This window comes from Osmia lignaria, unplaced genomic scaffold, assembly GCF_051020975.1.
Source record: "Osmia lignaria lignaria isolate PbOS001 unplaced genomic scaffold, iyOsmLign1 scaffold0002, whole genome shotgun sequence".
Classification (NCBI taxonomy): Eukaryota; Metazoa; Arthropoda; class Insecta; order Hymenoptera; family Megachilidae; genus Osmia; species Osmia lignaria.
Genome location: NW_027478159.1, coordinates 16884163 through 17028341, shown reverse-complemented (window position 1 = coordinate 17028341; position 144179 = coordinate 16884163).

Below are 144179 nucleotides of genomic sequence, written 5' to 3'. Positions count from 1 at the left end.
TTAAAAGTTCCGAAGCCGCACCATCATAATAGAGATTCAGAAACACCGTGGCCCCTTTCTTTGAGATAACTCTGCGCTAGTGCGAGCCGCAAATGCCACTTCCAGCTTAGCTGTGCAGAAGAAGAACAACAAGAAGAAGAAATATCTCGAAATATGTCCGTCAGGCCCCTTCCCTTGAGATAAATCTGCAAATATCTCGGAAACGAAGCGAGCTATGGCAAAATGTTAAGAGACCTTTCTTGTAGAGAATTAAGTTTGCTACTTTTTATGTTGTATGATATTTTTTGATCAGATGCGTAGTTCTCGAGATATATCAAGATATTTGAAAGTTCCGAAGCCGCACCAACATAGTAGAGATACAGAAACACCGTGGCCCCATTCTTTGAGATAACTCTGCACTATTGCGAGCTGCAAATGCCACTTCCAGCTTAGCTGTGCAGAAGAAGAACAACAAGAAGAAGAAATATCTCGAAATATGTCCGTCAGGCCCCTTCCCTTGAGATAAATCTGCAAATATCTCGGAAACGAAGGGAGCTATGGCAAAATGTTAAGAGACCTTTTTTGTAGAGAATTAAGCTTCCTACTTTTTATCTTCTATGATATTTTTTGATCAGATGCGTAGTTCTCGAGATATATCAAGATATTTAAAAGTTCCGAAGCCGCACCATCATAATAGAGATTCAGAAACACCGTGGCCCCTTTCTTTGAGATAACTCTGCGCTAGTGCGAGCTGCAAATGCCACTTCCAGCTTAGCTGTGCAGAGGAAGAACAACAAGAAGAAGAAATATCTCGAAATATGTCCGTCAGGCCCGTTCCGTTGAGCTGAATCTGCAAATATCTCGGAAACGAAGCGAGCTATGGCAAAATGTTAAGAGACGTTTTTTGTAGAGAATTATGTTTCCTACAATTTATGTTCTATGATATTTTTTGATCAGAAGCGTAGTTTTCGAGATATATCGAGATATTTAAAAGTTCCGAAGCCGCACCATCATAATAGAGATTCAGAAACACCGTGGCCCCTTTCTTTGAGATAACTCTGCGCTAGTGCGAGCCGCAAATGCCACTTCCAGCTTAGCTGTGCAGAAGAAGAACAACAAGAAGAAGAAATATCTCGAAATATGTCCGTCAGGCCCCTTCCCTTGAGATAAATCTGCAAATATCTCGGAAACGAAGCGAGCTATGGCAAAATGTTAAGAGACCTTTCTTGTAGAGAATTAAGTTTGCTACTTTTTATGTTCTATCATATTTTTTGATCAGAAGCGTAGTTTTCGAGATATATCGAGATATTTAAAAGTTCCGAAGCCGCACCAACATCATAGAGATACAGAAACACCGTGACCCCTTTCTTTGAGATAACTCTGCACTATTGCGAGCTGTAAATGCCACTTCCAGCTTAGCTGTGCAGGAGAAGAACAACAAGAAGAAGAAATATCTCGAAATATGTCCGTCAGGCCCCGTCCCTTGAGATGTATCCGCAAATATCTCGGAACCGAAGCGAGCTATGGCAAAATGTAAAGAGACCTTTTTTGTAGAGAATTATGTTTCCTACAATTTATGTTCTATGATATTTTTTGATCAGAAGCGTAGTTTTCGAGATATATCGAGATATTTAAAAGTTCCGAAGCCGCACCAACATAATAGAGATACAGAAACACCGTGGCCCCTTTCTTTGAGATAACTCTGCACTAGTGCGAGCCGCAAATGCCACTTCCAGCTTAGCTGTGCACAAGAAGAACAACAAGAAGAAGAAATATCTCGAAATATGTCCGTCAGGCCCCTTCCCTTGAGATAAATCTGCAAAAAATCTCGGAAACGAAGCGAGCTATGGCAAAATGTTGAGAGACCTTTTTTGTAGAGAATTAAGTTTCCTACTATTTATGTTCTATGATATTTTTTGATCAGATGCGTAGTTCTCGAGATATATCAAGATATTTAAAAGTTCCGAAGCCGCACCAACATAAGAGAGATACAGAAACACCGTGGCCCCTTTCTTTGAGATAACTATGCACTATTGCGAGCTGCAAATGCCACTTCCAGCTTAGCTGTGCAGAAGAAGAACAACAAGAAGAAGAAATATCTCGAAATATGTCCGTCAAGCCCCTTCCCTTGAGATAAATCTGCAAATATCTCGGAAACGAAGCGAGCTATGGCAAAATGTTAAGATACCTTTTTTGTAGAGAATTAAGGTTCCTACTTTCTATGTTCTATGATATTTTTTGATCAGATGCGTAGTTCTCGAGATATATCAAGATATTTAAAAGTTCCGAAGCTGCACCAACATAATAGAGGTACAGAAACACCGTGGCCCCTTTCTTTGAGATAACTCTGCACTATTGCGAGCTGCAAATGCCACTTCCAGCTTAGCTGTGCAGAAGAAGAAGAACAAGAAGAAGAAATATTTCGAAATATGTCCGTCAGGCCCCTTCCCTTGAGATAAATCTGCAAATATCTCAGAAACGAAGCGAGCTACGGCAAAATGTTAAGAGACCTTTTTTGCAGAAAATTAGGTTTCCTACTTTTTATGTTCTATGATATTTTTTGATCAGATGCGTAGTTCTCGAGATATATCAAGATATTTAAAAGTTCCGAAGCCGCACCAACATAATAGAGATACAGAAACACCGTGGCCCCTCTCTTTGAGATAACTCTGCACTATTGCGAGCTGCAAATGCCACTTCCAGCTTAGCTGTGCAGAAGAAGAACAACAAGAAGAAGAAATATCTCGAAATATGTCCGTCAGGCCCCTTCCCTTGAGATAAATCTGCAAATATCTCGGAAACGAAGCGAGCTATGGCATAATGTTAAGAGACCTTTCTTGTAGAGAATTAAGTTTGCTACTTTTTATGTTCTATGATATTTTTTGATCAGATGCGTAGTTCTCGAGATATATCAAGATATTTGAAAGTTCCGAAGCCGCACCAACATAGTAGAGATACAGAAACACCGTGGCCCCTTTCTTTGAGATAACTCTGCACTATTGCGAGCTGCAAATGCCACTTCCAGCTTAGCTGTGCAGAAGAAGGCCAACAAGAAGAAGAAATATCTCGAAATATGTCCGTCAGGCCCCTTCCCTTGAGATAAATCTGCAAATATCTCGGAAACGAAGCGAGCTATGGCAAAATGTTAAGAGACCTTTTTTGTAGAGAATTATGTTTCCTACAATTTATGTTCTATCATATTTTTTGATCAGAAGCGTAGTTTTCGAGATATATCGAGATATTTAAAAGTTCCGAAGCCGCACCAACATCATAGAGATACAGAAACACCGTGGCCCCTTTCTTTGAGATAACTCTGCACTATTGCGAGCTGTAAATGCCACTTCCAGCTTAGCTGTGCAGAAGAAGAACAACAAGAAGAAGAAATATCTCGAAATATGTCCGTCAGGCCCCTTCCCTTGAGATGTATCCGCAAATATCTCGGAAACGAAGCGAGCTATGGCAAAATGTAAAGAGACCTTTTTTGTAGAGAATTATGTTTCCTACAATTTATGTTCTATGATATTTTTTGATCAGAAGCGTACTTTTCGAGATATATCGAGATATTTAAAAGTTCCGAAGCCGCACCAACATAATAGAGATACAGAAACACCGTGGCCCCTTTCTTTGAGATAACTCTGCGCTAGTGCGAGCCGCAAATGCCACTTCCAGCTTAGCTGTGCAGAAGAAGAACAACAAGAAGAAGAAATATCTCGAAATATGTCCGTCAGGCCCCTTCCCTTGAGATAAATCTGCAAATATCTCGTAAACGAAGCGAGCTATGGCAAAATGTTAAGAGACCTTTCTTGTAGAGAATTAAGTTTGCTACTTTTTATGTTCTATGATATTTTTTGATCAGATGCGTAGTTCTCGAGATATATCAAGATATTTGAAAGTTCCGAAGCCGCACCAACATAGTAGAGATACAGAAACACCGTGGCCCCTTTCTTTGAGATAACTCTGCACTATTGCGAGCTGCAAATGCCACTTCCAGCTTAGCTGTGCAGAAGAAGGCCAACAAGAAGAAGAAATATCTCGAAATATGTCCGTCAGGCACCTTCCCTTGAGATAAATCTGCAAATATCTCGGAAACGAAGCGAGCTATGGCAAAATGTTAAGAGACCTTTTTTGTAGAGAATTATGTTTCCTACAATTTATGTTCTATCATATTTTTTGATCAGAAGCGTAGTTTTCGAGATATATCGAGATATTTAAAAGTTCCGAAGCCGCACCAACATCATAGAGATACAGAAACACCGTGACCCCTTTCTTTGAGATAACTCTGCACTATTGCGAGCTGTAAATGCCACTTCCAGCTTAGCTGTGCAGGAGAAGAACAACAAGAAGAAGAAATATCTCGAAATATGTCCGTCAGGCCCCGTCCCTTGAGATGTATCCGCAAATATCTCGGAAACGAAGCGAGCTATGGCAAAATGTAAAGAGACCTTTTTTGTAGAGAATTATGTTTCCTACAATTTATGTTCTATGATATTTTTTGATCAGAAGCGTAGTTTTCGAGATATATCGAGATATTTAAAAGTTCCGAAGCCGCACCAACATAATAGAGATACAGAAACACCGTGGCCCCTTTCTTTGAGATAACTCTGCACTAGTGCGAGCCGCAAATGCCACTTCCAGCTTAGCTGTGCACAAGAAGAACAACAAGAAGAAGAAATATCTCGAAATATGTCCGTCAGGCCCCTTCCCTTGAGATAAATCTGCAAAAAATCTCGGAAACGAAGCGAGCTATGGCAAAATGTTGAGAGACCTTTTTTGTAGAGAATTAAGTTTCCTACTATTTATGTTCTATGATATTTTTTGATCAGATGCGTAGTTCTCGAGATATATCAAGATATTTAAAAGTTCCGAAGCCGCACCAACATAAGAGAGATACAGAAACACCGTGGCCCCTTTCTTTGAGATAACTATGCACTATTGCGAGCTGCAAATGCCACTTCCAGCTTAGCTGTGCAGAAGAAGAACAACAAGAAGAAGAAATATCTCGAAATATGTCCGTCAAGCCCCTTCCCTTGAGATAAATCTGCAAATATCTCGGAAACGAAGCGAGCTATGGCAAAATGTTAAGATACCTTTTTTGTAGAGAATTAAGGTTCCTACTTTCTATGTTCTATGATATTTTTTGATCAGATGCGTAGTTCTCGAGATATATCAAGATATTTAAAAGTTCCGAAGCTGCACCAACATAATAGAGGTACAGAAACACCGTGGCCCCTTTCTTTGAGATAACTCTGCACTATTGCGAGCTGCAAATGCCACTTCCAGCTTAGCTGTGCAGAAGAAGAAGAACAAGAAGAAGAAATATTTCGAAATATGTCCGTCAGGCCCCTTCCCTTGAGATAAATCTGCAAATATCTCGGAAACGAAGCGAGCTATGGCATAATGTTAAGAGACCTTTCTTGTAGAGAATTAAGTTTGCTACTTTTTATGTTCTATGATATTTTTTGATCAGATGCGTAGTTCTCGAGATATATCAAGATATTTGAAAGTTCCGAAGCCGCACCAACATAGTAGAGATACAGAAACACCGTGGCCCCTTTCTTTGAGATAACTCTGCACTATTGCGAGCTGCAAATGCCACTTCCAGCTTAGCTGTGCAGAAGAAGGCCAACAAGAAGAAGAAATATCTCGAAATATGTCCGTCAGGCCCCTTCCCTTGAGATAAATCTGCAAATATCTCGGAAACGAAGCGAGCTATGGCAAAATGTTAAGAGACCTTTTTTGTAGAGAATTATGTTTCCTACAATTTATGTTCTATCATATTTTTTGATCAGAAGCGTAGTTTTCGAGATATATCGAGATATTTAAAAGTTCCGAAGCCGCACCAACATCATAGAGATACAGAAACACCGTGGCCCCTTTCTTTGAGATAACTCTGCACTATTGCGAGCTGTAAATGCCACTTCCAGCTTAGCTGTGCAGAAGAAGAACAACAAGAAGAAGAAATATCTCGAAATATGTCCGTCAGGCCCCTTCCCTTGAGATGTATCCGCAAATATCTCGGAAACGAAGCGAGCTATGGCAAAATGTAAAGAGACCTTTTTTGTAGAGAATTATGTTTCCTACAATTTATGTTCTATGATATTTTTTGATCAGAAGCGTACTTTTCGAGATATATCGAGATATTTAAAAGTTCCGAAGCCGCACCAACATAATAGAGATACAGAAACACCGTGGCCCCTTTCTTTGAGATAACTCTGCACTAGTGCGAGCCGCAAATGCCACTTCCAGCTTAGCTGTGCACACGAAGAACAACAAGAAGAAGAAATATCTCGGAATATGTCCGTCAGGCCCCTTCCCTTGAGATAAATCTGCTAATATCTCGGAAACGAAGCGAGCTATGGCAAAATCTTAAGAGACCTTTTTTGTAGAGAATTAAGTTTCCTACTTTTTATGCTCTATGATATTTTTTGATCAGATGCGTAGTTCTCGAGATATATCAAGATATTTAAAAGTTCCGAAGCCGCACCAACATAATAGAGATACAGAAACACCGTGGCCCCTTTCTTTGAGATAACTCTGCACTATTGCGAGCTGCAAATGCCACTTCCAGCTTAGCTGTGCAGAGGAAGAACAACAAGAAGAAGAAATATCTCGAAATATGTCCGTCAGGCCAGTTCCTTTGAGCTGAATCTGCAAATATCTCGGAAACGAAGCGAGCTATGGCAAAATGTTAAGAGACGTTTTTTGTAGAGAATTATGTTTCCTACAATTTACGTTCTATGATATTTTTTGATCAGAAGCGTAGTTTTCGAGATATATCGAGATATTTAAAAGTTCCGAAGCCGCACCAACATAATAGAGATTCAGAAACACCGTGGCCCCTTTCTTTGAGATAACTCTGCACTAGTGCGAGCCGCAAATGCCACTTCCAGCTTAGCTGTGCAGAAGAAGAACAACAAGAAGAAGAAATATCTCGAAATATGTCCGTCAGGCCCCTTCCCTTGAGATAAATCTGCAAATATCTCGGAAACGAAGCGAGCTATGGCAAAATGTTTAGAGACCTTTCTTGTAGAGAATTAAGTTTCCTACTTTTTATGTAGTATGATATTTTTTGATCAGATGCGTAGTTCTCGAGATATATCAAGATATTTAAAAGTTCCGAAGCCGCACCAACATAATAGAGATACAGAAACACCGTGGCCCCTCTCTTTGAGATAACTCTGCACTATTGCGAGCTGCAAATGCCACTTCCAGCTTAGCTGTGCAGAAGAAGAACAACAAGAAGAAGAAATATCTCGAAATATGTCCGTCAGGCCCCTTCCCTGGAGATAAATCTGCAAATATCGCGGAAACGAAGCGAGCTATGGCAATATGTTTAGAGACCTTTCTTGTAGAGAATTAAGTTTCCTACTTTTTATGTAGTATGATATTTTTGGATCAGAAGCGAAGTTTTCGAGATATATCGAGATATTTAAAAGTTCCGAAGCCGCACCAACATCATAGAGATACAGAAACACCGTGGCCCCTTTCTTTGAGATAACTCTGCACTATTGCGAGCTGTAAATGCCACTTCCAGCTTAGCTGTGCAGGAGAAGAACAACAAGAAGAAGAAATATCTCGAAATATGTCCGTCAGGCCCCGTCCCTTGAGATATATCTGCAAATATCTCGGAAACGAAGCGAGCTATGGCAAAATGTAAACAGACCTTTTTTGTAGACAATTATGTTTCCTACAATTTATGTTCTATGATATTTTTTGATCAGAAGCGTAGTTTTCGAGATATATCGAGATACTTAAAAGTTCCGAAGCCGCACCAACATAATAGAGATACAGAAACACCGTGGCCCCTTTCTTTGAGATAACTCTGCACTAGTGCGAGCCGCAAATGCCACTTCCAGCTTAGCTGTGCACAAGAAGAACAACAAGAAGAAGAAATATCTCGAAATATGTCCGTCAGGCCCCTTCCCTTGAGATAAATCTGCAAATATCTCGGAAACGAAGGGAGCTATGGCAAAATGTTAAGAGACCTTTTTTGTAGAGAATTAAGTTTCCTACTTTTTATCTTCTATGATATTTTTTGATCAGATGCGTAGTTCTCGAGATATATCAAGATATTTAAAAGTTCCGAAGCCGCACCATCATAATAGAGATTCAGAAACACCGTGGCCCCTTTCTTTGAGATAACTCTGCGCTAGTGCGAGCTGCAAATGCCACTTCCAGCTTAGCTGTGCAGAGGAAGAACAACAAGAAGAAGAAATATCTCGAAATATGTCCGTCAGGCCCGTTCCTTTGAGCTGAATCTGCAAATATCTCGGAAACGAAGCGAGCTATGGCAAAATGTTAAGAGACGTTTTTTGTAGAGAATTATGTTTCCTACAATTTATGTTCTATCATATTTTTTGATCAGAAGCGTAGTTTTCGAGATATATCGAGATATTTAAAAGTTCCGAAGCCGCACCAACGTAATAGAGATTCAGAAACACCGTGGCCCCTTTCTTTGAGATAACTCTGCACTAGTGCGAGCCGCAAATGCCACTTCCAGCTTAGCTGTGCACAAGAAGAACAACAAGAAGAAGAAATATCTCGAAATATGTCCGTCAGGCCCCTTCCCTTGAGATAAATCTGCAAATATCTCGGAAACGAAGCGAGCTATGGCATAATGTTAAGAGACCTTTCTTGTAGAGAATTAAGTTTGCTACTTTTTATGTTCTATGCTATTTTTTGATCAGATGCGTAGTTCTCGAGATATATCAAGATATTTGAAAGTTCCGAAGCCGCACCAACATAGTAGAGATACAGAAACACCGTGGCCCCTTTCCTTGAGATAACTCTGCACTATTGCGAGCTGCAAATGCCACTTCCAGCTTAGCTGCGCAGAAGAAGGCCAACAAGAAGAAGAAATATCTCGAAATATGTCCGTCAGGCCCCTTCCCTTGAGATAAATCTGCAAATATCTCGGAAACGAAGCGAGCTATGGCAAAATCTTAAGAGACCTTTTTTGTAGAGAATTAAGTTTCCTACTTTTTATGCTCTATGATATTTTTTGATCAGATGCGTAGTTCTCGAGATATATCAAGATATTTAAAAGTTCCGAAGCCGCACCAACATAATAGAGATACACAAACACCGTGGCCCCTTTCTTTGAGATAACTCTGCACTATTGCGAGCTGCAAATGCCACTTCCAGCTTAGCTGTGCAGAGGAAGAACAACAAGAAGAAGAAATATCTCGAAATATGTCCGTCAGGCCAGTTCCTTTGAGCTGAATCTGCAAATATCTCGGAAACGAAGCGAGCTATGGCAAAATGTTAAGAGACGTTTTTTGTAGAGAATTATGTTTCCTACAATTTACGTTCTATGATATTTTTTGATCAGAAGCGTAGTTTTCGAGATATATCGAGATATTTAAAAGTTCCGAAGCCGCACCAACATAATAGAGATTCAGAAACACCGTGGCCCCTTTCTTTGAGATAACTCTGCACTAGTGCGAGCCGCAAATGCCACTTCCAGCTTAGCTGTGCAGAAGAAGAACAACAAGAAGAAGAAATATCTCGAAATATGTCCGTCAGGCCCCTTCCCTTGAGATAAATCTGCATATATCTCGGAAACGAAGCGAGCTATGGCAAGATGTTGGGAGACCTTTTTTGTAGAGAATTAAGCTTCCTACTTTTTATGTTCTATGATATTTTTTGATCAGAAGCGTAGTTTTCGAGATATATCGAGATATTTAAAAGTTCCGAAGCCGCACCATCATAATAGAGATTCAGAAACACCGTGGCCCCTTTCTTTGAGATAACTCTGCGCTAGTGCGAGCCGCAAATGCCACTTCCAGCTTAGCTGTGCAGAAGAAGAACAACAAGAAGAAGAAATATCTCGAAATATGTCCGTCAGGCCCCTTCCCTTGAGATAAATCTGCAAATATCTCGGAAACGAAGCGAGCTATGGCAAAATGTTAAGAGACCTTTCTTGTAGAGAATTAAGTTTGCTACTTTTTATGTTGTATGATATTTTTTGATCAGATGCGTAGTTCTCGAGATATATCAAGATATTTGAAAGTTCCGAAGCCGCACCAACATAGTAGAGATACAGAAACACCGTGGCCCCATTCTTTGAGATAACTCTGCACTATTGCGAGCTGCAAATGCCACTTCCAGCTTAGCTGTGCAGAAGAAGAACAACAAGAAGAAGAAATATCTCGAAATATGTCCGTCAGGCCCCTTCCCTTGAGATAAATCTGCAAATATCTCGGAAACCAAGCGAGCTATGGCAAAATGTAAACAGACCTTTTTTGTAGAGAATTATGTTTCCTACAATTTATGTTCTATGATATTTTTTGATCAGAAGCGTAGTTTTCGAGATATATCGAGATATTTAAAAGTTCCGAAGCCGCACCAACATAATAGAGATACAGAAACACCGTGGCCCCTTTCTTTGAGATAACTCTGCACTAGTGCGAGCCGCAAATGCCACTTCCAGCTTAGCTGTGCACAAGAAGAACAACAAGAAGAAGAAATATCTCGAAACATGTCCGTCAGGCCCCTTCCCTTGAGATAAATCTGTAAATATCTCGGAAACGAAGCGAGCTATGGCAAAATCTTAACAGACCTTTTTTGTAGAGAATTAAGTTTCCTACTTTTTATGTTCTATGATATTTTTTGATCAGATGCGTAGTTCTCGAGATATATCAAGATATTTAAAAGTTCCGAAGCCGCACCAACATAATAGAGATACAGAAACACCGTGGCCCCTTTCTTTGAGATAACTCTGCACTATTGCGAGCTGCAAATGCCACTTCCAGCTTAGCTGTGCAGAGGAAGAACAACAAGAAGAAGAAATATCTCGAAATATGTCCGTCAGGCCAGTTCCTTTGAGCTGAATCTGCAAATATCTCGGAAACGAAGCGAGCTATGGCAAAATGTTAAGAGACGTTTTTTGTAGAGAATTATGTTTCCTACAATTTATGTTCTATGATATTTTTTGATCAGAAGCGTAGTTTTCGAGATACATCGAGATATTTAAAAGTTCCGAAGCCGCACCAACATAATAGAGATTCAGAAACACCGTGGCCCCTTTCTTTGAGATAACTCTGCACTAGTGCGAGCCGCAAATGCCACTTCCAGCTTAGCTGTGCAGAAGAAGAACAACAAGAAGAAGAAATATCTCGAAATATGTCCGTCAGGCCCCTTCCCTTGAGATAAATCTGCAAATATCTCGGAAACCAAGCGAGCTATGGCAAAATGTTAAGAGACCTTTTTTGTAGAGAATTATGTTTCCTACAATTTATGTTCTATCATATTTTTTGATCAGAAGCGTAGTTTTCGAGATATATCGAGATATTTAAAAGTTCCGAAGCCGCACCAACATCATAGAGATACAGAAACACCGTGGCCCCTTTCTTTGAGATAACTCTGCACTATTGCGAGCTGTAAATGCCACTTCCAGCTTAGCTGTGCAGGAGAAGAACAACAAGAAGACGAAATATCTCGAAATATGTCCGTCAGGCCCCGTCCCTTGAGATGTATCCGCAAATATCTCGGAAACGAAGCGAGCTATGGCAAAATGTAAAGAGACCTTTTTTGTAGAGAATTATGTTTCCTACAATTTATGTTCTATGATATTTTTTGATCAGAAGCGTACTTTTCGAGATATATCGAGATATTTAAAAGTTCCGAAACCGCACCAACATAATAGAGATACAGAAACACCGTGGCCCCTTTCTTTGAGATAACTCTGCACTAGTGCGAGCCGCAAATGCCACTTCCAGCTTAGCTGTGCACAAGAAGAACAACAAGAAGAAGAAATATCTCGGAATATGTCCGTCAGGCCCCTTCCCTTGAGATAAATCTGCTAATATCTCGGAAACGAAGCGAGCTATGGCAAAATCTTAAGAGACCTTTTTTGTAGAGAATTAAGTTTCCTACTTTTTATGCTCTATGATATTTTTTGATCAGATGCGTAGTTCTCGAGATATATCAAGATATTTAAAAGTTCCGAAGCCGCACCAACATAATAGAGATACAGAAACACCGTGGCCCCTTTCTTTGAGATAACTCTGCACTATTGCGAGCTGCAAATGCCACTTCCAGCTTAGCTGTGCAGAGGAAGAACAACAAGAAGAAGAAATATCTCGAAATATGTCCGTCAGGCCAGTTCCTTTGAGCTGAATCTGCAAATATCTCGGAAACGAAACGAGCTATGGCAAAATGTTAAGAGACGTTTTTTGTAGAGAATTATGTTTCCTACAATTTATGTTCTATTATATTTTTTGATCAGAAGCGTAGTTTTCGAGATATATCGAGATATTTAAAAGTTCCGAAGCCGCACCAACATAATAGAGATTCAGAAACACCGTGGCCCCTTTCTTTGAGATAACTCTGCACTAGTGCGAGCCGCAAATGCCACTTCCAGCTTAGCTGTGCAGAAGAAGAACAACAAGAAGAAGAAATATCTCGAAATATGTCCGTCAGGCCCCTTCCCTTGAGATAAATCTGCAAATATCTCGGAAACGAAGCGAGCTATGGCAAAATGTTGAGAGACTTTATTTGTAGAGAATTAAGTTTCCTACTTTTTATGTTCTATGATATTTTTTGATCAGATGCGTAGTTCTCGAGATATATCAAGATATTTAAAAGTTCCGAAGCCGCACCAAGATAATAGAGATACAGAAACACCGTGGCCCCTTTCTTTGAGATAACTCTGCACTATTGCGAGCTGGAAATGCCACTTCCAGGTTAGCTGTGCAGAAGAAGAACAACAAGAAGAAGAAATATCTCGAAATATGTCCGTCAGGCCCCTTCCCTTGAGATAAATCTGCATATATCTCGGAAACGAAGCGAGCTATGGCAAGATGTTGAGAGACCTTTTTTGTAGAGAGTTAAGTTTCCTACGTTTTATGTTCTATGATATTTTTTGATCAGATGCGTAGTTTTCGAGATATATCGAGATATTTAAAAGTTCCGAAGCCGCACCAACATAATAGAGATACAGAAACACCGTGGCCCCTTTCTTTGAGATAACTCTGCACTAGTGCGAGCCGCAAATGCCACTTCCAGCTTAGCTGTGCACAAGAAGAACAACAAGAAGAAGAAATATCTCGAAACATGTCCGTCAGGCCCCTTCCCTTGAGATAAATCTGTAAATATCTCGGAAACGAAGCGAGCTATGGCAAAATCTTAACAGACCTTTTTTGTAGAGAATTAAGTTTCCTACTTTTTATGTTCTATGATATTTTTTGATCAGATGCGTAGTTCTCGAGATATATCAAGATATTTAAAAGTTCCGAAGCCGCACCAACATAATAGAGATACAGAAACACCGTGGCCCCTTTCTTTGAGATAACTCTGCACTATTGCGAGCTGCAAATGCCACTTCCAGCTTAGCTGTGCAGAGGAAGAACAACAAGAAGAAGAAATATCTCGAAATATGTCCGTCAGGCCAGTTCCTTTGAGCTGAATCTGCAAATATCTCGGAAACGAAGCGAGCTATGGCAAAATGTTAAGAGACGTTTTTTGTAGAGAATTATGTTTCCTACAATTTATGTTCTATGATATTTTTTGATCAGAAGCGTAGTTTTCGAGATATATCGAGATATTTAAAAGTTCCGAAGCCGCACCAACATAATAGAGATTCAGAAACACCGTGGCCCCTTTCTTTGAGATAACTCTGCACTATTGCGAGCTGTAAATGCCACTTCCAGCTTAGCTGTGCAGAGGAAGAACAACAAGAGGAAGAAATATCTCGAAATATGTCCGTCAGGCCCGTTCCTTTGAGCTGAATCTGCAAATATCTCGGAAACGAAGCGAGCTATGGCAAAATGTTAAGAGACGTTTTTTGTAGAGAATTATGTTTCCTACAATTTATGTTCTATGATATTTTTTGATCAGAAGCGTAGTTTTCGAGATATGTCGAGATATTTAAAAGTTCCGAAGCCGCACCATCATAATAGAGATTCAGAAACACCGTGGCCCCTTTCTTTGAGATAACTCTGCACTATTGCGAGCTGCAAATGCCACTTCCAGCTTAGCTGTGCAGAGGAAGAACAACAAGAAGAAGAAATATCTCGAAATATGTCCGTCAGGCCAGTTCCTTTGAGCTGAATCTGCAAATATCTCGGAAACGAAACGAGCTATGGCAAAATGTTAAGAGACGTTTTTTGTAGAGAATTATGTTTCCTACGTTTTATGTTCTATGATATTTTTTGATCAGATGCGTAGTTTTCGAGATATATCGAGATATTTAAAAGTTCCGAAGCCGCACCAACATAATAGAGATACAGAAACACCGTGGCCCCTTTCTTTGAGATAACTCTGCACTAGTGCGAGCCGCAAATGCCACTTCCAGCTTAGCTGTGCACAAGAAGAACAACAAGAAGAAGAAATATCTCGAAATATGTCCGTCAGGCCCCTTCCCTTGAGATAAATCTGCAAATATCTCGGAAACGAAGCGAGCTATGGCAAAATCTTAACAGACCTTTTTTGTAGAGAATTAAGTTTCCTACTTTTTATGTTCTATGATATTTTTTGATCAGATGCGTAGTTCTCGAGATATATCAAGATATTTAAAAGTTCCGAAGCCGCACCAACATAATAGAGATACAGAAACACCGTGGCCCCTTTCTTTGAGATAACTCTGCACTATTGCGAGCTGCAAATGCCACTTCCAGCTTAGCTGTGCAGAGGAAGAACAACAAGAAGAAGAAATATCTCGAAATATGTCCGTCAGGCCAGTTCCTTTGAGCTGAATCTGCAAATATCTCGGAAACGAAGCGAGCTATGGCAAAATGTTAAGAGACGTTTTTTGTAGAGAATTATGTTTCCTACAATTTATGTTCTATGATATTTTTTGATCAGAAGCGTAGTTTTCGAGATATATCGAGATATTTAAAAGTTCCGAAGCCGCACCAACATAATAGAGATTCAGAAACATCGTGGCCCCTTTCTTTGAGATAACTCTGCACTAGTGCGAGCCGCAAATGCCACTTCCAGCTTAGCTGTGCAGAAGAAGAACAACAAGAAGAAGAAATATCTCGAAATATGTCCGTCAGGCCCGTTCCTTTGAGCTGAATCTGCAAATATCTCGGAAACGAAGCGAGCTATGGCAAAATGTTAAGAGACGTTTTTTGTAGAGAATTATGTTTCCTACAATTTATGTTCTATGATATTTTTTGATCAGAAGCGTAGTTTTCGAGATATGTCGAGATATTTAAAAGTTCCGAAGCCGCACCATCATAATAGAGATTCAGAAACACCGTGGCCCCTTTCTTTGAGATAACTCTGCACTATTGCGAGCTGCAAATGCCACTTCCAGCTTAGCTGTGCAGAGGAAGAACAACAAGAAGAAGAAATATCTCGAAATATGTCCGTCAGGCCAGTTCCTTTGAGCTGAATCTGCAAATATCTCGGAAACGAAACGAGCTATGGCAAAATGTTAAGAGACGTTTTTTGTAGAGAATTATGTTTCCTACGTTTTATGTTCTATGATATTTTTTGATCAGATGCGTAGTTTTCGAGATATATCGAGATATTTAAAAGTTCCGAAGCCGCACCAACATAATAGAGATACAGAAACACCGTGGCCCCTTTCTTTGAGATAACTCTGCACTAGTGCGAGCCGCAAATGCCACTTCCAGCTTAGCTGTGCACAAGAAGAACAACAAGAAGAAGAAATATCTCGAAATATGTCCGTCAGGCCCCTTCCCTTGAGATAAATCTGCAAATATCTCGGAAACGAAGCGAGCTATGGCAAAATCTTAACAGACCTTTTTTGTCGAGAATTAAGTTTCCTACTTTTTATGTTCTATGATATTTTTTGATCAGATGCGTACTTCTCGAGATATATCAAGATATTTAAAAGTTCCGAAGCCGCACCAAGATAATATAGATACAGAAACACCGTGGCCCCTTTCTTTGAGATAACTCTGCACTATTGCGAGCTGGAAATGCCACTTCCAGCTTAGCTGTGCAGAAGAAGAACAACAAGAAGAAGAAATATCTCGAAATATGTCCGTGAGGCCCCTTCCCTTGAGATAAATCTGCAAATATCTCGGAAACGAAGCGAGCTATGGCAAAATCTTAACAGACCTTTTTTGTAGAGAATTAAGTTTCCTACTTTTTATGTTCTATGATATTTTTTGATCAGATGCGTAGTTCTCGAGATATATCAAGATATTTAAAAGTTCCGAAGCCGCACCAAGATAATAGAGATACAGAAACACCGTGGCCACTTTCTTTGAGATAACTCTGCACTATTGCGAGCTGGAAATGCCACTTCCAGGTTAGCTGTGCAGAAGAAGAACAACAAGAAGAAGAAATATCTCGAAATATGTCCGTCAGGCCCCTTCCCTTGAGATAAATCTGCAAATATCTCGGAAACCAAGCGAGCTATGGCAAAATCCTGAGAGACCTTTTTTGTAGAGAATTAAGTTTGCTACTTTTTATGTTCTATGATATTTTTTGATCAGATGCGTAGTTCTCGAGATATATCAAGATATTTAAAAGTTCCGAAGCCGCACAACATAAGAGAGATACAGAAACACCGTGGCCCCTTTCTTTGAGATAACTCTGCACTATTGCGAGCTGGTAATGCCACTTCCAGCTTAGCTGTGCAGAAGAACAACAAGAAGAAGAAATATCTCGAAATATGTCCGTCAGGCCCCTTCCCTTGAGATGTATCTGCAAATATCTCGGAAACGAAGCGAGCTATGGCAAAATGTTAAGAGACCTTTTTTGTAGAGAATTATGTTTCCTACAATTTATGTTCTATGATATTTTTTGATCAGAAGCGTAGTTTTCGAGATATATCGAGATATTTAAAAGTTCCGAAGCCGCACCAACATAATAGAGATACAGAAACACCGTGGCCCCTTTCTTTGAAATAACTCTGCACTAGTGCGAGCCGCAAATGCCACTTCCAGCTTAGCTGTGCAGAAGAAGAACAACAAGAAGAAGAAATATCTCGAAATATGTCCGTCAGGCCCCTTCCCTTGAGATAAATCTGCAAATATCTCGGAAACGAAGCGAGCTATGGCAAAATTTTGAGAGACTTTATTTGTAGAGAATTAAGTTTCCTACTTTTTATGTTCTATGATATTTTTTGATCAGATGCGTAGTTCTCGAGATATATCAAGATATTTAAAAGTTCCGAAGCCGCACCAAGATAATAGAGATACAGAAACAGCGTGGCCCCTTTCTTTGAGATAACTCTGCACTATTGCGAGCTGCAAATGCCACTTCCAGCTTAGCTGTGCAGAAGAAGAACAACAAGAAGAAGAAATATCTCGAAATGTGTCCGTCAGGCCCCTTCCCTTGAGATAAATCTGCAAATATTTCGGAAACGAAGCGAGCTATGGCAAAATGTTAAGAGACCTTTTTTGTAGAGAATTAAGTTTCCTACTTTTTATATTCTATGATATTTTTTGATCAGATGCGTAGTTCTCGAGATATATCAAGATATTTAAAAGTTCCGAAGCCGCACCAACATAATAGAGATACAGAAACACCGTGGCCCCTTTCTTTGAGATAACTCTGCACTATTGCGAGCTGTAAATGCCACTTCCAGCTTAGCTGTGCAGAGGAAGAACAACAAGAAGAAGAAATATCTCGAAATGTGTCCGTCAGGCCCCTTCCCTTGAGATAAATCTGCAAATATCTCGGAAACGAAGCGAGCTATGGCAAAATCTTAACAGACCTTTTTTGTAGAGAATTAAGTTTCCTACTTTTTATGTTCTATGATATTTTTTGATCAGATGCGTAGTTCTCGAGATATATCAAGATATTTAAAAGTTCCGAAGCCGCACCAAGATAATAGAGATACAGAAACACCGTGGCCACTTTCTTTGAGATAACTCTGCACTATTGCGAGCTGCAAATGCCACTTCCAGCTTAGCTGTGCAGAGGAAGAACAACAAGAAGAAGAAATATCTCGAAATATGTCCGTCAGGCCAGTTCCTTTGAGCTGAATCTGCAAATATCTCGGAAACGAAGCGAGCTATGGCAAAATGTTAAGAGACGTTTTTTGTAGAGAATTATGTTTCCTACAATTTATGTTCTATGATATTTTTTGATCAGAAGCGTAGTTTTCGAGATACATCGAGATATTTAAAAGTTCCGAAGCCGCACCAACATAATAGAGATTCAGAAACACCGTGGCCCCTTTCTTTGAGATAACTCTGCACTAGTGCGAGCCGCAAATGCCACTTCCAGCTTAGCTGTGCAGAAGAAGAACAACAAGAAGAAGAAATATCTCGAAATATGTCCGTCAGGCCCCTTCCCTTGAGATAAATCTGCAAATATCTCGGAAACGAAGCGAGCTATGGCAAAATGTTAAGAGACCTTTTTTGTAGAGAATTATGTTTCCTACAATTTATGTTCTATCATATTTTTTGATCAGAAGCGTAGTTTTCGAGATATATCGAGATATTTAAAAGTTCCGAAGCCGCACCAACATCATAGAGATACAGAAACACCGTGGCCCCTTTCTTTGAGATAACTCTGCACTATTGCGAGCTGTAAATGCCACTTCCAGCTTAGCTGTGCAGGAGAAGAACAACAAGAAGACGAAATATCTCGAAATATGTCCGTCAGGCCCCGTCCCTTGAGATGTATCCGCAAATATCTCGGAAACGAAGCGAGCTATGGCAAAATGTAAAGAGACCTTTTTTGTAGAGAATTATGTTTCCTACAATTTATGTTCTATGATATTTTTTGATCAGAAGCGTACTTTTCGAGATATATCGAGATATTTAAAAGTTCCGAAACCGCACCAACATAATAGAGATACAGAAACACCGTGGCCCCTTTCTTTGAGATAACTCTGCACTAGTGCGAGCCGCAAATGCCACTTCCAGCTTAGCTGTGCACAAGAAGAACAACAAGAAGAAGAAATATCTCGGAATATGTCCGTCAGGCCCCTTCCCTTGAGATAAATCTGCTAATATCTCGGAAACGAAGCGAGCTATGGCAAAATCTTAAGAGACCTTTTTTGTAGAGAATTAAGTTTCCTACTTTTTATGCTCTATGATATTTTTTGATCAGATGCGTAGTTCTCGAGATATATCAAGATATTTAAAAGTTCCGAAGCCGCACCAACATAATAGAGATACAGAAACACCGTGGCCCCTTTCTTTGAGATAACTCTGCACTATTGCGAGCTGCAAATGCCACTTCCAGCTTAGCTGTGCAGAGGAAGAACAACAAGAAGAAGAAATATCTCGAAATATGTCCGTCAGGCCAGTTCCTTTGAGCTGAATCTGCAAATATCTCGGAAACGAAACGAGCTATGGCAAAATGTTAAGAGACGTTTTTTGTAGAGAATTATGTTTCCTACAATTTATGTTCTATTATATTTTTTGATCAGAAGCGTAGTTTTCGAGATATATCGAGATATTTAAAAGTTCCGAAGCCGCACCAACATAATAGAGATTCAGAAACACCGTGGCCCCTTTCTTTGAGATAACTCTGCACTAGTGCGAGCCGCAAATGCCACTTCCAGCTTAGCTGTGCAGAAGAAGAACAACAAGAAGAAGAAATATCTCGAAATATGTCCGTCAGGCCCCTTCCCTTGAGATAAATCTGCATATATCTCGGAAACGAAGCGAGCTATGGCAAGATGTTGAGAGACCTTTTTTGTAGAGAGTTAAGTTTCCTACGTTTTATGTTCTATGATATTTTTTGATCAGATGCGTAGTTTTCGAGATATATCGAGATATTTAAAAGTTCCGAAGCCGCACCAACATAATAGAGATACAGAAACACCGTGGCCCCTTTCTTTGAGATAACTCTGCACTAGTGCGAGCCGCAAATGCCACTTCCAGCTTAGCTGTGCACAAGAAGAACAACAAGAAGAAGAAATATCTCGAAACATGTCCGTCAGGCCTCTTCCCTTGAGATAAATCTGTAAATATCTCGGAAACGAAGCGAGCTATGGCAAAATCTTAACAGACCTTTTTTGTAGAGAATTAAGTTTCCTACTTTTTATGTTCTATGATATTTTTTGATCAGATGCGTAGTTCTCGAGATATATCAAGATATTTAAAAGTTCCGAAGCCGCACCAACATAATAGAGATACAGAAACACCGTGGCCCCTTTCTTTGAGATAACTCTGCACTATTGCGAGCTGCAAATGCCACTTCCAGCTTAGCTGTGCAGAGGAAGAACAACAAGAAGAAGAAATATCTCGAAATATGTCCGTCAGGCCAGTTCCTTTGAGCTGAATCTGCAAATATCTCGGAAACGAAGCGAGCTATGGCAAAATGTTAAGAGACGTTTTTTGTAGAGAATTATGTTTCCTACAATTTATGTTCTATGATATTTTTTGATCAGAAGCGTAGTTTTCGAGATATATCGAGATATTTAAAAGTTCCGAAGCCGCACCAACATAATAGAGATTCAGAAACACCGTGGCCCCTTTCTTTGAGATAACTCTGCACTATTGCGAGCTGTAAATGCCACTTCCAGCTTAGCTGTGCAGAGGAAGAACAACAAGAAGAAGAAATATCTCGAAATATGTCCGTCAGGCCCGTTCCTTTGAGCTGAATCTGCAAATATCTCGGAAACGAAGCGAGCTATGGCAAAATGTTAAGAGACGTTTTTTGTAGAGAATTATGTTTCCTACAATTTATGTTCTATGATATTTTTTGATCAGAAGCGTAGTTTTCGAGATATGTCGAGATATTTAAAAGTTCCGAAGCCGCACCATCATAATAGAGATTCAGAAACACCGTGGCCCCTTTCTTTGAGATAACTCTGCACTATTGCGAGCTGCAAATGCCACTTCCAGCTTAGCTGTGCAGAGGAAGAACAACAAGAAGAAGAAATATCTCGAAATATGTCCGTCAGGCCAGTTCCTTTGAGCTGAATCTGCAAATATCTCGGAAACGAAACGAGCTATGGCAAAATGTTAAGAGACGTTTTTTGTAGAGAATTATGTTTCCTACGTTTTATGTTCTATGATATTTTTTGATCAGATGCGTAGTTTTCGAGATATATCGAGATATTTAAAAGTTCCGAAGCCGCACCAACATAATAGAGATACAGAAACACCGTGGCCCCTTTCTTTGAGATAACTCTGCACTAGTGCGAGCCGCAAATGCCACTTCCAGCTTAGCTGTGCACAAGAAGAACAACAAGAAGAAGAAATATCTCGAAATATGTCCGTCAGGCCCCTTCCCTTGAGATAAATCTGCAAATATCTCGGAAACGAAGCGAGCTATGGCAAAATCTTAACAGACCTTTTTTGTCGAGAATTAAGTTTCCTACTTTTTATGTTCTATGATATTTTTTGATCAGATGCGTACTTCTCGAGATATATCAAGATATTTAAAAGTTCCGAAGCCGCACCAAGATAATATAGATACAGAAACACCGTGGCCCCTTTCTTTGAGATAACTCTGCACTATTGCGAGCTGGAAATGCCACTTCCAGGTTAGCTGTGCACAAGAAGAACAACAAGAAGAAGAAATATCTCGAAATATGTCCGTCAGGCCCCTTCCCTTGAGATAAATCTGCAAATATCTCGGAAACGAAGCGAGCTATGGCAAAATCTTAACAGACCTTTTTTGTAGAGAATTAAGTTTCCTACTTTTTATGTTCTATGATATTTTTTGATCAGATGCGTAGTTCTCGAGATATATCAAGATATTTAAAAGTTCCGAAGCCGCACCAAGATAATAGAGATACAGAAACACCGTGGCCACTTTCTTTGAGATAACTCTGCACTCTTGCGAGCTGGAAATGCCACTTCCAGGTTAGCTGTGCAGAAGAAGAACAACAAGAAGAAGAAATATCTCGAAATATGTCCGTCAGGCCCCTTCCCTTGAGATAAATCTGCAAATATCTCGGAAACCAAGCGAGCTATGGCAAAATCTTGAGAGACCTTTTTTGTAGAGAATTAAGTTTCCTACTTTTTATGTTCTATGATATTTTTTGATCAGATGCGTAGTTCTCGAGATATATCAAGATATTTAAAAGTTCCGAAGCCGCACCAACATAAGAGAGATACAGAAACACCGTGGCCCCTTTCTTTGAGATAACTCTGCACTATTGCGAGCTGGTAATGCCACTTCCAGCTTAGCTGTGCAGAAGAACAACAAGAAGAAGAAATATCTCGAAATATGTCCGTCAGGCCCCTTCCCTTGAGATGTATCTGCAAATATCTCGGAAACGAAGCGAGCTATGGCAAAATGTTAAGAGACCTTTTTTGTAGAGAATTATGTTTCCTACAATTTATGTTCTATGATATTTTTTGATCAGAAGCGTAGTTTTCGAGATATATCGAGATATTTAAAAGTTCCGAAGCCGCACCAACATAATAGAGATACAGAAACACCGTGGCCCCTTTCTTTGAAATAACTCTGCACTAGTGCGAGCCGCAAATGCCACTTCCAGCTTAGCTGTGCAGAAGAAGAACAACAAGAAGAAGAAATATCTCGAAATATGTCCGTCAGGCCCCTTCCCTTGAGATAAATCTGCAAATATCTCGGAAACGAAGCGAGCTATGGCAAAATGTTGAGAGACTTTATTAGTAGAGAATTAAGTTTCCTACTTTTTATGTTCTATGATATTTTTTGATCAGATGCGTAGTTCTCGAGATATATCAAGATATTTAAAAGTTCCGAAGCCGCACCAAGATAATAGAGATACAGAAACAGCGTGGCCCCTTTCTTTGAGATAACTCTGCACTATTGCGAGCTGCAAATGCCACTTCCAGCTTAGCTGTGCAGAAGAAGAACAACAAGAAGAAGAAATATCTCGAAATGTGTCCGTCAGGCCCCTTCCCTTGAGATAAATCTGCAAATATCTCGGAAACGAAGCGAGCTATGGCAAAATGTTAAGAGACCTTTTTTGTAGAGAATTAAGTTTCCTACTTTTTATATTCTATGATATTTTTTGATCAGATGCGTAGTTCTCGAGATATATCAAGATATTTAAAAGTTCCGAAGCCGCACCAACATAATAGAGATACAGAAACACCGTGGCCCCTTTCTTTGAGATAACTCTGCACTATTGCGAGCTGTAAATGCCACTTCCAGCTTAGCTGTGCAGAAGAAGAACAGCAAGAAGGAGAAATATCTCGAAATATGTCCGTCAGGCCCCTTCCCTTGTGATAAATCTGCAAATATCTCGGAAACGAAGCGAGCTATGGCAAAATCTTGAGAGACCTTTTTTGTAGAGAATTAAGTTTCCTACTTTTTATGTTCTATGATATTTTTTGATCAGATGCGTAGTTCTCGAGATATATCAAGATATTTGAAAGTTCCGAAGCCGCACCAAGATAATAGAGATACAGAAACACCGTGGCCCCTTTCTTTGAGATAACTCTGCACTATTGCGAGCTGGAAATGCCACTTCCAGATTAGCTGTGCAGAAGAAGAACAACAAGAAGAAGAAATATCTCGAACTATGTCCGTCAGGCCCCTTCCCTTGAGATGTATCTGCAAATATCTCGGAAACGAAGCGAGCTATGGCAAAATGTTAAGACACCTTTTTTGTAGAGAATTATGTTTCCTACAATTTATGTTCTATGATATTTTTTGATCAGAAGCGTAGTTTTCGAGATATATCGAGATATTTAAAAGTTCCGAAGCCGCACCAACATAATAGAGATACAGAAACACCGTGGCCCCTTTCTTTGAGATAACTCTGCACTAGTGCGAGCCGCAAATGCCACTTCCAGCTTAGCTGTGCAGAAGAAGAACAACAAGAAGAAGAAATATCTCGAAATATGTCCGTCAGGCCCCTTCCCTTGAGATAAATCTGCAAATATCTCGGAAACGAAGCGAGCTATGGCAAAATGTTGAGAGACTTTATTTGTAGAGAATTAAGTTTCCTACTTTTTATGTTCTATGATATTTTTTGATCAGATGCGTAGTTCTCGAGATATATCAAGATATTTGAAAGTTCCGAAGCCGCACCAACATAGTAGAGATACAGAAACACCGTGGCCCCTTTATTTGAGATAACTCTGCACTAGTGCGAGCCGCAAATGCCACTTCCAGCTTAGCTGTGCAGAAGAAGAACAACAAGAAGAAGAAATATCTCGAAATATGTCCGTCAGGCCCCTTCCCTTGAGATAAATCTGCAAATATCTCGGAAACGAAGCGAGCTATGGCAAAATGTTGAGAGACTTTATTTGTAGAGAATTAAGTTTCCTACTTTTTATGTTCTATGATATTTTTTGATCAGATGCGTAGTTCTCGAGATATATCAAGATATTTAAAAGTTCCGAAGCCGCACCAAGATAATAGAGATACAGAAACACCGTGGCCCCTTTCTTTGAGATAACTCTGCACTATTGCGAGCTGGAAATGCCACTTCCAGGTTAGCTGTGCAGAAGAAGAACAACAAGAAGAAGAAATATCTCGAAATATGTCCGTCAGGCCCCTTCCCTTGAGATAAATCTGCAAATATCTCGGAAACCAAGCGAGCTATGGCAAAATCTTGAGAGACCTTTTTTGTAGAGAATTAAGTTTCCTACTTTTTATGTTCTATGAAATTTTTTGATCAGATGCGTAGTTCTCGAGATATATCAAGATACTTAAAAGTTCCGAAGCCGCACCAACATAAGAGAGATACAGAAACACCGTGGCCCCTTTCTTTGAGATAACTCTGCACTATTGCGAGCTGGTAATGCCACTTCCAGCTTAGCTGTGCAGAAGAACAACAAGAAGAAGAAATATCTCGAAATATGTCCGTCAGGCCCCTTCCCTTGAGATGTATCTGCAAATATCTCGGAAACGAAGCGAGCTATGGCAAAATGTTAACACACCTTTTTTGTAGAGAATTATGTTTCCTACAATTTATGTTCTATGATATTTTTTGATCAGAAGCGTAGTTTTCGAGATATATCGAGATATTTAAAAGTTCCGAAGCCGCACCAACATAATAGAGATTCAGAAACACCGTGGCCCCTTTCTTTGAGATAACTCTGCACTAGTGCGAGCCGCAAATGCCACTTCCAGCTTAGCTGTGCAGAAGAAGAACAACAAGAAGAAGAAATATCTCGAAATATGTCCGTCAGGCCCCTTCCCTTGAGATAAATCTGCAAATATCTCGGAAACGAAGCGAGCTATGGCAAAATGTTGAGAGACTTTATTTGTAGAGAATTAAGTTTCCTACTTTTTATGTTCTATGATATTTTTTGATCAGATGCGTAGTTCTCGAGATATATCAAGATATTTAAAAGTTCCGAAGCCGCACCAAGATAATAGAGATACAGAAACACCGTGGCCCCTTTCTTTGAGATAACTCTGCACTATTGCGAGCTGGAAATGCCACTTCCAGGTTAGCTGTGCAGAAGAAGAACAACAAGAAGAAGAAATATCTCGAAATATGTCCGTCAGGCCCCTTCCCTTGAGATAAATCTGCAAATATCTCGGAAACCAAGCGAGCTATGGCAAAATCTTGAGAGACCTTTTTTGTAGAGAATTAAGTTTCCTACTTTTTATGTTCTATGATATTTTTTGATCAGATGCGTAGTTCTCGAGATATATCAAGATATTTAAAAGTTCCGAAGCCGCACCAACATAAGAGAGATACAGAAACACCGTGGCCCCTTTCTTTGAGATAACTCTGCACTAGTGCGAGCCGCAAATGCCACTTCCAGCTTAGCTGTGCAGAAGAAGAACAACAAGAAGAAGAAATATCTCGGAATATGTCCGTCAGGCCCCTTCCCTTGAGATAAATCTGCAAATATCTCGGAAACGAAGCGAGCTATGGCAAAATGTTGAGAGACTTTATTTGTAGAGAATTAAGTTTCCTACTTTTTATGTTCTATGATATTTTTTGATCAGATGCGTAGTTCTCGAGATATATCAAGATATTTAAAAGTTCCGAAGCCGCACCAAGATAATAGAGATACAGAAACAGCGTGGCCCCTTTCTTTGAGATAACTCTGCACTATTGCGAGCTGGAAATGCCACTTCCAGATTAGCTATGCAGAAGAAGAACAACAAGAAGAAGAAATATCTCGAAATATGTCCGTCAGGCCCCTTCCCTTGAGATGTATCTGCAAATATCTCGGAAACGAAGCGAGCTATGGCAAAATGTTAAGAGACCTTTTTTGTAGAGAATTATGTTTCCTACAATTTATGTTGTATGATATTTTTTGATCAGAAGCGTAGTTTTCGAGATATATCGAGATATTTAAAAGTTCCGAAGCCGCACCAACATAATAGAGATACAGAAACACCGTGGCCCCTTTCTTTGAGATAACTCTGCACTATTGCGAGCTGCAAATGCCACTTCCAGCTTAGCTGTGCAGAGGAAGAACAACAAGAAGAAGAAATATCTCGAAATATGTAGGTCAGGCCCCTTCCCTTGAGATAAATCTGCAAATATCTCGGAAACGAAGCGAGCTATGGCAAAATGTTAAGAGACCTTTTTTGTAGAGAATTACGTTTCCTACTTTTTATGTTCTATGATATTTCTTGATCAGATGCGTAGTTCTCGAGATATATCTCGATATTTAAAAGTTCCGAAGCCGCACCAACATAATAGAGATACAGAAACACCGTGGCCCCTTTCTTTGAGATAACTCTGCACTATTGCGAGCTGCAAATGCCACTTCCAGCTTAGCTGTGCAGAAGGAGAACAACAAGAAGAAGAAATATCTCGAAATATGTCCGTCAGGCCCCTTCCCTTGAGATAAATCTGCAAATATCTCGGAAACGAAGCGAGCTATGGCAAAATGTTGAGAGACCTTTTTTATAGAGAATTATGTTTCCTACTTTTTATGTTCTATGATATTTTTTGATGAGATGCGTAGTTCTCGAGATATATCAAGATATTTAAAAGCTCCGAAGCTGCACCAACATAATAGAGGTACAGAAACACCGTGGCCCCTTTCTTTGAGATAACTCTGCACTACTGCGAGCTGCAAATGCCACTTCCAGCTTAGCTGTGCAGAAGAAGAACAACAAGAAGAAGAAATATCTCGAAATATGTCCGTCAGGCCCCTTCCCTTGAGATAAATCTGCAAATATCTCGGAAACGAAGCGAGCTATGGCAAAATGTTAAGAGACATTATTTGTAGAGAATTAAGTTTCCTACTTTTTATGATCTATGATATTTTTTGATCAGAGGCGTAGTTCTCGAGATATATCAAGATATTTAAAAGTTCCGAAACCGCACCAACATAATAGAGATACAGAAATACCGTGGCCTCTTTCTTTGAGATAACTCTGCACTAGTGCGAGCCGCAAATGCCACTTCCAGCTTAGCTGTGCAGAAGAAGAACAACAAGAAGAAGAAATATCTCGAAATATGTCCGTTAGGCCCCTTCCCTTGAGATAAATCTGCAAATATCTCGGAAACGAAGCGAGCTATGGCAAAATGTTAAAAGACAATTTTTGTAGAGAATTAAGTTTCCTACTTTTTGTGTTCTATGATATTTTTTGATCAGATGCGTACTTCTCGAGATATATCAAGATATTTAAAAGTTCCGAAGCCGCACCAACATAATAGAGATACAGAAACACCGTGGCCCCTTTCTTTGAGATAACTCTGCACTATTGCGACCTGCAAATGCCACTTCCAGCTTAGCTGTGCAGAAGAAGAACAACAAGAAGAAGAAATATCTCGAAATATGTCCGTCAGGCCCCTTCCCTTGAGATAAATCTGCAAATATCTCGGAAACGAAGCGAGCTATGGCAAAATGTTAAGATACCTTTTTTGTAGAGAATTAAGTTTCCTACTTTTTATGTTCTATGATATTTTTTGATCAGATGCGTAGTTCTCGAGATATATCAAGATATTTAAAAGCTCCGAAGCTGCACCAACATAATAGAGGTACAGAAACACCGCGGCCCCTTTCTTTGAGATAACTCTGCACTATTGCGAGCTGCAAATGCCACTTCCAGCTTAGCTGTGCAGAAGAAGAACAACAAGAATAAGAAATATTTCGAAATATGTCCGTCAGGCCCCTTCCCTTGAGATAAATCTGCAAATATCTCGCAAACGAAGAGAGCTATGGCAAAATGTTAAGAGACCTTTTTTGTAGAGAATTAAGTTTCCTACTGTTTATGTTCTATGATATTTTTTGATCAGATGCGTAGTTCTCGAGATATATCAAGATATTTAAAAGTTCCGAAACCGCACCAACATAATAGAGATACAGAAACACCGTGGCCTCTTTCTTTGAGATAACTCTGCACTAGTGCGAGCCGCAAATGCCACTTCCAGCTTAGCTGTGCAGAAGAAGAACAACAAGAAGAAGAAATATCTCGAAATATGTCCGTTAGTCCCCTTCCCTTGAGATAAATCTGCAAATATCTCGGAAACGAAGCGAGCTATGGCAAAATGTTAAAAGACAATTTTTGTAGAGAATTAAGTTTCCTACTTTTTGTGTTCTATGATATTTTTTGATCAGATGCGTACTTCTCGAGATATATCAAGATATTTAAAAGTTCCGAAGCCGCACCAACATAATAGAGATACAGAAACACCGTGGCCCCTTTCTTTGAGATAACTCTGCACTATTGCGACCTGCAAATGCCACTTCCAGCTTAGCTGTGCAGAAGAAGAACAACAAGAAGAAGAAATATCTCGAAATATGTCCGTCAGGCCCCTTCCCTTGAGATAAATCTGCAAATATCTCGGAAACGAAGCGAGCTATGGCAAAATGTTAAGATACCTTTTTTGTAGAGAATTAAGTTTCCTACTTTTTATGTTCTATGATATTTTTTGATCAGATGCGTAGTTCTCGAGATATATCAAGATATTTAAAAGCTCCGAAGCTGCACCAACATAATAGAGGTACAGAAACACCGCGGCCCCTTTCTTTGAGATAACTCTGCACTATTGCGAGCTGCAAATGCCACTTCCAGCTTAGCTGTGCAGAAGAAGAACAACAAGAATAAGAAATATTTCGAAATATGTCCGTCAGGCCCCTTCCCTTGAGATAAATCTGCAAATATCTCGCAAACGAAGAGAGCTATGGCAAAATGTTAAGAGACCTTTTTTGTAGAGAATTAAGTTTCCTACTGTTTATGTTCTATGATATTTTTTGATCAGATGCGTAGTTCTCGAGATATATCAAGATATTTAAAAGTTCCGAATCCGCACCAACATAATAGAGATACAGAAACACCGTGGCCCCTTTCTTTGAGATAACTCTGCACTAGTGCGAGCCGCAAATGCCACTTCCAGCTTAGCTGTGCAGAAGAAGAACAGCAAGAAGAAGAAATATCTCGAAATATGTCCGTCAGGCCCCTTCCCTTGAGATAAATCTGCAAATATCTCGGAAACGAAGCGAGCTATGGCAAAATGTTAAAAGACAATTTTTGTAGAGAATTAAGTTTCCTACTTTTTGTGTTCTATGATATTTTTTGATCAGATGCGTACTTCTCGAGATATATCAAGATATTTAAAAGTTCCGAAGCCGCACCAACATAATAGAGATACAGAAACACCGTGGCCCCTTTCTTTGAGATAACTCTGCACTATTGCGACCTGCAAATGCCACTTCCAGCTTAGCTGTGCAGAAGAAGAACAACAAGAAGAAGAAATATCTCGAAATATGTCCGTCAGGCCCCTTCCCTTGAGATAAATCTGCAAATATCTCGGAAACGAAGCGAGCTATGGCAAAATGTTAAGAGACCTTTTTTGTAGAGAATTACGTTTCCTACTTTTTATGTTCTATGATATTTCTTGATCAGATGCGTAGTTCTCGAGATATATCCAGATATTTAAAAGTTCCGAAGCCGCACCAACATAATAGAGATACAAAAACACCGTGGCCCCTTTGTTTGAGATAACTCTGCACTACTGCGAGCTGCAAATGCCACTTAGAGCTTAGCTGTGCAGAAGAAGAACAACAAGAAGAAGAAATATCTCGAAATATGTCCGTCAGTCCCCTTCCCTTGAGATAAATCTGCAAATATCTCGGAAACGAAGCGAGCTATGGCAAAATGTTAAGAGACCTTTTTTGTAGAGAATTAAGTTTCCTACTTTTTATGTTGTATGATATTTTTTGATCAGATGCGTAGTTCTCGAGATATATCAAGATATTTAAAAGTTCCGAAGCCGCACCAACATAATAGAGATACAGAAACACCGTGGCCCCTTTCTTTGAGATAACTCTGCACTATTGCGAGCTGGAAATGCCACTTCCAGTTTAGCTGTGCAGAAGAAGAACAACAAGAAGAAGAAATATCTCGAAATATGTCCGTCAGGCCCCTTCCCTTGAGATAAATCTGCAAATATCTCGGAAACGAAGCGAGCTATGGCAAAATGTTAAGAGACCTTTTTTGTAGAGAATTAAGTTTCCTACTGTTTATGTTCTATGATATTTTTTGATCAGATGCGTAGTTCTCGAGATATATCTCGATATTTAAAAGTTCCGAAGCCGCACCAACATAATAGAGATACAGAAACACCGTGGCCCCTTTCTTTGAGATAACTCTGCACTATTGCGAGCTGCAAATGCCACTTCCAGCTTAGCTGTGCAGAAGGAGAACAACAAGAAGAAGAAATATCTCGAAATATATCCGTCAGGCCCCTTCCCTTGAGATAAATCTGCAAATATCTCGGAAACGAAGCGAGCTATGGCAAAATGTTGAGAGACCGTTTTTATAGAGAATTATGTTTCCTACTTTTTATGTTCTATGATATTTTTTGATGAGATGCGTAGTTCTCGAGATATATCAAGATATTTAAAAGCTCCGAAGCTGCACCAACATAATAGAGGTACAGAAACACCGTGGCCCCTTTCTTTGAGATAACTCTGCACTACTGCGAGCTGCAAATGCCACTTCCAGCTTAGCTGTGCAGAAGAAGAACAACAAGAATAAGAAATATTTCGAAATATGTCCGTCAGGCCCCTTCCCTTGAGATAAATCTGCAAATATCTCGCAAACGAAGAGAGCTATGGCAAAATGTTAAGAGACATTATTTGTAGAGAATTAAGTTTCCTACTTTTTATGATCTATGATATTTTTTGATCAGAGGCGTAGTTCTCGAGATATATCAAGATATTTAAAAGTTCCGAAACCGCACCAACATAATAGAGATACAGAAACACCGTGGCCTCTTTCTTTGAGATAACTCTGCACTAGTGCGAGCCGCAAATGCCACTTCCAGCTTAGCTGTGCAGAAGAAGAACAACAAGAAGAAGAAATATCTCGAAATATGTCCGTTAGGCCCCTTCCCTTGAGATAAATCTGCAAATATCTCGGAAACGAAGCGAGCTATGGCAAAATGTTAAAAGACAATTTTTGTAGAGAATTAAGTTTCCTACTTTTTGTGTTCTATGATATTTTTTGATCAGATGCGTACTTCTCGAGATATATCAAGATATTTAAAAGTTCCGAAGCCGCACCAACATAATAGAGATACAGAAACACCGTGGCCCCTTTCTTTGAGATAACTCTGCACTATTGCGACCTGCAAATGCCACTTCCAGCTTAGCTGTGCAGAAGAAGAACAACAAGAAGAAGAAATATCTCGAAATATGTCCGTCAGGCCCCTTCCCTTGAGATAAATCTGCAAATATCTCGGAAACGAAGCGAGCTATGGCAAAATGTTAAGATACCTTTTTTGTAGAGAATTAAGTTTCCTACTTTTTATGTTCTATGATATTTTTTGATCAGATGCGTAGTTCTCGAGATATATCAAGATATTTAAAAGCTCCGAAGCTGCACCAACATAATAGAGGTACAGAAACACCGCGGCCCCTTTCTTTGAGATAACTCTGCACTATTGCGAGCTGCAAATGCCACTTCCAGCTTAGCTGTGCAGAAGAAGAACAACAAGAATAAGAAATATTTCGAAATATGTCCGTCAGGCCCCTTCCCTTGAGATAAATCTGCAAATATCTCGCAAACGAAGAGAGCTATGGCAAAATGTTAAGAGACCTTTTTTGTAGAGAATTAAGTTTCCTACTGTTTATGTTCTATGATATTTTTTGATCAGATGCGTAGTTCTCGAGATATATCAAGATATTTAAAAGTTCCGAAACCGCACCAACATAATAGAGATACAGAAACACCGTGGCCTCTTTCTTTGAGATAACTCTGCACTAGTGCGAGCCGCAAATGCCACTTCCAGCTTAGCTGTGCAGAAGAAGAACAACAAGAAGAAGAAATATCTCGAAATATGTCCGTTAGGCCCCTTCCCTTGAGATAAATCTGCAAATATCTCGGAAACGAAGCGAGCTATGGCAAAATGTTAAAAGACAATTTTTGTAGAGAATTAAGTTTCCTACTTTTTGTGTTCTATGATATTTTTTGTTCAGATGCGTACTTCTCGAGATATATCAAGATATTTAAAAGTTCCGAAGCCGCACCAACATAATAGAGATACAGAAACACCGTGGCCCCTTTCTTTGAGATAACTCTGCACTATTGCGACCTGCAAATGCCACTTCCAGCTTAGCTGTGCAGAAGAAGAACAACAAGAAGAAGAAATATCTCGAAATATGTCCGTCAGGCCCCTTCCCTTGAGATAAATCTGCAAATATCTCGGAAACGAAGCGAGCTATGGCAAAATGTTAAGATACCTTTTTTGTAGAGAATTAAGTTTCCTACTTTTTATGTTCTATGATATTTTTTGATCAGATGCGTAGTTCTCGAGATATATCAAGATATTTAAAAGCTCCGAAGCTGCACCAACATAATAGAGGTACAGAAACACCGCGGCCCCTTTCTTTGAGATAACTCTGCACTATTGCGAGCTGCAAATGCCACTTCCAGCTTAGCTGTGCAGAAGAAGAACAACAAGAATAAGAAATATTTCGAAATATGTCCGTCAGGCCCCTTCCCTTGAGATAAATCTGCAAATATCTCGCAAACGAAGAGAGCTATGGCAAAATGTTAAGAGACCTTTTTTGTAGAGAATTAAGTTTCCTACTGTTTATGTTCTATGATATTTTTTGATCAGATGCGTAGTTCTCGAGATATATCAAGATATTTAAAAGTTCCGAATCCGCACCAACATAATAGAGATACAGAAACACCGTGGCCCCTTTCTTTGAGATAACTCTGCACTAGTGCGAGCCGCAAATGCCACTTCCAGCTTAGCTGTGCAGAAGAAGAACAGCAAGAAGAAGAAATATCTCGAAATATGTCCGTCAGGCCCCTTCCCTTGAGATAAATCTGCAAATATCTCGGAAACGAAGCGAGCTATGGCAAAATGTTAAAAGACAATTTTTGTAGAGAATTAAGTTTCCTACTTTTTGTGTTCTATGATATTTTTTGATCAGATGCGTACTTCTCGAGATATATCAAGATATTTAAAAGTTCCGAAGCCGCACCAACATAATAGAGATACAGAAACACCGTGGCCCCTTTCTTTGAGATAACTCTGCACTATTGCGACCTGCAAATGCCACTTCCAGCTTAGCTGTGCAGAAGAAGAACAACAAGAAGAAGAAATATCTCGAAATATGTCCGTCAGGCACCTTCCCTTGAGATAAATCTGCAAATATCTCGGAAACGAAGCGAGCTATGGCAAAATGTTAAGATACCTTTTTTGTAGAGAATTAAGTTTCCTACTTTTTATGTTCTATGATATTTTTTGATCAGATGCGTAGTTCTCGAGATATATCAAGATATTTAAAAGCTCCGAAGCTGCACCAACATAATAGAGGTACAGAAACACCGCGGCCCCTTTCTTTGAGATAACTCTGCACTATTGCGAGCTGGAAATGCCACTTCCAGCTTAGCTGTGCAGAAGAACAACAAGAAGAAGAAATATCTCGAAATATGTCCGTCAGGCCCCTTCCCTTGAGATAAATCTGCAAATATCTCGGAAACGAAGCGAGCTATGGCAAAATGTTAAGAGACCTTTTTTGTAGAGAATTACGTTTCCTACTTTTTATGTTCTATGATATTTCTTGATCAGATGCGTAGTTCTCGAGATATATCCAGATATTTAAAAGTTCCGAAGCCGCACCAACATAATAGAGATACAAAAACACCGTGGCCCCTTTGTTTGAGATAACTCTGCACTACTGCGAGCTGCAAATGCCACTTAGAGCTTAGCTGTGCAGAAGAAGAACAACAAGAAGAAGAAATATCTCGAAATATGTCCGTCAGTCCCCTTCCCTTGAGATAAATCTGCAAATATCTCGGAAACGAAGCGAGCTATGGCAAAATGTTAAGAGACCTTTTTTGTAGAGAATTAAGTTTCCTACTTTTTATGTTGTATGATATTTTTTGATCAGATGCGTAGTTCTCGAGATATATCAAGATATTTAAAAGTTCCGAAGCCGCACCAACATAATAGAGATACAGAAACACCGTGGCCCCTTTCTTTGAGATAACTCTGCACTACTGCGAGCTGCAAATGCCACTTCCAGCTTAGCTGTGCAGAAGAAGAACAACAAGAAGAGGAAATATCTCGAAATATGTCCGTCAGGCCCCTTCCCTTGAGATAAATCTGCAAATATCTCGGAAATGAAGCGAGCTATGGCAAAATGTTGAGAGACATTATTTGTAGAGAATTAAGTTTCCTACTTTTTATGATCTATGATATTTTTTGATCAGAGGCGTAGTTCTCGAGATATATCAAGATATTTAAAAGTTCCGAAACCGCACCAACATAATAGAGATACAGAAACACCGTGGCCTCTTTCTTTGAGATAACTCTGCACTAGTGCGAGCCGCAAATGCCACTTCCAGCTTAGCTGTGCAGAAGAAGAACAACAAGAAGAAGAAATATCTCGAAATATGTCCGTTAGGCCCCTTCCCTTGAGATAAATCTGCAAATATCTCGGAAACGAAGCGAGCTATGGCAAAATGTTAAAAGACAATTTTTGTAGAGAATTAAGTTTCCTACTTTTTGTGTTCTATGATATTTTTTGATCAGATGCGTACTTCTCGAGATATATCAAGATATTTAAAAGTTCCGAAGCCGCACCAACATAATAGAGATACAGAAACACCGTGGCCCCTTTCTTTGAGATAACTCTGCACTATTGCGACCTGCAAATGCCACTTCCAGCTTAGCTGTGCAGAAGAAGAACAACAAGAAGAAGAAATATCTCGAAATATGTCCGTCAGGCCCCTTCCCTTGAGATAAATCTGCAAATATCTCGGAAACGAAGCGAGCTATGGCAAAATGTTAAGATACCTTTTTTGTAGAGAATTAAGTTTCCTACTTTTTATGTTCTATGATATTTTTTGATCAGATGCGTAGTTCTCGAGATATATCAAGATATTTAAAAGCTCCGAAGCTGCACCAACATAATAGAGGTACAGAAACACCGCGGCCCCTTTCTTTGAGATAACTCTGCACTATTGCGACCTGCAAATGCCACTTCCAGCTTAGCTGTGCAGAAGAAGAACAACAAGAATAAGAAATATTTCGAAATATGTCCGTCAGGCCCCTTCCCTTGAGATAAATCTGCAAATATCTCGCAAACGAAGAGAGCTATGGCAAAATGTTAAGAGACCTTTTTTGTAGAGAATTAAGTTTCCTACTGTTTATGTTCTATGATATTTTTTGATCAGATGCGTAGTTCTCGAGATATATCAAGATATTTAAAAGTTCCGAATCCGCACCAACATAATAGAGATACAGAAACACCGTGGCCCCTTTCTTTGAGATAACTCTGCACTAGTGCGAGCCGCAAATGCCACTTCCAGCTTAGCTGTGCAGAAGAAGAACAGCAAGAAGAAGAAATATCTCGAAATATGTCCGTCAGGCCCCTTCCCTTGAGATAAATCTGCAAATATCTCGGAAACGAAGCGAGCTATGGCAAAATGTTAAAAGACAATTTTTGTAGAGAATTAAGTTTCCTACTTTTTGTGTTCTATGATATTTTTTGATCAGATGCGTACTTCTCGAGATATATCAAGATATTTAAAAGTTCCGAAGCCGCACCAACATAATAGAGATACAGAAACACCGTGGCCCCTTTCTTTGAGATAACTCTGCACTATTGCGACCTGCAAATGCCACTTCCAGCTTAGCTGTGCAGAAGAAGAACAACAAGAAGAAGAAATATCTCGAAATATGTCCGTCAGGCCCCTTCCCTTGAGATAAATCTGCAAATATCTCGGAAACGAAGCGAGCTATGGCAAAATGTTAAGATACCTTTTTTGTAGAGAATTAAGTTTCCTACTTTTTATGTTCTATGATATTTTTTGATCAGATGCGTAGTTCTCGAGATATATCAAGATATTTAAAAGCTCCGAAGCTGCACCAACATAATAGAGGTACAGAAACACCGTGGCCCCTTTCTTTGAGATAACTCTGCACTATTGCGAGCTGCAAATGCCACTTCCAGCTTAGCTGTGCAGAAGAAGAACAACAAGAATAAGAAATATTTCGAAATATGTCCGTCAGGCCCCTTCCCTTGAGATAAATCTGCAAATATCTCGCAAACGAAGAGAGCTATGGCAAAATGTTAAGAGACCTTTTTTGTAGAGAATTAAGTTTCCTACTGTTTATGTTCTATGATATTTTTTGATCAGATGCGTAGTTCTCGAGATATATCAAGATATTGAAAAGTTCCGAAGCCGCACCAACATAATAGAGATACAGAAACACCGTGGCCCCTCTCTTTGAGATAACTCTGCACCATTGCGAGCTGGAAATGCCACTTCCAGTTTAGCTGTGCAGAAGAAGAACAACAAGAAGAAGAAATATCTCGAAATATGTCCGTTAGGCCCCTTCCCTTGAGATAAATCTGCAAATATCTCGGAAACGAAGCGAGCTATGGCAAAATGTTAAGAGACCTTTTTTGTAGAGAATTAAGTTTCCTACTTTTTATGTTCTATGATATTTTTTGATCAGATGCGTAGTTCTCGAGATATATCAAGATATTGAAAAGTTCCGAAGCCGCACCAACATAATAGAGATACAGAAACACCGTGGCCCCTTTCTTTGAGATAACTCTGCACTAGTGCGAGCCGCAAATGCCACTTCCAGCTTAGCTGTGCAGAAGAAGAACAACAAGAAGAAGAAATATCTCGAAATATGTCCGTCAGGCCCCTTCCCTTGAGATAAATCTGCAAATATCTCGGAAACGAAGAGAGCTATGGCAAAATGGTAAGAGACCTTTTTTGTAGAGAATTAAGTTTCCTACTGTTTATGTTCTATGATATTTTTTGATCAGATGCGTAGTTCTCGAGATATATCTCGATATTTAAAAGTTCCGAAGCCGCACCAACATAATAGAGATACAGAAACACCGTGGCCCCTTTCTTTGAGATAACTCTGCACTATTGCGAGCTGCAAATGCCACTTCCAGCTTAGCTGTGCAGAAGGAGAACAACAAGAAGAAGAAATATCTCGAAATATGTCCGTCAGGCCCCTTCCCTTGAGATAAATCTGCAAATATCTCGGAAACGAAGCGAGCTATGGCAAAATGTTGAGAGACCTTTTTTGTAGAGAATTATGTTTCCTACTTTTTATGTTCTATGATATTTTTTGATCAGATGCGTAGTTCTCGAGATATATCAAGATATTTAAAAGCTCCGAAGCTGCACCAACATAATAGAGGTACAGAAACACCGTGGCCCCTTTCTTTGAGATAACTCTGCACTACTGCGAGCTGCAAATGCCACTTCCAGCTTAGCTGTGCAGAAGAAGAACAACAAGAAGAAGAAATATCTCGAAATATGTCCGTCAGGCCCCTTCCCTTGAGATAAATCTGCAAATATCTCGGAAACGAAGCGAGCTATGGCAAAATGTTAAGAGACCTTATTTGTAGAGAATTAAGTTTCCTACTTTTTATGATCTATGATATTTTTTGATCAGAGGCGTAGTTCTCGAGATATATCAAGATATTTGAAAGTTCCGAAACCGCACCAACATAATAGAGATACAGAAACACCGTGGCCTCTTTCTTTGAGATAACTCTGCACTAGTGCGAGCCGCAAATGCCACTTCCAGCTTAGCTGTGCAGAAGAAGAACAACAAGAAGAAGAAATATCTCGAAATATGTCCGTTAGGCCCCTTCCCTTGAGATAAATCTGCAAATATCTCGGAAACGAAGCGAGCTATGGCAAAATGTTAAGAGACCTTTTTTGTAGAGAATTAAGTTTCCTACTTTTTATGTTCTATGATATTTTTTGATCAGATGCGTAGTTCTTGAGATATATCAAGATCTTTAAAAGTTCCGAAGCCGCACCAACATAATAGAGATACAGAAACACCGTTGCCCCTTTCTTTGAGATAACTCTGCACTATTGCGAGCTGCAAATGCCACTTCCAGCTTAGCTGTGCAGAGGAAGAACAACAAGAAGAAGAAATATCTCGAAATATGTCCGTCAGGCCCCTTCCCTTGAGATATATCTGCAAATATCTCGGAAACGAAGCGAGCTATGGCAAAATGTTAAGAGACCTTTTTTGTAGAGAATTAAGTTTCCTACCTTTTATCTTCTATAATATTTTTTGATCAGATGCGTAGTTCTCGAGATATATCAAGATATTGAAAAGTTCCGAAGCCGCACCAACATAATAGAGATACAGAAACACCGTGGCCCCTCTCTTTGAGATAACTCTGCACCATTGCGAGCTGGAAATGCCACTTCCAGTTTAGCTGTGCAGAAGAAGAACAACAAGAAGAAGAAATATCTCGAAATATGTCCGTTAGGCCCCTTCCCTTGAGATAAATCTGCAAATATCTCGGAAACGAAGCGAGCTATGGCAAAATGTTGAGAGACCTTTTTTGTAGAGAATTATGTTTCCTACTTTTTATGTTCTATGATATTTTTTGATCAGATGCGTACTTCTCGAGATATATCAAGATATTTAAAAGTTCCGAAGCCGCACCAACATAATAGAGATACAGAAACACCGTGGCCCCTTTCTTTGAGATAACTCTGCACTATTGCGACCTGCAAATGCCACTTCCAGCTTAGCTGTGCAGAAGAAGAACAACAAGAAGAAGAAATATCTCGAAATATGTCCGTCAGGCCCCTTCCCTTGAGATAAATCTGCAAATATCTCGGAAACGAAGCGAGCTATGGCAAAATGTTAAGAGACCTTTTTTGTAGAGAATTAAGTTTCCTACTTTTTATGTTCTATGATATTTTTTGATCAGATGCGTAGTTCTCGAGATATATCAAGGTATTGAAAAGTTCCGAAGCCGCACCAACATAATAGAGATACAGAAACACCGTGGCCCCTTTCTTTGAGATAACTCTGCACTAGTGCGAGCCGCAAATGCCACTTCCAGCTTAGCTGTGCAGAAGAAGAACAACAAGAAGAAGAAATATCTCGAAATATGTCCGTCAGGCCCCTTCCCTTGAGATAAATCTGCAAATATCTCGGAAACGAAGAGAGCTATGGCAAAATGGTAAGAGACCTTTTTTGTAGAGAATTAAGTTTCCTACTGTTTATGTTCTATGATATTTTTTGATCAGATGCGTAGTTCTCGAGATATATCTCGATATTTAAAAGTTCCGAAGCCGCACCAACATAATAGAGATACAGAAACACCGTGGCCCCTTTCTTTGAGATAACTCTGCACTATTGCGAGCTGCAAATGCCACTTCCAGCTTAGCTGTGCAGAAGGAGAACAACAAGAAGAAGAAATATCTCGAAATATGTCCGTCAGGCCCCTTCCCTTGAGATAAATCTGCAAATATCTCGGAAACGAAGCGAGCTATGGCAAAATGTTGAGAGACCTTTTTTGTAGAGAATTATGTTTCCTACTTTTTATGTTCTATGATATTTTTTGATCAGATGCGTAGTTCTCGAGATATATCAAGATATTTAAAAGCTCCGAAGCTGCACCAACATAATAGAGGTACAGAAACACCGTGGCCCCTTTCTTTGAGATAACTCTGCACTACTGCGAGCTGCAAATGCCACTTCCAGCTTAGCTGTGCAGAAGAAGAACAACAAGAAGAAGAAATATCTCGAAATATGTCCGTCAGGCCCCTTCCCTTGAGATAAATCTGCAAATATCTCGGAAACGAAGCGAGCTATGGCAAAATGTTAAGAGACCTTATTTGTAGAGAATTAAGTTTCCTACTTTTTATGATCTATGATATTTTTTGATCAGAGGCGTAGTTCTCGAGATATATCAAGATATTTGAAAGTTCCGAAACCGCACCAACATAATAGAGATACAGAAACACCGTGGCCTCTTTCTTTGAGATAACTCTGCACTAGTGCGAGCCGCAAATGCCACTTCCAGCTTAGCTGTGCAGAAGAAGAACAACAAGAAGAAGAAATATCTCGAAATATGTCCGTTAGGCCCCTTCCCTTGAGATAAATCTGCAAATATCTCGGAAACGAAGCGAGCTATGGCAAAATGTTAAGAGACCTTTTTTGTAGAGAATTAAGTTTCCTACTTTTTATGTTCTATGATATTTTTTGATCAGATGCGTAGTTCTTGAGATATATCAAGATATTTAAAAGTTCCGAAGCCGCACCAACATAATAGAGATACAGAAACACCGTTGCCCCTTTCTTTGAGATAACTCTGCACTATTGCGAGCTGCAAATGCCACTTCCAGCTTAGCTGTGCAGAGGAAGAACAACAAGAAGAAGAAATATCTCGAAATATGTCCGTCAGGCCCCTTCCCTTGAGATATATCTGCAAATATCTCGGAAACGAAGCGAGCTATGGCAAAATGTTAAGAGACCTTTTTTGTAGAGAATTAAGTTTCCTACCTTTTATCTTCTATAATATTTTTTGATCAGATGCGTAGTTCTCGAGATATATCAAGATATTGAAAAGTTCCGAAGCCGCACCAACATAATAGAGATACAGAAACACCGTGGCCCCTCTCTTTGAGATAACTCTGCACCATTGCGAGCTGGAAATGCCACTTCCAGTTTAGCTGTGCAGAAGAAGAACAACAAGAAGAAGAAATATCTCGAAATATGTCCGTTAGGCCCCTTCCCTTGAGATAAATCTGCAAATATCTCGGAAACGAAGCGAGCTATGGCAAAATGTTGAGAGACCTTTTTTGTAGAGAATTATGTTTCCTACTTTTTATGTTCTATGATATTTTTTGATCAGATGCGTAGTTCTCGAGATATATCAAGATATTTAAAAGTTCCGAAGCCGCACCAACATAATAGAGATACAGAAACACCGTGGCCCCTTTCTTTGAGATAACTCTGCACTAGTGCGAGCCGCAAATGCCACCTCCAGCTTAGCTGTGCAGAAGAAGAACAACAAGAAGAAGAAATATCTCGAAATATGTCCGTCAGGCCCCTTCCCTTGAGATAAATCTGCAAATATTTCGGAAACGAAGCGAGCTATGGCAAAATGTTAAGAGACCTTTTTTGTAGAGAATTAAGTTTCCTACTTTTTATGTTCTATGATATTTTTTGATCAGATGCGTAGTTCTCGAGATATATCAAGATATTTAAAAGTTCCGAAGCCGCACCAACATAATAGAGATACAGAAACACCGTGGCCCCTTTTTTTGAGATAACTCTGCACTATTGCGAGCTGGAAATGCCACTTCCGGTTTAGCTGTGCAGAAGAAGAACAACAAGATGAAGAAATATCTCGAAATATGTCCGTTAGGCCCCTTCCCTTGAGATAAATCTGCAAATATCTCGCAAACGAAGCGAGCTATGGCAAAATGTTAAGAGACCTTTTTTGTAGAGAATTAAGTTTCCTACTCTTTATGTTCTATGATATTTTTTGATCAGATGCGTAGTTCTCGAGATATATCAAGATATTTAAAAGTTCCGAAGCCGCACCAACATAAAGGAGATACAGAAACACCGTGGCCCCTTTCTTTGAGATAACTCTGCACTATTGCGAGCTGCAAATGCCACTTCCAGCTTAGCTGTGCAGAGGAAGAACAACAAGAAGAAGAAATATCTCGAAATATGTCCGTCAGGCCCCTTCCCTTGAGATATATCTGCAAATATCTCGGAAACGAAGCGAGCTATGGCAAAATGTTAAGAGACCTTTTTTGTAGAGAATTAAGTTTCCTACTTTTTATCTTCTATGATATTTTTTGATCAGATGCGTAGTTCTCGAGATATATCAAGATATTGAAAAGTTCCGAAGCCGCACCAACATAATAGAGATACAGAAACACCGTGGCCCCTCTCTTTGAGATAACTCTGCACCATTGCGAGCTGGAAATGCCACTTCCAGTTTAGCTGTGCAGAAGGAGAACAACAAGAAGAAGGAATATCTCGAAATATGTCCGTTAGGCCCCTTCCCTTGAGATAAATCTGCAAATATCTCGGAAACGAAGCGAGCTATGGCAAAATGTTAAGAGACCTTTTTTGTAGAGAATTAAGTTTCGTACTTTTTATGTTCTATGATATTTTTTGATCAGATGCGTAGTTCTCCAGATATATCAAGACATTTAAAAGTTCCGAAGCCGCACCAACATAATAGAGATACAGAAACACCGTGGCCCCTTTCTTTGAGATAACTCTGCACTATTGCGAGCTGCAAATGCCACTTCCAGCTTAGCTGTGCAGAGGAAGAACAACAAGAAGAAGAAATATCTTGAAATATGTCCGTCAGGCCCCTTCCCTTGAGATAAATCTGCAAATATCTCGGAAACGAAGCGAGCTATGGCAAAATGTTAAGAGACCTTATTTGTAGAGAATTAAGTTTCCCACTTTTTATGATCTATGATATTTTTTGATCAGATGCGTAGTTCTCGAGATATATCAAGATATTTAAAAGTTCCGAAACCGCACCAACATAATAGAGATACAGAAACACCGTGGCCCCTTTCTTTGAGATAACTCTGCACTAGTGCGAGCCGCGAATGCCACTTCCAGCTTAGCTGTGCAGAAGAAGAACAACAAGAAGAAGAAATATCTCGAAATATGTCCGTCAGGCCCCTTCCCTTGAGATAAATCTGCAAATATCTCGGAAACGAAGCGAGCTATGGCAAAATGTTAAGATACCTTTTTTGTAGAGAATTAAGTTCCCTACTTTTTATGTTCTATGATATTTTTTGATCAGATGCGTAGTTCTCGAGGTATATCAAGATATTTAAAAGTTCCGAAGCCGCACCAACATAATAGAGATACAGAAACACCGTGGCCCCTCTCTTTGAGATAACTCTGCACCATTGCGAGCTGGAAATGCCACTTCCAGTTTAGCTGTGCAGAAGAAGAACAACAAGAAGAAGAAATATCCCGAAATATGTCCGTTAGGCCCCTTCCCTTGAGATAAATCTGCAAATATCTCGGAAACGAAGCGAGCTATGGCAAAATGTTAAGTGACCTTTTTTGTAGAGAATTAAGTTTCCTATTTTTTATGTTCTATAATATTTTTTGATCAGATGCGTAGTTCTAGAGATATATCAAGATATTTAAAAGTTCCGAAGCCGCACCAACATAATAGAGATACAGAAACACCGTGGCCCCTTTCTTTGAGATAACTCTGCACTATTGCGAGCTGCAAATGCCACTTCCAGCTTAGCTGTGCAGAGGAAGAACAACAAGAAGAAGAAATATCTCGAAATATGTCCGTCAGTCCCCTTCCCTTGAGATATATCTGCAAATATCTCGGAAACGAAGCGAGCTATGGCAAAATGTTAAGAGACCTTTTTTGTAGAGAATTAAGTTTGCTACTTTTTATCTTCTATGATATTTTTTGATCAGATGCGTAGTTCTCGAGATATATCAAGATATTGAAAAGTTCCGAAGCCGCACCAACATAATAGAGATACAGAAACACCGTGGCCCCTTTCTTTGAGATAACTCTGCACTATTGCGAGCTGCAAATGCCACTTCCAGCTTAGCTGTGCAGAGGAAGAACAACAAGAAGAAGAAATATCTTGAAATATGTCCGTCAGGCCCCTTCCCTTGAGATAAATCTGCAAATATCTCGGAAACGAAGCGAGCTATGGCAAAATGTTAAGAGACCTTATTTGTAGAGAATTAAGTTTCCTACTTTTTATGTTCTATGATATTTTTTGATCAGATGCGTAGTTCTTGAGATATATCAAGATATTTAAAAGTTCCGAAGCCGCACCAACATAATAGAGATACAGAAACACCGTTGCCCCTTTCTTTGAGATAACTCTGCACTATTGCGAGCTGCAAATGCCACTTCCAGCTTAGCTGGGCAGAGGAAGAACAACAAGAAGAAGAAATATCTCGAAATATGTCCGTCAGGCCCCTTCCCTTGAGATATATCTGCAAATATCTCGGAAACGAAGCGAGCTATGGCAAAATGTTAAGAGACCTTTTTTGTAGAGAATTAAGTTTCCTACTTTTTATCTTCTATGATATTTTTTGATCAGATGCGTAGTTCTCGAGATATATCAAGATATTGAAAAGTTCCGAAGCCGCACCAACATAATAGAGATACAGAAACACCGTGGCCCCTCTCTTTGAGATAACTCTGCACCATTGCGAGCTGGAAATGCCACTTCCAGTTTAGCTGTGCAGAAGGAGAACAACAAGAAGAAGGAATATCTCGAAATATGTCCGTTAGGCCCCTTCCCTTGAGATAAATCTGCAAATATCTCGGAAACGAAGCGAGCTATGGCAAAATGTTAAGAGACCTTTTTTGTAGAGAATTAAGTTTCGTACTTTTTATGTTCTATGATATTTTTTGATCAGATGCGTAGTTCTCGAGATATATCAAGACATTTAAAAGTTCCGAAGCCGCACCAACATAATAGAGATACAGAAACACCGTGGCCCCTTTCTTTGAGATAACTCTGCACTATTGCGAGCTGCAAATGCCACTTCCAGCTTAGCTGTGCAGAGGAAGAACAACAAGAAGAAGAAATATCTTGAAATATGTCCGTCAGGCCCCTTCCCTTGAGATAAATCTGCAAATATCTCGGAAACGAAGCGAGCTATGGCAAAATGTTAAGAGACCTTATTTGTAGAGAATTAAGTTTCCTACTTTTTATGATCTATGATATTTTTTGATCAGATGCGTAGTTCTCGAGATATATCAAGATATTTAAAAGTTCCGAAACCGCACCAACATAATAGAGATACAGAAACACCGTGGCCCCTTTCTTTGAGATAACTCTGCACTAGTGCGAGCCGCGAATGCCACTTCCAGCTTAGCTGTGCGGAAGAAGAACAACAAGAAGAAGAAATATCTCGAAATATGTCCGTCAGGCCCCTTCCCTTGAGATAAATCTGCAAATATCTCGGAAACGAAGCGAGCTATGGCAAAATGTTAAGAGACCTTTTTTGTAGAGAATTAAGTTTCGTACTTTTTATGTTCTATGATATTTTTTGATCAGATGCGTAGTTCTCGAGATATATCAAGACATTTAAAAGTTCCGAAGCCGCACCAACATAATAGAGATACAGAAACACCGTGGCCCCTTTCTTTGAGATAACTCTGCACTATTGCGAGCTGCAAATGCCACTTCCAGCTTAGCTGTGCAGAGGAAGAACAACAAGAAGAAGAAATATCTTGAAATATGTCCGTCAGGCCCCTTCCCTTGAGATAAATCTGCAAATATCTCGGAAACGAAGCGAGCTATGGCAAAATGTTAAGAGACCTTATTTGTAGAGAATTAAGTTTCCTACTTTTTATGATCTATGATATTTTTTGATCAGATGCGTAGTTCTCGAGATATATCAAGATATTTAAAAGTTCCGAAACCGCACCAACATAATAGAGATACAGAAACACCGTGGCCCCTTTCTTTGAGATAACTCTGCACTAGTGCGAGCCGCGAATGCCACTTCCAGCTTAGCTGTGCAGAAGAAGAACAACAAGAAGAAGAAATATCTCGAAATATGTCCGTCAGGCCCCTTCCCTTGAGATAAATCTGCAAATATCTCGGAAACGAAGCGAGCTATGGCAAAATGTTAAGATACCTTTTTTGTAGAGAATTAAGTTCCCTACTTTTTATGTTCTATGATATTTTTTGATCAGATGCGTAGTTCTCGAGGTATATCAAGATATTTAAAAGTTCCGAAGCCGCACCAACATAATAGAGATACAGAAACACCGTGGCCCCTCTCTTTGAGATAACTCTGCACCATTGCGAGCTGGAAATGCCACTTCCAGTTTAGCTGTGCAGAAGAAGAACAACAAGAAGAAGAAATATCCCGAAATATGTCCGTTAGGCCCCTTCCCTTGAGATAAATCTGCAAATATCTCGGAAACGAAGCGAGCTATGGCAAAATGTTAAGTGACCTTTTTTGTAGAGAATTAAGTTTCCTATTTTTTATGTTCTATAATATTTTTTGATCAGATGCGTAGTTCTAGAGATATATCAAGATATTTAAAAGTTCCGAAGCCGCACCAACATAATAGAGATACAGAAACACCGTGGCCCCTTTCTTTGAGATAACTCTGCACTATTGCGAGCTGCAAATGCCACTTCCAGCTTAGCTGTGCAGAGGAAGAACAACAAGAAGAAGAAATATCTCGAAATATGTCCGTCAGTCCCCTTCCCTTGAGATATATCTGCAAATATCTCGGAAACGAAGCGAGCTATGGCAAAATGTTAAGAGACCTTTTTTGTAGAGAATTAAGTTTGCTACTTTTTATCTTCTATGATATTTTTTGATCAGATGCGTAGTTCTCGAGATATATCAAGATATTGAAAAGTTCCGAAGCCGCACCAACATAATAGAGATACAGAAACACCGTGGCCCCTTTCTTTGAGATAACTCTGCACTATTGCGAGCTGCAAATGCCACTTCCAGCTTAGCTGTGCAGAAGAAGAACAACAAGAAGAAGAAATATCTCGAAATATGTCCGTTAGGCCCCTTCCCTTGAGATAAATCTGCAAATATCTCGGAAACGAAGCGAGCTATGGCAAAATGTTAAGAGACCTTTTTTGTAGAGAATTAAGTTTCCTACTTTTTATGTTCTATGATATTTTTTGATCAGATGCGGAGTTCTCGAGATATATCAAGATATTTAAAAGTTCCGAAGCCGCACCAACATAATAGAGATACAGAAACACCGTGGCCCCTTTCTTTGAGATAACTCTGCACTAGTGCGAGCCGCAAATGCCACTTCCAGCTTAGCTGTGCAGAAGAAGAACAACAAGAAGAAGAAATATCTCGAAATATGTCCGTCAGGCCCCTTCCCTTGAGATAAATCTGCAAATATCTCGGAAACGAAGCGAGCTATGGCAAAATGTTAAGAGACCTTTTTTGTAGAGAATTAAGTTTCCTACTTTTTATGTTCTATGATATTTTTTGATCAGATGCGTAGTTCTCGAGATATATCAAGATATTGAAAAGTTCCGAAGCCGCACCAACATAATAGAGATACAGAAACACCGTGGCCCCTCTCTTTGAGATAACTCTGCACCATTGCGAGCTGGAAATGCCACTTCCAGTTTAGCTGTGCAGAAGGAGAACAACAAGAAGAAGGAATATCTCGAAATATGTCCGTTAGGCCCCTTCCCTTGAGATAAATCTGCAAATATCTCGGAAACGAAGCGAGCTATGGCAAAATGTTAAGAGACCTTTTTTGTAGAGAATTAAGTTTCGTACTTTTTATGTTCTATGATATTTTTTGATCAGATGCGTAGTTCTCGAGATATATCAAGACATTTAAAAGTTCCGAAGCCGCACCAACATAATAGAGATACAGAAACACCGTGGCCCCTTTCTTTGAGATAACTCTGCACTATTGCGAGCTGCAAATGCCACTTCCAGCTTAGCTGTGCAGAGGAAGAACAACAAGAAGAAGAAATATCTTGAAATATGTCCGTCAGGCCCCTTCCCTTGAGATAAATCTGCAAATATCTCGGAAACGAAGCGAGCTATGGCAAAATGTTAAGAGACCTTATTTGTAGAGAATTAAGTTTCCTACTTTTTATGATCTATGATATTTTTTGATCAGATGCGTAGTTCTCGAGATATATCAAGATATTTAAAAGTTCCGAAACCGCACCAACATAATAGAGATACAGAAACACCGTGGCCCCTTTCTTTGAGATAACTCTGCACTAGTGCGAGCCGCGAATGCCACTTCCAGCTTAGCTGTGCAGAAGAAGAACAACAAGAAGAAGAAATATCTCGAAATATGTCCGTCAGGCCCCTTCCCTTGAGATAAATCTGCAAATATCTCGGAAACGAAGCGAGCTATGGCAAAATGTTAAGATACCTTTTTTGTAGAGAATTAAGTTCCCTACTTTTTATGTTCTATGATATTTTTTGATCAGATGCGTAGTTCTCGAGGTATATCAAGATATTTAAAAGTTCCGAAGCCGCACCAACATAATAGAGATACAGAAACACCGTGGCCCCTCTCTTTGAGATAACTCTGCACCATTGCGAGCTGGAAATGCCACTTCCAGTTTAGCTGTGCAGAAGAAGAACAACAAGAAGAAGAAATATCCCGAAATATGTCCGTTAGGCCCCTTCCCTTGAGATAAATCTGCAAATATCTCGGAAACGAAGCGAGCTATGGCAAAATGTTAAGTGACCTTTTTTGTAGAGAATTAAGTTTCCTATTTTTTATGTTCTATAATATTTTTTGATCAGATGCGTAGTTCTAGAGATATATCAAGATATTTAAAAGTTCCGAAGCCGCACCAACATAATAGAGATACAGAAACACCGTGGCCCCTTTCTTTGAGATAACTCTGCACTATTGCGAGCTGCAAATGCCACTTCCAGCTTAGCTGTGCAGAGGAAGAACAACAAGAAGAAGAAATATCTCGAAATATGTCCGTCAGTCCCCTTCCCTTGAGATATATCTGCAAATATCTCGGAAACGAAGCGAGCTATGGCAAAATGTTAAGAGACCTTTTTTGTAGAGAATTAAGTTTGCTACTTTTTATCTTCTATGATATTTTTTGATCAGATGCGTAGTTCTCGAGATATATCAAGATATTGAAAAGTTCCGAAGCCGCACCAACATAATAGAGATACAGAAACACCGTGGCCCCTTTCTTTGAGATAACTCTGCACTATTGCGAGCTGCAAATGCCACTTCCAGCTTAGCTGTGCAGAGGAAGAACAACAAGAAGAAGAAATATCTTGAAATATGTCCGTCAGGCCCCTTCCCTTGAGATAAATCTGCAAATATCTCGGAAACGAAGCGAGCTATGGCAAAATGTTAAGAGACCTTATTTGTAGAGAATTAAGTTTCCTACTTTTTATGTTCTATGATATTTTTTGATCAGATGCGTAGTTCTTGAGATATATCAAGATATTTAAAAGTTCCGAAGCCGCACCAACATAATAGAGATACAGAAACACCGTTGCCCCTTTCTTTGAGATAACTCTGCACTATTGCGAGCTGCAAATGCCACTTCCAGCTTAGCTGGGCAGAGGAAGAACAACAAGAAGAAGAAATATCTCGAAATATGTCCGTCAGGCCCCTTCCCTTGAGATATATCTGCAAATATCTCGGAAACGAAGCGAGCTATGGCAAAATGTTAAGCGACCTTTTTTGTAGAGAATTAAGTTTCCTACTTTTTATCTTCTATGATATTTTTTGATCAGATGCGTAGTTCTCGAGATATATCAAGATATTGAAAAGTTCCGAAGCCGCACCAACATAATAGAGATACAGAAACACCGTGGCCCCTCTCTTTGAGATAACTCTGCACCATTGCGAGCTGGAAATGCCACTTCCAGTTTAGCTGTGCAGAAGAAGAACAACAAGAAGAAGAAATATCTCGAAATATGTCCGTTAGGCCCCTTCCCTTGAGATAAATCTGCAAATATCTCGGAAACGAAGCGAGCTATGGCAAAATGTTAAGAGACCTTTTTTGTAGAGAATTAAGTTTCCTACTTTTTATGTTCTATGATATTTTTTGATCAGATGCGGAGTTCTCGAGATATATCAAGATATTTAAAAGTTCCGAAGCCGCACCAACATAATAGAGATACAGAAACACCGTGGCCCCTTTCTTTGAGATAACTCTGCACTAGTGCGAGCCGCAAATGCCACTTCCAGCTTAGCTGTGCAGAAGAAGAACAACAAGAAGAAGAAATATCTCGAAATATGTCCGTCAGGCCCCTTCCCTTGAGATAAATCTGCAAATATCTCGGAAACGAAGCGAGCTATGGCAAAATGTTAAGAGACCTTTTTTGTAGAGAATTAAGTTTCCTACTTTTTATGTTCTATGATATTTTTTGATCAGATGCGTAGTTCTCGAGATATATCAAGATATTGAAAAGTTCCGAAGCCGCACCAACATAATAGAGATACAGAAACACCGTGGCCCCTCTCTTTGAGATAACTCTGCACCATTGCGAGCTGGAAATGCCACTTCCAGTTTAGCTGTGCAGAAGAAGAACAACAAGAAGAAGAAATATCTCGAAATATGTCCGTTAGGCCCCTTCCCTTGAGATAAATCTGCAAATATCTCGGAAATGAAGCGAGCTATGGCAAAATGTTAAGAGACCTTTTTTGTAGAGAATTAAGTTTCCTACTTTTTATGTTCTATGATATTTTTTGATCAGATGCGTAGTTCTCGAGATATATCAAGATATTTAAAAGTTCCGAAGCCGCACCAACATAATAGAGATACAGAAACACCGTGGCCCCTTTCTTTGAGATAACTCTGCACTAGTGCGAGCCGCAAATGCCACTTCCAGCTTAGCTGTGCAGAAGAAGAACAACAAGAAGAAGAAATATCTCGAAATATGTCCGTCAGGCCCCTTCCCTTGAGATAAATCTGCAAATATCTCGGAAACGAAGCGAGCTATGGCAAAATGTTAAGAGACCTTTTTTGTAGAGAATTAAGTTTCCTACTTTTTATGTTCTATGATATTTTTTGATCAGATGCGTAGTTCTCGAGATATATCAAGATATTTAAAAGTTCCGAAGCCGCACCAACATAATAGAGATACAGAAACACCGTGGCCCCTTTCTTTGAGATAACTCTGCACTATTGCGAGCTGGAAATGCCACTTCCGGTTTAGCTGTGCAGAAGAAGAACAACAAGATGAAGAAATATCTCGAAATATGTCCGTTAGGCCCCTTCCCTTGAGATAAATCTGCAAATATCTCGGAAACGAAGCGAGCTATGGCAAAATGTTAAGAGACCTTTTTTGTAGAGAATTAAGTTTCCTACTTTTTATGTTCTATGATATTTTTTGATCAGATGCGTAGTTCTCGAGATATATCAAGATATTTAAAAGTTCCGAAGCCGCACCAACATAATAGAGATACAGAAACACCGTGGCCCCTTTCTTTGAGATAACTCTGCACTATTGCGAGCTGCAAATGCCACTTCCAGCTTAGCTGTGCAGAGGAAGAACAACAAGAAGAAGAAATATCTCGAAATATGTCCGTCAGGCCCCTTCCCTTGAGATATATCTGCAAATATCTCGGAAACGAAGCGAGCTATGGCAAAATGTTAAGAGACCTTTTTTGTAGAGAATTAAGTTTCCTACTTTTTATCTTCTATGATATTTTTTGATCAGATGCGTAGTTCTCGAGATATATCAAGATATTGAAAAGTTCCGAAGCCGCACCAACATAATAGAGATACAGAAACACCGTGGCCCCTCTCTTTGAGATAACTCTGCACTATTGCGAGCTGGAAATGCCACTTCCAGTTTAGCTGTGCAGAAGGAGAACAACAAGAAGAAGGAATATCTCGAAATATGTCCGTTAGGCCCCTTCCCTTGAGATAAATCTGCAAATATCTCGGAAACGAAGCGAGCTATGGCAAAATGTTAAGAGACCTTTTTTGTAGAGAATTAAGTTTCGTACTTTTTATGTTCTATGATATTTTTTGATCAGATGCGTAGTTCTCGAGATATATCAAGACATTTAAAAGTTCCGAAGCCGCACCAACATAATAGAGATACAGAAACACCGTGGCCCCTTTCTTTGAGATAACTCTGCACTATTGCGAGCTGCAAATGCCACTTCCAGCTTAGCTGTGCAGAGGAAGAACAACAAGAAGAAGAAATATCTTGAAATATGTCCGTCAGGCCCCTTCCCTTGAGATAAATCTGCAAATATCTCGGAAACGAAGCGAGCTATGGCAAAATCTTAAGAGACCTTTTTTGTAGAGAATTAAGTTTCCTACTTTTTATGTTCTATGATATTTTTTGATCAGATGCGTAGTTCTCGAGATATATCAAGACATTTAAAAGTTCCGAAGCCGCACCAACATAATAGAGATACAGAAACACCGTGGCCCCTTTCTTTGAGATAACTCTGCACTATTGCGAGCTGCAAATGCCACTTCCAGCTTAGCTGTGCAGAGGAAGAACAACAAGAAGAAGAAATATCTTGAAATATGTCCGTCAGGCCCCTTCCCTTGAGATAAATCTGCAAATATCTCGGAAACGAAGCGAGCTATGGCAAAATGTTAAGAGACCTTATTTGTAGAGAATTAAGTTTCCTACTTTTTATGATCTATGATATTTTTTGATCAGATGCGTAGTTCTCGAGATATATCAAGATATTTAAAAGTTCCGAAACCGCACCAACATAATAGAGATACAGAAACACCGTGGCCCCTTTCTTTGAGATAACTCTGCACTAGTGCGAGCCGCGAATGCCACTTCCAGCTTAGCTGTGCAGAAGAAGAACAACAAGAAGAAGAAATATCTCGAAATATGTCCGTCAGGCCCCTTCCCTTGAGATAAATCTGCAAATATCTCGGAAACGAAGCGAGCTATGGCAAAATGTTAAGATACCTTTTTTGTAGAGAATTAAGTTCCCTACTTTTTATGTTCTATGATATTTTTTGATCAGATGCGTAGTTCTCGAGGTATATCAAGATATTTAAAAGTTCCGAAGCCGCACCAACATAATAGAGATACAGAAACACCGTGGCCCCTCTCTTTGAGATAACTCTGCACCATTGCGAGCTGGAAATGCCACTTCCAGTTTAGCTGTGCAGAAGAAGAACAACAAGAAGAAGAAATATCCCGAAATATGTCCGTTAGGCCCCTTCCCTTGAGATAAATCTGCAAATATCTCGGAAACGAAGCGAGCTATGGCAAAATGTTAAGTGACCTTTTTTGTAGAGAATTAAGTTTCCTATTTTTTATGTTCTATAATATTTTTTGATCAGATGCGTAGTTCTCGAGATATATCAAGATATTTAAAAGTTCCGAAGCCGCACCAACATAATAGAGATACAGAAACACCGTGGCCCCTTTCTTTGAGATAACTCTGCACTATTGCGAGCTGCAAATGCCACTTCCAGCTTAGCTGTGCAGAGGAAGAACAACAAGAAGAAGAAATATCTCGAAATATGTCCGTCAGTCCCCTTCCCTTGAGATATATCTGCAAATATCTCGGAAACGAAGCGAGCTATGGCAAAATGTTAAGAGACCTTTTTTGTAGAGAATTAAGTTTGCTACTTTTTATCTTCTATGATATTTTTTGATCAGATGCGTAGTTCTCGAGATATATCAAGATATTGAAAAGTTCCGAAGCCGCACCAACATAATAGAGATACAGAAACACCGTGGCCCCTCTCTTTGAGATAACTCTGCACCATTGCGAGCTGGAAATGCCACTTCCAGTTTAGCTGTGCAGAAGAAGAACAACAAGAAGAAGAAATATCTCGAAATATGTCCGTTAGGCCCCTTCCCTTGAGATAAATCTGCAAATATCTCGGAAACGAAGCGAGCTATGGCAAAATGTTAAGAGACCTTTTTTGTAGAGAATTAAGTTTCCTACTTTTTATGTTCTATGATATTTTTTGATCAGATGCGTAGTTCTCGAGATATATCAAGAAATTTAAAAGTTCCGAAGCCGCACCAACATAATAGAGATACAGAAACACCGTGGCCCCTTTCTTTGAGATAACTCTGCACTATTGCGAGCTGCAAATGCCACTTCCAGCTTAGCTGTGCAGAGGAAGAACAACAAGAAGAAGAAATATCTTGAAATATGTCCGTCAGGCCCCTTCCCTTGAGATAAATCTGCAAATATCTCGGAAACGAAGCGAGCTATGGCAAAATCTTAAGAGACCTTTTTTGTAGAGAATTAAGTTTCCTACTTTTTATGTTCTATGATATTTTTTGATCAGATGCGTAGTTCTCGAGATATATCAAGATATTTAAAAGTTCCGAAGCCGCACCAACATAATAGAGATACAGAAACACCGTGGCCCCTTTCTTTGAGATAACTCTGCACTAGTGCGAGCCGCAAATGCCACTTCCAGCTTAGCTGTGCAGAAGAAGAACAACAAGAAGAAGAAATATCTCGAAATATGTCCGTCAGGCCCCTTCCCTTGAGATAAATCTGCAAATATCTCGGAAACGAAGCGAGCTATGGCAAAATGTTAAGAGACCTTTTTTGTAGAGAATTAAGTTTCCTACTTTTTATGTTCTATGATATTTTTTGATCAGATGCGTAGTTCTCGAGATATATCAAGATATTGAAAAGTTCCGAAGCCGCACCAACATAATAGAGATACAGAAACACCGTGGCCCCTCTCTTTGAGATAACTCTGCACCATTGCGAGCTGGAAATGCCACTTCCAGTTTAGCTGTGCAGAAGAAGAACAACAAGAAGAAGAAATATCTCGAAATATGTCCGTTAGGCCCCTTCCCTTGAGATAAATCTGCAAATATCTCGGAAACGAAGCGAGCTATGGCAAAATGTTAAGAGACCTTTTTTGTAGAGAATTAAGTTTCCTACTTTTTATGTTCTATGATATTTTTTGATCAGATGCGTAGTTCTCGAGATATATCAAGATATTTAAAAGTTCCGAAGCCGCACCAACGTAATAGAGATACAGAAACACCGTGGCCCCTTTCTTTGAGATAACTCTGCACTAGTGCGAGCCGCAAATGCCACTTCCAGCTTAGCTGTGCAGAAGAAGAACAACAAGAAGAAGAAATATCTCGAAATATGTCCGTCAGGCCCCTTCCCTTGAGATAAATCTGCAAATATCTCGGAAACGAAGCGAGCTATGGCAAAATGTTAAGAGACCTTTTTTGTAGAGAATTAAGTTTCCTACTTTTTATGTTCTATGATATTTTTTGATCAGATGCGTAGTTCTCGAGATATATCAAGATATTTAAAAGTTCCGAAGCCGCACCAACATAATAGAGATACAGAAACACCGTGGCCCCTTTCTTTGAGATAACTCTGCACTATTGCGAGCTGCAAATGCCACTTCCAGCTTAGCTGTGCAGAGGAAGAACAACAAGAAGAAGAAATATCTTGAAATATGTCCGTCAGGCCCCTTCCCTTGAGATAAATCTGCAAATATCTCGGAAACGAAGCGAGCTATGGCAAAATGTTAAGAGACCTTTTTTGTAGAGAATTAAGTTTCCTACTTTTTATGTTCTATGATATTTTTTGATCAGATGCGTAGTTCTCGAGATATATCAAGATATTTAAAAGTTCCGAAGCCGCACCAACATAATAGAGATACAGAAACACCGTGGCCCCTTTCTTTGAGATAACTCTGCACTAGTGCGAGCCGCAAATGCCACTTCCAGCTTAGCTGTGCAGAAGAAGAACAACAAGAAGAAGAAATATCTCGAAATATGTCCGTCAGGCCCCTTCCCTTGAGATAAATCTGCAAATATCTCGGAAACGAAGCGAGCTATGGCAAAATGTTAAGAGACCTTTTTTGTAGAGAATTAAGTTTCCTACTTTTTATGTTCTATGATATTTTTTGATCAGATGCGTAGTTCTCGAGATATATCAAGATATTTAAAAGTTCCGAAGCCGCACCAACATAATAGAGATACAGAAACACCGTGGCCCCTTTCTTTGAGATAACTCTGCACTAGTGCGAGCCGCAAATGCCACTTCCAGCTTAGCTGTGCAGAAGAAGAACAACAAGAAGAAGAAATATCTCGAAATATGTCCGTCAGGGCCCTTCCCTTGAGATAAATCTGCAAATATCTCGGAAACGAAGCGAGCTATGGCAAAATGTTAAGAGACCTTTTTTGTAGAGAATTAAGTTTCCTACTTTTTATGTTCTATGATATTTTTTGATCAGATGCGTAGTTCTCGAGATATATCAAGATATTTAAAAGTTCCGAAGCCGCACCAACATAATAGAGATACAGAAACACCGTGGCCCCTTTCTTTGAGATAACTCTGCACTAGTGCGAGCCGCAAATGCCACTTCCAGCTTAGCTGTGCAGAAGAAGAACAACAAGAAGAAGAAATATCTCGAAATATGTCCGTCAGGCCCCTTCCCTTGAGATAAATCTGCAAATATCTCGGAAACGAAGCGAGCTATGGCAAAATGGTAAGAGACCTTTTTTGTAGAGAATTAAGTTTGCTACTTTTTATCTTCTATGATATTTTTTGATCAGATGCGTAGTTCTCGAGATATATCAAGATATTGAAAAGTTCCGAAGCCGCACCAACATAATAGAGATACAGAAACACCGTGGCCCCTCTCTTTGAGATAACTCTGCACCATTGCGAGCTGGAAATGCCACTTCCAGTTTAGCTGTGCAGAAGAAGAACAACAAGAAGAAGAAATATCTCGAAATATGTCCGTTAGGCCCCTTCCCTTGAGATAAATCTGCAAATATCTCGGAAACGAAGCGAGCTATGGCAAAATGTTAAGAGACCTTTTTTGTAGACAATTAAGTTTCCTACTTTTTATGTTCTATGATATTTTTTGATCAGATGCGTAGTTCTCGAGATATATCAAGATATTTAAAAGCTCCGAAGCCGCACCAACATAATAGAGATACAGAAACACCGTGGCCCCTTTCTTTGAGATAACTCTGCACTATTGCGAGCTGCAAATGCCACTTCCAGCTTAGCTGTGCAGAGGAAGAACAACAAGAAGAAGAAATATCTCGAAATATGTCCGTCAGTCCCCTTCCCTTGAGCTGAATCTGCAAATATCTCGGAAACGAAGCGAGCTATGGCAAAATGTTTAGAGACGTTTTTTGTAGAGAATTAAGTTTCCTACTTTTTATGTTCTATGATATTTTTTGATCAGATGCGTAGTTCTCGAGATATATCAAGATATTTAAAAGTTCCGAAGCCGCACCAACATAATAGAGATACAGAAACACCGTGGCCCCTTTCTTTGAGATAACTCTGCACTATTGCGAGCTGCAAATGCCACTTCCAGCTTAGCTGTGCAGAAGAAGAACAACAAGAAGAAGAAATATCTCGAAATATGTCCGTCAGGCCCCTTCCCTTGAGATATATCTGCAAATATCTCGGAAACGAAGCGAGCTATGGCAAAATGGTAAGAGACCTTTTTTGTAGAGAATTAAGTTTGCTACTTTTTATCTTCTATGATATTTTTTGATCAGATGCGTAGTTCTCGAGATATATCAAGATATTGAAAAGTTCCGAAGCCGCACCAACATAATAGAGATACAGAAACACCGTGGCCCCTCTCTTTGAGATAACTCTGCACCATTGCGAGCTGGAAATGCCACTTCCAGTTTAGCTGTGCAGAAGAAGAACAACAAGAAGAAGAAATATCTCGAAATATGTCCGTTAGGCCCCTTCCCTTGAGATAAATCTGCAAATATCTCGGAAACGAAGCGAGCTATGGCAAAATCTTAAGAGACCTTTTTTGTAGAGAATTAAGTTTCCTACTTTTTATGTTCTATGATATTTTTTGATCAGATGCGTAGTTCTCGAGATATATCAAGATATTTAAAAGTTCCGAAGCCGCACCAACATAATAGAGATACAGAAACACCGTGGCCCCTTTCTTTGAGATAACTCTGCACTATTGCGAGCTGCAAATGCCACTTCCAGCTTAGCTGTGCAGAGGAAGAACAACAAGAAGAAGAAATATCTCGAAATATGTCCGTCAGTCCCCTTCCCTTGAGATATATCTGCAAATATCTCGGAAACGAAGCGAGCTATGGCAAAATGTTAAGAGACCTTTTTTGTAGAGAATTAAGTTTCCTACTTTTTATGTTCTATGATATTTTTGGATCAGATGCGTAGTTCTCGAGATATATCAAGATATTGAAAAGTTCCGAAGCCGCACCAACATAATAGAGATACAGAAACACCGTGGCCCCTTTCTTTGAGATAACTCTGCACTATTGCGAGCTGCAAATGCCACTTCCAGCTTAGCTGTGCAGAGGAAGAACAACAAGAAGAAGAAATATCTTGAAATATGTCCGTCAGGCCCCTTCCCTTGAGATAAATCTGCAAATATCTCGGAAACGAAGCGAGCTATGGCAAAATGTTAAGAGACCTTTTTTGTAGAGAATTGAGTTTCCTACTTGTTATGTTCTATGATATTTTTTGATCAGATGCGTAGTTCTCGAGATATATCAAGATATTTAAAAGTTCCGAAGCCGCACCAACATAATAGAGATACAGAAACACCGTGGCCCCTTTCTTTGGGGTAACTCTGCACTATTGCGAGCTGCAAATGCCACTTCCAGCTTAGCTGTGCAGAGGAAGAACAACAAGAAGAAGAAATATCTCGAAATATGTCCGTCAGGCCCGTTCCTTTGAGCTGAATCTGCAAATATCTCGGAAACGAAGCGAGCTATGGCAAAATGTTAAGAGACGTTTTTTGTAGAGAATTAAGTTTCCTACTTTTTATGTTCTATGATATTTTTTGATCAGATGCGTAGTTCTCGAGATATATCAAGATATTTAAAAGTTCCGAAGCCGCACCAACATAATAGAGATACAGAAACACCGTGGCCCCTTTCTTTGAGATAACTCTGCACTATTGCGAGCTGCAAATGCCACTTCCAGCTTAGCTGTGCAGAAGAAGAACAACAAGAAGAAGAAATATCTCGAAATATGTCCGTCAGGCCCCTTCCCTTGAGATATATCTGCAAATATCTCGGAAACGAAGCGAGCTATGGCAAAATATTAAGAGACCTTTTTTGTAGAGAATTAAGTTTCCTACTTTTTATCTTCTATGATATTTTTTGATCAGATGCGTAGTTCTCGAGATATATCAAGATATTGAAAAGTTCCGAAGCCGCACCAACATAATAGAGATACAGAAACACCGTGGCCCCTTTCTTTGAGATAACTCTGCACTAGTGCGAGCCGCAAATGCCACTTCCAGCTTAGCTGTGCAGAAGAAGAACAACAAGAAGAAGAAATATCTCGAAATATGTCCGTCAGGGCCCTTCCCTTGAGATAAATCTGCAAATATCTCGGAAACGAAGCGAGCTATGGCAAAATGTTAAGAGACCTTTTTTGTAGAGAATTAAGTTTCCTACTTTTTATGTTCTATGATATTTTTTGATCAGATGCGTAGTTCTCGAGATATATCAAGATATTTAAAAGTTCCGAAGCCGCACCAACATAATAGAGATACAGAAACACCGTGGCCCCTTTCTTTGAGATAACTCTGCACTAGTGCGAGCCGCAAATGCCACTTCCAGCTTAGCTGTGCAGAAGAAGAACAACAAGAAGAAGAAATATCTCGAAATATGTCCGTCAGGCCCCTTCCCTTGAGATAAATCTGCAAATATCTCGGAAACGAAGCGAGCTATGGCAAAATGGTAAGAGACCTTTTTTGTAGAGAATTAAGTTTGCTACTTTTTATCTTCTATGATATTTTTTGATCAGATGCGTAGTTCTCGAGATATATCAAGATATTGAAAAGTTCCGAAGCCGCACCAACATAATAGAGATACAGAAACACCGTGGCCCCTCTCTTTGAGATAACTCTGCACCATTGCGAGCTGGAAATGCCACTTCCAGTTTAGCTGTGCAGAAGAAGAACAACAAGAAGAAGAAATATCTCGAAATATGTCCGTTAGGCCCCTTCCCTTGAGATAAATCTGCAAATATCTCGGAAACGAAGCGAGCTATGGCAAAATGTTAAGAGACCTTTTTTGTAGACAATTAAGTTTCCTACTTTTTATGTTCTATGATATTTTTTGATCAGATGCGTAGTTCTCGAGATATATCAAGATATTTAAAAGCTCCGAAGCCGCACCAACATAATAGAGATACAGAAACACCGTGGCCCCTTTCTTTGAGATAACTCTGCACTATTGCGAGCTGCAAATGCCACTTCCAGCTTAGCTGTGCAGAGGAAGAACAACAAGAAGAAGAAATATCTCGAAATATGTCCGTCAGTCCCCTTCCCTTGAGATATATCTGCAAATATCTCGGAAACGAAGCGAGCTATGGCAAAATGTTAAGAGACCTTTTTTGTAGAGAATTGAGTTTCCTACTTTTTATGTTCTATGATATTTTTTGATCAGATGCGTAGTTCTCGAGATATATCAAGATATTTAAAAGTTCCGAAGCCGCACCAACATAATAGAGATACAGAAACACCGTGGCCCCTTTCTTCGGGATAACTCTGCACTATTGCGAGCTGCAAATGCCACTTCCAGCTTAGCTGTGCAGAGGAAGAACAACAAGAAGAAGAAATATCTCGAAATATGTCCGTCAGGCCCGTTCCTTTGAGCTGAATCTGCAAATATCTCGGAAACGAAGCGAGCTATGGCAAAATGTTAAGAGACGTTTTTTGTAGAGAATTAAGTTTCCTACTTTTTATGTTCTATGATATTTTTTGATCAGATGCGTAGTTCTCGAGATATATCAAGATATTTAAAAGTTCCGAAGCCGCACCAACATAATAGAGATACAGAAACACCGTGGCCCCTTTCTTTGAGATAACTCTGCACTATTGCGAGCTGCAAATGCCACTTCCAGCTTAGCTGTGCAGAAGAAGAACAACAAGAAGAAGAAATATCTCGAAATATGTCCGTCAGGCCCCTTCCCTTGAGATATATCTGCAAATATCTCGGAAACGAAGCGAGCTATGGCAAAATGGTAAGAGACCTTTTTTGTAGAGAATTAAGTTTGCTACTTTTTATCTTCTATGATATTTTTTGATCAGATGCGTAATTCTCGAGATATATCAAGATATTGAAAAGTTCCGAAGCCGCACCAACATAATAGAGATACAGAAACACCGTGGCCCCTTTCTTTGAGATAACTCTGCACTATTGCGAGCTGTAAATGCCACTTCCAGCTTAGCTGTGCAGAAGAAGAACAACAAGAAGAAGAAATATCTCGAAATATGTCCGTCAGGCCCCTTCCCTTGAGATAAATCTGCAAATATCTCGGAAACGAAGCGAGCTATGGCAAAATGTTGAGAGACCTTTTTTGTAGAGAATTAAGTTTCCTACTTTTTATGTTCTATGATATTTTGTGATCAGATGCGTAGTTCTCGAGATATATCAAGATATTTAAAAGTTCCGAAGCTGCACCAACATAATAGAGGTACAGAAACACCGTGGCCTCTTTCTTTGAGATAACTCTGCACTATTGCGAGCTGCAAATGCCACTTCCAGCTTAGCTGTGCAGAAGAAGAACAACAAGAAGAAGAAATATCTCGAAATATGTCCGTCAGGCCCCTTCCCTTGAGATAAATCTGCATATATCTTGGAAACGAAGCGAGCTATGGCAAAATGTTAAGAGACCTTTGTGGTAGAGAATTAAGTTTCCTACTTTTTATGTTCTATGATATTTTTTGATCAGATGCGTTGTTCTCGAGATATATCAAGATATTTAAAAGTTCCGAAGCCGCACCAACATAATAGAGATACAGAAACACCGCGGCCCCTTTCTTTGAGATAACTCTGCACTATTGCGAGCTGCAAATGCCACTTCCAGCTTAGCTGTGCAGAAGAAGAACAACAAGAAGAAGAAATATCCTGAAATATGTCCGTCAGGCCCCTTCCCTTGAGATAGATCTGCAAATATCTCGGAAACGAAGCGAGCTATGGCAAAATGTTAAGAGACCTTTTTTGTAGAGAATTAAGTTTCCTATTTTTTATGTTCCATGATATTTTTTGATCAGATGCGTAGTTCTTGACATATATCAAGATATTTAAAAGTTCCGAAGCCGCACCAACATAATAGAGATACAGAAACACCGTGGCCCCTTTCTTTGAGATAACTCTGCACTATTGCGAGCTGCAAATGCCACTTCCAGCTTAGCTGTGCAGAAGAAGAACAACAAGAAGAAGAAATATCTCGAAATATGTCCGTCAGGCCCCTTCCCTTGAGATAAATCTGCAAATATCTCGGAAACGAAGCGAGCTATGGCAAAATGTGAAGAGACGTTTTTTGTAGAGAATTATGTTTCCTACAATTTATGTTCTATGATATTTTGTGATCAGATGCGTAGTTCTCGAGATATATCAAGATATTTAAAAGTTCCGAAGCCGCACCAACATAATAGAGATACAGAAACACCGTGGCCCCTTTCTTTGAGATAACTCTGCACTGTTGCGAGCTGCAAATGCCACTTCCAGCTTAGCTGTGTAGAAGAAGAACAACAAGAAGAAGAAATATCTCGAAATATGTCCGTCAGGCCCCTTCCCTTGAGATGTATCTGCAAATATCTCGGAAACGAAGCGAGCTATGGCAAAATGTTAAGGGACCTTTTTTGTAGAGAATTAAGTTTCCTACTTTTTATGTTCTATGATATTTTTTGATCAGATGCGTAGTTCTCGAGATATATCAAGATATTTAAACGTTCCGAAGGCGCACCAACATAATAGAGATACAGAAACACCGTGGCCCCTTTCTTTAAGATAACTCTGCACTATTGCGAGCTGCAAATGCCACTTCCAGCTTAGCTGTGCAGAAGAAGAACAACAAGAAGAAGAAATATCTCGAAATATGTCCGTCAGGCCCCTTCCCTTGAGATAAATCTGCAAATATCTCGGAAACGAAGCGAGCTATAGCAAAATGCTAAGAGACCTTTTTTGTAGAGAATTAAGTTTCCTACTTTTTATGTTCTATGATATTTTGTGATCAGATGCGTAGTTCTCGAGATATATCAAGATATTTAAAAGTTCCGAAGCCGCACCAACATAATAGAGATACAGAAACACCGTGGCCCCTTTCTTTGAGATAACTCTGCACTATTGCGAGCTGCAAATGCCACTTCCAGCTTAGCTGTGTAGAAGAAGAACAACAAGAAGAAGAAATATCTCGAAATATGTCCGTCAGGCCCCTTCCCTTGAGATGTATCTGCAAATATCTCGGAAACGAAGCGAGCTATGGCAAAATGTTAAGGGACCTTTTTTTGTAGAGAATTAAGTTTCCTACTTTTTATGTTCTATGATATTTTTTGATCAGATGCGTAGTTCTCGAGATATATCAAGATATTTAAACGTTCCGAAGCCGCACCAACATAATAGAGATACAGAAACACCGTGGCCCCTTTCTTTGAGATAACTCTGCACTATTGCGAGCTGCAAATGCCACTTCCAGCTTAGCTGTGCAGAAGAAGAACAACAAGAAGAAGAAATATCTCGAAATATGTCCGTCAGGCCCCTTCCCTTGAGATATATCTGCAAATATCTCGGAAACGAAACGAGCTATGGCAAAATGTTAAGAGACCTTTTTTGTAGAGAATTATGTTTCCTACAATTTACCTTCTATGATATTTTTTGATCAGAAGCGTAGTTTTCGAGATATATCGAGACATTTAAAAGTTCCGAAGCCGCACCAACATAATAGAGATACAGAAACACCGTGGCCCCTTTCTTCGAGATAACTCTGCACTAGTGCGAGCCGCAAATGCCGCTTCCAGCTTAGCTGTGCAGAAGAAGAACAACAAGAAGAAGAAATATCTCGAAATATGCCCGTCAGGCCCCTTCCCTCGAGATAAATCTGCAAATATCTCGGAAACGAAGCGAGCTATGGCAAAATGTTGAGAGACCTTTTTTGTAGAGAATTAAGTTTCCTACTTTTTATGTTCTATGATATTTTTTGCTCAGATGCGTAGTTCTCGAGATATATCAAGATATTTAAAAGTTCCGAAGCCGCACCAACATAATAGAGATACAGAAACACCGTGGCCCCTTTCTTTGAGATAACTCTGCACTATTGCGAGCTGCAAATGCCACTTCCAGCTTAGCTGTGCAGAAGAAGAACAACAAGAAGAAGAAATATCTCGAAATATGTCCGTCAGGCCCCTTCCCTCGAGATATATCTGCAAATATCTCGGAAACAAAGCGAGCTATGGCAAAATGTTAAGAGACCTTTTTTGTAGAGAATTAAGTTTCCTACTATTTATGTTCTATGATATTTTTTGATCAGGTGCGTAGTTCTCGAGATATATCAAGATATTTAAAAGTTCCGAAGCCGCACCAACATAATAGAGATACAGAAACACCGTGGCCCCTTTCTTTGAGATAACTCTGCATTATTGCGAGCTGCAAATGCCACTTCCAGCTTAGCTGTGCAGACGAAGAACAACAAGAAGAAGAAATATCTCGAAATATGTCCGTCAGGCCCCTTCCCTTGAGATAGATCTGCAAATATCTCGGAAACGAAGCGACCTATGGCAAAATGTTAAGAGACCTTTTTTGTAGAGAATTAAGTTTCCTACTTTTTATGTTCTATGATATTTTTTGATCAGATGCGTAGTTCTTGACATATATCAAGATATTTAAAAGTTCCGAAGCCGCACCAACATAATAGAGATACAGAAACACCGTGGCCCCTTTCTTTGAGATAACTCTGCACTATTGCGAGCTGCAAATGCCACTTCCAGCTTAGCTGTGCAGAAGAAGAACAACAAGAAGAAGAAATATCTCGAAATATGTCCGTCAGGCCCCTTCCCTCGAGATATATCTGCAAATATCTCGGAAACGAAGCGAGCTATGGCAAAATGTTAAGAGACCTTTTTTGTAGAGAATTAAGTTTCCTACTATTTATGTTCTATGATATTTTTTGATCAGATGCGTAGTTCTCGAGATATATCAAGATATTTAAAAGTTCCGAAGCCGCACCAACATAATAGAGATACAGAAACACCGTGGCCCCTTTCTTTGAGATAACTCTGCATTATTGCGAGCTGCAAATGCCACTTCCAGCTTAGCTGTGCAGAAGAAGAACAACAAGAAGAAGAAATATCTCGAAATATGTCCGTCAGGCCCCTTCCCTTGAGATAGATCTGCAAATATCTCGGAAACGAAGCGAGCTATGGCAAAATGTTAAGAGACCTTTTTTGTAGAGAATTAAGTTTCCTACTTTTTATGTTCTATGATATTTTGTGATCAGATGCGTAGTTCTCGAGATATATCAAGATATTTAAAAGTTCCGAAGCTGCACCAACATAATAGAGGTACAGAAACACCGTGGCCTCTTTCTTTGAGATAACTCTGCACTATTGCGAGCTGCAAATGCCACTTCCAGCTTAGCTGTGCAGAAGAAGAACAACAAGAAGAAGAAATATCTCGAAATATGTCCGTCAGGCCCCTTCCCTTGAGATAAATCTGCATATATCTTGGAAACGAAGCGAGCTATGACAAAATGTTAAGAGACCTTTGTGGTAGAGAATTAAGTTTCCTACTTTTTATGTTCTATGATATTTTTTGATCAGATGCGTTGTTCTCGAGATATATCAAGATATTTAAAAGTTCCGAAGCCGCACCAACATAATAGAGATACAGAAACACCGCGGCCCCTTTCTTTGAGATAACTCTGCACTATTGCGAGCTGCAAATGCCACTTCCAGCTTAGCTGTGCAGAAGAAGAACAACAAGAAGAAGAAATATCTCGAAATATGTCCGTCAGGCCCCTTCCCTTGAGATAGATCTGCAAATATCTCGGAAACGAAGCGAGCTATGGCAAAATGTTAAGAGACCTTTTTTGTAGAGAATTAAGTTTCCTATTTTTTATGTTCCATGATATTTTTTGATCAGATGCGTAGTTCTTGACATATATCAAGATATTTAAAAGTTCCGAAGCCGCACCAACATAATAGAGATACAGAAACACCGTGGCCCCTTTCTTTGAGATAACTCTGCACTATTGCGAGCTGCAAATGCCACTTCCAGCTTAGCTGTGCAGAAGAAGAACAACAAGAAGAAGAAATATCTCGAAATATGTCCGTCAGGCCCCTTCCCTTGAGATAAATCTGCAAATATCTCGGAAACGAAGCGAGCTATGGCAAAATGTGAAGAGACGTTTTTTGTAGAGAATTATGTTTCCTACAATTTATGTTCTATGATATTTTGTGATCAGATGCGTAGTTCTCGAGATATATCAAGATATTTAAAAGTTCCGAAGCCGCACCAACATAATAGAGATACAGAAACACCGTGGCCCCTTTCTTTGAGATAACTCTGCACTGTTGCGAGCTGCAAATGCCACTTCCAGCTTAGCTGTGTAGAAGAAGAACAACAAGAAGAAGAAATATCTCGAAATATGTCCGTCAGGCCCCTTCCCTTGAGATGTATCTGCAAATATCTCGGAAACGAAGCGAGCTATGGCAAAATGTTAAGGGACCTTTTTTGTAGAGAATTAAGTTTCCTACTTTTTATGTTCTATGATATTTTTTGATCAGATGGGTAGTTCTCGAGATATATCAAGATATTTAAACGTTCCGAAGGCGCACCAACATAATAGAGATACAGAAACACCGTGGCCCCTTTCTTTAAGATAACTCTGCACTATTGCGAGCTGCAAATGCCACTTCCAGCTTAGCTGTGCAGAAGAAGAACAACAAGAAGAAGAAATATCTCGAAATATGTCCGTCAGGCCCCTTCCCTTGAGATAGATCTGCAAATATCTCGGAAACGAAGCGACCTATGGCAAAATGTTAAGAGACCTTTTTTGTAGAGAATTAAGTTTCCTACTTTTTATGTTCTATGATATTTTTTGATCAGATGCGTAGTTCTTGACATATATCAAGATATTTAAAAGTTCCGAAGCCGCACCAACATAATAGAGATACAGAAACACCGTGGCCCCTTTCTTTGAGATAACTCTGCACTATTGCGAGCTGCAAATGCCACTTCCAGCTTAGCTGTGCAGAAGAAGAACAACAAGAAGAAGAAATATCTCGAAATATGTCCGTCAGGCCCCTTCCCTCGAGATATATCTGCAAATATCTCGGAAACGAAGCGAGCTATGGCAAAATGTTAAGAGACCTTTTTTGTAGAGAATTAAGTTTCCTACTATTTATGTTCTATGATATTTTTTGATCAGATGCGTAGTTCTCGAGATATATCAAGATATTTAAAAGTTCCGAAGCCGCACCAACATAATAGAGATACAGAAACACCGTGGCCCCTTTCTTTGAGATAACTCTGCATTATTGCGAGCTGCAAATGCCACTTCCAGCTTAGCTGTGCAGAAGAAGAACAACAAGAAGAAGAAATATCTCGAAATATGTCCGTCAGGCCCCTTCCCTTGAGATAGATCTGCAAATATCTCGGAAACGAAGCGAGCTATGGCAAAATGTTAAGAGACCTTTTTTGTAGAGAATTAAGTTTCCTACTTTTTATGTTCTATGATATTTTGTGATCAGATGCGTAGTTCTCGAGATATATCAAGATATTTAAAAGTTCCGAAGCTGCACCAACATAATAGAGGTACAGAAACACCGTGGCCTCTTTCTTTGAGATAACTCTGCACTATTGCGAGCTGCAAATGCCACTTCCAGCTTAGCTGTGCAGAAGAAGAACAACAAGAAGAAGAAATATCTCGAAATATGTCCGTCAGGCCCCTTCCCTTGAGATAAATCTGCATATATCTTGGAAACGAAGCGAGCTATGGCAAAATGTTAAGAGACCTTTGTGGTAGAGAATTAAGTTTCCTACTTTTTATGTTCTATGATATTTTTTGATCAGATGCGTTGTTCTCGAGATATATCAAGATATTTAAAAGTTCCGAAGCCGCACCAACATAATAGAGATACAGAAACACCGCGGCCCCTTTCTTTGAGATAACTCTGCACTATTGCGAGCTGCAAATGCCACTTCCAGCTTAGCTGTGCAGAAGAAGAACAACAAGAAGAAGAAATATCTCGAAATATGTCCGTCAGGCCCCTTCCCTTGAGATAGATCTGCAAATATCTCGGAAACGAAGCGAGCTATGGCAAAATGTTAAGAGACCTTTTTTGTAGAGAATTAAGTTTCCTATTTTTTATGTTCCATGATATTTTTTGATCAGATGCGTAGTTCTTGACATATATCAAGATATTTAAAAGTTCCGAAGCCGCACCAACATAATAGAGATACAGAAACACCGTGGCCCCTTTCTTTGAGATAACTCTGCACTATTGCGAGCTGCAAATGCCACTTCCAGCTTAGCTGTGCAGAAGAAGAACAACAAGAAGAAGAAATATCTCGAAATATGTCCGTCAGGCCCCTTCCCTTGAGATAAATCTGCAAATATCTCGGAAACGAAGCGAGCTATGGCAAAATGTGAAGAGACGTTTTTTGTAGAGAATTATGTTTCCTACAATTTATGTTCTATGATATTTTGTGATCAGATGCGTAGTTCTCGAGATATATCAAGATATTTAAAAGTTCCGAAGCCGCACCAACATAATAGAGATACAGAAACACCGTGGCCCCTTTCTTTGAGATAACTCTGCACTGTTGCGAGCTGCAAATGCCACTTCCAGCTTAGCTGTGTAGAAGAAGAACAACAAGAAGAAGAAATATCTCGAAATATGTCCGTCAGGCCCCTTCCCTTGAGATGTATCTGCAAATATCTCGGAAACGAAGCGAGCTATGGCAAAATGTTAAGGGACCTTTTTTGTAGAGAATTAAGTTTCCTACTTTTTATGTTCTATGATATTTTTTGATCAGATGCGTAGTTCTCGAGATATATCAAGATATTTAAACGTTCCGAAGGCGCACCAACATAATAGAGATACAGAAACACCGTGGCCCCTTTCTTTAAGATAACTCTGCACTATTGCGAGCTGCAAATGCCACTTCCAGCTTAGCTGTGCAGAAGAAGAACAACAAGAAGAAGAAATATCTCGAAATATGTCCGTCAGGCCCCTTCCCTTGAGATAAATCTGCAAATATCTCGGAAACGAAGCGAGCTATAGCAAAATGTTAAGAGACCTTTTTTGTAGAGAATTAAGTTTCCTACTTTTTATGTTCTATGATATTTTGTGATCAGATGCGTAGTTCTCGAGATATATCAAGATATTTAAAAGTTCCGAAGCCGCACCAACATAATAGAGATACAGAAACACCGTGGCCCCTTTCTTTGAGATAACTCTGCACTATTGCGAGCTGCAAATGCCACTTCCAGCATAGCTGTGTAGAAGAAGAACAACAAGAAGAAGAAATATCTCGAAATATGTCCGTCAGGCCCCTTCCCTTGAGATGTATCTGCAAATATCTCGGAAACGAAGCGAGCTATGGCAAAATGTTAAGGGACCTTTTTTTGTAGAGAATTAAGTTTCCTACTTTTTATGTTCTATGATATTTTTTGATCAGATGCGTTGTTCTCGAGATATATCAAGATATTTAAACGTTCCGAAGCCGCACCAACATAATAGAGATACAGAAACACCGTGGCCCCTTTCTTTGAGATAACTCTGCACTATTGCGAGCTGCAAATGCCACTTCCAGCTTAGCTGTGCAGAAGAAGAACAACAAGAAGAAGAAATATCTCGAAATATGTCCGTCAGGCCCCTTCCCTTGAGATATATCTGCAAATATCTCGGAAACGAAACGAGCTATGGCAAAATGTTAAGAGACCTTTTTTGTAGAGGATTATGTTTCCTACAATTTACCTTCTATGATATTTTTTGATCAGATGGGTAGTTCTCGAGATATATCAAGATATTTAAACGTTCCGAAGGCGCACCAACATAATAGAGATACAGAAACACCGTGGCCCCTTTCTTTAAGATAACTCTGCACTATTGCGAGCTGCAAATGCCACTTCCAGCTTAGCTGTGCAGAAGAAGAACAACAAGAAGAAGAAATATCTCGAAATATGTCCGTCAGGCCCCTTCCCTTGAGATAGATCTGCAAATATCTCGGAAACGAAGCGACCTATGGCAAAATGTTAAGAGACCTTTTTTGTAGAGAATTAAGTTTCCTACTTTTTATGTTCTATGATATTTTTTGATCAGATGCGTAGTTCTTGACATATATCAAGATATTTAAAAGTTCCGAAGCCGCACCAACATAATAGAGATACAGAAACACCGTGGCCCCTTTCTTTGAGATAACTCTGCACTATTGCGAGCTGCAAATGCCACTTCCAGCTTAGCTGTGCAGAAGAAGAACAACAAGAAGAAGAAATATCTCGAAATATGTCCGTCAGGCCCCTTCCCTCGAGATATATCTGCAAATATCTCGGAAACGAAGCGAGCTATGGCAAAATGTTAAGAGACCTTTTTTGTAGAGAATTAAGTTTCCTACTATTTATGTTCTATGATATTTTTTGATCAGATGCGTAGTTCTCGAGATATATCAAGATATTTAAAAGTTCCGAAGCCGCACCAACATAATAGAGATACAGAAACACCGTGGCCCCTTTCTTTGAGATAACTCTGCATTATTGCGAGCTGCAAATGCCACTTCCAGCTTAGCTGTGCAGAAGAAGAACAACAAGAAGAAGAAATATCTCGAAATATGTCCGTCAGGCCCCTTCCCTTGAGATAGATCTGCAAATATCTCGGAAACGAAGCGAGCTATGGCAAAATGTTAAGAGACCTTTTTTGTAGAGAATTAAGTTTCCTACTTTTTATGTTCTATGATATTTTGTGATCAGATGCGTAGTTCTCGAGATATATCAAGATATTTAAAAGTTCCGAAGCTGCACCAACATAATAGAGGTACAGAAACACCGTGGCCTCTTTCTTTGAGATAACTCTGCACTATTGCGAGCTGCAAATGCCACTTCCAGCTTAGCTGTGCAGAAGAAGAACAACAAGAAGAAGAAATATCTCGAAATATGTCCGTCAGGCCCCTTCCCTTGAGATAAATCTGCATATATCTTGGAAACGAAGCGAGCTATGGCAAAATGTTAAGAGACCTTTGTGGTAGAGAATTAAGTTTCCTACTTTTTATGTTCTATGATATTTTTTGATCAGATGCGTTGTTCTCGAGATATATCAAGATATTTAAAAGTTCCGAAGCCGCACCAACATAATAGAGATACAGAAACACCGCGGCCCCTTTCTTTGAGATAACTCTGCACTATTGCGAGCTGCAAATGCCACTTCCAGCTTAGCTGTGCAGAAGAAGAACAACAAGAAGAAGAAATATCTCGAAATATGTCCGTCAGGCCCCTTCCCTTGAGATAGATCTGCAAATATCTCGGAAACGAAGCGAGCTATGGCAAAATGTTAAGAGACCTTTTTTGTAGAGAATTAAGTTTCCTATTTTTTATGTTCCATGATATTTTTTGATCAGATGCGTAGTTCTTGACATATATCAAGATATTTAAAAGTTCCGAAGCCGCACCAACATAATAGAGATACAGAAACACCGTGGCCCCTTTCTTTGAGATAACTCTGCACTATTGCGAGCTGCAAATGCCACTTCCAGCTTAGCTGTGCAGAAGAAGAACAACAAGAAGAAGAAATATCTCGAAATATGTCCGTCAGGCCCCTTCCCTTGAGATAAATCTGCAAATATCTCGGAAACGAAGCGAGCTATGGCAAAATGTGAAGAGACATTTTTTGTAGAGAATTATGTTTCCTACAATTTATGTTCTATGATATTTTGTGATCAGATGCGTAGTTCTCGAGATATATCAAGATATTTAAAAGTTCCGAAGCCGCACCAACATAATAGAGATACAGAAACACCGTGGCCCCTTTCTTTGAGATAACTCTGCACTGTTGCGAGCTGCAAATGCCACTTCCAGCTTAGCTGTGTAGAAGAAGAACAACAAGAAGAAGAAATATCTCGAAATATGTCCGTCAGGCCCCTTCCCTTGAGATGTATCTGCAAATATCTCGGAAACGAAGCGAGCTATGGCAAAATGTTAAGGGACCTTTTTTGTAGAGAATTAAGTTTCCTACTTTTTATGTTCTATGATATTTTTTGATCAGATGCGTAGTTCTCGAGATATATCAAGATATTTAAACGTTCCGAAGGCGCACCAACATAATAGAGATACAGAAACACCGTGGCCCCTTTCTTTAAGATAACTCTGCACTATTGCGAGCTGCAAATGCCACTTCCAGCTTAGCTGTGCAGAAGAAGAACAACAAGAAGAAGAAATATCTCGAAATATGTCCGTCAGGCCCCTTCCCTTGAGATAAATCTGCAAATATCTCGGAAACGAAGCGAGCTATAGCAAAATGTTAAGAGACCTTTTTTGTAGAGAATTAAGTTTCCTACTTTTTATGTTCTATGATATTTTGTGATCAGATGCGTAGTTCTCGAGATATATCAAGATATTTAAAAGTTCCGAAGCCGCACCAACATAATAGAGATACAGAAACACCGTGGCCCCTTTCTTTGAGATAACTCTGCACTATTGCGAGCTGCAAATGCCACTTCCAGCATAGCTGTGTAGAAGAAGAACAACAAGAAGAAGAAATATCTCGAAATATGTCCGTCAGGCCCCTTCCCTTGAGATGTATCTGCAAATATCTCGGAAACGAAGCGAGCTATGGCAAAATGTTAAGGGACCTTTTTTTGTAGAGAATTAAGTTTCCTACTTTTTATGTTCTATGATATTTTTTGATCAGATGCGTAGTTCTCGAGATATATCAAGATATTTAAACGTTCCGAAGCCGCACCAACATAATAGAGATACAGAAACACCGTGGCCCCTTTCTTTGAGATAACTCTGCACTATTGCGAGCTGCAAATGCCACTTCCAGCTTAGCTGTGCAGAAGAAGAACAACAAGAAGAAGAAATATCTCGAAATATGTCCGTCAGGCCCCTTCCCTTGAGATATATCTGCAAATATCTCGGAAACGAAACGAGCTATGGCAAAATGTTAAGAGACCTTTTTTGTAGAGAATTATGTTTCCTACAATTTACCTTCTATGATATTTTTTGATCAGAAGCGTAGTTTTCGAGATATATCGAGACATTTAAAAGTTCCGAAGCCGCACCAACATGATAGAGATACAGAAACACCGTGGCCCCTTTCTTCGAGATAACTCTGCACTAGTGCGAGCCGCAAATGCCGCTTCCAGCTTAGCTGTGCAGAAGAAGAACAACAAGAAGAAGAAATATCTCGAAATATGCCCGTCAGGCCCCTTCCCTCGAGATAAATCTGCAAATATCTCGGAAACGAAGCGAGCTATGGCAAAATGTTGAGAGACCTTTTTTGTAGAGAATTAAGTTTCCTACTTTTTATGTTCTATGATATTTTTTGCTCAGATGCGTAGTTCTCGAGATATATCAAGATATTTAAAAGTTCCGAAGCCGCACCAACATAATAGAGATACAGAAACACCGTGGCCCCTTTCTTTGAGATAACTCTGCACTATTGCGAGCTGCAAATGCCACTTCCAGCTTAGCTGTGCAGAAGAAGAACAACAAGAAGAAGAAATATCTCGAAATATGTCCGTCAGGCCCCTTCCCTCGAGATATATCTGCAAATATCTCGGAAACAAAGCGAGCTATGGCAAAATGTTAAGAGACCTTTTTTGTAGAGAATTAAGTTTCCTACTATTTATGTTCTATGATATTTTTTGATCAGGTGCGTAGTTCTCGAGATATATCAAGATATTTAAAAGTTCCGAAGCCGCACCAACATAATAGAGATACAGAAACACCGTGGCCCCTTTCTTTGAGATAACTCTGCATTATTGCGAGCTGCAAATGCCACTTCCAGCTTAGCTGTGCAGACGAAGAACAACAAGAAGAAGAAATATCTCGAAATATGTCCGTCAGGCCCCTTCCCTTGAGATAGATCTGCAAATATCTCGGAAACGAAGCGAGCTATGGCAAAATGTTAAGAGACCTTTTTTGTAGAGAATTAAGTTTCCTACTTTTTATGTTCTATGATATTTTTTGATCAGATGCGTAGTTCTTGACATATATCAAGATATTTAAAAGTTCCGAAGCCGCACCAACATAATAGAGATACAGAAACACCGTGGCCCCTTTCTTTGAGATAACTCTGCACTATTGCGAGCTGCAAATGCCACTTCCAGCTTAGCTGTGCAGAAGAAGAACAACAAGAAGAAGAAATATCTCGAAATATGTCCGTCAGGCCCCTTCCCTCGAGATATATCTGCAAATATCTCGGAAACGAAGCGAGCTATGGCAAAATGTTAAGAGACCTTTTTTGTAGAGAATTAAGTTTCCTACTATTTATGTTCTATGATATTTTTTGATCAGATGCGTAGTTCTCGAGATATATCAAGATATTTAAAAGTTCCGAAGCCGCACCAACATAATAGAGATACAGAAACACCGTGGCCCCTTTCTTTGAGATAACTCTGCATTATTGCGAGCTGCAAATGCCACTTCCAGCTTAGCTGTGCAGAAGAAGAACAACAAGAAGAAGAAATATCTCGAAATATGTCCGTCAGGCCCCTTCCCTTGAGATAGATCTGCAAATATCTCGGAAACGAAGCGAGCTATGGCAAAATGTTAAGAGACCTTTTTTGTAGAGAATTAAGTTTCCTACTTTTTATGTTCTATGATATTTTTTGATCAGATGCGTAGTTCTTGACATATATCAAGATATTTAAAAGTTCCGAAGCCGCACCAACATAATAGAGATACAGAAACACCGTGGCCCCTTTCTTTGAGATAACTCTGCACTATTGCGAGCTGCAAATGCCACTTCCAGCTTAGCTGTGCAGAAGAAGAACAACAAGAAGAAGAAGTATCTCGAAATATGTCCGTCAGGCCCCTTCCCTTGAGATAAATCTGCACATATCTCGGAAACGAAGCGAGCTATGGCAAAATGTTAAAAGACCTTTTTTGTAGAGAATTAAGTTTCCTACTTTTTATGTTCTATGATATTTTTTGATCAGATGCGTAGTTCTCGAGATATATCAAGATATTTAAAAGTTCCGAAGCCGCACCAACATAATAGAGATACAGAAACACCGTGGCCCCTTTCTTTGAGATAACTCTGCACTATTGCGAGCTGCAAATGCCACTTCCAGCTTAGCTGTGCAGAAGAAGGACAACAAGAAGAAGAAATATCTCGAAATATGTCCGTCAGGCCCCTTCCCTTGAGATAAATCTGCATATATCTCGGAAACGAAGCGAGCTATGGCAAAATGTTAAGAGACCTTTTTGGTAGAGAATTAAGTTTCCTACTTTTTATGTTCTATGATATTTTTTGATCAGATGCGTTGTTCTCGAGATATATCAAGATATTTAAAAGTTCCGAAGCCGCACCTACATAATAGAGATACAGAAACACCGTGGCCTCTTTCTTTGAGATAACTCTGCACTATTGCGAGCTGGAAATGCCACTTCCAGTTTAGCTGTGCAGAAGAAGAACAACAAGAAGAAGAAATATCTCGAAATATGTCCGTCAGGCCCCTTCCCTTGAGATATATCTGCAAATATCTCGGAAACGAAACGAGCTATCGCAAAATCTTAAGAGACCTTTTTTGTAGAGAATTATGTTTCCTACAATTTATGTTCTATGATATTTTTTGATCAGATGCGTAGTTCTCGAGATATATCAAGATATTTAAAAGTTCCGAAGCCGCACCAACATAATAGAGATACAGAAACACCGTGGCCCCTTTCTTTGAGATAACTCTGCACTATTGCGAGCTGCAAATGCCACTTCGAGCTTAGCTGTGCAGAAGAAGAACAACAAGAAGAGGAAATATCTCGAAATATGTCCGTCAGGCCCCTTCCCTTGAGATAAATCTGCATATATCTCGGAAACGAAGCGAGGTATGGCAAAATGTTAAGAGACCTTTTTGGTAGAGAATTAAGTTTCCTACTTTTTATGTTCTATGATATTTTTTGATCAGATGCGTTGTTCTCGAGATATATCAAGATATTTAAAAGTTCCGAAGCCGCACCAACATAATAGAGATACAGAAACACCGTGGCCCCTTTCTTTGAGATAACTCTGCACTATTGCGAGCTGCAAATGCCACTTCCAGCTTAGCTGTGCAGAAGAAGAACAACAAGAAGAAGAAATATCTCGAAATATGTCCGTCAGGCCCCTTCCCTTGAGATATATCTGCAAATATCTCGGAAACGAAACGAGCTATGGCAAAATGTTAAGAGACCTTTTTTGTAGAGAATTATGTTTCCTACAATTTATCTTCTATGATATTTTTTGATCAGAAGCGTAGTTTTCGAGATATGTCGAGACATTTAAAAGTTCCGAAGCCGCACCAACATAATAGAGATACAGAAACACCGTGGCCCCTTTCTTCGAGATAACTCTGCACTAGTGCGAGCCGCAAATGCCGCTTCCAGCTTAGCTGTGCAGAAGAAGAACAACAAGAAGAAGAAATATCTCGAAATATGCCCGTCAGGCCCCTTCCCTCGAGATAAATCTGCAAATATCTCGGAAACGAAGCGAGCTATGGCAAAATGTTAAGAGACCTTTTTTGTAGAGAATTAAGTTTCCTACTTTTTATGTTCTATGATATTTTTTGCTCAGATGCGTAGTTCTCGAGATATATCAAGATATTTAAAAGTTCCGAAGCCGCACCAACATAATAGAGATACAGAAACACCGTGGCCCCTTTCTTTGAGATAACTCTGCACTATGGCGAGCTGCAAATGCCACTTCCAGCTTAGCTGTGCAGAAGAAGAACAACAAGAAGAAGAAATATCTCGAAATATGTCCGTCAGGCCCCTTCCCTCGAGATATATCTGCAAATATCTCGGAAACGAAGCGAGCTATGGCAAAATGTTAAGAGACCTTTTTTGTAGAGAATTAAGTTTCCTACTATTTATGTTCTATGATATTTTTTGATCAGATGCGTAGTTCTCGAGATATATCAAGATATTTACAAGTTCCGAAGCCGCACCAACATAATAGAGATACAGAAACACCGTGGCCCCTTTCTTTGAGATAACTCTGCATTATTGCGAGCTGCAAATGCCACTTCCAGCTTAGCTGTGCAGAAGAAGAACAACAAGAAGAAGAAATATCTCGAAATATGTCCGTCAGGCCCCTTCCCTTGAGATAGATCTGCAAATATCTCGGAAACGAAGCGAGCTATGGCAAAATGTTAAGAGACCTTTTTTGTAGAGAATTAAGTTTCCTACTTTGTATGTTCTATGATATTTTTTGATCAGATGCGTAGTTCTTGACATATATCAAGATATTTAAAAGTTCCGAAGCCGCACCAACATAATAGAGATACAGAAACACCGTGGCCCCTTTCTTTGAGATAACTCTGCACTATTGCGAGCTGCAAATGCCACTTCCAGTTTATCTGTGCAGAAGAAGAACAACAAGAAGAAGAAATATCTCGAAATATGTCCGTCAGGCCCCTCCCCTTGAGATATATCTGCAAATATCTCGGAAACGAAACGAGCTATGGCAAAATCTTAAGAGACCTTTTTTGTAGAGAATTATGTTTCCTACAATTTATGTTCTATGATATTTTTTGATCAGAAGCGTAGTTTTCGAGATATATCGAGATAATTAAAAGTTCCGAAGCCGCACCAACATAATAGAGATACAGAATCACCGTGGCCCCTTTCTTTGAGATAACTCTGCACTAGTGCGAGCCGCAAATGCCACTTCCAGCTTAGCTGTGCAGAAGAAGAACAACAAGAAGAAGAAATATCTCGAAATATGTCCGTCAGGCCCCTTCCCTTGAGATATATCTGCAAATATCTCGGAAACGAAACGAGCTATGGCAAAATGTTGAGAGACCTTTTTTGTAGAGAATTATGTTTCCTACAATTTATGTTCTATGATATTTTTTGATCAGAAGCGTAGTTTTCGAGATATATCGAGATATTTAAAAGATCCGAAGCCGCACCAACATAATAGAGATACAGAAACACCGTGGCCCCTTTCTTTGAGATAACTCTGCACTATTGCGAGCTGCAAATGCCACTTCCAGCTTAGCTGTGCAGAAGAAGAACAACAAGAAGAAGAAATATCTCGAAATATGTCCGTCAGGCCCCTTCCCTTGAGATAAATCTGCAAATATCTCGGAAACGAAGCGAGCTATGGCAAAATGTTAAGATACCTTTTTTGTAGGGAATTAAGTTTCCTACTTTTTATGTTCTATGATATTTTTTGATCAGAAGCGTAGTTTTCGAGATATATCGAGATATTTAAAAGTTCCGAAGCCGCACCAACATAATAGAGATACAGAATCACCGTGGCCCCTTTCTTTGAGATAACTCTGCACTAGTGCGAGCCGCAAATGCCACTTCCAGCTTAGCTGTGCAGAAGAAGAACAACAAGAAGAAGAAATATCTCGAAATATGTCCGTCAGGCCCCTTCCCTTGAGATATATCTGCAAATATCTCGGAAACGAAACGAGCTATGGCAAAATGTTGAGAGACCTTTTTTGTAGAGAATTATGTTTCCTACAATTTATGTTCTATGATATTTTTTGATCAGAAGCGTAGTTTTCGAGATATATCGAGATATTTAAAAGATCCGAAGCCGCACCAACATAATAGAGATACAGAAACACCGTGGCCCCTTTCTTTGAGATAACTCTGCACTATTGCGAGCTGCAAATGCCACTTCCAGTTTATCTGTGCAGAAGAAGAACAACAAGAAGAAGAAATATCTCGAAATATGTCCGTCAGGCCCCTTCCCTTGAGATATATCTGCAAATATCTCGGAAACGAAACGAGCTATGGCAAAATCTTAAGAGACCTTTTTTGTAGAGAATTATGTTTCCTACAATTTATGTTCTATGATATTTTTTGATCAGAAGCGTAGTTTTCGAGATATATCGAGATATTTAAAAGTTCCGAAGCCGCACCAACATAATAGAGATACAGAAACACCGTGGCCCCTTTCTTCGAGATAACTCTGCACTAGTGCGAGCCGCAAATGCCGCTTCCAGCTTAGCTGTGCAGAAGAAGAACAACAAGAAGAAGAAATATCTCGAAATATGCCCGTCAGGCCCCTTCCCTCGAGATAAATCTGCAAATATCTCGGAAACGAAGCGAGCTATGGCAAAATGTTAAGAGACCTTTTTTGTAGAGAATTAAGTTTCCTACTTTTTATGTTCTATGATATTTTTTGCTCAGATGCGTAGTTCTCGAGATATATCAAGATATTTAAAAGTTCCGAAGCCGCACCAACATAATAGAGATACAGAAACACCGTGGCCCCTTTCTTTGAGATAACTCTGCACTATGGCGAGCTGCAAATGCCACTTCCAGCTTAGCTGTGCAGAAGAAGAACAACAAGAAGAAGAAATATCTCGAAATATGTCCGTCAGGCCCCTTCCCTCGAGATATATCTGCAAATATCTCGGAAACGAAGCGAGCTATGGCAAAATGTTAAGAGACCTTTTTTGTAGAGAATTAAGTTTCCTACTATTTATGTTCTATGATATTTTTTGATCAGATGCGTAGTTCTCGAGATATATCAAGATATTTACAAGTTCCGAAGCCGCACCAACATAATAGAGATACAGAAACACCGTGGCCCCTTTCTTTGAGATAACTCTGCATTATTGCGAGCTGCAAATGCCACTTCCAGCTTAGCTGTGCAGAAGAAGAACAACAAGAAGAAGAAATATCTCGAAATATGTCCGTCAGGCCCCTTCCCTTGAGATAGATCTGCAAATATCTCGGAAACGAAGCGAGCTATGGCAAAATGTTAAGAGACCTTTTTTGTAGAGAATTAAGTTTCCTACTTTGTATGTTCTATGATATTTTTTGATCAGATGCGTAGTTCTTGACATATATCAAGATATTTAAAAGTTCCGAAGCCGCACCAACATAATAGAGATACAGAAACACCGTGGCCCCTTTCTTTGAGATAACTCTGCACTATTGCGAGCTGCAAATGCCACTTCCAGTTTATCTGTGCAGAAGAAGAACAACAAGAAGAAGAAATATCTCGAAATATGTCCGTCAGGCCCCTCCCCTTGAGATATATCTGCAAATATCTCGGAAACGAAACGAGCTATGGCAAAATCTTAAGAGACCTTTTTTGTAGAGAATTATGTTTCCTACAATTTATGTTCTATGATATTTTTTGATCAGAAGCGTAGTTTTCGAGATATATCGAGATAATTAAAAGTTCCGAAGCCGCACCAACATAATAGAGATACAGAATCACCGTGGCCCCTTTCTTTGAGATAACTCTGCACTAGTGCGAGCCGCAAATGCCACTTCCAGCTTAGCTGTGCAGAAGAAGAACAACAAGAAGAAGAAATATCTCGAAATATGTCCGTCAGGCCCCTTCCCTTGAGATATATCTGCAAATATCTCGGAAACGAAACGAGCTATGGCAAAATGTTGAGAGACCTTTTTTGTAGAGAATTATGTTTCCTACAATTTATGTTCTATGATATTTTTTGATCAGAAGCGTAGTTTTCGAGATATATCGAGATATTTAAAAGATCCGAAGCCGCACCAACATAATAGAGATACAGAAACACCGTGGCCCCTTTCTTTGAGATAACTCTGCACTATTGCGAGCTGCAAATGCCACTTCCAGCTTAGCTGTGCAGAAGAAGAACAACAAGAAGAAGAAATATCTCGAAATATGTCCGTCAGGCCCCTTCCCTTGAGATAAATCTGCAAATATCTCGGAAACGAAGCGAGCTATGGCAAAATGTTAAGATACCTTTTTTGTAGGGAATTAAGTTTCCTACTTTTTATGTTCTATGATATTTTTTGATCAGAAGCGTAGTTTTCGAGATATATCGAGATATTTAAAAGTTCCGAAGCCGCACCAACATAATAGAGATACAGAATCACCGTGGCCCCTTTCTTTGAGATAACTCTGCACTAGTGCGAGCCGCAAATGCCACTTCCAGCTTAGCTGTGCAGAAGAAGAACAACAAGAAGAAGAAATATCTCGAAATATGTCCGTCAGGCCCCTTCCCTTGAGATATATCTGCAAATATCTCGGAAACGAAACGAGCTATGGCAAAATCTTAAGAGACCTTTTTTGTAGAGAATTATGTTTCCTACAATTTATGTTCTATGATATTTTTTGATCAGAAGCGTAGTTTTCGAGATATATCGAGATATTTAAAAGTTCCGAAGCCGCACCAACATAATAGAGATACAGAATCACCGTGGCCCCTTTCTTTGAGATAACTCTGCACTAGTGCGAGCCGCAAATGCCACTTCCAGCTTAGCTGTGCAGAAGAAGAACAACAAGAAGAAGAAATATCTCGAAATATGTCCGTCAGGCCCCTTCCCTTGAGATATATCTGCAAATATCTCGGAAACGAAACGAGCTATGGCAAAATGTTGAGAGACCTTTTTTGTAGAGAATTATGTTTCCTACAATTTATGTTCTATGATATTTTTTGATCAGAAGCGTAGTTTTCGAGATATATCGAGATATTTAAAAGATCCGAAGCCGCACCAACATAATAGAGATACAGAAACACCGTGGCCCCTTTCTTTGAGATAACTCTGCACTATTGCGAGCTGCAAATGCCACTTCCAGCTTAGCTGTGCAGAAGAAGAACAACAAGAAGAAGAAATATCTCGAAATATGTCCGTCAGGCCCCTTCCCTTGAGATAAATCTGCAAATATCTCGGAAACGAAGCGAGCTATGGCAAAATGTTAAGATACCTTTTTTGTAGAGAATTAAGTTTCCTACTTTTTATGTTCTATGATATTTTTTGATCAGATGCGTGGTTCTCGAGATATATCAAGATATTTAAAAGTTCCGAAGCTGCACCAACGTAATAGAGGTACAGAAACACCGTGGCCCCTTTCTTTGAGATAACTCTGCACTATTGCGAGCTGCAAATGCCACTTCCAGCTTAGCTGTGCAGAAGAAGAACAACAAGAAGAAGAAATATCTCGAAATATGTCCGTCAGGCCCCTTCCCCCGAGATAAATCTGCAAATATCTCGGAAACGAAGCGAGCTATGGCAAAATGTTAAGAGACCTTTTTTGTAGAGAATTAAGTTTCCTACTTTTTATGTTCTATGATATTTTTTGATCAGATGCGTAGTTCTCGAGATATATCAAGATATTTAAAAGTTCCGAAGCCGCACCAACATAATAGTGATACAGAAACACCGTGGCCCCTTTCTTTGAGATAACTCTGCACTATTGCGAGCTGCAAATGCCACTTCCAGCTTAGCTGTGCAGAAGAAGAACAACAAGAAGAAGAAATATCTCGAAATATGTCCGTCAGGCCCCTTCCCTTGAGATAAATCTGCAAATATCTCGGAAACGAAGCGAGCTATGGCAAAATGTTAAGAGACCTTATTTGTAGAGAATTAAGTTTCCTACTTTTTATGTTCTATGATATTTTTTGATCAGATGCGTAGTTCTCGAGATATATCAAGATATTTAAAAGTTCCGAAGCCGCACCAACATAATAGAGATACAGAAACACCGTGGCCCCTTTCTTTGAGATAACTCTGCGCTATTGCGAGCTGGAAATGGCACTTCCAGTTTAGCTGTGCAGAAGAAGAACAACAAGAAGAAGAAATATCTCGAAATATGTCCGTCAGGCCCCTTCCCTCGAGATAAATCTGCAAATATCTCGGAAACGAAGCGAGCTATGGCAAAATGTTAAGAGACCTTTTTTGTAGAGAATTAAGTTTCCTACTTTTTATGTTCTATGATATTTTTTGATCAGATGCGTAGTTCTCGAGATATATCAAGATATTTAAAAGTTCCGAAGCCGCACCAACATAATAGAGATACAGCAACACCGTGGCCCCTTTCTTTCAGATAACTCTGCACTATTTCGAGCTGGAAATGCCACTTCCAGTTTAGCTGTGCAGAAGAAGAACAACAAGAAGAAGAAATATCTCGAAATATGTCCGTCAGGCCCCTTCCCTCGAGATAAATCTGCAAATATCTCGGAAACGGAGCGAGCTATGGCAAAATGTTAAGAGACCTTTTTTGTAGAGAATTAAGTTTCCTACTTTTTATGTTCTATGATATTTTTTGATCAGATGCGTAGTTCTCGAGATGTATCAAGATATTTAAAAGTTCCGAAGCCGCACCAACATAATAGAGATACAGAAACACCGTGGCCCCTTTCTTTGAGATAGCTCTGCGCTATTGCGAGCTGGAAATGGCACTTCCAGTTTAGCTGTGCAGAAGAAGAACAACAAGAAGAAGAAATATCTCGAAATATGTCCGTCAGGCCCCTTCCCTCGAGATAAATCTGCAAATATCTCGGAAACGAAGCGAGCTATGGCAAAATGTTAAGAGACCTTTTTTGTAGAGAATTAAGTTTCCTACTATTTATGTTCTATGATATTTTTTGATCAGATGCGTAGTTCTCGAGATATATCAAGATATTTAAAAGTTCCGAAGCCGCACCAACATAATAGAGATACAGAAACACCGTGGCCCCTTTCTTTGAGATAACTCTGCACTATTGCGAGCTGCAAATGCCACTTCCAGCTTAGGTGTGCAGAAGAAGAACAACAAGAAGAAGAAATATCTCGAAATATGTCCGTCAGGCCCCTTCCCTTGAGATAAATCTGCAAATATCTCGGAAACGAAGCGAGCTATGGCAAAATGTTAAGAGACCTTTTTCGTAGAGAATTAAGTTTCCTACTTTTTATGTTCTATGATATTTTTTGATCAGATGCGTAGTTCTCGAGATGTATCAAGATATTTAAAAGTTCCGAAGCCGCACCAACATAATAGAGATACAGAAACACCGTGGCCCCTTTCTTTGAGATAACTCTGCGCTATTGCGAGCTGGAAATGGCACTTCCAGTTTAGCTGTGCAGAAGAAGAACAACAAGAAGAAGAAATATCTCGAAATATGTCCGTCAGGCCCCTTCCCTCGAGATAAATCTGCAAATATCTCGGAAACGAAGCGAGCTATGGCAAAATGTTAAGACACCTTTTTTGTAGAGAATTATGTTTCCTACAATTTATGTTCTATGATATTTTTTGATCAGAAGCGTAGTTTTCGAGATATATCGAGATATTTAAAAGTTCCGAAGCCGCACCAACATAATAGAGATACAGAAACACCGTGGCCCCTTTCTTTGATATAACTCTGCACTATTGCGAGCTGCAAATGCCACTTCCAGCTTAGCTGTGCAGAAGAAGAACAACAAGAAGATGAAATATCTCGAAATATGTCCGTCAGGCCCCTTCCCTCGAGATAAATCTGCAAATATCTCGGAAACGAAGCGAGCTATGGTAAAATGTTAAGAGACCTTTTTTGTAGAGAATTAAGTTTCCTACTATTTATGTTCTATGATATTTTTTGATCAGATGCGTAGTTCTCGAGATATATCAAGATATTTAAAAGTTCCGAAGCCGCACCAACATAATAGAGATACAGAAACACCGTGGCCCATTTCTTTGAGATAACTCTGCACTATTGCGAGCTGCAAATGCCACTTCCAGCTTAGCTGTGCAGAAGAAGAACAACAAGAAGAAGAAATATCTCGAAATATGTCCGTCAGGCCCCTTCCCTTGAGATAAATCTGCAAATATCTCGGAAACGAAGCGAGCTATGGCAAAATGTTAAGAGACCTTTTTTGTAGAGAATTAAGTTTCCTACTTTTTATGTTCTATGATATTTTTTGATCAGATGCGTAGTTCTCGAGATGTATCAAGATATTTAAAAGTTCCGAAGCCGCACCAACATAATAGAGATACAGAAACACCGTGGCCCCTTTCTTTGAGATAGCTCTGCGCTATTGCGAGCTGGAAATGGCACTTCCAGTTTAGCTGTGCAGAAGAAGAACAACAAGAAGAAGAAATATCTCGAAATATGTCCGTCAGGCCCCTTCCCTCGAGATAAATCTGCAAATATCTCGGAAACGAAGCGAGCTATGGCAAAATGTTAAGAGACCTTTTTTGTAGAGAATTAAGTTTCCTACTATTTATGTTCTATGATATTTTTTGATCAGATGCGTAGTTCTCGAGATATATCAAGATATTTAAAAGTTCCGAAGCCGCACCAACATAATAGAGATACAGAAACACCGTGGCCCCTTTCTTTGAGATAACTCTGCACTATTGCGAGCTGCAAATGCCACTTCCAGCTTAGCTGTGCAGAAGAAGAACAACAAGAAGAAGAAATATCTCGAAATATGTCCGTCAGGCCCCTTCCCTTTAGATAAATCTGCAAATATCTCGGAAACGAAGCGAGCTATGGCAAAATGTTAAGAGACCTTTTTTGTAGAGAATTAAGTTTCCTACTTTTTATGTTCTATGATATTTTTTGATCAGATGCGTAGTTCTCGAGATGTATCAAGATATTTAAAAGTTCCGAAGCCGCACCAACATAATAGAGATACAGAAACACCGTGGCCCCTTTCTTTGAGATAACTCTGCGCTATTGCGAGCTGGAAATGGCACTTCCAGTTTAGCTGTGCAGAAGAAGAACAACAAGAAGAAGAAATATCTCGAAATATGTCCGTCAGGCCCCTTCCCTCGAGATAAATCTGCAAATATCTCGGAAACGAAGCGAGCTATGGCAAAATGTTAAGAGACCTTTTTTGTAGAGAATTAAGTTTCCTACTTTTTATGTTCTATGATATTTTTTGATCAGATGCGTAGTTCTCGAGATGTATCAAGATATTTAAAAGTTCCGAAGCCGCACCAACATAATAGAGATACAGAAACACCGTGGCCCCTTTCTTTGAGATAACTCTGCGCTATTGCGAGCTGGAAATGGCACTTCCAGTTTAGCTGTGCAGAAGAAGAACAACAAGAAGAAGAAATATCTCGAAATATGTCCGTCAGGCCCCTTCCCTCGAGATAAATCTGCAAATATCTCGGAAACGAAGCGAGGTATGGCAAAATGTTAAGAGACCTTTTTTGTAGAGAATTAAGTTTCCTACTTTTTATGTTCTATGATATTTTTTGATCAGATGCGTAGTTCTCGAGATATATCAAGATATTTAAAAGTTCCGAAGCCGCACCAACATAATAGAGATACAGAAACACCGTGGCCCCTTTCTTTGAGATAGCTCTGCACTATTGCGAGCTGCAAATGCCACTTCCAGCTTAGCTGTGCAGAAGAAGAACAACAAGAAGAAGAAATATCTCGAAATATGTCCGTCAGGCCCCTTCCCTTGAGATAAATCTGCAAATATCTCGGAAACGAAGCGAGCTATGGCAAAATGTTAAGAGACCTTATTTGTAGAGAATTAAGTTTCCTACTTTTTATGTTCTATGATATTTTTTGATCAGATGCGTAGTTCTTGAGATATATCAAGATATTTAAAAGTTCCGAAGCCGCACCAACATAATAGAGATACAGCAACACCGTGGCCCCTTTCTTTCAGATAACTCTGCACTATTTCGAGCTGGAAATGCCACTTCCAGTTTAGCTGTGCAGAAGAAGAACAACAAGAAGAAGAAATATCTCGAAATATGTCCGTCAGGCCCCTTCCTTCGAGATAAATCTGCAAATATCTCGGAAACGAAGCGAGCTATGGCAAAATGTTAAGACACCTTTTTTGTAGAGAATTAAGTTTCCTACTTTTTATGTTCTATGATATTTTTTGATCAGATGCGTAGTCCTCGAGATGTATCAAGATATTTAAAAGTTCCGAAGCCGCACCAACATAATAGAGATACAGAAACACCGTGGCCCCTTTCTTTGAGATAGCTCTGCGCTATTGCGAGCTGGAAATGGCACTTCCAGTTTAGCTGTGCAGAAGAAGAACAACAAGAAGAAGAAATATCTCGAAATATGTCCGTCAGGCCCCTTCCCTCGAGATAAATCTGCAAATATCTCGGAAACGAAGCGAGCTATGGCAAAATGTTAAGAGACCTTTTGTGTAGAGAATTAAGTTTCCTAGTATTTATGTTCTATGATATTTTTTGATCAGATGCGTAGTTCTCGAGATATATCAAGATATTTAAAAGTTCCGAAGCCGCACCAACATAATAGAGATACAGAAACACCGTGGCCCCTTTCTTTGAGATAACTCTGCACTATTGCGAGCTGCAAATGCCACTTCCAGCTTAGCTGTGCAGAAGAAGAACAACAAGAAGAAGAAATATCTCGAAATATGTCCGTCAGGCCCCTTCCCTCGAGATAAATCTGCAAATATCTCGGAAACAAAGCGAGCTATGGCAAAATGTTAAGAGACCTTTTTTGTAGAGAATTATGTTTCCTACAATTTATGTTCTATGATATTTTTTGATCAGAAGCGTAGTTTTCGAGATATATCGAGATATTTAAAAGTTCCGAAGCCGCACCAACATAATAGAGATACAGAAACACCGTGGCCCCTTTCTTTGAGATAACTCTGCACTATTGCGAGCTGCAAATGTCACTTCCAGCTTAGCTGTGCAGAAGAAGAACAACAAGAAGAAGAAATATCTCGAAATATGTCCGTCAGGCCCCTTCCCTTGAGATAAATCTGCAAATATCTCGGAAACGAAGCGAGCTATGGCAAAATGTTAAGAGACCTTATTTGTAGAGAATTAAGTTTCCTACTTTTTATGTTCTATGATATTTTTTGATCAGATGCGTAGTTCTCGAGATGTATCAAGATATTTAAAAGTTCCGAAGCCGCACCAACATAATAGAGATACAGAAACACCGTGGCCCCTTTCTTTGAGATAACTCTGCGCTATTGCGAGCTGGAAATGGCACTTCCAGTTTAGCTGTGCAGAAGAAGAACAACAAGAAGAAGAAATATCTCGAAATATGTCCGTCAGGCCCCTTCCCTCGAGATAAATCTGCAAATATCTCGGAAGCGAAGCGAGCTATGGCAAAATGTTAAGAGACCTTTTTTGTAGAGAATTATGTTTCCTACAATTTATGTTCTATGATATTTTTTGATCAGAAGCGTAGTTTTCGAGATATATCGAGATATTTAAAAGTTCCGAAGCCGCACCAACATAATAGAGATACAGAAACACCGTGGCCTCTTTCTTTGATATAACTCTGCACTTTTGCGAGCTGCAAATGCCACTTCCAGCTTAGCTGTGCAGAAGAAGAACAACAAGAAGAAGAAATATCTCGAAATATGTCCGTCAGGCCCCTTCCCTTGAGATACATCTGCATATATCTCGGAAACGAAGCGAGCTATGGCAAAATGTTAAGAGACCTTTTTGGTAGAGAATTAAGTTTCCTACTTTTTATGTTCTATGATATTTTTTGATCAGATGCGTTGTTCTCGAGATATATCAAGATATTTAAAAGTTCCGAAGCCGCACCAACATAATAGAGATACAGAAACACCGTGGCCCCTTTCTTTGAGATAACTCTGCACTATTGCGAGCTGCAAATGCCACTTCCAGCTTAGCTGTGCAGAAGAAGAACAACTAGAAGAAGAAATATCTCGAAATATGTCCGTCAGGCCCCTTCCCGTGAGATAAATCTGCAAATATCTCGGAAACGAAGCGAGCTATGGCAAAATGTTTAGAGACTTTATTTGTAGAGAATTAAGTTTCCTACTTTTTACGTTCTATGATATTTTGTGATCAGATGCGTAGTTCTCGAGATGTATCAAGATATTTAAAAGTTCCGAAGCCGCACCAACATAATAGAGATACAGAAACACGGTGGCCCCTTTCTTTGAGATAACTCTGCGCTATTGCGAGCTGGAAATGGCACTTCCAGTTTAGCTGTGCAGAAGAAGAACAACAGGAAGAAGAAATATCTCGAAATATGTCCGTCAGGCCTCTTCCCTCGAGATAAATCTGCAAATATCTCGGAAACGAAGCGAGCTATGGCAAAATGTTAAGAGACCTTTTTTGTAGAGAATTAAGTTTCCTACTATTTATGTTCTATGATATTTTTTGATCAGATGCGTAGTTCTCGAGATATATCAAGATATTTAAAAGTTCCGAAGCCGCACCAACATAATAGAGATACAGAAACACCGTGGCCCCTTTCTTTGAGATAACTCTGCACTATTGCGAGCTGCAAATGTCACTTCCAGCTTAGCTGTGCAGAAGAAGAACAACAAGAAGAAGAAATATCTCGAAATATGTCCGTCAGGCCCCTTCCCTTGAGATAAATCTGCAAATATCTCGGAAACGAAGCGAGCTATGGCAAAATGTTAAGAGACCTTATTTGTAGAGAATTAAGTTTCCTACTTTTTATGTTCTATGATATTATTTGATCAGATGCGTAGTTCTCGAGATATATCAAGATATTTAAAAGTTGCGAAGCCGCACCAACATAATAGAGATACAGAAACACCGTGGCCCCTTTCTTTGAGATAACTCTGCACTATTGCGAGCTGGAAATGGCACTTCCAGTTTAGCTGTGCAGAAGAAGAACAACAAGAAGAAGAAATATCTCGAAATATGTCCGTCAGGCCCCTTCCCTCGAGATAAATCTGCAAATATCTCGGAAACGAAGCGAGCTATGGCAAAATGTTAAGAGACCTTTTTTGTAGAGAATTGAGTTTCCTACTATTTATGTTCTATGATATTATTTGATCATATGCGTAGTTCTCGAGATATATCAAGATATTTAAAAGTGCCGAAGCCGCACCAACATAATAGAGATACAGAAACACCGTGGCCCCTTTCTTTGAGATAACTCTGCACTATTGCGAGCTGCAAATGCCACTTCCAGCTTAGCTGTGCAGAAGAAGAACAACAAGAAGAAGAAATATCTCGAAATATGTCCGTCAGGCCCGTTCCCTTGAGATAAATCTGCAAATATCTCGGAAACCAAGCGAGCTATGGCAAAATGTTAAGAGACCTTTTTTGTAGAGAATTAAGTTTCCTACTTTTTATGTTCTATGATATTTTTTGATCAGATGCGTAGTTCTCGAGATGTATCAAGATATTTAAAAGTTCCGAAGCTGCACCAACATAATAGAGATACAGAAACACCGTGGCCCCTTCCTTTGAGATAACTCTGCGCTATTGCGAGCTGGAAATGGCACTTCCAGTTTAGCTGTGCAGAAGAAGAACAACAAGAAGAAGAAATATCTCGAAATATGTCCGTCAGGCCCCTTCCCGTGAGATAAATCTGCAAATATCTCGGAAACGAAGCGAGCTATGGCGAAATGTTTAGAGACTTTATTTGTAGAGAATTAAGTTTCCTACTTTTTACGTTGTATGATATTTTTTGATCAGATGCGTAGTTCTCGAGATGTATCAAGATATTTAAAAGTTCCGAAGCCGCACCAACATAATAGAGATACAGAAACACCGTGGCCCCTTTCTTTGAGATAACTCTGCGCTATTGCGAGCTGGAAATGGCACTTCCAGTTTAGCTGTGCAGAAGAAGAACAACAAGAAGAAGAAATATCTCGAAATATGTCCGTCAGGCCCCTTCCCTTGAGATAAATCTGCAAATATCTCGGAAACGAAGCGAGCTATGGCAAAATGTTAACAGACCTTATTTGTAGCTAATTAAGTTTCCTACTTTTTATGTTCTATGATATTATTTGATCAGATGCGTAGTTCTCGAGATATATCAAGATATTTAAAAGTTCCGAAGCCGCACCAACATAATAGAGATACAGAAACACCGTGGCCCCTTTCTTTGAGATAACTCTGCACTATTGCGAGCTGGAAATGCCACTACCAGTTTAGCTGTGCAGAAGAAGAACAACAAGAAGAAGAAATATCTCGAAATATGTCCGTCAGGCCCCTTCCCTTGAGATATATCTGCAAATATCTCGGAAACGAAACGAGCTATGGCAAAATCTTAAGAGACCTTTTTTGTAGAGAATTATGTTTCCTACAATTTATGTTCTATGATATTTTTTGATCAGAAGCGTAGTTCTCGAGATATATCAAGATATTTAAAAGTTCCGAAGCCGCACCAACATAATAGAGATACAGAAACACCGTGGCCCCATTCTTTGAGATAACTCTGCACTATTGCGAGCTGCAAATGCCACTTCCAGCTTAGCTGTGCAGAGGAAGAACAACAAGAAGAAGAAATATCTCGAAATATGTCCGTCAGGCCAGTTCCTTTGAGATGAATCTGCAAATATCTCGGAAACGAAGCGAGCTATGGCTAAATGTTAAGAGACGTTTTTTGTAGAGAATTATGTTTCCTACAATTCATGTTCTATGATATTTTTTGATCAGAAGCGTAGTTCTCGAGATATATCAAGATATTTAAAAGTTCCGAAGCCGCACCAACATAATAGAGATACAGAAACACCGTGGCCCCATTCTTTGAGATAACTCTGCACTATTGCGAGCTGCAAATGCCACTTCCAGCTTAGCTGTGCAGAAGAAGAACAACAAGAAGAAGAAATATCTCGAAATATGTCCGTCAGGACCCTTCCCTTGAGATAAATCTGCAAATATCTCGGAAACGAAGCGAGCTATGGCAAAACGTTAAGAGACCTTTTTTGTAGAGAATTATGTTTCCTGCAATTCATGTTCTATGATCTTTTTTGATCAGAAGCGTAGTTTTCGAGATATATCGAGATATTTAAAAGTTCCGAAGCCGCACCAACATAATAGAGATACAGAAACACCGTGGCCCCTTTCTTTGAGATAGCTCTGCACTATTGCGAGCTGCAAATGCCACTTCCAGCTTAGCAGTGCAGAAGAAGAACAACAAGAAGAAGAAATATCTCGAAATATGTCCGTCAGGCCCCTTCCCTTGAGATAAATCTGCAAATATCTCGGAAACGAAGCGAGCTATGGCAAAATGTTAAGAGACCTTATTTGTAGAGAATTAAGTTTCCTAGTTTTTATGTTCTATGATATTTTTTGATCAGATGCGTAGTTCCCGAGATATATCAAGATATTTAAAAGTTCCGAAGCCGCACCAACATAATAGAGATACAGAAACACCGTGGCCCCTTTCTTTGCGATAACTCTGCACTATTGCGAGCTGGAAATGCCACTTCCAGTTTAGCTGTGCAGAAGAAGAACAACAAGAAGAAGAAATATCTCGAAATATGTCCGTCAGGCCAGTTCCTTTGAGCTGAATCTGCAAATATCTCGGAAACGAAGCGAGCTATGGCAAAATGTTAAGAGACCTTTTTTGTAGAGAATTATGTTTCCTACAATTTATGTTCTATGATATTTTTTGATCAGAAGCGTAGTTCTCGAGATATATCAAGATATTTAAAAGTTCCGAAGCCGCACCAACATAATAGAGATACAGAAACACCGTGGCCCCATTCTTTGAGATAACTCTGCACTATTGCGAGCTACAAATGCCACTTCCAGCTTAGCTGTGCAGAAGAAGAACAACAAGAAGAAGAAATATCTCGAAATATGTCCGTCAGGCCCCTTCCCTTGAGATAAATCTGCACATATCTCGGAAACGAAGCGAGCAATGGCAAAATGTTAAGAGACCTTTTTTGTAGAGAATTAAGTTACCTACTTTTTATGTTCTATGATATTTTTTGATCAGATGCGTAGTTCTCGAGATATATCAAGATATTTAAAAGTTCCGAAGCCGCACCAACATAATAGAGATACAGAAACACCGTGGCCCCTTTCTTTGAGATAACTCTGCACTATTGCGAGCTGGAAATGCCACTTCCAGTTTAGCTGTGCAGAAGAAGAACAACAAGAAGAAGAAATATCTCGAAATATGTCCGTCAGGCCAGTTCCTTTGAGCTGAATCTGCAGATATCTCGGAAACGAAGCGAGCTATGGCAAAATGTTAAGAGACGTTTTTTGTAGAGAATTATGTTTCCTACAATTTATGTTCTATGATATTTTTTGATCAGAAGCGTAGTTCTCGAGATATATCAAGATATTTAAAAGTTCCGAAGCCGCACCAACATAATAGAGATACAGAAACACCGTGGCCCCATTCTTTGAGATAACTCTGCACTATTGCGAGCTGCAAATGCCACTTCCAGCTTAGCTGTGCAGAGGAAGAACAACAAGAAGAAGAAATATCTCGAAATATGTCCGTCAGGCCAGTTCCTTTGAGCTGAATCTGCAAATATCTCGGAAACGAAGCGAGCTATGGCAAAATGTTAAGAGACGTTTTTTGTAGAGAATTATGTTTCCTACAATTCATGTTCTATGATATTTTTTGATCAGAAGCGTAGTTCTCGAGATATATCAAGATATTTAAAAGTTCCGAAGCCGCACCAACATAATAGAGATACAGAAACACCGTGGCCCCATTCTTTGAGATAACTCTGCACTATTGCGAGCTGCAAATGCCACTTCCAGCTTAGCTGTGCAGAAGAAGAACAACAAGAAGAAGAAATATCTCGAAATATGTCCGTCAGGACCCTTCCCTTGAGATAAATCTGCAAATATCTCGGAAACGAAGCGAGCTATGGCAAAACGTTAAGAGACCTTTTTTGTAGAGAATTATGTTTCCTACAATTCATGTTCCATGATCTTTTTTGATCAGAAGCGTAGTTTTCGAGATATATCGAGATATTTAAAAGTTCCGAAGCCGCACCAACATAATAGAGATACAGAAACACCGTGGCCCCGTTCTTTGAGATAACTCTGCACTATTGCGAGCTACAAATGCCACTTCCAGCTTAGCTGTGCAGAAGAAGACCAACAAGAAGAAGAAATATCTCGAAATATGTCCGTCAGGCCCCTTCCCTTGAGATAAATCTGCAAATATCTCGGAAACGAAGCGAGCTATGGCAAAATGTTAAGAGACCTTATTTGTAGAGAATTAAGTTTCCTACTTTTTATGTTCTATGATATTTTTTGATCAGAAGCGTAGTTCTCGAGATATATCAAGATATTTAAAAGTTCCGAAGCCGCACCAACATAATAGAGATACAGAAACACCGTGGCCCCATTCTTTGAGATAACTCTGCACTATTGCGAGCTGCAAATGCCACTTCCAGCTTAGCTGTGCAGAAGAAGAACAACAAGAAGAAGAAATATCTCGAAATATGTCCGTCAGGCCCCTTCCCTTGAGATAAATCTGCAAACATCTCGGAAACGAAGCGAGCTATGGCAAAATGTTAAGAGACGTTTTTTATAGAGAATTATGTTTCCTACAATTTATGTTCTATGATATTTTTTGATCAGAAGCGTAGTTTTCGAGATATATCGAGATATTTAAAAGTTCCGAAGCCGCACCAACATAATAGGGATACAGAAACACCGTGGCCCCATTCTTTGAGATAACTCTGCACTAGTGCGAGCCGCAAATGCCACTTCCAGCTTAGCTGTGCAGAAGAACAACAAGAAGAAGAAATATCTCGAAATATGTCCGTCAGGCCCCTTCCCTTGAGATAAATCTGCAAATATCTCGGAAACGAAGCGAGCTATGGCAAAATGTTAAGAGACCTTTTTTGTAGAGAATTAAGTTTCCTACTTTCTATGTTCTATGATATTTTTTGATCAGATGCGTAGTTCTCGAGAGATATCAAGATATTTAAAAGTTCCGAAGCCGCACCAACATAATAGAGATACAGAAACACCGTGGCCCCTTTCTTTGAGATAACTCTGCACTATTGCGAGCTGGGAATGCCACTTCCAGCTTAGCTGTGCAGAAGAAGAACAACAAGAAGAAGAAATATCTCGAAATATGTCCGTCAGGCCCCTTCCCTTGAGATATATCTGCAAATATCTCGGAAACGAAGCGAGCTATGGCAAAATGTTAAGAGACGTTTTTTATAGAGAATTATGTTTCCTACAATTTATCTTCTATGATATTTTTTGATCAGAAGCGTAGTTTTCGAGATATATCGAGATATTTAAAAGTTCCGAAGCCGCACCAACATAATAAGGATACAGAAACACCGTGGCCCCTTTCTTTGAGATAACTCTGCACTAGTGCGAGCCGCAAATGCCACTTCCAGCTTAGCTGTGCAGAAGAAGAACAACAAGAAGAAGAAATATCTCGAAATATGTCCGCCAGGCCCCTTCCCTTGAGATAAATCTGCAAATATCTCGGAAACGAAGAGAGCTATGGCAAAATGTTAAGAGACCTTTTTTGTAGAGAATTAAGTTTCCTACTTTTTATGTTCTATGATATTTTTTGATCAGATGCGTAGTTCCCGAGATATATCAAGATATTTAAAAGTTCCGAAGCCGCACCAACATAATAGAGATACAGAAACACCGTGGCCCCTTTCTTTGAGATAACTCTGCACTATTCCGAGCTGCAAATGCCACTTCCAGCTTAGCTGTGCAGAAGAAGAACAACAAGAAGAAGAAATATCTCGAAATATGTCCGTCAGGCCCCTTCCCTTGAGATGTATCTGCAAATATCTCGGAAACGAAGCGAGCTATGGCAAAATGTTAAGAGACCTTTTTTGTAGAGAATTATGTTTCCTACGATTTATGTTCTATGATATTTTTTGATCAGAAGCGTAGTTTTCGAGATATATCCAGATATTTAAAAGTTCCGAAGCCGCACCAACATAATAGAGATTCAGAAACGCCGTTGCCCCTTTGTTTGAGATAACTCTGCACTAGTGCGAGCCGCAAATGCCACTTCCAGCTTAGCTGTGCAGAAGAAGAACAACAAGAAGAAGAAATATCTCGAAATATGTCCGTCAGGCCCCGTCTCTTGAGATAAATCTGCAAATGTCTCGGAAACGAAACGAGCTATGGCAAAATGTTCAGCGACTTTATTTGTAGGGAATTAAGTTTCCTACTTTTTACGTTCTATGATATTTTTTGATCAGATGCGTAGTTCTCGAGATATATCAAGATATTTAAAAGTTCCGAAGCCGCACCAACATAATAGAGATACAGAAACACCGTGGCCCCATTCTTTGAGATAACTCTGCACTATTGCGAGCTGCAAATGCCACTTCCAGCTTAGCTGTGCAGAGGAAGAACAACAAGAAGAAGAAATATCTCGAAATATGTCCGTCAGGCCAGTTCCTTTGAGCTGAATCTGCAAATATCTCGGAAACGAAGCGAGCTATGGCAAAATGTTAAGAGACGTTTTTTGTAGAGAATTAAGTTTCCTACTTTTTATGTTCTATGATATTTTTTGATCAGATGCGTAGTTTTCGAGATATATCGAGATATTTAAAAGTTCCGAAGCCGCACCAACATAATAGAGATACAGAAACACCGTGGCCCCTTTCTTTGAGATAGCTCTGCACTATTGCGAGCTGCAAATGCCACTTCCAGCTTAGCAGTGCAGAAGAAGAACAACAAGAAGAAGAAATATCTCGAAATATGTCCGTCAGGCCCCTTCCCTTGAGATAAATCTGCAAATATCTCGGAAACGAAGCGAGCTATGGCAAAATCTTAAGAGACCTTATTTGTAGAGAATTAAGTTTCCTACTTTTTATGTTCTATGATATTTTTTGATCAGATGCGTAGTTCCCGAGATATATCAAGATATTTAAAAGTTCCGAAGCCGCACCAACATAATAGAGATACAGAAACACCGTGGCCCCTTTCTTTGCGATAACTCTGCACTATTGCGAGCTGGAAATGCCACTTCCAGTTTAGCTGTGCAGAAGAAGAACAACAAGAAGAAGAAATATCTCGACATATGTCCGTCAGACCCCTTCCCTTGAGATAAATCTGCAAATATCTCGGAAACGAAGCGAGCTATGGCAAAATGTTAAGAGACCTTTTTTGTAGAGAATTATGTTTCCCACAATCTACGTTCTATGATATTTTTTGATCAGAAGCGTAGTTTTCGAGATATATCGAGATATTTAAAAGATCCGAAGCCGCACCAACATAATAGAGATACAGAAACACCGTGGCCCCTTTCTTTGAGATAACTCTGCACTATTGCGAGCTGCAAATGCCACTTCCAGCTTAGCTGTGCAGAAGAAGACCAACAAGAAGAAGAAATATCTCGAAATATGTCCGTCAGGCCCCTTCCCTTGAGATAAATCTGCAAATATCTCGGAAACGAAGCGAGCTATGGCAAAATGTTAACAGACCTTATTTGTAGCTAATTAAGTTTCCTACTTTTTATGTTCTATGATATTATTTGATCAGATGCGTAGTTCTCGAGATATATCAAGATATTTAAAAGTTCCGAAGCCGCACCAACATAATAGAGATACAGAAACACCGTGGCCCCTTTCTTTGAGATAACTCTGCACTATTGCGAGCTGCAAATGCCACTTCCAGCTTAGCTGTGCAGAAGAAGAACAACAAGAAGAAGAAATATCTCGAAATATGTCCGTCAGGCCCCTTCCCTTGAGATATATCTGCAAATATCTCGGAAACGAAGCGAGCTATGGCAAAATGTTAAGCGACCTTTTTTGTAGAGAATTATGTTTCCTACAATTTATGTTCTATGATATTTTTTGATCAGAAGCGTAGTTTTCGAGATACATCGAGATATTTAAAAGTTCCGAAGCCGCACCAACATAATAGAGATACAGAAACACCGTCGCCCCTTTCTTTGAGATAACTCTGCACTAGTGCGAGCCGCAAATGCCACTTCCAGCTTAGCTGTGCAGAAGAAGAACAACAAGAAGAAGAAATATCTCGAAATATGTCCGCCAGGCCCCTTCCCTTGAGATAAATCTGCAAATATCTCGGAAACGAAGCGAGCTATGGCAAAATGTCAAGAGACCTTTTGTGTAGAGAATTAAGTTTCCTACTTTTTATGTTCTATGATATTTTTTGATCAGATGCGTAGTTCTCGAGATATATCAAGATATTTAAAAGTTCCGAAGCCGCACCAACATAATAGAGATATGGAAACACCGTGGCCCCTTTCTTTGAGATAACTCTGCACTATTGCGAGCTGCAAATGCCACTTCCAGCTTAGCTGTGCAGAAGAAGAACAACAAGAAGAAGAAATATCTCGAAAAATGTCCGTCAGGCCCCTTCCCTTGAGATAAATCTGCAAATATCTCGGAAACGAAGCGAGCTATGGCAAAATGTTAAGAGACCTTATTTGTAGAGAATTAAGTTTCCCACTTTTTATGTTCTATGATATTTTTTGATCAGATGCGTAGTTCTCGAGATATATCAAGATATTTAAAAGTTCCGAAGCCGCACCAACATAATAGAGATACAGAAACACCGTGGCCCCTTTCTTTGAGATAACTCTGCGCTATTGCGAGCTGGAAATGCCACTTCCAGTTTAGCTGTGCAGAAGAAGAACAACAAGAAGAGGAAATATCTCGAAATATGTCCGTCAGGCCCCTTCCCTTGAGATATATCTGCAAATATCTCGGAAACGAAACGAGCTATGGCAAAATGTTAAGAGACCTTTTTTGTACAGAATTATGTTTCCTACAATTTATGTTCTATGATATTTTTTGATCAGAAGCGTAGTTTTCGAGATATATCGAGATATTTAAAAGATCCGAAGCTGCACCAACATTATAGAGATACAGAAACACCGTGGCCCCTTTCTTTGAGATAACTCTGCACTAGTGCGAGCCGCAAATGCCGCTTCCAGCTTAGCTGTGCAGAAGAAGAACAACAAGAAGAAGAAATATCTCGAAATATGTCCGTCAGGCCCCTTCCCTCGAGATAAATCTGCAAATATCTCGGAAACGAAGCGAGCTATGGCAAAATGTTAAGAGACCTTTTTTGTAGAGAATTAAGTTTCCTACTTTTTATGTTCTATGATATGTTTTGATCGGATGCGTAGTTCTCGAGATATATCAAGATATTTAAAAGTTCCGAAGCCGCACCAACATAATAGAGATACAGAAACACCGTGGCCCCTTTCTTTGAGATAACTCTGCACTATTGCGAGCTGCAAATGCCACTTCCAGCTTAGCTGTGCAGAAGAAGAACAACATGAAGAAGAAATATCTGGAAATATGTCCGTCAGGCCCCTTCCCTTGAGATAAATCTGCAAATATCTCGGAAACGAAGCGAGCTACGGCAAAATGTTAAGAGACCTTTTTTGTAGAGAATTACATTTCCCACAATTTAGGTTCTATGATATTTTTTGATCAGAAGCGTAGTTTTCGAGATATATCGAGATATTTAAAAGATCCGAAGCCGCACCAACATAATAGAGATACAGAAACACCGTGGCCCCTTTCTTTGAGATAACTCTGCACCATTGCGAGCTGCAAATGCCACTTCCAGCTTAGCTGTGCAGAAGAAGACCAACAAGAAGAAGAAATATCTCGAAATATGTCCGTCAGGCCAGTTCCTTTGAGCTGAATCTGCAAATATCTCGGAAACGAAGCGAGCTATGGCAAAATGTTAAGAGACGTTTTTTGTAGAGAATTAAGTTTCCTACTTTTTATGTTCTATGATATTTTTTGATCAGATGCGTAGTTTTCGAGATATATCGAGATATTTAAAAGTTCCGAAGCCGCACCAACATAATAGAGATACAGAAACACCGTGGCCCCTTTCTTTGAGATAGCTCTGCACTATTGCGAGCTGCAAATGCCACTTCCAGCTTAGCAGTGCAGAAGAAGAACAACAAGAAGAAGAAATATCTCGAAATATGTCCGTCAGGCCCCTTCCCTTGAGATAAATCTGCAAATATCTCGGAAACGAAGCGAGCTATGGCAAAATCTTAAGAGACCTTATTTGTAGAGAATTAAGTTTCCTACTTTTTATGTTCTATGATATTTTTTGATCAGATGCGTAGTTCCCGAGATATATCAAGATATTTAAAAGTTCCGAAGCCGCACCAACATAATAGAGATACAGAAACACCGTGGCCCCTTTCTTTGCGATAACTCTGCACTATTGCGAGCTGGAAATGCCACTTCCAGTTTAGCTGTGCAGAAGAAGAACAACAAGAAGAAGAAATATCTCGACATATGTCCGTCAGACCCCTTCCCTTGAGATAAATCTGCAAATATCTCGGAAACGAAGCGAGCTATGGCAAAATGTTAAGAGACCTTTTTTGTAGAGAATTATGTTTCCCACAATCTACGTTCTATGATATTTTTTGATCAGAAGCGTAGTTTTCGAGATATATCGAGATATTTAAAAGATCCGAAGCCGCACCAACATAATAGAGATACAGAAACACCGTGGCCCCTTTCTTTGAGATAACTCTGCACTATTGCGAGCTGCAAATGCCACTTCCAGCTTAGCTGTGCAGAAGAAGACCAACAAGAAGAAGAAATATCTCGAAATATGTCCGTCAGGCCCCTTCCCTTGAGATAAATCTGCAAATATCTCGGAAACGAAGCGAGCTATGGCAAAATGTTAACAGACCTTATTTGTAGCTAATTAAGTTTCCTACTTTTTATGTTCTATGATATTATTTGATCAGATGCGTAGTTCTCGAGATATATCAAGATATTTAAAAGTTCCGAAGCCGCACCAACATAATAGAGATACAGAAACACCGTGGCCCCTTTCTTTGAGATAACTCTGCACTATTGCGAGCTGCAAATGCCACTTCCAGCTTAGCTGTGCAGAAGAAGAACAACAAGAAGAAGAAATATCTCGAAATATGTCCGTCAGGCCCCTTCCCTTGAGATATATCTGCAAATATCTCGGAAACGAAGCGAGCTATGGCAAAATGTTAAGCGACCTTTTTTGTAGAGAATTATGTTTCCTACAATTTATGTTCTATGATATTTTTTGATCAGAAGCGTAGTTTTCGAGATACATCGAGATATTTAAAAGTTCCGAAGCCGCACCAACATAATAGAGATACAGAAACACCGTCGCCCCTTTCTTTGAGATAACTCTGCACTAGTGCGAGCCGCAAATGCCACTTCCAGCTTAGCTGTGCAGAAGAAGAACAACAAGAAGAAGAAATATCTCGAAATATGTCCGCCAGGCCCCTTCCCTTGAGATAAATCTGCAAATATCTCGGAAACGAAGCGAGCTATGGCAAAATGTCAAGAGACCTTTTGTGTAGAGAATTAAGTTTCCTACTTTTTATGTTCTATGATATTTTTTGATCAGATGCGTAGTTCTCGAGATATATCAAGATATTTAAAAGTTCCGAAGCCGCACCAACATAATAGAGATATGGAAACACCGTGGCCCCTTTCTTTGAGATAACTCTGCACTATTGCGAGCTGCAAATGCCACTTCCAGCTTAGCTGTGCAGAAGAAGAACAACAAGAAGAAGAAATATCTCGAAAAATGTCCGTCAGGCCCCTTCCCTTGAGATAAATCTGCAAATATCTCGGAAACGAAGCGAGCTATGGCAAAATGTTAAGAGACCTTATTTGTAGAGAATTAAGTTTCCCACTTTTTATGTTCTATGATATTTTTTGATCAGATGCGTAGTTCTCGAGATATATCAAGATATTTAAAAGTTCCGAAGCCGCACCAACATAATAGAGATACAGAAACACCGTGGCCCCTTTCTTTGAGATAACTCTGCGCTATTGCGAGCTGGAAATGCCACTTCCAGTTTAGCTGTGCAGAAGAAGAACAACAAGAAGAGGAAATATCTCGAAATATGTCCGTCAGGCCCCTTCCCTTGAGATATATCTGCAAATATCTCGGAAACGAAACGAGCTATGGCAAAATGTTAAGAGACCTTTTTTGTACAGAATTATGTTTCCTACAATTTATGTTCTATGATATTTTTTGATCAGAAGCGTAGTTTTCGAGATATATCGAGATATTTAAAAGATCCGAAGCTGCACCAACATTATAGAGATACAGAAACACCGTGGCCCCTTTCTTTGAGATAACTCTGCACTAGTGCGAGCCGCAAATGCCGCTTCCAGCTTAGCTGTGCAGAAGAAGAACAACAAGAAGAAGAAATATCTCGAAATATGTCCGTCAGGCCCCTTCCCTCGAGATAAATCTGCAAATATCTCGGAAACGAAGCGAGCTATGGCAAAATGTTAAGAGACCTTTTTTGTAGAGAATTAAGTTTCCTACTTTTTATGTTCTATGATATGTTTTGATCGGATGCGTAGTTCTCGAGATATATCAAGATATTTAAAAGTTCCGAAGCCGCACCAACATAATAGAGATACAGAAACACCGTGGCCCCTTTCTTTGAGATAACTCTGCACTATTGCGAGCTGCAAATGCCACTTCCAGCTTAGCTGTGCAGAAGAAGAACAACATGAAGAAGAAATATCTGGAAATATGTCCGTCAGGCCCCTTCCCTTGAGATAAATCTGCAAATATCTCGGAAACGAAGCGAGCTACGGCAAAATGTTAAGAGACCTTTTTTGTAGAGAATTACATTTCCCACAATTTAGGTTCTATGATATTTTTTGATCAGAAGCGTAGTTTTCGAGATATATCGAGATATTTAAAAGATCCGAAGCCGCACCAACATAATAGAGATACAGAAACACCGTGGCCCCTTTCTTTGAGATAACTCTGCACCATTGCGAGCTGCAAATGCCACTAGCAGCTTAGCTGTGCAGAAGAAGACCAACAAGAAGAAGAAATATCTCGAAATATGTCCGTCAGGCCCCTTCCCTTGAGATAAATCTGCAAATATCTCGGAAACGAAGCGAGCTATGGCAAAATGTTGAGAGACCTTATTTGTAGAGAATTAAGTTTCCTACTTTTTATGTTCTATGATATTATTTGATCAGATGCGTAGTTCTCGAGATATATCAAGATATTTAAAAGTTCCGAAGCCGCACCAACATAATAGAGATACAGAAACACCGTGGCCCCTTTCTTTCAGATAACTCTGCACTATTGCGAGCTGGAAATGCCACTTCCTGTTTAGCTGTGCAGAAGAAGAACAACAAGAAGAAGAAATATCCCGAAATATGTCCGTCAGGCCCCTTCCCTTGAGATAAATCTGCATATATCTCGGAAACGAAGCGAGCTATGCCAAAGTGTTAAGAGACCTTTTTGGTAGAGAATGAAGTTTCCTACTTTTTATGTTCTATGATATTTTTTGATCAGATGCGTAGTTCTCGAGATATATCAAGATATTTAAAAGTTCCGAAGCCGCACCAACATAATAGAGATACAGAAACACCGTGGCCCCTTTCTTTGAGATAACTCTGCACTACTGCGAGCTGGAAATGCCACTTCCAGTTTAGCTGTGCAGAAGAAGAACAACAACAAGAAGAAATATCTCGAAATATGTCCGTCAGGCCCCTTCCCTTGAGATAAATCTGCATATATCTCGGAAGCGAAGCGAGCTATGGCAAAATGTTAAGAGACCTTTTTTGTAGAGAATTATGTTTCCTACAATTTATGTTCTATGATATTTTTTGATCAGAAGCGTAGTTTTCGAGATATATCAAGATATTTAAAAGTTCCGAAGCCGCACCAACATAATAGAGATACAGAAACACCGTGGCCCCTTTCTTTCAGATAACTCTGCACTATTGCGAGCTGTAAATGCCACGTCCAGCTTAGCTGTGCAGAAGAAGAACAACAAGAAGAAGAAATATCTCGAAATATGTCCGTCAGGCCCCTTCCCTCGAGATAAATCTGCAAATATCTCGGAAACGAAGCGAGCTATGGCAAAATGTTAAGAGACCTTATTTGTGGAGAATTAAGTTTCCTACTTTTTATGTTCTATGATATTATTTGATCAGATGCGTAGTTCTCGAGATATATCAAGATATTTAAAAGTTCCGAAGCCGCACCAACATAATAGAGATACAGAAACACCGTGGCCCCTTTCTTTGAGATAACTCTGCACTATTGCGAGCTGCAAATGCCACTTCCAGCTTAGCTGTGCAGAAGAAGAACAACAAGAAGAAGAAATATCTCGAAATATGTCCGTCAGGCCCCTTCCCTTGAGATAAATCTGCATATATCTCGGAAGCGAAGCGAGCTATGGCAAAATGTTGAGAGACCTTTTTTGTAGAGAATTATGTTTCCTACAATTTATGTTCTATGATATTTTTTGATCAGAAGCGTAGTTTTTGAGATATATCAAGATATTTAAAAGTTCCGAAGCCGCACCAACATAATAGAGATACAGAAACACCGTGGCCCCTTTCTTTCAGATAACTCTGCACTATTGCGAGCTGGAAATGCCACTTCCAGTTTAGCTGTGCAGAAGAAGAACAACAAGAAGAAGAAATATCTCGAAATATGTCCGTCAGGCCCCTTCCCTTGAGATAAATCTGCATATATCTCGGAAACGAAGCGAGCTATGGCAAAATGTTGAGAGACCTTTTTTGTAGAGAATTAAGTTTTCTACTTTTTATGTTCTATGATATCATTTGATCAGATGCGTAGTTCTCGAGACATATCAAGATATTTAAAAGTTCCGAAGCCGCACCAACATAATAGAGATACAGAAACACCGTGGCCACTTTCTTTGAGATAACTCTGCACTATTGCGAGCTGCAAATGCCACTTCCAGCTTAGCTGTGCAGAAGAAGAACAACAAGAAGAAGAAATATCTCGAAATATGTCCGTCAGGCCCCTTCCCTTGAGATAAATCTGCATATATCTCGGAAGCGAAGCGAGCTATGGCAAAATGTTGAGAGACCTTTTTTGTAGAGAATTAAGTTTTCTACTTTTTATGTTCTATGATATTTTTTGATCAGATGCGTAGTTCTCGAGATATATCAAGATATTTAAAAGCTCCGAAGCCGCACCAACATAATAGAGATACAGAAACACCGTGGCCCCTTTCTTTGAGATAACTCGGCACTACTGCGAGCTGGAAATGCCACTTCCAGTTTAGCTGTGCAGAAGAAGAACAACAAGAAGAAGAAATATCTCGAAATATGTCCGTCAGGCCCCTTCCCTTGAGATAAATCTGCAAGTATCTTGGAAACGAAGCGAGCTATGGCAAAATGTTAAGAGACCTTTTTTGTAGAGAATTAAGTTTCCTACTTTTTATGTTCTATGATATTTTTTGATCAGATGCGTAGTTCTCGAGATATATCAAGATATTTAAAAGTTCCGAAGCCGCACCAACATAATAGAGATACAGAAACACCGTGGCCCCTTTCTTTGAGATAACTCTGCACTATTGCGAGCTGCAAATGCCACTTCCAGCTTAGCTGTGCAGAAGAAGAACAACAAGAAGAAGAAATATCTCGAAATATGTCCGTCAGGCCCCTTCCCTTGAGATAAATCTGCAAATATCTCGGAAACGAAGCGGGCTATGGCAAAATGTTAAGAGACCTTTTTTGTAGAGAATTATGTTTCCCACAATTTACGTTCTATGATATTTTTTGATCAGAAGCGTAGTTTTCGAGATATATCAAGATATTTAAAAGTTCCGAAGCCGCACCAACATAATAGAGATACAGAAACACCGTGGCTCCTTTCTTTTAGATAACTCTGCACTATTGCGAGCTGCAAATGCCACTTCCAGCTTAGCTGTGGAGAAGAAGAACAACAAGAAGAAGAAATATCTCGAAATATGTCCGTCAGGCCCCTTCCCTTGAGATAAATCTGCAAATATCTCGGAAACGAAGCGAGCTATGGCAAAATGTTGAGAGACCTTTTTTGTAGAGAATTAAGTTTCCTACTTTTTATGTTCTATGATATTTTTTGATCAGATGCGTAGATCTCGAGATATATCAAGATATTTAAAAGTCCCGAAGCCGCACCAACATAATAGAGATACAGAAACACCGTGGCCCCTTTCTTTGAGATAACTCTGCACTATTGCGAGCTGCAAATGCCACTTCCAGCTTAGCTGTGCAGAAGAAGAACAACAAGAAGAAGAAATATCTCGAAATATGTCCGTCAGGCCCCTTCCCTTGAGATAAATCTGCAAATATCTCGGAAACGAAGCGGGCTATGGCAAAATGTTAAGAGACCTTTTTTGTATGGAATTATGTTTCCTACAATTTATGTTCTATGATATTTTTTGATCAGAAGCGTAGTTTTTGAGATATATCAAGATATTTAAAAGTTCCGAAGCCGCACCAACATAATAGAGATACAGAAACACCGTGGCCCCTTTCTTTCAGATAACTCTGCACTATTGCGAGCTGGAAATGCCACTTCCAGTTTAGCTGTGCAGAAGAAGAACAACAAGAAGAAGAAATATCTCGAAATATGTCCGTCAGGCCCCTTCCCTTGAGATAAATCTGCATATATCTCGGAAACGAAGCGAGCTATGGCAAAATGTTGAGAGACCTTTTTTGTAGAGAATTAAGTTTTCTACTTTTTATGTTCTATGATATCATTTGATCAGATGCGTAGTTCTCGAGACATATCAAGATATTTAAAAGTTCCGAAGCCGCACCAACATAATAGAGATACAGAAACACCGTGGCCACTTTCTTTGAGATAACTCTGCACTATTGCGAGCTGCAAATGCCACTTCCAGCTTAGCTGTGCAGAAGAAGAACAACAAGAAGAAGAAATATCTCGAAATATGTCCGTCAGGCCCCTTCCCTTGAGATAAATCTGCATATATCTCGGAAGCGAAGCGAGCTATGGCAAAATGTTGAGAGACCTTTTTTGTAGAGAATTAAGTTTTCTACTTTTTATGTTCTATGATATTTTTTGATCAGATGCGTAGTTCTCGAGATATATCAAGATATTTAAAAGCTCCGAAGCCGCACCAACATAATAGAGATACAGAAACACCGTGGCCCCTTTCTTTGAGATAACTCTGCACTACTGCGAGCTGGAAATGCCACTTCCAGTTTAGCTGTGCAGAAGAAGAACAACAAGAAGAAGAAATATCTCGAAATATGTCCGTCAGGCCCCTTCCCTTGAGATAAATCTGCAAGTATCTTGGAAACGAAGCGAGCTATGGCAAAATGTTAAGAGACCTTTTTTGTAGAGAATTAAGTTTCCTACTTTTTATGTTCTATGATATTTTTTGATCAGATGCGTAGTTCTCGAGATATATCAAGATATTTAAAAGTTCCGAAGCCGCACCAACATAATAGAGATACAGAAACACCGTGGCCCCTTTCTTTGAGATAACTCTGCACTATTGCGAGCTGCAAATGCCACTTCCAGCTTAGCTGTGCAGAAGAAGAACAACAAGAAGAAGAAATATCTCGAAATATGTCCGTCAGGCCCCTTCCCTTGAGATAAATCTGCAAATATCTCGGAAACGAAGCGGGCTATGGCAAAATGTTAAGAGACCTTTTTTGTATGGAATTATGTTTCCTACTTTTTATGTTTTATGATATTTTTTGATCAGACGCGTAGTTCTCGAGATATATCAAGATATTTAAAAGTTCCGAAGCCGCACCAACATAATAGAGATACAGAAACACCGTGGCTCCTTTCTTTTAGATAACTCTGCACTATTGCGAGCTGCAAATGCCACTTCCAGCTTAGCTGTGGAGAAGAAGAACAACAAGAAGAAGAAATATCTCGAAATATGTCCGTCAGGCCCCTTCCCTTGAGATAAATCTGCAAATATCTCGGAAACGAAGCGAGCTATGGCAAAATGTTGAGAGACCTTTTTTGTAGAGAATTAAGTTTCCTACTTTTTATGTTCTATGATATTTTTTGATCAGATGCGTAGATCTCGAGATATATCAAGATATTTAAAAGTCCCGAAGCCGCACCAACATAATAGAGATACAGAAACACCGTGGCCCCTTTCTTTGAGATAACTCTGCACTATTGCGAGCTGCAAATGCCACTTCCAGCTTAGCTGTGCAGAAGAAGAACAACAAGAAGAAGAAATATCTCGAAATATGTCCGTCAGGCCCCTTCCCTTGAGATAAATCTGCAAATATCTCGGAAACGAAGCGGGCTATGGCAAAATGTTAAGAGACCTTTTTTGTATGGAATTATGTTTCCTACTTTTTATGTTCTATGATATTTTTTGATCAGACGCGTAGTTCTCGAGATATATCAAGATATTTAAAAGTTCCGAAGCCGCACCAACATAATAGAGATACAGAAACACCGTGGCTCCTTTCTTTTCGATAACTCTGCACTATTGCGACCTGGAAATGCCACTTCCAGTTTAGCTGTGCAGAAGAAGAACAACAAGAAGAAGAAATATCACGAAATATGTCCGTTAGGCCCCTTCCCTTGAGATAAATCTGCAAATATCTCGGAAACGAAGCGAGCTATGGCAAAATGTTAAGAGACCTTTTTGTAGCGAATTAAGTTTCCTACTTTTTATGTTCTATGATATTTTTTGATCAGATGCGTAGTTCTCGAGATATATCAAGATATTTAAAAGTTCCGAAGCCGCACCAACATAATAGAGATACAGAAACAACGTGGCCCCTTTCTTTGAGATAACTCTGCACTAGTGCGAGCCGCAAATGCCACTTCCAGCTTAGCTGTGCAGAAGAAGAACAACAAGAAGAAGAAATATCTCGAAATATGTCCGTTAGGCCCCTTCCCTTGAGATAAATCTGCAAATATCTCGGAAACGAAGCGAGCTATGGCAAAATGTTGAGGGACCTTTTTTGTAGAGAATTAAGTTTCCTACGTTTTATGTTGTATGATATTTTTTGACCAGATGCGTAGTTCTCGAGATATATCAAGATATTTAAAAGTTCCGAAGCCGCACCAACATAATAGAGATACAGAAACACCGTGGCCCCTCTCTTTGAGATAACTCTGCACTATTGCGAGCTGGAAATGCCACTTCCAGTTTAGCTGTGCAGAAGAAGAACAACAAGAAGAAGAAATATCTCGAAATATGTCCGTTAGGCCCCTTCCCTTGAGATAAATCTGCAAATATCTCGGAAACGAAGCGAGCTATGGCAAAATGTTAAGGGATCTTTTTTGTAGAGAATTAAGTTTCCTACGTTTTATGTTGTATGATATTTTTTGATCAGATGCGTAGTTCTCGAGATATATCAAGATATTTAAAAGTTCCGAAGCCGCACCAACATAATAGAGATACAGAAACACCGTGGCCCCTCTCTTTGAGATAACTCTGCACTATTGCGAGCTGGAAATGCCACTTCCAGTTTAGCTGTGCAGAAGAAGAACAACAAGAAGAAGAAATATCTCGAAATATGTCCGTTAGGCCCCTTCCCTTGAGATAAATCTGCAAATATCTCGGAAACGAAGCGAGCTATGGCAAAATGTTAAGGGACCTTTTTTGTAGAGAATTAAGTTTCCTACGTTTTATGTTGTATGATATTTTTTGATCAGATGCGTAGTTCTCGAGATATATCAAGATATTTAAAAGTTCCGAAGCCGCACCAACATAATAGAGATACAGAAACACCGTGGCCCCTTTCTTTGAGATAACTCTGCACTATTGCGAGCTGGAAATGCCACTTCCAGCTTAGCTGTGCAGAAGAAGAACAACAAGAAGAAGAAATATCTCGAAATATGTCCGTTAGGCCCCTTCCCTTGAGATAAATCTGCATATATCTCGGAAGCGAAGCGAGCTATGGCAAAATGTTGAGAGACCTTTTTTGTAGAGAATTATGTTTCCTACAATTTATGTTCTATGATATTTTTTGATCAGAAGCGTAGTTTTTGAGATATATCAAGATATTTAAAAGTTCCGAAGCCGCACCAACATAATAGAGATACAGAAACACCGTGGCCCCTTTCTTTCAGATAACTCTGCACTATTGCGAGCTGGAAATGCCACTTCCAGTTTAGCTGTGCAGAAGAAGAACAACAAGAAGAAGAAATATCTCGAAATATGTCCGTCAGGCCCCTTCCCTTGAGATAAATCTGCATATATCTCGGAAACGAAGCGAGCTATGGCAAAATGTTGAGAGACCTTTTTTGTAGAGAATTAAGTTTTCTACTTTTTATGTTCTATGATATCATTTGATCAGATGCGTAGTTCTCGAGACATATCAAGATATTTAAAAGTTCCGAAGCCGCACCAACATAATAGAGATACAGAAACACCGTGGCCACTTTCTTTGAGATAACTCTGCACTATTGCGAGCTGCAAATGCCACTTCCAGCTTAGCTGTGCAGAAGAAGAACAACAAGAAGAAGAAATATCTCGAAATATGTCCGTCAGGCCCCTTCCCTTGAGATAAATCTGCAAATATCTCGGAAACGAAGCGGGCTATGGCAAAATGTTAAGAGACCTTTTTTGTAGAGAATTATGTTTCCCACAATTTACGTTCTATGATATTTTTTGATCAGAAGCGTAGTTTTCGAGATATATCAAGATATTTAAAAGTTCCGAAGCCGCACCAACATAATAGAGATACAGAAACACCGTGGCTCCTTTCTTTTAGATAACTCTGCACTATTGCGAGCTGCAAATGCCACTTCCAGCTTAGCTGTGGAGAAGAAGAACAACAAGAAGAAGAAATATCTCGAAATATGTCCGTCAGGCCCCTTCCCTTGAGATAAATCTGCAAATATCTCGGAAACGAAGCGAGCTATGGCAAAATGTTGAGAGACCTTTTTTGTAGAGAATTAAGTTTCCTACTTTTTATGTTCTATGATATTTTTTGATCAGATGCGTAGATCTCGAGATATATCAAGATATTTAAAAGTCCCGAAGCCGCACCAACATAATAGAGATACAGAAACACCGTGGCCCCTTTCTTTGAGATAACTCTGCACTATTGCGAGCTGCAAATGCCACTTCCAGCTTAGCTGTGCAGAAGAAGAACAACAAGAAGAAGAAATATCTCGAAATATGTCCGTCAGGCCCCTTCCCTTGAGATAAATCTGCAAATATCTCGGAAACGAAGCGGGCTATGGCAAAATGTTAAGAGACCTTTTTTGTATGGAATTATGTTTCCTACTTTTTATGTTCTATGATATTTTTTGATCAGACGCGTAGTTCTCGAGATATATCAAGATATTTAAAAGTTCCGAAGCCGCACCAACATAATAGAGATACAGAAACACCGTGGCTCCTTTCTTTTCGATAACTCTGCACTATTGCGACCTGGAAATGCCACTTCCAGTTTAGCTGTGCAGAAGAAGAACAACAAGAAGAAGAAATATCACGAAATATGTCCGTTAGGCCCCTTCCCTTGAGATAAATCTGCAAATATCTCGGAAACGAAGCGAGCTATGGCAAAATGTTAAGAGACCTTTTTGTAGCGAATTAAGTTTCCTACTTTTTATGTTCTATGATATTTTTTGATCAGATGCGTAGTTCTCGAGATATATCAAGATATTTAAAAGTTCCGAAGCCGCACCAACATAATAGAGATACAGAAACAACGTGGCCCCTTTCTTTGAGATAACTCTGCACTAGTGCGAGCCGCAAATGCCACTTCCAGCTTAGCTGTGCAGAAGAAGAACAACAAGAAGAAGAAATATCTCGAAATGTGTCCGTTAGGCCCCTTCCCTTGAGATAAATCTGCAAATATCTCGGAAACGAAGCGAGCTATGGCAAAATGTTGAGAGACCTTTTTTGTAGAGAATTATGTTTCCTACAATTTATGTTCTATGATATTTTTTGATCAGAAGCGTAGTTTTTGAGATATATCAAGATATTTAAAAGTTCCGAAGCCGCACCAACATAATAGAGATACAGAAACACCGTGGCCCCTTTCTTTCAGATAACTCTGCACTATTGCGAGCTGGAAATGCCACTTCCAGTTTAGCTGTGCAGAAGAAGAACAACAAGAAGAAGAAATATCTCGAAATATGTCCGTCAGGCCCCTTCCCTTGAGATAAATCTGCATATATCTCGGAAACGAAGCGAGCTATGGCAAAATGTTGAGAGACCTTTTTTGTAGAGAATTAAGTTTTCTACTTTTTATGTTCTATGATATCATTTGATCAGATGCGTAGTTCTCGAGACATATCAAGATATTTAAAAGTTCCGAAGCCGCACCAACATAATAGAGATACAGAAACACCGTGGCCACTTTCTTTGAGATAACTCTGCACTATTGCGAGCTGCAAATGCCACTTCCAGCTTAGCTGTGCAGAAGAAGAACAACAAGAAGAAGAAATATCTCGAAATATGTCCGTCAGGCCCCTTCCCTTGAGATAAATCTGCATTTATCTCGGAAGCGAAGCGAGCTATGGCAAAATGTTGAGAGACCTTTTTTGTAGAGAATTAAGTTTTCTACTTTTTATGTTCTATGATATTTTTTGATCAGATGCGTAGTTCTCGAGATATATCAAGATATTTAAAAGCTCCGAAGCCGCACCAACATAATAGAGATACAGAAACACCGTGGCCCCTTTCTTTGAGATAACTCTGCACTACTGCGAGCTGGAAATGCCACTTCCAGTTTAGCTGTGCAGAAGAAGAACAACAAGAAGAAGAAATATCTCGAAATATGTCCGTCAGGCCCCTTCCCTTGAGATAAATCTGCAAGTATCTTGGAAACGAAGCGAGCTATGGCAAAATGTTAAGAGACCTTTTTTGTAGAGAATTAAGTTTCCTACTTTTTATGTTCTATGATATTTTTTGATCAGATGCGTAGTTCTCGAGATATATCAAGATATTTAAAAGTTCCGAAGCCGCACCAACATAATAGAGATACAGAAACACCGTGGCCCCTTTCTTTGAGATAACTCTGCACTATTGCGAGCTGCAAATGCCACTTCCAGCTTAGCTGTGCAGAAGAAGAACAACAAGAAGAAGAAATATCTCGAAATATGTCCGTCAGGCCCCTTCCCTTGAGATAAATCTGCAAATATCTCGGAAACGAAGCGGGCTATGGCAAAATGTTAAGAGACCTTTTTTGTATGGAATTATGTTTCCTACTTTTTATGTTTTATGATATTTTTTGATCAGACGCGTAGTTCTCGAGATATATCAAGATATTTAAAAGTTCCGAAGCCGCACCAACATAATAGAGATACAGAAACACCGTGGCTCCTTTCTTTTAGATAACTCTGCACTATTGCGAGCTGCAAATGCCACTTCCAGCTTAGCTGTGGAGAAGAAGAACAACAAGAAGAAGAAATATCTCGAAATATGTCCGTCAGGCCCCTTCCCTTGAGATAAATCTGCAAATATCTCGGAAACGAAGCGAGCTATGGCAAAATGTTGAGAGACCTTTTTTGTAGAGAATTAAGTTTCCTACTTTTTATGTTCTATGATATTTTTTGATCAGATGCGTAGATCTCGAGATATATCAAGATATTTAAAAGTCCCGAAGCCGCACCAACATAATAGAGATACAGAAACACCGTGGCCCCTTTCTTTGAGATAACTCTGCACTATTGCGAGCTGCAAATGCCACTTCCAGCTTAGCTGTGCAGAAGAAGAACAACAAGAAGAAGAAATATCTCGAAATATGTCCGTCAGGCCCCTTCCCTTGAGATAAATCTGCAAATATCTCGGAAACGAAGCGGGCTATGGCAAAATGTTAAGAGACCTTTTTTGTATGGAATTATGTTTCCTACTTTTTATGTTCTATGATATTTTTTGATCAGACGCGTAGTTCTCGAGATATATCAAGATATTTAAAAGTTCCGAAGCCGCACCAACATAATAGAGATACAGAAACACCGTGGCTCCTTTCTTTTCGATAACTCTGCACTATTGCGACCTGGAAATGCCACTTCCAGTTTAGCTGTGCAGAAGAAGAACAACAAGAAGAAGAAATATCACGAAATATGTCCGTTAGGCCCCTTCCCTTGAGATAAATCTGCAAATATCTCGGAAACGAAGCGAGCTATGGCAAAATGTTAAGAGACCTTTTTGTAGCGAATTAAGTTTCCTACTTTTTATGTTCTATGATATTTTTTGATCAGATGCGTAGTTCTCGAGATATATCAAGATATTTAAAAGTTCCGAAGCCGCACCAACATAATAGAGATACAGAAACAACGTGGCCCCTTTCTTTGAGATAACTCTGCACTAGTGCGAGCCGCAAATGCCACTTCCAGCTTAGCTGTGCAGAAGAAGAACAACAAGAAGAAGAAATATCTCGAAATATGTCCGTTAGGCCCCTTCCCTTGAGATAAATCTGCAAATATCTCGGAAACGAAGCGAGCTATGGCAAAATGTTGAGGGACCTTTTTTGTAGAGAATTAAGTTTCCTACGTTTTATGTTGTATGATATTTTTTGACCAGATGCGTAGTTCTCGAGATATATCAAGATATTTAAAAGTTCCGAAGCCGCACCAACATAATAGAGATACAGAAACACCGTGGCCCCTCTCTTTGAGATAACTCTGCACTATTGCGAGCTGGAAATGCCACTTCCAGTTTAGCTGTGCAGAAGAAGAACAACAAGAAGAAGAAATATCTCGAAATATGTCCGTTAGGCCCCTTCCCTTGAGATAAATCTGCAAATATCTCGGAAACGAAGCGAGCTATGGCAAAATGTTAAGGGATCTTTTTTGTAGAGAATTAAGTTTCCTACGTTTTATGTTGTATGATATTTTTTGATCAGATGCGTAGTTCTCGAGATATATCAAGATATTTAAAAGTTCCGAAGCCGCACCAACATAATAGAGATACAGAAACACCGTGGCCCCTCTCTTTGAGATAACTCTGCACTATTGCGAGCTGGAAATGCCACTTCCAGTTTAGCTGTGCAGAAGAAGAACAACAAGAAGAAGAAATATCTCGAAATATGTCCGTTAGGCCCCTTCCCTTGAGATAAATCTGCAAATATCTCGGAAACGAAGCGAGCTATGGCAAAATGTTAAGGGACCTTTTTTGTAGAGAATTAAGTTTCCTACGTTTTATGTTGTATGATATTTTTTGATCAGATGCGTAGTTCTCGAGATATATCAAGATATTTAAAAGTTCCGAAGCAGCACCAACATAATAGAGATACAGAAACACCGTGGCCCCTCTCTTTGAGATAACTCTGCACTATTGCGAGCTGGAAATGCCACTTCCAGTTTAGCTGTGCAGAAGAAGAACAACAAGAAGAAGAAATATCTCGAAATATGTCCGTTAGGCCCCTTCCCTTGAGATAAATCTGCAAATATCTCGGAAACGAAGCGAGCTATGGCAAAATCTTACCAGACTTTTTTGTAGAGAATTAAGTTTCCTACTTTTTATGTTCTATGATATTTTTTGATCAGATGCGTAGTTCTCGAGATATATCAAGATATTTAAAAGTTCCGAAGCCGCACCAACATAATAGAGATACAGAAACACCGTGGCCCCTTTCTTTGAGATAACTCTGCACTAGTGCGAGCCGCAAATGCCACTTCCAGCTTAGCTGTGCAGAAGAAGAACAACAAGAAGAAGAAATATCTCGAAATATGTCCGTCAGGCCCCTTCCCTTGAGATAAATCTGCAAATATCTCGGAAACGAAGCGAGCTATTGCAAAATGTTAAGAGACCTTTTTTGTAGAGAATTGAGTTTCCTACTTTTTATGTTCTATGATATTTTTTGATCAGATGCGTAGTTCTCGAGATATATCAAGATATTTAAAAGTTCCGACGCCGCACCAACATAATAGAGATACAGAAACACCGTGGCCCCTTTCTTTCAGATAACTATGCACTATTGCGAGCTGTAAATGCCACTTCCAGCTTAGCTGTGCAGAAGAAGAACAACAAGAAGAAGAAATATCTCGAAATATGTCCGACAGGCCCCTTACCTTGAGATAAATCTGCAAATATCTCGGAAACGAAGCGAGCTATGGCAAAATGTTAAGAGACGTTTTTTGTAGAGAATTAAGTTTCCTACTTTTTATCTTCTATGATATTTTCTGATCAGATGCGTAGTTCTCGAGATATATCAAGATATTCAAAAGTTCCGACGCCGCACCAACATAATAGAGATACAGAAACACCGTGGCCCCTTTCTTTGAGATAACTCTGCACTAGTGCGAGCCGCAAATGCCACTTCCAGCTTAGCTGTGCAGAAGAAGAACAACAAGAAGAAGAAATATCTCGAAATATGTCCGTCAGGCCACTTCCCTTGAGATAAATCTGCAAATATCTCGGAAACGAAGCGAGCTATGGCAAAATGTTAAGAGACCTTTTTTGTAGAGAATTATGTTTCCTACTTTTTATGTTCTATGATATTTTTTGATCAGACGCGTAGCTCTCGAGATATATCAAGATATTTAAAAGTTCCGAAGCCGCACCAACATAATAGAGATACAGAAACACCGTGGCCCCTTTCTTTGAGATAACTCTGCACTAGTGCGAGCCGCAAATGCCACTTCCAGTTTAGCTGTGCAGAAGAAGAACAACAAGAAGAAGAAATATCTCGAAATATGTCCGTTAGGCCCCTTCCCTTGAGATAAATCTGCAAATATCTCGGAAACGAAGCGAGCTATGGCAAAATATTAAGAGACTTTTTTTGTAGAGAATTATGTTTCCTACAATTTATGTTCTATGATATTTTTTGATCAGAAGCGTAGTTTTCGAGATATATCGAGATATTTAAAAGTTCCGAAGCCGCACCAACATAATAGAGATACAGAAACACCGTGGCCCCTTTCTTTGAGATAACTCTGCACTAGTGCGAGCCGCAAATGCCACTTCCAGCTTAGCTGTGCAGAAGAAGAACAACAAGAAGAAGAAATATCTCGAAATATGTCCGTCAGGCCCCTTCCCTTGAGATAAATCTGCAAATATCTCGGAAACGAAGCGAGCTATTGCAAAATGTTAAGAGACCTTTTTTGTAGAGAATTGAGTTTCCTACTTTTTATGTTCTATGATATTTTTTGATCAGATGCGTAGTTCTCGAGATATATCAAGATATTTAAAAGTTCCGAAGCCGCACCAACATAATAGAGATACAGAAACACCGTGGCCCCTTTCTTTCAGATAACTATGCACTATTGCGAGCTGTAAATGCCACTTCCAGCTTAGCTGTGCAGAAGAAGAACAACAAGAAGAAGAAATATCTCGAAATATGTCCGACAGGCCCCTTACCTTGAGATAAATCTGCAAATATCTCGGAAACGAAGCGAGCTATGGCAAAATGTTAAGAGACGTTTTTTGTAGAGAATTAAGTTTCCTACTTTTTATCTTCTATGATATTTTCTGATCAGATGCGTAGTTCTCGAGATATATCAAGATATTTAAAAGTTCCGACGCCGCACCAACATAATAGAGATACAGAAACACCGTGGCCCCTTTCTTTGAGATAACTCTGCACTAGTGCGAGCCGCAAATGCCACTTCCAGCTTAGCTGTGCAGAAGAAGAACAACAAGAAGAAGAAATATCTCGAAATATGTCCGTCAGGCCACTTCCCTTGAGATAAATCTGCAAATATCTCGGAAACGAAGCGAGCTATGGCAAAATGTTAAGAGACCTTTTTTGTAGAGAATTATGTTTCCTACTTTTTATGTTCTATGATATTTTTTGATCAGACGCGTAGCTCTCGAGATATATCAAGATATTTAAAAGTTCCGAAGCCGCACCAACATAATAGAGATACAGAAACACCGTGGCCCCTTTCTTTGAGATAACTCTGCACTAGTGCGAGCCGCAAATGCCACTTCCAGTTTAGCTGTGCAGAAGAAGAACAACAAGAAGAAGAAATATCTCGAAATATGTCCGTTAGGCCCCTTCCCTTGAGATAAATCTGCAAATATCTCGGAAACGAAGCGAGCTATGGCAAAATGTTAAGAGACCTTTTTTGTAGAGAATTATGTTTCCTACAATCTATGTTCTATGATATTTTTTGATCAGAAGCGTAGTTTTCGAGATATATCGAGATATTTAAAAGTTCCGAAGCCGCACCAACATAATAGAGATACAGAAACACCGAGGCCCCTTTCGTTGAGATAACTCTGCACTAGTGCGAGCCGCAAATGCCACTTCCAGCTTAGCTGTGCAGAAGAAGAACAACAAGAAGAAGAAATATCTCGAAATATGTCCGTCAGGCCCCTTCCCTTGAGATATATCTGCAAATATCTCGGAAACGAAGCGAGCTATGGCAAAATGTTAAGAGACCTTTTTTGTAGAGAATTATGTTTCCTACAATCTATGTTCTATGATATTTTTTGATCAGAAGCGTAGTTTTCGAGATATATCGAGATATTTAAAAGTTCCGAAGCCGCACCAACATAATAGAGATACAGAAACACCGAGGCCCCTTTCGTTGAGATAACTCTGCACTAGTGCGAGCCGCAAATGCCACTTCCAGCTTAGCTGTGCAGAAGAAGAACAACAAGAAGAAGAAATATCTCGAAATATGTCCGTCAGGCCCCTTCCCTTGAGATAAATCTGCAAATATCTCGGAAACGAAGCGAGCTATGGCAAAATGTTAAGAGACCTTTTTTGTAGAGAATTAAGTTTCCTACTTTTTATGTTCTATGATATTTTTTGATCAGATGCGTAGTTCTCGAGATATATCAAGATATTTAAAAGTTCCGAAGCCGCACCAACATAATAGAGATACAGAAACACCGTGGCCCCTTTCTTTCAGATAACTATGCACTATTGCGAGCTGCAAATGCCACTTCCAGCTTAGCTGTGCAGAAGAACAACAAGAAGAAGAAATATCTCGAAATATGTCCGTCAGGCCCCTTCCCTTGAGATAAATCTGCAAATATCTCGGAAACGAAGAGAGCTATGGCAAAATGTTAAGAGACCTTTTTTGTAGAGAATTAAGTTTCCTACTTTTTATGTTCAATGATATTTTTTGATTAGATGCGTAGTTCTCGAGATATATCAAGATATTTAAAAGTTCCGAAGCCGCACCAACATAATAGAGATACAGAAACACCGTGGTCCCTTTCTTTCAGATAACTATGCACTATTGCGAGCTGCAAATGCCACTTCCAGCTTAGCTGTGCAGAAGAACAACAAGAAGAAGAAATATCTCGAAATATGTCCGTCAGGCCCCTTCCCTTGAGATAAATCTGCAAATATCTCGGAAACGAAGAGAGCTATGGCAAAATGTTAAGAGACCTTTTTTGTAGAGAATTAAGTTTCCTACAATTTATGTTCTATGATATTTTTTGATCAGAAGCGTAGTTTTCGAGATATACCAAGATATTTAAAAGTTCCGAAGCCGCACCAACATAATAGAGATACAGAAACACCGTGGCCCCTTTCTTTGAGATAACTCTGCACTATTGCGAGCTGTAAATGCCACTTCCAGCTTAGCTGTGCAGAAGAAGAACAACAAGAAGAAGAAATATCTCGAAATATGTCCGTCAGGCCCCTTCCCTTGAGATATATCTGCAAATATCTCGGAAACGAAGCGAGCTATGGCAAAATGTTAAGAGACCTTTTTTGTAGAGAATTAAGTTTCCTACAATTTATGTTCTATGATATTTTTTGATCAGAAGCGTAGTTTTCGAGATATACCAAGATATTTAAAAGTTCCGAAGCCGCACCAACATAATAGAGATACAGAAACACCGTGGCCCCTTTCTTTGAGATAACTCTGCACTATTGCGAGCTGTAAATGCCACTTCCAGCTTAGCTGTGCAGAAGAAGAACAACAAGAAGAAGAAATATCTCGAAATATGTCCGTTAGGCCCCTTCCCTTGAGATAAATCTGCAAATATCTCGGAAACGAAGCGAGCTATGGCAAAATGTTAAGAGACCTTTTTTGTAGAGAATTATGTTTCCTACAATCTATGTTCTATGATATTTTTTGATCAGAAGCGTAGTTTTCGAGATATATCGAGATATTTAAAAGTTCCGAAGCCGCACCAACATAATAGAGATACAGAAACACCGAGGCCCCTTTCGTTGAGATAACTCTGCACTAGTGCGAGCCGCAAATGCCACTTCCAGCTTAGCTGTGCAGAAGAAGAACAACAAGAAGAAGAAATATCTCGAAATATGTCCGTCAGGCCCCTTCCCTTGAGATATATCTGCAAATATCTCGGAAACGAAGCGAGCTATGGCAAAATGTTAAGAGACCTTTTTTGTAGAGAATTATGTTTCCTACAATCTATGTTCTATGATATTTTTTGATCAGAAGCGTAGTTTTCGAGATATATCGAGATATTTAAAAGTTCCGAAGCCGCACCAACATAATAGAGATACAGAAACACCGAGGCCCCTTTCGTTGAGATAACTCTGCACTAGTGCGAGCCGCAAATGCCACTTCCAGCTTAGCTGTGCAGAAGAAGAACAACAAGAAGAAGAAATATCTCGAAATATGTCCGTCAGGCCCCTTCCCTTGAGATAAATCTGCAAATATCTCGGAAACGAAGCGAGCTATGGCAAAATGTTAAGAGACCTTTTTTGTAGAGAATTAAGTTTCCTACTTTTTATGTTCTATGATATTTTTTGATCAGATGCGTAGTTCTCGAGATATATCAAGATATTTAAAAGTTCCGAAGCCGCACCAACATAATAGAGATACAGAAACACCGTGGCCCCTTTCTTTCAGATAACTATGCACTATTGCGAGCTGCAAATGCCACTTCCAGCTTAGCTGTGCAGAAGAACAACAAGAAGAAGAAATATCTCGAAATATGTCCGTCAGGCCCCTTCCCTTGAGATAAATCTGCAAATATCTCGGAAACGAAGAGAGCTATGGCAAAATGTTAAGAGACCTTTTTTGTAGAGAATTAAGTTTCCTACTTTTTATGTTCAATGATATTTTTTGATTAGATGCGTAGTTCTCGAGATATATCAAGATATTTAAAAGTTCCGAAGCCGCACCAACATAATAGAGATACAGAAACACCGTGGTCCCTTTCTTTCAGATAACTATGCACTATTGCGAGCTGCAAATGCCACTTCCAGCTTAGCTGTGCAGAAGAACAACAAGAAGAAGAAATATCTCGAAATATGTCCGTCAGGCCCCTTCCCTTGAGATAAATCTGCAAATATCTCGGAAACGAAGAGAGCTATGGCAAAATGTTAAGAGACCTTTTTTGTAGAGAATTAAGTTTCCTACAATTTATGTTCTATGATATTTTTTGATCAGAAGCGTAGTTTTCGAGATATACCAAGATATTTAAAAGTTCCGAAGCCGCACCAACATAATAGAGATACAGAAACACCGTGGCCCCTTTCTTTGAGATAACTCTGCACTATTGCGAGCTGTAAATGCCACTTCCAGCTTAGCTGTGCAGAAGAAGAACAACAAGAAGAAGAAATATCTCGAAATATGTCCGTCAGGCCCCTTCCCTTGAGATATATCTGCAAATATCTCGGAAACGAAGCGAGCTATGGCAAAATGTTAAGAGACCTTTTTTGTACAGAATTAAGTTTCCTACAATTTATGTTCTATGATATTTTTTGATCAGAAGCGTAGTTTTCGAGATATACCAAGATATTTAAAAGTTCCGAAGCCGCACCAACATAATAGAGATACAGAAACACCGTGGCCCCTTTCTTTGAGATAACTCTGCACTATTGCGAGCTGCAAATGCCACTTCCAGCTTAGCTGTGCAGAAGAAGAACAACAAGAAGAAGAAATATCTCGAAATATGTCCGTCAGGCCCCTTCCCTTGAGATAAATCTGCAAATATCTCGGAAACGAAGAGAGCTATGGCAAAATGTTAAGAGACCTTTTTTGTAGAGAATTAAGTTTCCTACTTTTTATGTTGTATGATATTTTTTGATTAGATGCGTAGTTCTCGAGATATATCAAGATATTTAAAAGTTCCGAAGCCGCACCAACATAATAGAGATACAGAAACACCGTGGGCCCTTTCTTTCAGATAACTATGCACTATTGCGAGCTGCAAATGCCACTTCCAGCTTAGCTGTGCAGAAGAACAACAAGAAGAAGAAATATCTCGAAATATGTCCGTTAGGCCCCTTCCCTTGAGATAAATCTGCAAATATCTCGGAAACGAAGCGAGCTATGGCAAAATATTAAGAGACTTTTTTTGTAGAGAATTATGTTTCCTACAATTTATGTTCTATGATATTTTTTGATCAGATGCGTAGTTCTCGAGATATATCAAGATATTTAAAAGTTCCGAAGCCGCACCAACATAATAGAGATACAGAAACACCGTGGCCCCTTTCTTTGAGATAACTCTGCACTATTGCGAGCTGTAAATGCCACTTCCAGCTTAGCTGTGCAGAAGAAGAACAACAAGAAGAAGACATATCTGGAAATATGTCCGTCAGGCCCCTTCTCTTGAGATATATCTGCAAATATCTCGGAAACGAAGCGAGCTATGGCAAAATGTTAAGAGACCTTTTTTGTAGAGAATTAAGTTTCCTACTTTTTATGTTCTATGATATTTTTTGATCTGATGCGTAGTTCTCGAGATATATCAAGATATTTAAAAGTTCCGAAGCCGCACCAACATAATAGAGATACAGAAACACCGTGGCCCCTTTCTTTGAGATAACTCTGCACTATTGCGAGCTGTAAATGCCACTTCCAGCTTAGCTGTGCAGAAGAAGAACAACAAGAAGAAGACATATCTGGAAATATGTCCGTCAGGCCCCTTCCCTTGAGATATATCTGCAAATATCTCGGAAACGAAGCGAGCTATGGCAAAATGTTAAGAGACCTTTTTTGTAGAGAATTAAGTTTCCTACTTTTTATGTTCTATGATATTTTTTGATCTGATGCGTAGTTCTCGAGATATATCAAGATATTTAAAAGTTCCGAAGCCGCACCCACATAATAGAGATAAAGAAACACCGTGGCCCCTTTCTTTGAGATAACTCTGCACTATTGCGAGCTGTAAATGCCACTTCCAGCTTAGCTGTGCAGAAGAAGAACAACAAGAAGAAGAAATATCTCGAAATATGTCCGTCAGGCCCCTTCCCTTGAGATATATCTGCAAATATCTCGGAAACGAAGCGAGCTATGGCAAAATGTTAAGAGACCTTTTTTGTAGAGAATTATGTTTCCTACAATCTATGTTCTATGATATTTTTTGATCAGGAGCGTAGTTTTCGAGATATATCGAGATATTTAAAAGTTCCGAAGCCGCACCAACATAATAGAGATACAGAAACACCGAGGCCCCTTTCGTTGAGATAACTCTGCACTAGTGCGAGCCGCAAATGCCACTTCCAGCTTAGCTGTGCAGAAGAAGAACAACAAGAAGAAGAAATATCTCGAAATATGTCCGTCAGGCCCCTTCCCTTGAGATATATCTGCAAATATCTCGGAAACGAAGCGAGCTATGGCAAAATGTTAAGAGACCTTTTTTGTAGAGAATTATGTTTCCTACAATCTATGTTCTATGATATTTTTTGATCAGAAGCGTAGTTTTCGAGATATATCGAGATATTTAAAAGTTCCGAAGCCGCACCAACATAATAGAGATACAGAAACACCGAGGCCCCTTTCGTTGAGATAACTCTGCACTAGTGCGAGCCGCAAATGCCACTTCCAGCTTAGCTGTGCAGAAGAAGAACAACAAGAAGAAGAAATATCTCGAAATATGTCCGTCAGGCCCCTTCCCTTGAGATAAATCTGCAAATATCTCGGAAACGAAGCGAGCTATGGCAAAATGTTAAGAGACCTTTTTTGTAGAGAATTAAGTTTCCTACTTTTTATGTTCTATGATATTTTTTGATCAGATGCGTAGTTCTCGAGATATATCAAGATATTTAAAAGTTCCGAAGCCGCACCAACATAATAGAGATACAGAAACACCGTGGCCCCTTTCTTTCAGATAACTATGCACTATTGCGAGCTGCAAATGCCACTTCCAGCTTAGCTGTGCAGAAGAACAACAAGAAGAAGAAATATCTCGAAATATGTCCGTCAGGCCCCTTCCCTTGAGATAAATCTGCAAATATCTCGGAAACGAAGAGAGCTATGGCAAAATGTTAAGAGACCTTTTTTGTAGAGAATTAAGTTTCCTACTTTTTATGTTCTATGATATTTTTTGATTAGATGCGTAGTTCTCGAGATATATCAAGATATTTAAAAGTTCCGAAGCCGCACCAACATAATAGAGATACAGAAACACCGTGGTCCCTTTCTTTCAGATAACTATGCACTATTGCGAGCTGCAAATGCCACTTCCAGCTTAGCTGTGCAGAAGAACAACAAGAAGAAGAAATATCTCGAAATATGTCCGTCAGGCCCCTTCCCTTGAGATAAATCTGCAAATATCTCGGAAACTAAGAGAGCTATGGCAAAATGTTAAGAGACCTTTTTTGTAGAGAATTAAGTTTCCTACAATTTATGTTCTATGATATTTTTTGATCAGAAGCGTAGTTTTCGAGATATACCAAGATATTTAAAAGTTCCGAAGCCGCACCAACATAATAGAGATACAGAAACACCGTGGCCCCTTTCTTTGAGATAACTCTGCACTATTGCGAGCTGTAAATGCCACTTCCAGCTTAGCTGTGCAGAAGAAGAACAACAAGAAGAAGAAATATCTCGAAATATGTCCGTCAGGCCCCTTCCCTTGAGATATATCTGCAAATATCTCGGAAACGAAGCGAGCTATGGCAAAATGTTAAGAGACCTTTTTTGTAGAGAATTAAGTTTCCTACAATTTATGTTCTATGATATTTTTTGATCAGAAGCGTAGTTTTCGAGATATACCAAGATATTTAAAAGTTCCGAAGCCGCACCAACATAATAGAGATACAGAAACACCGTGGCCCCTTTCTTTGAGATAACTCTGCACTATTGCGAGCTGCAAATGCCACTTCCAGCTTAGCTGTGCAGAAGAAGAACAACAAGAAGAAGAAATATCTCGAAATATGTCCGTCAGGCCCCTTCCCTTGAGATAAATCTGCAAATATCTCGGAAACGAAGAGAGCTATGGCAAAATGTTAAGAGACCTTTTTTGTAGAGAATTAAGTTTCCTACTTTTTATGTTGTATGATATTTTTTGATTAGATGCGTAGTTCTCGAGATATATCAAGATATTTAAAAGTTCCGAAGCCGCACCAACATAATAGAGATACAGAAACACCGTGGGCCCTTTCTTTCAGATAACTATGCACTATTGCGAGCTGCAAATGCCACTTCCAGCTTAGCTGTGCAGAAGAACAACAAGAAGAAGAAATATCCTGAAATATGTCCGTCAGGCCCCTTCCCTTGAGATAAATCTGCAAATATCTCGGAAACGAAGAGAGTTATGGCAAAATGTTAAGAGACCTTTTTTGTAGAGAATTAAGTTTCCTACAATTTATGTTCTATGATATTTTTTGATCAGAAGCGTAGTTTTCGAGATATATCGAGATATTTAAAAGTTCCGAAGCCGCACCAACATAATAGAGATACAGAAACACCGAGGCCCCTTTCGTTGAGATAACTCTGCACTAGTGCGAGCCGCAAATGCCACTTCCAGCTTAGCTGTGCAGAAGAAGAACAACAAGAAGAAGAAATATCTCGAAATATGTCCGTCAGGCCCCTTCCCTTGAGATAAATCTGCAAATATCTCGGAAACGAAGCGAGCTATGGCAAAATGTTAAGAGACCTTTTTTGTAGAGAATTAAGTTTCCTACTTTTTATGTTCTATGATATTTTTTGATCAGATGCGTAGTTCTCGAGATATATCAAGATATTTAAAAGTTCCGAAGCCGCACCAACATAATAGAGATACAGAAACACCGTGGCCCCTTTCTTTCAGATAACTATGCACTATTGCGAGCTGCAAATGCCACTTCCAGCTTAGCTGTGCAGAAGAACAACAAGAAGAAGAAATATCTCGAAATATGTCCGTCAGGCCCCTTCCCTTGAGATAAATCTGCAAATATCTCGGAAACGAAGAGAGCTATGGCAAAATGTTAAGAGACCTTTTTTGTAGAGAATTAAGTTTCCTACTTTTTATGTTCTATGATATTTTTTGATTAGATGCGTAGTTCTCGAGATATATCAAGATATTTAAAAGTTCCGAAGCCGCACCAACATAATAGAGATACAGAAACACCGTGGTCCCTTTCTTTCAGATAACTATGCACTATTGCGAGCTGCAAATGCCACTTCCAGCTTAGCTGTGCAGAAGAACAACAAGAAGAAGAAATATCTCGAAATATGTCCGTCAGGCCCCTTCCCTTGAGATAAATCTGCAAATATCTCGGAAACGAAGAGAGCTATGGCAAAATGTTAAGAGACCTTTTTTGTAGAGAATTAAGTTTCCTACAATTTATGTTCTATGATATTTTTTGATCAGAAGCGTAGTTTTCGAGATATACCAAGATATTTAAAAGTTCCGAAGCCGCACCAACATAATAGAGATACAGAAACACCGTGGCCCCTTTCTTTGAGATAACTCTGCACTATTGCGAGCTGTAAATGCCACTTCCAGCTTAGCTGTGCAGAAGAAGAACAACAAGAAGAAGAAATATCTCGAAATATGTCCGTCAGGCCCCTTCCCTTGAGATATATCTGCAAATATCTCGGAAACGAAGCGAGCTATGGCAAAATGTTAAGAGACCTTTTTTGTAGAGAATTAAGTTTCCTACAATTTATGTTCTATGATATTTTTTGATCAGAAGCGTAGTTTTCGAGATATACCAAGATATTTAAAAGTTCCGAAGCCGCACCAACATAATAGAGATACAGAAACACCGTGGCCCCTTTCTTTGAGATAACTCTGCACTATTGCGAGCTGCAAATGCCACTTCCAGCTTAGCTGTGCAGAAGAAGAACAACAAGAAGAAGAAATATCTCGAAATATGTCCGTCAGGCCCCTTCCCTTGAGATAAATCTGCAAATATCTCGGAAACGAAGAGAGCTATGGCAAAATGTTAAGAGACCTTTTTTGTAGAGAATTAAGTTTCCTACAATCTATGTTCTATGATATTTTTTGATTAGATGCGTAGTTCTCGAGATATATCAAGATATTTAAAAGTTCCGAAGCCGCACCAACATAATAGAGATACAGAAACACCGTGGGCCCTTTCTTTCAGATAACTATGCACTATTGCGAGCTGCAAATGCCACTTCCAGCTTAGCTGTGCAGAAGAACAACAAGAAGAAGAAATATCCTGAAATATGTCCGTCAGGCCCCTTCCCTTGAGATATATCTGCAAATATCTCGGAAACGAAGAGAGTTATGGCAAAATGTTAAGAGACCTTTTTTGTAGAGAATTAAGTTTCCTACAATTTATGTTCTATGATATTTTTTGATCAGAAGCGTAGTTTTCGAGATATATCGAGATATTTAAAAGTTCCGAAGCCGCACCAACATAATAGAGATACAGAAACACCGTGGCCCCTTTCGTTGAGATAACTCTGCACTAGTGCGAGCCGCAAATGCCACTTCCAGCTTAGCTGTGCAGAAGAAGAAGAACAAGAAGAAGAAATATCTCGAAATATGTCCGTCAGGCCCCTACCCTTGAGATAAATCTGCAAATATCTCGGAAACGAAGCGAGCTATGGCAAAATGTTAAGAGACCTTTTTTGTAGAGAATTAAGTTTCCTACTTTTTATGTTCTATGATATTTTTTGATCTGATGCGTAGTTCTCGAGATATATCAAGATATTTAAAAGTTCCGAAGCCGCACCAACATAATAGAGATACAGAAACACCGTGGCCCCTTTCTTTGAGATAACTCTGCACTATTGCGAGCTGCAAATGCCACTTCCAGCTTAGCTGTGCAGAAGAAGAACAACAAGAAGAAGAAATATCTCGAAATATGTCCGTCAGGCCCCTTCCCTTGAGATAAATCTGCAAATATCTCGGAAACGAAGAGAGCTATGGCAAAATGTTAAGAGACCTTTTTTGTAGAGAATTAAGTTTCCTACTTTTTATGTACTATGATATTTTTTGATTAGATGCGTAGTTCTCGAGATATATCAAGATATTTAAAAGTTCCGAAGCCGCACCAACATAATAGAGATACAGAAACACCGTGGCCCCTCTCTTTGAGATAACTCTGCACTACTGCGAGCTGGAAATGCCACTTCCAGTTTAGCTGTGCAGAAGAAGAACAACAAGAAGAAGAAATATCTCGAAATATGTCCGTTAGGCCCCTTCCCTTGAGATAAATCTGCAAATATCTCGGAAACGAAGCGAGCTATGGCAAAATGTTAAGAGACCTCTTTTGTAGAGAATTAAGCTTCCTACTTTTTATGTTCTATGATATTTTTTGATCAGATGCGTAGTTCTCGAGATATATCAAGATATTTAAAAGTTCCGAAGCCGCACCAACATAATAGAGATACAGAAACACCGTGGCCCCTTTCTTTGAGATAACTCTGCACTATTGCGCGCTGTAAATGCCACTTCCAGCTTAGCTGTGCAGAAGAAGAACAACAAGAAGAAGAAATATCTCGAAATATGTCCGTCAGGCCCCTTCCCTTGAGATAAATCTGCAAATATCTCGGAAACGAAGCGAGCTATGGCAAAATGTTAAGACACCTTTTTTGTAGAGAATTAAGTTTCCTACTTTTTATGTTCTATGATATTTTTTGATCAGATGCGTAGTTCTCGAGATATATCAAGATATTTAAAAGTTCCGAAGCCGCACCAACATAATAGAGATACAGAAACACCGTGGCCCCTTTCTTTGAGATAACTCTGCACTATTGCGCGCTGTAAATGCCACTTCCAGCTTAGCTGTGCAGAAGAAGAACAACAAGAAGAAGAAATATCTCGAAATATGTCCGTCAGGCCCCTTCCCTTGAGATAAATCTGCAAATATCTCGGAAACGAAGCGAGCTATGGCAAAATGTTAAGACACCTTTTTTGTAGAGAATTAAGTTTCCTACTTTTTATGTTCTATGATATTTTTTGATCAGATGCGTAGTTCTCGAGATATATCAAGATATTTAAAAGTTCCGAAGCCGCACCAACATAATAGAGATACAGAAACACCGTGGCCCCTTTCTTTGAGATAACTCTGCACTAGTGCGAGCCGCAAATGCCACTTCCAGCTTAGCTGTGCAGAAGAAGAACAACAAGAAGAAGAAATATCTCGAAATATGTCCGTCAGGCCCCTTCCCTTGAGATAAATCTGCAAATATCTCGGAAACGAAGCGAGCTATGGCAAAATGTTAAGAGACCTTTTTTGTAGAGAATTAAGTTTCCTACTTTTTATGTTCTATGATATTTTTTGATCAGATGCGTAGTTCTCGAGATATATCAAGATATTTAAAAGTTCCGAAGCCGCACCAACATAATAGAGATACAGAAACACCGTGGCCCCTTTCTTTGAGATAACTCTGCACTATTGCGAGCTGCAAATGCCACTTCCAGCTTAGCTGTGCAGAAGAAGAACAACAAGAAGAAGAAATATCTCGAAATATGTCCGTCAGGCCCCTTCCCTTGAGATAAATCTGCAAATATCTCGGAAACGAAGAGAGCTATGGCAAAATGTTAAGAGACCTTTTTTGTAGAGAATTAAGTTTCCTACTTTTTATGTTCTATGATATTTTTTGATTAGATGCGTGGTTCTCGAGATATATCAAGATATTTAAAAGTTCCGAAGCCGCACCAACATAATAGAGATACAGAAACACCGTGGCCCCTTTCTTTCAGATAACTATGCACTATTGCGAGCTGCAAATGCCACTTCCAGCTTAGCTGTGCAGAAGAACAACAAGAAGAAGAAATATCTCGAAATATGTCCGTCAGGCCCCTTCCCTTGAGATAAATCTGCAAATATCTCGGAAACGAAGAGAGCTATGGCAAAATGTTAAGAGACCTTTTTTGTAGAGAATTAAGTTTCCTACAATTTATGTTCTATGATATTTTTTGATCAGAAGCGTAGTTTTCGAGATATATCGAGATATTTAAAAGTTCCGAAGCGGCACCAACATAATAGAGATACAGAAACACCGTGGCCCCTTTCGTTGAGATATCTCTGCACTAGTGCGAGCCGCAAATGCCACTTCCAGCTTAGCTGTGCAGAAGAAGAACAACAAGAAGAAGAAATATCTCGAAATATGTCCGTCAGGCCCCTTCCCTTGAGATAAATCTGCAAATATCTCGGAAACGAAGCGAGCTATGGCAAAATGTTAAGAGACCTTTTTTGTAGAGAATTAAGTTTCCTACTTTTTATGTTCTCTGATATTTTTTGATCAGATGCGTAGTTCTCGAGATATATCAAGATATTTAAAAGTTCCGAAGCCGCACCAACATAATAGAGATACAGAAACACCGTGGCCCCTTTCTTTGAGATAACTCTGCACTATTGCGAGCTGCAAATGCCACTTCCAGCTTAGCTGTGCAGAAGAAGAACAACAAGAAGAAGAAATATCTCGAAATATGTCCGTCAGGCCCCTTCCCTTGAGATAAATCTGCAAATATCTCGGAAACGAAGAGAGCTATGGCAAAATGTTAAGAGACCTTTTTTGTAGAGAATTAAGTTTCCTACTTTTTATGTTCTATGATATTTTTTGATTAGATGCGTAGTTCTCGAGATATATCAAGATATTTAAAAGTTCCGAAGCCGCACCAACATAATAGAGATACAGAAACACCGTGGCCCCTTTCTTTCAGATAACTATGCACTATTGCGAGCTGCAAATGCCACTTCCAGCTTAGCTGTGCAGAAGAACAACAAGAAGAAGAAATATCTCGAAATATGTCCGTCAGGCCCCTTCCCTTGAGATAAATCTGCAAATATCTCGGAAACGAAGAGAGCTATGGCAAAATGTTAAGAGACCTTTTTTGTAGAGAATTAAGTTTCCTACAATTTATGTTCTATGATATTTTTTGATCAGAAGCGTAGTTTTCGAGATATATCGAGATATTTAAAAGTTCCGAAGCCGCACCAACATAATAGAGATACAGAAACACCGTGGCCCCTTTCGTTGAGATAACTCTGCACTAGTGCGAGCCGCAAATGCCACTTCCAGCTTAGCTGTGCAGAAGAAGAACAACAAGAAGAAGAAATATCTCGAAATATGTCCGTCAGGCCCCTTCCCTTGAGATAAATCTGCAAATATCTCGGAAACGAAGAGAGCTATGGCAAAATGTTAAGAGACCTTTTTTGTAGAGAATTAAGTTTCCTACTTTTTATGTTGTATGATATTTTTTGATTAGATGCGTAGTTCTCGAGATATATCAAGATATTTAAAAGTTCCGAAGCCGCACCAACATAATAGAGATACAGAAACACCGTGGGCCCTTTCTTTCAGATAACTATGCACTATTGCGAGCTGCAAATGCCACTTCCAGCTTAGCTGTGCAGAAGAACAACAAGAAGAAGAAATATCCTGAAATATGTCCGTCAGGCCCCTTCCCTTGAGATAAATCTGCAAATATCTCGGAAACGAAGAGAGTTATGGCAAAATGTTAAGAGACCTTTTTTGTAGAGAATTAAGTTTCCTACAATTTATGTTCTATGATATTTTTTGATCAGAAGCGTAGTTTTCGAGATATATCGAGATATTTAAAAGTTCCGAAGCCGCACCAACATAATAGAGATACAGAAACACCGTGGCCCCTTTCGTTGAGATAACTCTGCACTAGTGCGAGCCGCAAATGCCACTTCCAGCTTAGCTGTGCAGAAGAAGAAGAACAAGAAGAAGAAATATCTCGAAATATGTCCGTCAGGCCCCTACCCTTGAGATAAATCTGCAAATATCTCGGAAACGAAGCGAGCTATGGCAAAATGTTAAGAGACCTTTTTTGTAGAGAATTAAGTTTCCTACTTTTTATGTTCTATGATATTTTTTGATCTGATGCGTAGTTCTCGAGATATATCAAGATATTTAAAAGTTCCGAAGCCGCACCAACATAATAGAGATACAGAAACACCGTGGCCCCTTTCTTTGAGATAACTCTGCACTATTGCGAGCTGCAAATGCCACTTCCAGCTTAGCTGTGCAGAAGAAGAACAACAAGAAGAAGAAATATCTCGAAATATGTCCGTCAGGCCCCTTCCCTTGAGATAAATCTGCAAATATCTCGGAAACGAAGAGAGCTATGGCAAAATGTTAAGAGACCTTTTTTGTAGAGAATTAAGTTTCCTACTTTTTATGTACTATGATATTTTTTGATTAGATGCGTAGTTCTCGAGATATATCAAGATATTTAAAAGTTCCGAAGCCGCACCAACATAATAGAGATACAGAAACACCGTGGCCCCTCTCTTTGAGATAACTCTGCACTACTGCGAGCTGGAAATGCCACTTCCAGTTTAGCTGTGCAGAAGAAGAACAACAAGAAGAAGAAATATCTCGAAATATGTCCGTTAGGCCCCTTCCCTTGAGATAAATCTGCAAATATCTCGGAAACGAAGCGAGCTATGGCAAAATGTTAAGAGACCTCTTTTGTAGAGAATTAAGCTTCCTACTTTTTATGTTCTATGATATTTTTTGATCAGATGCGTAGTTCTCGAGATATATCAAGATATTTAAAAGTTCCGAAGCCGCACCAACATAATAGAGATACAGAAACACCGTGGCCCCTTTCTTTGAGATAACTCTGCACTATTGCGCGCTGTAAATGCCACTTCCAGCTTAGCTGTGCAGAAGAAGAACAACAAGAAGAAGAAATATCTCGAAATATGTCCGTCAGGCCCCTTCCCTTGAGATAAATCTGCAAATATCTCGGAAACGAAGCGAGCTATGGCAAAATGTTAAGACACCTTTTTTGTAGAGAATTAAGTTTCCTACTTTTTATGTTCTATGATATTTTTTGATCAGATGCGTAGTTCTCGAGATATATCAAGATATTTAAAAGTTCCGAAGCCGCACCAACATAATAGAGATACAGAAACACCGTGGCCCCTTTCTTTGAGATAACTCTGCACTATTGCGCGCTGTAAATGCCACTTCCAGCTTAGCTGTGCAGAAGAAGAACAACAAGAAGAAGAAATATCTCGAAATATGTCCGTCAGGCCCCTTCCCTTGAGATAAATCTGCAAATATCTCGGAAACGAAGCGAGCTATGGCAAAATGTTAAGACACCTTTTTTGTAGAGAATTAAGTTTCCTACTTTTTATGTTCTATGATATTTTTTGATCAGATGCGTAGTTCTCGAGATATATCAAGATATTTAAAAGTTCCGAAGCCGCACCAACATAATAGAGATACAGAAACACCGTGGCCCCTTTCTTTGAGATAACTCTGCACTAGTGCGAGCCGCAAATGCCACTTCCAGCTTAGCTGTGCAGAAGAAGAACAACAAGAAGAAGAAATATCTCGAAATATGTCCGTCAGGCCCCTTCCCTTGAGATAAATCTGCAAATATCTCGGAAACGAAGCGAGCTATGGCAAAATGTTAAGAGACCTTTTTTGTAGAGAATTAAGTTTCCTACTTTTTATGTTCTATGATATTTTTTGATCAGATGCGTAGTTCTCGAGATATATCAAGATATTTAAAAGTTCCGAAGCCGCACCAACATAATAGAGATACAGAAACACCGTGGCCCCTTTCTTTGAGATAACTCTGCACTATTGCGAGCTGCAAATGCCACTTCCAGCTTAGCTGTGCAGAAGAAGAACAACAAGAAGAAGAAATATCTCGAAATATGTCCGTCAGGCCCCTTCCCTTGAGATAAATCTGCAAATATCTCGGAAACGAAGAGAGCTATGGCAAAATGTTAAGAGACCTTTTTTGTAGAGAATTAAGTTTCCTACTTTTTATGTTCTATGATATTTTTTGATTAGATGCGTGGTTCTCGAGATATATCAAGATATTTAAAAGTTCCGAAGCCGCACCAACATAATAGAGATACAGAAACACCGTGGCCCCTTTCTTTCAGATAACTATGCACTATTGCGAGCTGCAAATGCCACTTCCAGCTTAGCTGTGCAGAAGAACAACAAGAAGAAGAAATATCTCGAAATATGTCCGTCAGGCCCCTTCCCTTGAGATAAATCTGCAAATATCTCGGAAACGAAGAGAGCTATGGCAAAATGTTAAGAGACCTTTTTTGTAGAGAATTAAGTTTCCTACAATTTATGTTCTATGATATTTTTTGATCAGAAGCGTAGTTTTCGAGATATATCGAGATATTTAAAAGTTCCGAAGCGGCACCAACATAATAGAGATACAGAAACACCGTGGCCCCTTTCGTTGAGATATCTCTGCACTAGTGCGAGCCGCAAATGCCACTTCCAGCTTAGCTGTGCAGAAGAAGAACAACAAGAAGAAGAAATATCTCGAAATATGTCCGTCAGGCCCCTTCCCTTGAGATAAATCTGCAAATATCTCGGAAACGAAGCGAGCTATGGCAAAATGTTAAGAGACCTTTTTTGTAGAGAATTAAGTTTCCTACTTTTTATGTTCTCTGATATTTTTTGATCAGATGCGTAGTTCTCGAGATATATCAAGATATTTAAAAGTTCCGAAGCCGCACCAACATAATAGAGATACAGAAACACCGTGGCCCCTTTCTTTGAGATAACTCTGCACTATTGCGAGCTGCAAATGCCACTTCCAGCTTAGCTGTGCAGAAGAAGAACAACAAGAAGAAGAAATATCTCGAAATATGTCCGTCAGGCCCCTTCCCTTGAGATAAATCTGCAAATATCTCGGAAACGAAGAGAGCTATGGCAAAATGTTAAGAGACCTTTTTTGTAGAGAATTAAGTTTCCTACTTTTTATGTTCTATGATATTTTTTGATTAGATGCGTAGTTCTCGAGATATATCAAGATATTTAAAAGTTCCGAAGCCGCACCAACATAATAGAGATACAGAAACACCGTGGCCCCTTTCTTTCAGATAACTATGCACTATTGCGAGCTGCAAATGCCACTTCCAGCTTAGCTGTGCAGAAGAACAACAAGAAGAAGAAATATCTCGAAATATGTCCGTCAGGCCCCTTCCCTTGAGATAAATCTGCAAATATCTCGGAAACGAAGAGAGCTATGGCAAAATGTTAAGAGACCTTTTTTGTAGAGAATTAAGTTTCCTACAATTTATGTTCTATGATATTTTTTGATCAGAAGCGTAGTTTTCGAGATATATCGAGATATTTAAAAGTTCCGAAGCCGCACCAACATAATAGAGATACAGAAACACCGTGGCCCCTTTCGTTGAGATAACTCTGCACTAGTGCGAGCCGCAAATGCCACTTCCAGCTTAGCTGTGCAGAAGAAGAACAACAAGAAGAAGAAATATCTCGAAATATGTCCGTCAGGCCCCTTCCCTTGAGATAAATCTGCAAATGTCTCGGAAACGAAGAGAGCTATGGCAAAATGTTAAGAGACCTTTTTTGTAGAGAATTAAGTTTCCTACTTTTTATGTTCTATGATATTTTTTGATCAGATGCGTAGTTCTCGAGATATATCAAGATATCTAAAAGTTCCGAAGCCGCACCAACATAATAGAGATACAGAAACACCGTGGCCCCTTTCTTTCAGATAACTATGCACTATTGCGAGCTGCAAATGCCACTTCCAGCTTAGCTGTGCAGAAGAACAACAAGAAGAAGAAATATCTCGAAATATGTCCGTCAGGCCCCTTCCCTTGAGATAAATCTGCAAATATCTCGGAAACGAAGAGAGCTATGGCAAAATGTTAAGAGACCTTTTTTGTAGAGAATTAAGTTTCCTACAATTTATGTTCTATGATATTTTTTGATCAGAAGCGTAGTTTTCGAGATATATCGAGATATTTAAAAGTTCCGAAGCCGCACCAACATAATAGAGATACAGAAACACCGTGGCCCCTTTCGTTGAGATATCTCTGCACTAGTGCGAGCCGCAAATGCCACTTCCAGCTTAGCTGTGCAGAAGAAGAACAACAAGAAGAAGAAATATCTCGAAATATGTCCGTCAGGCCCCTTCCCTTGAGATAAATCTGCAAATATCTCGGAAACGAAGCGAGCTATGGCAAAATGTTAAGAGACGTTTTTTGTAGAGAATTAAGTTTCCTACTTTTTATGTTCTCTGATATTTTTTGATCAGATGCGTAGTTCTCGAGATATATCAAGATATTTAAAAGTTCCGAAGCCGCACCAACATAATAGAGATACAGAAACACCGTGGCCCCTTTCTTTGAGATAACTCTGCACTATTGCGAGCTGCAAATGCCACTTCCAGCTTAGCTGTGCAGAAGAAGAACAACAAGAAGAAGAAATATCTCGAAATATGTCCGTCAGGCCCCTTCCCTTGAGATAAATCTGCAAATATCTCGGAAACGAAGAGAGCTATCGCAAAATGTTAAGAGACCTTTTTTGTAGAGAATTAAGTTTCCTACTTTTTATGTTCTATGATATTTTTTGATTAGATGCGTAGTTCTCGAGATATATCAAGATATTTAAAAGTTCCGAAGCCGCACCAACATAATAGAGATACAGAAACACCGTGGCCCCTTTCTTTCAGATAACTATGCACTATTGCGAGCTGCAAATGCCACTTCCAGCTTAGCTGTGCAGAAGAACAACAAGAAGAAGAAATATCTCGAAATATGTCCGTCAGGCCCCTTCCCTTGAGATAAATCTGCAAATATCTCGGAAATGAAGAGAGCTATGGCAAAATGTTAAGAGACCTTTTTTGTAGAGAATTAAGTTTCCTACAATTTATGTTCTATGATATTTTTTGATCAGAAGCGTAGTTTTCGAGATATATCGAGATATTTAAAAGTTCCGAAGCCGCACCAACATAATAGAGATACAGAAACACCGTGGCCCCTTTCGTTGAGATAACTCTGCACTAGTGCGAGCCGCAAATGCCACTTCCAGCTTAGCTGTGCAGAAGAAGAACAACAAGAAGAACAAATATCTCGAAATATGTCCGTCAGGCCCCTTCCCTTGAGATAAATCTGCAAATATCTCGGAAACGAAGAGAGCTATGGCAAAATGTTAAGAGACCTTTTTTGTAGAGAATTAAGTTTCCTACTTTTTATGTTCTATGATATTTTTTGATCAGATGGGTAGTTCTCGAGATATATCAAGATATCTAAAAGTTCCGAAGCCGCACCAACATAATAGAGATACAGAAACACCGTGGCCCCTTTCTTTGAGATAACTCTGCACTATTGCGAGCTGCAAATGCCACTTCCAGCTTAGCTGTGCAGAAGAAGAACAACAAGAAGAAGAAATATCTCGAAATATGTCCGTCAGGCCCCTTCCCTTGAGATAAATCTGCAAATATCTCGGAAACGAAGAGAGCTATGGCAAAATGTTAAGAGACCTTTTTTGTAGAGAATTAAGTTTCCTACTTTTTATGTTCTATGATATTTTTTGATTAGATGCGTAGTTCTCGAGATATATCAAGATATTTAAAAGTTCCGAAGCCGCACCAACATAATAGAGATACAGAAACACCGTGGCCCCTTTCTTTCAGATAACTCTGCACTATTGCGACCTGGAAATGCCACTTCCAGTTTAGCTGTGCAGAAGAAGAACAACAAGAAGAAGAAATATCACGAAATATGTCCGTTAGGCCCCTTCCCTTGAGATAAATCTGCAAATATCTCGGAAACGAAGCGAGCTATGGCAAAATGTTAAGAGACCTTTTTGTAGCGAATTAAGTTTCCTACTTTTTATGTTCTATGATATTTTTTGATCAGATGCGTAGTTCTCGAGATATATCAAGATATTTCAAAGTTCCGAAGCCGCACCAACATAATAGAGATACAGAAACACCGTGGCCCCTTTCTTTGAGATAACTCTGCACTAGTGCGAGCCGCAAATGCCACTTCCAGCTTAGCTGTGCAGAAGAAGAACAACAAGAAGAAGAAATATCTAGAAATATGTCCGTTAGGCCCCTTCCCTTGAGATAAATCTGCAAATATCTCGGAAACGAAGCGAGCTATGGCAAAATATTAAGAGACTTTTTTTGTAGAGAATTATGTTTCCTACAATTTATGTTCTATGATATTTTTTGATCAGAAGCGTAGTTTTCGAGATATATCGAGATATTTAAAAGTTCCGAAGCCGCACCAACATAATAGAGATACAGAAACACCGTGGCCCCTTTCTTTGAGATAACTCTGCACTAGTGCGAGCTGCAAATGCCACTTCCAGCTTAGCTGTGCAGAGGAAGAACAACAAGAAGAAGAAATATCTCGAAATATGTCCGTCAGGCCAGTTCCTTTGAGCTGAATCTGCAAATATCTCGGAAACGAAGCGATCTATGGCAAAATGTTAAGAGACGTTTTTTGTAGAGAATTATGTTTCCTACTTTTTATGTTCTATGATATTTTTTGATCAGATGCGTAGTTCTCGACATATATCAAGATATTTAAAAGTTCCGAAGCCGCACCAACATAATAGAGATACAGAAACACCGTGGCCCCTTTCTTTGAGATAACTCTGCACTATTGCGAGCTGTAAATGCCACTTCCAGCTTAGCTGTGCAGAAGAAGAACAAGAAGAAGAAATATCTCGAAATATGTCCGTCAGGCCCCTTCCCTTGAGATAAATCTGCAAATATCTCGGAAACGAAGAGAGCTATGGCAAAATGTTAAGAGACCTTTTTTGTAGAGAATTAAGTTTCCTACTTTTTATGTACTATGATATTTTTTGATTAGATGCGTAGTTCTCGAGATATATCAAGATATTTAAAAGTTCCGAAGCCGCACCAACATAATAGAGATACAGAAACACCGTGGCCCCTCTCTTTGAGATAACTCTGCACTACTGCGAGCTGGAAATGCCACTTCCAGTTTAGCTGTGCAGAAGAAGAACAACAAGAAGAAGAAATATCTCGAAATATGTCCGTTAGGCCCCTTCCCTTGAGATAAATCTGCAAATATCTCGGAAACGAAGCGAGCTATGGCAAAATGTTAAGAGACCTCTTTTGTAGAGAATTAAGCTTCCTACTTTTTATGTTCTATGATATTTTTTGATCAGATGCGTAGTTCTCGAGATATATCAAGATATTTAAAAGTTCCGAAGCCGCACCAACATAATAGAGATACAGAAACACCGTGGCCCCTTTCTTTGAGATAACTCTGCACTATTGCACGCTGTAAATGCCACTTCCAGCTTAGCTGTGCAGAAGAAGAACAACAAGAAGAAGAAATATCTCGAAATATGTCCGTCAGGCCCCTTCCCTTGAGATAAATCTGCAAATATCTCGGAAACGAAGAGAGCTATGGCAAAATGTTAAGAGACCTTTTTGGTAGAGAATTAAGTTTCCTACTTTTTATGTTCTATGATATTTTTTGATTAGATGCGTAGTTCTCGAGATATATCAAGATATTTAAAAGTTCCGAAGCCGCACCAACATAATAGAGATACAGAAACACCGTGGCCCCTTTCTTTCAGATAACTATGCACTATTGCGAGCTGCAAATGCCACTTCCAGCTTAGCTGTGCAGAAGAACAACAAGAAGAAGAAATATTTCGAAATATGTCCGTCAGGCCCCTTCCCTTGAGATAAATCTGCAAATATCTCGGAAACGAAGAGAGCTATGGCAAAATGTTAAGAGACCTTTTTTGTAGAGAATTAAGTTTCCTACAATTTATGTTCTATGATATTTTTTGATCAGAAGCGTAGTTTTCGAGATATATCGAGATATTTAAAAGTTCCGAAGCCGCACCAACATAATAGAGATACAGAAACACCGTGGCCCCTTTCGTTGAGATATCTCTGCACTAGTGCGAGCCGCAAATGCCACTTCCAGCTTAGCTGTGCAGAAGAAGAACAACAAGAAGAAGAAATATCTCGAAATATGTCCGTCAGGCCCCTTCCCTTGAGATAAATCTGCAAATATCTCGGAAACGAAGCGAGCTATGGCAAAATGTTAAGAGACCTTTTTTGTAGAGAATTAAGTTTCCTACTTTTTATGTTCTATGATATTTTTTGATCAGATGCGTAGTTCTCGAGATATATCAAGATATTTAAAAGTTCCGAAGCCGCACCAACATAATAGAGATACAGAAACACCGTGGCCCCTTTCTTTGAGATAACTCTGCACTATTGCGAGCTGCAAATGCCACTTCCAGCTTAGCTGTGCAGAAGAAGAACAACAAGAAGAAGAAATATCTCGAAATATGTCCGTCAGGCCCCTTCCCTTGAGATAAATCTGCAAATATCTCGGAAACGAAGAGAGCTATGGCAAAATGTTAAGAGACCTTTTTTGTAGAGAATTAAGTTTCCTACTTTTTATGTTCTATGATATTTTTTGATTAGATGCGTAGTTCTCGAGATATATCAAGATATTTAAAAGTTCCGAAGCCGCACCAACATAATAGAGATACAGAAACACCGTGGCCCCTCTCTTTGAGATAACTCTGCACTACTGCGAGCTGGAAATGCCACTTCCAGTTTAGCTGTGCAGAAGAAGAACAACAAGAAGAAGAAATATCTCGAAATATGTCCGTTAGGCCCCTTCCCTTGAGATAAATCTGCAAATATCTCGGAAACGAAGCGAGCTATGGCAAAATGTTAAGAGACCTCTTTTGTAGAGAATTAAGCTTCCTACTTTTTATGTTCTATGATATTTTTTGATCAGATGCGTAGTTCTCGAGATATATCAAGATATTTAAAAGTTCCGAAGCCGCACCAACATAATAGAGATACAGAAACACCGTGGCCCCTTTCTTTGAGATAACTCTGCACTATTGCGCGCTGTAAATGCCACTTCCAGCTTAGCTGTGCAGAAGAAGAACAACAAGAAGAAGAAATATCTCGAAATATGTCCGTCAGGCCCCTTCCCTTGAGATATATCTGCAAATATCTCGGAAACGAAGTGAGCTATGACAAAATGTTAAGAGACCTTTTTTGTAGAGAATTATGTTTCCTACAATTTATGTTCTATGACATTTTTTGATCAGAAGCGTAGTTTTCGAGATATATCGAGATATTTAAAAGTTCCGAAGCCGCACCAACATAATAGAGATACAGAAACACCGTGGCCCCTTTCTTTGAGATAACTCTGCACTAGTGCGAGCCGCAAATGCCACTTCCAGCTTAGCTGTGCAGAAGAAGAACAACAAGAAGAAGAAATATCTCGAAATATGTCCGTCAGGCCCCTTCCCTTGAGATAAATCTGCAAATATCTCGGAAACGAAGCGAGCTATGGCAAAATGTTAAGAGACCTTTTTTGTAGAGAATTAAGTTTCCTACTTTTTATGTTCTATGATATTTTTTGATCAGATGCGTAGTTCTCGAGATATATCAAGATATTTAAAAGTTCCGAAGCCGCACCAACATAATAGAGATACAGAAACACCGTGGCCCCTTTCTTTGAGATAACTCTGCACTATTGCGAGCTGCAAATGCCACTTCCAGCTTAGCTGTGCAGAAGAAGAACAACAAGAAGAAGAAATATCTCGAAATATGTCCGTCAGGCCCCTTCCCTTGAGATAAATCTGCAAATATCTCGGAAACGAAGCGAGCTATGGCAAAATGTTAAGAGACCTTTTTTGTAGAGAATTATGTTTCCTACTTTTTATGTTCTATGATATTTTTTGATCAGACGCGTAGCTCTCGAGATATATCAAGATATTTAAAAGTTCCGAAGCCGCACCAACATAATAGAGATACAGAAATAGCGTGGCCCCTTTCTTTGAGATATCTCTGCACTATTGCGAGCTGCAAATGCCACTTCCAGCTTAGCTGCGCAGAAGAAGAACAACAAGAAGAAGAAATATCTCGAAATATGTCCGTCAGGCCCCTTCCCTTGAGATAAATCTGCAAATATCTCGGAAACGAAGCGAGCTATGGCAAAATGTTAAGAGACCTTATTTGCAGAGAATTAAGTTTCCTACTTTTTATGTTCTATGATATTTTTTGATCAGATGCGTAGTTCTCGAGATATATCAAGATATTTGAAAGTTCCGAAACCGCACCAACATAATAGAGATACAGAAACACCGTGGCCCCTTTCTTTGAGATAACTCTGCACTAGTGCGAGCCGCAAATGCCACTTCCAGCTTAGCTGTGCAGAAGAAGAACAACAAGAAAAAGAAATATCTCGAAATATGTCCGTCAGGCCAGTTCCTTTGAGCTGAATCTGCAAATATCTCGGAAACGAAGCGAGCTATGGCAAAATGTTAAGAGACGTTTTTTGTAGAGAATTATGTTTCCTACAATTTATGTTCTATGATATTTTTTGATCAGAAGCGTAGTTTTCGAGATATATCGAGATATTTAAAAGTTACGAAGCCGCACCAACATAATAGGGATACAGAAACACCGTGGCCCCTTTCTTTGAGATAACTCTGCACTATTGCGCGCTGTAAATGCCACTTCCAGCTTAGCTGTGCAGAAGAAGAAATATCTCGAAATATGTCCGTCAGGCCCCTTCCCTTGAGATAAATCTGCAAATATCTCGGAAACGAAGAGAGCTATGGCAAAATGTTAAGAGACCTTTTTTGTAGAGAATTAAGTTTCCTACAATTTATGTTGTATCATATTTTTTGATCAGAAGCGTAGTTTTCGAGATATATCGAGATATTTAAAAGTTCCGAAGCCGCACCAACATAATAGAGATACAGAAACACCGTGGCCCCTTTCGTTGAGATAACTCTGCACTAGTGCGAGCCGCAAATGCCACTTCCAGCTTAGCTGTGCAGAAGAAGAACAACAAGAAGAAGAAATATCTCGAAATATGTCCGTCAGGCCCCTTCCCTTGAGATAAATCTGCAAATATCTCGGAAGCGAAGCGAGCTATGGCAAAATGTTAAGAGACCTTTTTTGTAGAGAATTAAGTTTCCTACTTTTTATGTTCTATGATATTTTCTGATCAGATGCGTAGTTCTCGAGATATATCAAGATATCTAAAAGTTCCGAAGCCGCACCAACATAATAGAGATACAGAAACACCGTGGCCCCTTTCTTTGAGATAACTCTGCACTATTGCGAGCTGCAAATGCCACTTCCAGCTTAGCTGTGCAGAAGAAGAACAACAAGAAGAAGAAATATCTCGAAATATGTCCGTCAGGCCCCTTCCCTTGAGATAAATCTGCAAATATCTCGGAAACGAAGCGAGCTATGGCAAAATGTTAAGAGACCTTTTTTGTAGAGAATTATGTTTCCTACTTTTTATGTTCTATGATATTTTTTGATCAGACGCGTAGCTCTCGAGATATATCAAGATATTTAAAAGTTCCGAAGCCGCACCAACATAATAGAGATACAGAAATAGCGTGGCCCCTTTCTTTGAGATATCTCTGCACTATTGCGAGCTGCAAATGCCACTTCCAGCTTAGCTGCGCAGAAGAAGAACAACAAGAAGAAGAAATATCTCGAAATATGTCCGTCAGGCCCCTTCCCTTGAGATAAATCTGCAAATATCTCGGAAACGAAGCGAGCTATGGCAAAATGTTAAGAGACCTTATTTGCAGAGAATTAAGTTTCCTACTTTTTATGTTCTATGATATTTTTTGATCAGATGCGTAGTTCTCGAGATATATCAAGATATTTGAAAGTTCCGAAACCGCACCAACATAATAGAGATACAGAAACACCGTGGCCCCTTTCTTTGAGATAACTCTGCACTAGTGCGAGCCGCAAATGCCACTTCCAGCTTAGCTGTGCAGAAGAAGAACAACAAGAAGAAGAAATATCTCGAAATATGTCCGTCAGGCCCCTTCCCTTGAGATAAATCTGCAAATATCTCGGAAACGAAGCGAGCTATGGCAAAATGTTAAGAGACCTTTTTTGTAGAGAATCATGTTTCCTACAATTTATGTTCTATGATATTTTTTGATCAGAAGCGTAGTTTTCGAGATATATCGAGATATTTAAAAGTTCCGAAGCCGCACCAACATAATAGGGATACAGAAACACCGTGGCCCCTTTCTTTGAGATAACTCTGCACTAGTGCGAGCCGCAAATGCCACTTCCAGCTTAGCTGTGCAGAAGAAGAACAACAAGAAGAAGAAATATCTCGAAATATGTCCGTCAGGCCCCTTCCCTTGAGATAAATCTGCAAATATCTCGGAAACGAAGCGAGCTATGGCGAAATGTTAAGAGACCTTTTTTGTAGAGAATTAAGTTTCCTACTTTTTATGTTCTATGATATTTTTTGATCAGATGCGTAGTTCTCGAGATATATCAAGATATTTAAAAGTTCCGAAGCCGCACCAACATAATAGAGATACAGAAACACCGTGGCCCCTTTCTTTGAGATAACTCTGCACTAGTGCGAGCCGCAAATGCCACTTCCAGCTTAGCTGTGCAGAAGAAGAACAACAAGAAGAAGAAATATCTCGAAATATGTCCGTCAGGCCCCTTCCCTTGAGATAAATCTGCAAATATCTCGGAAACGAAGCGAGCTATGGCAAAATGTTAAGAGACCTTTTTTGTAGAGAATTAAGTTTCCTACTTTTTATGTTCTATGATATTTTCTGATCAGATGCGTAGTTCTCGAGATATATCAAGATATCTAAAACTTCCGAAGCCGCACCAACATAATAGAGATACAGAAACACCGTGGCCCCTTTCTTTGAGATAACTCTGCACTATTGCGAGCTGCAAATGCCACTTCCAGCTTAGCTGTGCAGAAGAAGAACAACAAGAAGAAGAAATATCTCGAAATATGTCCGTCAGGCCCCTTCCCTTGAGATAAATCTGCAAATATCTCGGAAACGAAGCGAGCTATGGCAAAATCTTAAGAGACCTTTTTTGTAGAGAATTATGTTTCCTACTTTTTATGCTCTATGATATTTTTTGATCAGACGCGTAGCTCTCGAGATATATCAAGATATTTAAAAGTTCCGAAGCCGCACCAACATAATAGAGATACAGAAATAGCGTGGCCCCTTTCTTTGAGATATCTCTGCACTATTGCGAGCTGCAAATGCCACTTCCAGCTTAGCTGCGCAGAAGAAGAACAACAAGAAGAAGAAATATCTCGAAATATGTCCGTCAGGCCCCTTCCCTTGAGATAAATCTGCAAATATCTCGGAAACGAAGCGAGCTATGGCAAAATGTTAAGAGACCTTATTTGCAGAGAATTAAGTTTCCTACTTTTTATGTTCTATGATATTTTTTGATCAGATGCGTAGTTCTCGAGATATATCAAGATATTTGAAAGTTCCGAAACCGCACCAACATAATAGAGATACAGAAACACCGTGGCCCCTTTCTTTGAGATAACTCTGCACTAGTGCGAGCCGCAAATGCCACTTCCAGCTTAGCTGTGCAGAAGAAGAACAACAAGAAGAAGAAATATCTCGAAATATGTCCGTCAGGCCCCTTCCCTTGAGATAAATCTGCAAATATCTCGGAAACGAAGCGAGCTATGGCAAAATGTTAAGAGACCTTTTTTGTAGAGAATTATGTTTCCTACAATTTATGTTCTATGATATTTTTTGATCAGAAGCGTAGTTTTCGAGATATATCGAGATATTTAAAAGTTCCGAAGCCGCACCAACATAATAGGGATACAGAAACACCGTGGCCCCTTTCTTTGAGATAACTCTGCACTAGTGCGAGCCGCAAATGCCACTTCCAGCTTAGCTGTGCAGAAGAAGAACAACAAGAAGAAGAAATATCTCGAAATATGTCCGTCAGGCCCCTTCCCTTGAGATAAATCTGCAAATATCTCGGAAACGAAGCGAGCTATGGCGAAATGTTAAGAGACCTTTTTTGTAGAGAATTAAGTTTCCTACTTTTTATGTTCTATGATATTTTTTGATCAGATGCGTAGTTCTCGAGATATATCAAGATATTTAAAAGTTCCGAA